Source organism: Rhincodon typus, chromosome 15 (assembly GCF_021869965.1).
Source record: "Rhincodon typus isolate 14 chromosome 15, sRhiTyp1.1, whole genome shotgun sequence".
Classification (NCBI taxonomy): domain Eukaryota; kingdom Metazoa; phylum Chordata; class Chondrichthyes; order Orectolobiformes; family Rhincodontidae; genus Rhincodon; species Rhincodon typus.
Window position 1 is genome coordinate 55,021,595 of NC_063346.1, and position 133,561 is coordinate 55,155,155.

The window sequence follows — 133,561 nt, forward strand, 5'->3', positions numbered from 1 at the left end:
TGACTTGTACAGTATTAATTCAGGAAAGATAAGCTTTCAATGGGCAAAATTACACTGACAAGGGTGTTCCAAGAATGTCTCAGACCTTGACTTTAAGTTGGCATAGTGGCACAGTGGTTAGCACTGCAGCCTCACAATGCCAGCGACCTAGGTTTGATTCCAGCCTTAGCTGACTGTCTGTGTGGAGTTTGCACATTCTCCCTGTGTCTGCGTGGGTTTCCCCTGGGTGCTCTGGTTTCCTCCCACAGTCCAAAGATGGAATGGCATGCTAAATTGCCCCGTAGTGTCTGGGGATGTGCAGGCTAGGTGATTTAGCCATAGGAGATGTGGGATTATGGGAATAGGATGGGGGACTGGGCCCGGATGTGATGCTCTTCTGAGAGTTGGTATGGACATGATGGGCTGAATGATCTCTTTCCACCCTGTAGGGATTCTCAGAGGTGGAGATTTGGGCTTTATGCCTGCACCTACCTGGATATTTATCCTGGGACTGTCCTGCTGCTAATCTGAGGCAAAGGACAATGGTCAACGGCAGGTACCGCTGCTGCTGATGGCCTCATAACCTACCCACCCTCTAATAGACCCCCACATCCTCAACAATGCTCACTTCCCCACCCTAAACAATATTCACACCTCGCATCTCTCCTGACATTGCTCGCTCCATACAGTATCATCCATAATGCTTAGATCCCCGATCTCCTCCTGACATTGCTTATCCCCCACATCGCTGCTAATGCTCCCTCTACTCTACACTCTTATTAACATTCACAGCGCTGACCACCTCCCCATTCTCTTGTCATGACAACTCTTGCAACAACGCACTGCTTCCTCCACTCCTAGTAATGTTCATCTCCAGCAATACTCTCCCCATGCACTCGAGAAACTGCATCCCCCTGACAACATTTATCTCCCTCAATCACGCCTCCCAACAAAGGTCACTCATCTTTCCCAGCAGCTGCAAGTGTTCCTTCCCATCATTCCTTCTTCCAATAACTCTCCTGTCCTCTCACGGCAATGCTCACCCCTGACAACCCTGACCTCACCGCCATCAGTCAGTACCCCCACCACAAATACATAATGATGACCACAAGCTTCAAATATTAAGGTTGAATGGTTAGTTTTGTTAACTTTAATAGGTACAGAAAATATTAAGAAGTTTTACAAATATCATATCTCTAAGGGCATGAGGCCCTTACAGGGACTTACTTAAATTGATGACAGGTAGAAGTAGTCCTTTCCATTCTCAGTCCTCTTTAATTCCCCTGTGATGATTTCTTACTCTGAGAAAGAAGTCGTATCTACCAAAGTAAAAAATGGTAAGGGGTGCACTTCAAACTGTGACCAGTGACAGCATTAGTTTGGTCACAAATTGTTGTAAATTCTAGCCGATAACAACCCAAATAAGGTCAACGGGACCACCTGAACATAAAATCTAGTGATCCATTTGGTAAATGAATTAAAATTAGGGATAGAGAAAGGAGCAAAGCAAAAATGGGAATAAGGTGAAATAGAGTCAAATTGGATACAAAAAGAGAAATAAAAAATGGAAAGAAATTGAGAAAAGCAGGTCAAAATGTTAAAAATTAAAAATTTAATCCAAAAAAACCCTTATGAACATCTTACTCCCTGCTGAAGTGAGATTTGACAGTTTAAATTATTCCCCATTTCAGGACTGCAGGTTGGGATTTCATTTTCAGGACTTAAATGACGTAATTGACAGGATCTTTGCAACATGAATTATCAGTCCTCAATGTTTGCAATGAGATACATTCATGTTTATGGTACAAAGCTAACTGTTTTCTGATACTCATGGGGATGCTGGCAGTGAGCTCATGTTTGGCAAGTCTAATGGCAGAGTAATGTAAATCACTCAACAACAATTTTGATGTTGTTTATTTGTTTGTGGGATGTGAATATCATTGGCAAAGCAGCATTTGTATAATTGTCCTTGTGCAGGTAGATGAGCTGCTTTTGTGAATGCTGCAGTACTTGTGACTTTTGAACACTAATATTGTTAGCAAGGGAATAGACCCATGGGAAGGGAACCTGTACAAGGTGATGCTCCCGTGCATCTGTTGCCCTTGTCCTTTTAGGTGGTATATGGCACAGGTTTGGAAGGTACAGTCTAAGAAATCTGATGCACTGCTTCTTACGTATAGCAAATACTGACAAACTGTATCAGTGGTTGATGGTAAGAATGTTAAAATGATGGATGGGGACCGCTTTGTCCCCATAAAAACTCTTGATTTGATTTGATTTATTATTGTCACATGTACCGAGATACAGTGAAAAATGTTGTTTTGAATGCTATACAGGCAGATTGTACCATACAAAGTGCATCAGGGTAGCGGAACAGATTGCAGAATACAGTGTTACAGCCGAAGAAAAGGTGTAGAGAGAGAGATTAGAATTAACATTTGAGAGGTCCATTCAAAAGTCTGATAACAGCGGGGAAGAAGCCGTTCTTGAATCTGCTCGGACGTTTATTCAAACTTGTGTATTTTCTGCCCAATGGAAGAGGGTGAAAAAGAGTATAATGGGGTAGGAGGGATCTTTGATTATGTTGGTTGCTTTCCCGAGGCAGTGGACATGCCAAATTTCCTTAGCCTCCTGAGGAAGTAGAGACATTGTTGTGCTTTCTTGACCATTGTATCCACATGGGTGGACAGGACAGATTGTTAGTGATCGTCACTCCCAGGAACTTGACCATTTCATCCTCAGCACCGTTGATGCAGACAGGGTGTGCCCTCTGCTCCACTTCCTGAAGTTGATTACCAGCTCTTTAATTTTGCTGATGTTGATGGAGAGATTGTTGACTTTACACCATGCTGCTCAGCACTCTATCTCCTTCCTGTACTCCGTCTCGTTGTTGTTTGAAATCCGGCCTAAAACAGTGGTGTCATCAGCAAACTTGTAAATGGAGCTGGGGTGGAATTTGGCCACACAGCCATGAGTGTATAAGGAGTACAGTGGGGGACTGAGCATGTAGCCTTGCAGGGTACTAGTGTTGAGGATTATAGTGGAGGAGGTGTTGTCACCTATTCTGACTGATTGTGGTTTATGGGTCAGGAAGTCAAGGACCCAGTTACAGAGGGGGTGCCAAGATCAGGGTCTTAGAGTTTGAAGATGAGTTTGTTTGGTATTATGGTATTCAAGGCAGAGCTGTAGTGAATAAGTCAGAGCCTGACGTAGATATCCTTGTTATCCAGATGTTCCAAAGATGAGTGTAGGGCCAGGGAGATGGCATGTGCCATGGACTTGTTGCACCGGTAGGTGAATTGTAAAGGATCAAGGTAATCTGAGAGGCTGGAGTCAATGTGAGCTATGACTGACCTCTTAAAGCACTTCATAATTACGGAGGTCAGAGCCCCTGGGCAGTGGTCATTGAGGAACACTGCATGATTTTTTTTTGGCACCGGGATGATGGTGGTCTTGTTGAAGCAGGTGGGGACTTAAGATCGACCAAGGAGAGGTTAAAGATGTTTGTGAATACTCCCGCCAGCTGGTCCACACAGGATCTGAGTGCACGGCCAGGGATTCCATTCAGGTCAGTTGCTTTCTATGGGTTCATTCTCAAGAAGGCTGATCTAACATCTGCGGTAGTGACCATGGGTACAGGTGCATCTGAGGGCTGTTGGGATAGGTGACATCATTTCACTGACCTGTTCAAAGCGAGCATAGAATGCATTGAGCTCATCGAGTGTTACTGGAGCTGCAGTCGTGCAGGCAAGTACAGAGTGTTGTTGCAAATATCAAATTCATGATTCATGTATTTTAGTATATCATTTTTAGTATTAGAAATTAAAGTTTAATCATTGAAAATGGATTAAATGCAATTGAAGCACTTTGAAGTCATGCTGCTTTAAGAGATTAACCTTTAAGGAGGTAACATATTTAAAATATTGGGCGTTAGTGATTGCTATACCACTTAGAACAGATTGCAATGCAGAAGGATACCCATAGAATGAGAATTGAAGAGAGGGAACTGAAATAACTCCACAGAGGCTGGTATCCCATCACCAAGTCACCCTTTATTTACACATGGAGAGTCCTTGACACTGATCCGGCTTCCTCAGATGCAGCTCTCAGAGTGAATAGGCAGTCTGTTTCTGTCTGTCAGCCAGGGCTCCCTGATTGGATCAGGTTAACAGCCCCAGTTGGGGAACACGTTTCCTATGTGGTCCACCTGGCTGTTTTCATTACATTCACTACATCCCTCCCCCTCGCAGTCTGAGGACATAGTTTTTTTTTGTAGCTCCCCCGGGGCACTATAGCACCGGGTCAGGTTCCTCCAACTCTGCTCTGATACAGGTGGTGTGTACCGCACAGTAGCTCGCCTCGCACTCGGAGCATCTCAGAAGAAACTCATTCTCCTCTTCAGGTGGCAAAAGTATTGAGATGGTGACATCTGCTGTGTCCATCTCAGATTGCAAGTTATCTTCAACGCTTGATGGAGAGGGAGGACCCATGGGTTCCAGAACCGTTGAAAAGGCAGTCGAGGAGCCAGAAACGCTTTGCTCCAGCACCAATTGCGAGTATGCGGCTTTCATATGGCCCATATGCCTGTTCAGGACAGCCGCACCCACTCAAACTTTACATGGCACTGGACCTGACTTCGTGTCAATCATGCCTCTTACCCAAGCAGGGCCATTCCTGTGGTTCCTACATGAAACTTCATGGCCGGAAGTAAACTGTATTTCTCGCTTAGCGCAGTCTTGTGTTCCGGCATTAACATTCCTGATGCCATTTCATCCTCCCCACAAGGTCCGGGAAGATCAGATTTAATCTGGTGCAGAGTCTTCTCCCCATTAGCAACTCTGCTGGAGCTATCCCTGTAGATGCATGAGGGGTGGTCCTATAATCAAATAGGAACCGGGACAGTTTGGTATCTGGGAAAACTGTAGGCTGTTTCCTTCAGCCTGCCTTCAACGTTTGAACCACTCTTTGGGCTGCCAGACCATTGGATGATTGATGATATGGAGCTGTCCTTATATGATGATTACCATTCGATTTTAGGAAATACTCAAATTCCCTGCTGGTAAACAATGGCCCGTTATCTGTGACCAACCCTTCCGGGAGTCTGTGTAATGTAAAGGATGCAGACAGTTTTTGTATCGCGTTTGACAAATGAGCTTTGTGCGCGTCCAGCCACTTTGAGTGGACATCCACAATGACAAACAACATTGAGCCCATGAAAGGACCTGCACTGTCGATGTGTAACCGAGTCCAGGCTTTACCCAGCCATTCCTACAAATGTGGGGGAGCTGCTGACAGTAATTCTTGTTGTTGCTGGCACTCTAGGCATTGCCCCACCAACACAGCTATGTCTGCATCCAATCCTGGCCACCAGACATAACTTCTTGCCAACATTTTCCTTTTGGAAACCCCTGGATGACCATGGTGGAGTTCAGCCAGTATCTGGAGGCAACCATTGCTGGGGAACAATCACTCTTGCTCCCCATAATAATATGCCAGCCTCAGCTGTGTTCTGGTCTCTCTGGGTCCAAAAAATGTTTCCATATCTACTGTCTCAGGGAAAGTTAGGCTCCCCCAAACCTGCAAACCCTAGGCAATTGCGGGTGGCCAGTCCACCCAATCTGCACATCTTTGGAGGAAACTGGAACACCTGGAGGAAACCCTTGTAGACATGGGGAGAATGTGCAAACTCCACACAGATAGCCGCCCGAAGGTGGAATCAAACCTGGGTTCCTGACGCTGTGAGGCAGCGGTGCTAACCACTGAACCACTGTGCCACCCCTCTATAAAATCAACAGCTGACTTACTTCACTGGAAACATGGCTTTGCAAAGACTGCAGTAATGAAAGTTCAGAGAAATTATTTTTGTGGTTAGGTTAAAAAGCATTCAGTGAATTCTGAAAGTCTGTAAAAACACAATCACTCAGAATAGGTATGCCACCTCAAGGCTGGGTGGAGCTTAAAAAAGTTATTTGGTTTCAACTTACCTGGGAATTCGCTGGGAGTACCTTGCTGTAACTTGAAACTGGAAGAGTGCTGAAGCAAAATAAAGGGAGCAATCCTTGGAAGTCATTGATGATGACTTATTATCATCATTGATGATGACTTATCATCATCAATGACTTCCAAGTCATAGAGTCATACAGCACGGGAACAGACCCTTCAGTCCAAACAGTCCATGCAGAACATAATCCCAAACTAAACTAGTCCCACCTGCCTGCTCCTGCCCCATATCCCTCCAAACCTTTCCTATTCAGGTATCCATCCAAATGTCCTTTAGACGTTGTAATTGTAATTGCATCCACCACTTCATCAGGAAGTTCATTCCACATGCGAACCACCCTCTGTGTAAAAAATTTGCCTCTTATGTCTTTCTTAAATCTCTCTCTTCTCACCTTAAAAATGTGCCCCCTACTCTTGAAATTTCCCATCATAGGGAAATGTCAACTACCATCAACTCTATCTATACCTCTCATTATTTTATAGACTTCTACCAGGTCGCATCTCAACCTCCTGTGCTCCAATGAAAAAAGTCCCAGCCTATCCAGCCTTTCCTAATAGCTTAAACCTTCCATACCCAGCAACATTTTGGTAAATCTCTTCTGAACTCTCTCCAGCTTGACAATACCCTTCCTATAACTGAGTGACCAGAACTGGACATAGTATTCCAGAAAAAGCCTCACCAATAACCTGTACAACCTCAACATAAAGTCCCAACTCCTATACTCAAAGGACTGAGCAATAAAGGGAAGCATGCCAAACACTTTTTTAACCATCCCATCTATATGTGACTGCAGTCCTAGGTCCGTCTGTTCTACAACACTTAGCCAAGGCACTACCATTAATTGTATAACCCTACCCTTATTTTTTGTACCAAAATGCAATACCTCACACTTATCCAGATTGAACTCCATCTGCCATTTTTCAATCTGTTGACCCATTTGATCAAGATCCCTTTGTAATCTTAGAAAACCTTCTTCACTTTCTACAATGCCACCGATTTTGGTGTCATCCGCAAACTTACTAACCATGCCTTCTATATTCTCATCCAAATCATTTATATAAATGACAAAAGAGGATCTAGAACCGATCCCTGTGGAACATCGCTGGTCACAGGCCTCCAGTCAGAAAAGCAGGCCTCCACTATTACTCGCTGTCTCCTACCATTAAGCCAATTATGTATCCAATTGGCAAGCTCACCCTGAATCCCATGTGACCTAACTTTACAAATTAGTCTACCGTGTGGAACCTTGTCAAAGGCTTTACTAAAATCCAAATAAACAACGTCTACTGCTCTGCCATCAACCACCTTTTTGGTAACTTCCTCAAAAAACTCAATCAAATTTGTGAGACACGATTTTCCACACATAAAACCATGCTCACTATCCCTAATCAACATTTGCCTTTCTAAAAATCCATAAATCCTATTTATTTTATTCACCTCCACTAATTTACCCACAACTGAAGCCAGACTCACAGGTCCATAGTTCCTCAGTTTCCCCTTAAAACCTTTCTTAAACAAAGGTACAACATTAGCCAGCCTCCAGTCGTCAGGCACCTCACCCATAGTTATAGATGATGCAAATATTTCTGCAAGGGGTCTCGTAATTTCCTCCCTTACTTCCCACAATGTTCTGTGATAGTTCAGTGCATCTGAGTGTGTGGTGAAGAAGGCTCACAATCAGTATTGATTCAGAGATAGTGGGAACTGCCGATGCTGGAGAATCTGAGATAACAAGGTGTAGAGCTGGATGAACACAGCAGGCCAAGCAGCATCAGAGGAGCAGGAAAGCTGACATTTTGGGCCTGGACCCTTCTTAATTTTCTGAAGAACGGTCCAGACCTGAAATGTCAGCTTTCCTGCTCCTCTGATGCTGCTTGGCCTGCTGTGTTCATCCAGCTCTACACCTTGTTATCTCACAATCAGTATTTGTATGATGCATCTGAGAAAGATTGTAGCTTGGCTAAATTCAGTGACATCTCTGGGAAGCTAACTGTTTTCTAAAAGTTTAAATTCTGCTGGTAAATAAGTGCTGAGGGCCTGTGCAACTTACTCTTGGAAGAAGAGATTGAAACATCGAGATATGGGCAATCTTTGAGGCAGTTTGAAGCAGAGAGATTTTTGAAGGGGTTCTGAAGCCAGATCTTAATGTAAGAATTCAAATCCTTTGTAGAGGAGACAAAGTTTTAATGAGCTTTGGTCACCCACAAGGTCATTAACATCTGGGGGTGGGGTCTGTCTTGACTGGACTAGCCAGTAAAGTGTAGTCTGTGGGGAAGTTAACCCCAGTTTGTCTATTAACATATTGTTACCTCATGTATATTCTGGATGTTAAGAGTATAAGTTGTGTACATATATTGCATATTTTTATCGTTCCAACGTTGTATGGTAATGTTAATTTTGTTTGTTCAGAGCAGTGTAATCTTGTGGCTTTTATCCTCTAATTATGTCCCCAACTTCGTTTATTTCAAATGAAATTACTGATCTATAGCCAAACTGTAACATAAATTTGGTGATCTTATCACAGGTTCTGACACTAATACATTGCTCTCCTAACCTGTGTTTGTAGATAGTAAGCAGGCTTTCAGGACTTAGGAGGTGAGCTATTTTCTGCTCTCTGGCCTGTTCTTATAGTTTTTGTTGAGTGAAGCCAAAGTTTTCTTCCCAGTGAAGCTTAGCAGTCTGTCAGGGAAAGCCAGTTGGATTATCATTCAGTAATCAAAGGAAACCACAAATACCCTGTTCAGAAAGGTGTGGGTTCAAGTTTGGCTCATGGACTTCAAGAGATGGGAAACTAATGCCTAAAAAGATGCACCAGTGGGATATTCTGGATCTGATTTTATCAGTGGTTTGTACTATGTTATTTAGCACATTGACTCAATAGATTTAGGAACTGGTTGTATTTTCTTCATCTGTTGAGATAAGCTGTAAAACTGTCCCATTTTTTAAAATTGAATATTTTGGGATGTTAGAGTTGGGGATTTTCTGTTGAGGCAACCGATGTCAATGACAAATGCTTTCACATCAGACTGGCATTGGTCAGTTTCACTCCTTGTAAATGAATAGCATGACTTAACTTTCACATCAGAACAGCGCTAATATGACATGGTCCACTTCCCACAGTTATCACCTGTTCACTCTGTGTGAGATGGCCCATTTGTACCACTTGGTTCGAATTAAGGGCTATGTTGTGTTTTATGTCAACAAGCACAAAGAACCATTCTCTTTGACTATTCACAGCATTTCATTCAGAAGCCTGAAAACAAGCATGGGCTTTCATCTTCTCAGTCTGGGATTCAAACACAATTAATGGGGCAGTTTGAGGTTAGTATGCATGAGGAACTAGACTAAGACTGATCCAATTATTTTGCATCTTTGAAGACAAATAGATGGGGAAATCTTTAAGGTTATCAGACCACATTTAACTTAAAACCAGCATTGTAAAGTAAAATAGGTATCAATGCTATGAGGGAGCAAACTCCACTGGTTGGAGTTACACCTGGCACATATGAAGGTGGTCATGGTTGTTGGATATCAGTCCATGACATCTCTGCAGGAGTTCCTCAGGGTAGTGTCCTCAGCCCAACCATCCTGAGCTGCTTCATCAATGATCTTCCTCCATCATAAGGTCAGAAGTGGGGATATTGGACGATGATAGCACAATGTTCAGCACCATTTGTGATTCCTCAGATACTGAAGCAGCCCATGTCCAAATGCAACAAAATCTGGACAATATCCAGACTTGGGCTTATAAGTGACCAGTAACATTTGTGTCACACAAATGCCAGGCAATGACATTCTCCAATAAGAAACAATCTAACCACCACCCCTTGACATTCAATGGTGTTGAATCCCCCAATGTCAACATCCTTGGAGTTACCATTGACCAGAAACTCAACTGGACTCACCACAAACACAGTGGCTACAAGAGCAGGTCAGAGGATAGGAATACTGCAGTGAGTAACTCACTCCTGACTCCCCAGAGCCAGTCCACCATCTACAAGGCACAAGTCAGGAGTGTGATAGAATACTTTCCACTTGCCTGGATGAGTGCAGCTCCAACAACACGCAAGAAGCTTGGCACCATCCAGGACAAAGCAGCTGCTTGATTGGCATCACACGCACAAGCATCCACTCCCTCCGCCACCGATGCTCAGTAATAGCAGTGGTTACTATCTACAAGATGCACTACAGAAATTCACCAAATAACCTTAAAGAGTACCTTCCAAACCCACTCAGAGATAGTGAGAACTGCAGATGCTGGAGTCAGAGATAACACAGTGTGGAGGTGGAGGAACACAGCAGGCCAGGCAGCATCAGAGGAACAGGAAAGTTGATGTTTCAGGTCAGGACCCATCTTCATAATGAGTTCCAATGCAAAACATCAACTTTCGTGCTCCTCTGATGCTGCCTGGCCTGCTGCGTTCCTCCTTCCAAACTCATAATACTTACACCTAGAAGGAACAGGTCAGCAGATACATGGGAACATCATCACATGCATGTTCCCCTTGAACTCAGCATTGTAACTTGGAAAAATATTGCCGTTCCTTTATTTCGCTAGGTCAAAATCCTGGAATTCCCTCCCTAATTGTGGGTCAAATTCAGTCTACATGACTGAAATGGTTCAAGAAGGCAGTTCACCACCACCTTCTCAACGGCAACTAAGGGATGGGCAATAATTGCTGGCCAGCCAACGACACTCATGTCCCACAAGGGAATTTTAAAAATGCTAATTAGATAGCTCATTGTACATCCAATCTGAGTGCGCGTTGTTATCTGTTGTAATACATTGACTCCTTTTGATAACCACCCGCAACAACCTCATGGTGGCAGCAGTGAGTACAATCTACATTGCAGCAACTCACCAAGGCACTTTTGATGGCCCTTTCAAAGACACAACCTCTACTACCTAGAAATCCAAGGGCCTGGAAATACTAAGACCTGCTATTTCCCCAAACAGACTTGGAACTGTAGCACCATTTATTCACTAGTTATTCAAAATCCTGGAACTCCATTTTCAACAACACGATGGATGTACCTGGACCCAAAGACTGCAGTGTCATAGAGATGTACAGCACGGAAACAGGCCCATCATTCCAACTTGTCCATGCTGACCAGATATCCTAAATTAATCTCGTCCCATTTGGCCCATATCCCTCTAAACCCTTCCTAATCATGTACCCATCCAGATGCCTTTTAAATGTTGTCATTGTACCAGCCTCCACCACTTCCTCTGGCAGCTCATTTCATACACGCAGCACCATCTGCGGGAAAAAGTTACCCTTAGGTCCCTTTTATATCTTTTCCCTCTCACCTTAAACCCATGCCCTCTAGTTTTAGACTCCCTGACCCTGCGGTAAAGACCTTGGCTATTCACCCTATCCATGCCCCTCATCATTTAACAAAACTCTGTGAGGTCACCCCTCAACCTCTGAATCTCCACGGAAAATAGTCCCGGCCTATTCAGCTTCACCTTATAACTCAAACCCTCCAACCCTGGCAACATCCTTGTAAATCTTTCCTGAACTGTTTCAAGTTTCACAGCATCCTTCCTATAGCAGGGAGATCAGAATTGCATGCAGTATTCCAATAGTGGCCTAACCAATGTCCTGTACACCCGCAACATGACCCCCAACTCCTATACTCAATGCACTGACCGTTAAAGGCAAGCGTACCAAATGCCTTCTTCACTACCCTGTCTACCTGCCATTCTACTTTCAAGGAACTATGAACCTGCAATCCAAGGTCTCTTTGTTCAGCAACACTTCCCGGGACCTTACCATTAATCATATAAGTCCTGCCCTGATTTGCCTTTCCAAAATGCAGCACCTCACATTTATCTAAATTAAACTCCATCTGCCACTCCTTGGCCCATTGGCCCATCTGATCTAGGTCCTGTTGTACTCTGAGGTAACCTTCTTCACTGTCCACTACACCTCCCATTTTGGTGTCATCTGCAAACTTACTAACTATACCTTCTATGTTCACATCCAAATCATTTATATAAATGATGAAAAGCAGTGGACCCAGCACCGATCCTTGTGGCACACCACTGGTCATTGGCCCCCAGTTTGAAAAGCAACCATCCAACACCACTCTTTGTCTTCAACATTCAAACCAGTTCTGTAACCAAATGGCTAGTTCTTCCTGTATTCCATGTGATCCAACCTTGCCAACCAGTCTACCATGAGGAACCCTGCCAAATGCCTTGCTGAAGTCCATGTATATCATGTCTACTGCTCTGTCTTCATCAATCCTCTTCACTACTTCTTTAAAAAAACTCAATCAAGTTAGTGAGACATGATTTTCCATGCACAAAGCCATATTGGTTATCCCTAATCAGTCCTTGCCTTTCCAAATACAGGTAAATCCTATCCCTCAGGATTTCCTCCGACAATTTGCCCACCACTAATGTCAGGCTCACTGGTGTATAGTGATTTAAGAAGTCAGTATGTCGTCAACAAATTAGGGCTGGACTAGAAATACAGGCCTAGTCAGCAAAAAAAAATTATATTTCACCATTGTCTCTAAATATTTTTCAATCATCCTATTTCAAGAAATAGCAGTCTGAAAAACAGGCAAATTGATTCCTGTGCCTGTGTTGTATTGATATTCTGTCTTGCGACTTGTGCATTGTAAGTAGGTTTGTGCGCTCGATTCTTAGAAAACACTTCACACTGAATTAAATGGTGTGAAGCGTAAAATAACAGCAATGGTAATGTTTATAGCAGGCTGTTGGCTGGTTGCTTCCCAGTAAAGCACAACAATCTTTCAGGGAAAACCAGCTGGGTGTTATTCAGCAAAAAGCATATAAAGATCCTTTCGCAAAGTTGTGGGTTCGAGTCCAGATTCAAGGACTTCTGCATGCAATCTCTTCTTTTGAAGGAGTTGTTAAACCATTGCATGATCGACTCGGCATGAGACTTCCAAATCCATCCAAGAGAAGAGGACCTCCCTCCCAGATTGTCCAGCACTCCGCATCCTCAACAGCGCCACCTGGAGCGGTGGTCACTTGTGAGATGGCGGTCACTACTGCACCATCTGAGTGGGGAGGTCGGTGGGTGAGGGGGGGGGGGTGCGGGTGGCGCGGTGAGGGCATGGTTTCGCTGCAGTCAGTCTGGCAATCCCCTGTGAGGAGGGAGGCCAGGTGGTACAATCGGAGGAACAGGGAGGCGAAACAAGGCAGTACGATGGGAGTAGCCTCTGTTCGGCACAGGATGGCCAGCCCGTTGTCAGTCTGCCCAGGCTCACATTGGCATTGCTACCCTGATGGGTGGCAGGAGGCAGTATGTCAATGACCATTAAATAGCCACAAGAGGGTTTTGTCTGACCCAAGAGTAGCCAGGGTCCCATATCACTGGTAACTGTAACTACTGCACCACTGCAGAGGAGACCAGACAACTGGCACAGTGCACCCAATGTGCCGCTCAATTTAATGCCTGCCACTCAATGCCTGCTAGCCTGCTCCTGGGAAGGGGGTGAAATAAAATTCCAAACTTCAACTCAACGTAGAAAAGCAAAAAAAAAGTAAATAACAATTTCCCAGATAGCAATTCACAGCAAATTTCCCAGAATTGTTGGTCTAACAAGAAAGGACCTACACTGTTGTGAAGCTTTATTGAAGATAAAATAATGAATAAAAATTATAACTTTATACTGTGTGTGGTTAGAGAGTGCATTGTACCTTGGCCCAAACAGACTCAGGCTCCAGTTCCATCACTATGATACAATTCCTTTCACACCTGATTATTATCCAGACTAAAATTATGACTAGAAGGGCAAGTTTCCAGATAAGATCAAGTAAAGCAGCATTTATGCATATGCCTGTAAATTTCCCAAGAAACAAATTCCTTCAGAATGAATACCCTGGCAACACTCACTATATCATAGCAAAGGGTGACCATTTAATGAGTAAAGCCAGATGTTCTTCTTGCGCAAAGCGGAAAGGCAAAAGAATAAAAAGGCAGGAAACAACAGAGAGGAGCCCTAGCCAAACTGGAATCAGTGCCATTCATGGAGCAAACTCTCCACTGGCCCATATTGCATCAAGCTGAGGAGCTGGATGGTACGGTGGTTCAGTAGTTAGTACTGATGCCTCATAGTACCAGGGACCAAGGTTCAATTCCACCTTTGGGCGACTGTCTACATGGGGTGTGCACATTCTCCCTGTGTCTGCATGGATTAATGCCAGTTGCTCTGCTTCCCACCCACAGTCCAGAGATGTGCAGATTAGGTGGATTGGCTGAGTGCTAAATTGCTCATGTCAACCAAGGATGTGCAGGCTGGGTGGGTTAGTCATGGCAAATGCAGGGCTATAGGACAGGTGGTTGAATCTGCGTGGGAAGCTCTTTGGAGGGCTGATATGGACTTGACGGACCAAATGGCTTGCTCCCACACTGTAGGGATTCTAGAACTTGCTTGTGAGTGGTTGGAATTCACTGCAGCTGAGGGTGTAGATGATTATTACTTACTGTATTCAAGACCAAGATCAATGAACTTTGAGGCACTGAGGAGACTAACGGATATGGAAACAGGGTGAGAAAGTGGAGCTGATGTAAAGGATCAGGCATGATGTTAATGATTGACAGGTGCTATATGGCCCACACCTACTCCCAAATCTAATGAGAAGGGTAGGAGATGAAACACAACGAAGAATAATAGTGAGATTGATACTGCAGTGCATGGAGTGATCAATGTTTCGTTGGAGGCACTCTGCTTCTCAAAGGTTTGCTTCCACACAGTAAATGAAGAGCATGAGTTTTCCTACATTGCCCAGAGTACCAAAAATAAACTCAGAAAATATTCCAGTACCAAAAATACACTCCAAAAATAAACAGTTTGTCATAGGGTAGCAATCTATAATAAAAATCCAGTATTTCAGGAAGGAACTGAAACTGCGAAACGCATCACTGTCAATATTGATTAGGAGAAGCAAAACCAGCTCTTACTGATAACACACAATTGTATTTTTCTACTAAGCATCCCACTGTCAATTATGGGCTTCATCATACCCAGTCAATCTGCCCTCTGTAGGCACTCTCAGGTATGACAGCCATTGTGTGTAAAGACCATGTGGTTGCTTTGTAAGTAGCTGGCTCCATGGGGTGTATGTATAAAAGGCAATGGGTCAGATCATCTGCTCTTGTTGATGGTGAGCTTAGAGGTGGAAAGTGTACTTAATTAGGTGAGATGGTGACATACGTAAACCCCTCCTGAATTAAATTCTGGGCAAATCACCAAATCACCAACTGAGACTGTTAAGTGGCCAATTAATGGCCACGCAAGGCCCTCTACCCACTGCCCTAGAGATTATCCCAGCTGTTGATGTACTTATCACCATGTTGTGTGTACAATACCTGAGACTGTGTGACTTAGTGGGAGGTGGGGAGGCAATGGCCTAGTGGTATTATTGCTGAACTGTTAATCCAGAGACCCAGGTAATGTTCTGGTGACCTGGGTTCAAATCCTGCCATAATAGATGGTGGAATTTGAATTCAATGATTATGTGGAAATGATGACCATGAATCCATTGTTGATTTTTGGAAAAACCTATCTGGCAAACTAAGGTCCTTCAGGGAAACTGCAATCTTTACCAGGTCTGGCCTACATGTGACTCCAGACCCACATCAATGTGGTTGATAACTGCTCTCTGGGCAATTGAGGATGGGCAATAAATGCTGACTTACACCCTCATCCTGTAAATGAATTTTTTTTTTTAAATGGATTACAAAGGGGTGACCCTCTGATAAATAATGTTTGAGGGACTGGACAGCAGAAAGAAGAGGGAAACACATTGAGATCCAACCCCTGCCTTTGCCCCACAACATCCATCCTGTGAACAACCCCCTCCCAGTGATTTCCCAGTGCCTGTCCTGTGCCTGTCTTTCTGGCAGCAAGCACAACCATCCCAGTGGCACTGCAGCTGAGCACATGAGCCTCCAGTGCCTATCTCTCAATAGGTGATACCTGTATGCAAAGGTCTCTATTCCAGGGATAGGCTCACTGGCAGCCTCACCACTGCCTGGTTGGCTTGTGGTTCAATGGACTGTCCTGTAAAGGGACAACCTGAGTGTCTCACCAGCTCTCCAGTTAGCAGATGATGCCCCCAACATATAGTCCTCCTGCGGTGTGGAAGCAGGCCATTCAGCCCCATCAAGTCCACACTGACCGTCTAAAGAGCTTCCCACCCACCCTATATGCTCCTTGTAACCCCACATTCCCCAAGGCCAATCCACCTAACCTGCACATTTTTGTACTGTGGGAGAAAAACCGCAGCACCTGGAGGAAACCGTTGCACAGACACAGGGAGAATGTGCAAACTCCACACAGACAGTTGCTTGAGGCTGGAATTGAACCCAGGTCCCTGGTGCTGTGAGGTAGCAGTGCTAACTACTGAGCCACCATGACGCTCTGACACCTAAACAAAATTCCACCCAGTATTTTTTCCAGCTGAACCTGAATCTCACAATGTATCTGATGAAATAAGCAAATTGCAAAACATTCACTTAATTACAGACATCTAAAGGGAAATTCAACAAACATATTGTGATGCCTAATGACCAATAATTAAGTGACAGTTGAATTACCAGGAAGGGAGAGATAACTGGGAGACGAAGCTCTTCATTTTTATACATGTTCTGGCACAGTCAGAAAGGTGTCCAGCGATGGGTCGGTAAGTCTCAGATTTACCTGCAAACAAAATATACCCAGCAATCATCACAATCAAGCACTAATCAAGCTTTTAGCACTAATTCGACAGAACTTGTAAACAGGATGAGTTGGAAGGAAGAGCAGCTTTTCCGAGAAGGCTGGTTATTCAGTGTGGAAGCTCGTCTCCTGATTGTGGAAAGGAGAGAGGAGTGTACCTTTCTATCAGAAGAATTTTGAAAGCACTTTAAGAAGAGATTGCTCAAAGGCAGCGATGCCCAGAAGAACAGGTTTAAACTCAGGTCCTGCCACATTTAACAGCCGGTTGAGAACTAACTGGCTTCAAGTTAGGTAGGCCTTTAGAAAGAGACCACAGTCAGGGAGTGGAGAAAAGAGGGAGAGTGATCAAAGGCTGGCTGGGTTGTGTGGAAGGGATGAGGTGGGAAGTAGAAATGTTGGAAGCCTAAGGAATTTATGACACCACTAATGGGGTAGAGGGTGAATGTTTTCGAGGGCCATGACAGATTGGTGTGTCAGGGTGTTCAGATAAGGGGGCTATGAGATCAGATGATGCCTTGGGCTAAAAGGATCAGATTCAGGCTGCAGGGTTCAAAATGCAAATTTACAAAATGACACCCCACACCCTCTGGCAACTGTCTGTATGAAATTTGCACATTCTCCCTGCATCTGCATGGGTTTTCTCCAGGTGCTTCAGTTTCCTCCCACAGTCCAACGATGTGCAGGTTAGGTGGGTTGGCCGTGCTAAATTGCCCATAGTGTCCAGGGATGTGCCGGTTAGGTGGATTAGCCATGGGGAATATAGGGTTACAGGAATGGGGTAGGGGAGGGGTCTGGGTGGGATGCTTTACAGAGGGTTGGTGTGGAATTGATGGGCTGAATGACCTGCTTCTACACTGTAGGGACTCTACGATTAAGGATGAAAAAATATTGACCGGAAGCATTAACTCTCTTTCTGTCCCCACAGAAACTGCCAGATCTGCTGATTTCCAGCAAGTTCTGTATTTTTTTATTTCAGATTTCCAACATTCATAGTATTTTTTGCTCATAGATTTTGGAAGGCAAGGGCATTCAGGGCTATGGAAACAAGGCGAGTTCGTGGATTTAAGGTAAGACCAACTATGACATAACTGAACAATAGAATCAGGTCATGATTAAGAGAATCAGAAAATGATTAAGAGAATCTGTAAAGAGAAAACACAAATGATAATTTTGTGTGTATATCCTCCTTCAGGATGCTGTAGGATATTAACCTCAATCACCTTTCAAGTTGCGTTGTTTTTATAGGATTACCAATTTCTACATATACACTGTATTCCTTCTCGAATCTCACAGACCAAACATTCCATTTCAAATGTACTTCATGTTTCAAAGCTTTTACTTGTAAGACCTGAAATATTACCAGTCACTTCTAAAAAAAAAACTTCCTGTCACTTGGAAAAGTGCTATGGACAATTGTGTGGTGGAGAACAAATTTGTAAAAAAAAGTCTGACAATATTTTTCAAATGTCAGCTTTTAATTTCTAGTGTTTACCTTAGATAAAAATCTCATAGGTTTTTGATGTTTTGGTGTTGATACATGGTGTTTTAGAGTTCTAATACAAAAAGGAAATCTAGTTTTATTTTCCAATCATAGGGTGTGGGCATCACTGGCTAGACCAATATATATTGTTCATCCCTAATTGCCCACGAATAGGTGATAGCAAGTTGCCTTTTTAAACTGCTGCAGTCCTTGGGATGTAATGAACCACACACACACAGTGCTATTAGAGAGAAGAGTCAATGAGTTTGACCCAGTGACAGGGAAGCAGCAGTGATACAGTTCCAAGTCACCTCACAGTCACCTCACACTGCTTGGTGACTTTTCCATTCAGGAAGTATTAAGATGTCGGCTGTGGTTCAATAGATAGCACTGTCAATGAGTCAGAAGATTGTGAGTTTAAGACACATTCTCGGGCTTAAGCTCGGAATCTAAGCTTATGCTCCAGTGCAGTACTGACGGAGGCTCCATCTCCCTTTGCATATGGATGTAAAAGATCCCACAGCACTATTCATGATGCAAAATGAAACCAGAAGACCCAGTAGGTTAGTGAGCACAGTGGCACATGGCATGGAATAGACAAAGGGCTTTGGATAAACTCACAGCTATGGAAGGTGAAAGATGGGATGAGAAAGATGGGATGGGATAATTGAGGCCGGAATAACAAAGACCTTGATGAGGATTTCAGCAGTAGATGGGGTGATTTAGAAGTGTAGCCGGGTAATGATAAAGAGGTGAAAATAGGTGTTGCTTGTGATGTCAAGGATATTTGATGTGACGAACTGCTCAGAATCAACTAAGATGCCTGAGCTGTGAATAGCCTGGTTTGACCTGAGACAGTGGCCAAGGAAGGAAAGGGGATTGCGGGCTCAGGGATTAGAAACATAGAATAAAAGGTGCAGGAGTAGGCCATTCGGCCCTTTGAAATGCACCACCATTCAATACAATCATAGCTGATCATGTAATCTCAGTATCCCATTCCTGCTTTCTCCCCATACCCCTTAATCCCTTTAGTTACAAGGGCCATGTCCAGGTCCCTCTTGAATATATCTAACAAACTGGCCCCGATAGCTTCCTGTGGGAGAGAATTCCACAGCTTCATAACTGTCTGACTGAAGAAATTCTTCCTCATTTCAGTCCAGAATGGCTTACCCCTCATTCGTAGACTGTGACCCCTAGTTCTAGACTTGCCCAACATCAGGAACATTCTTCCCGCATCTAATCTGTCCAGTGCCATCAGGACTTAATATGTTTCTATGAGATCTTCCTCATTCTTCTAAATTCCAGCGAGTTCAAGCCCAGTAAATCCCGTCTTTCCTCATATGCCTGTCCTGCCATCCCGGGAGTCAGTCTGGTGAGCCTTCACTGGACTCCCTCAATAGCTAGAATGTCCTTCCTCAGACGAGGAGACCAAAACCGCACACAATGCTCAGGGTGTGGCCTGGAATTATCATGGAATTGAATTCTGGGTAAGGTGTTTGTGTCAATGGTTGAAGACAGATTATTTCTGATATTTAACTGGAGAAATCTGTAACACATGCATTGCAGGATTTTGGATAAATTGTCTGAGAATGCAAGAGCATTAAAGAGATTGAAGGAGGTGCTGGAAGGTAGAGGTGAGTACTGTCAGTCTACCCTGAGGTTTGTAAGCAGTGAACCAGACTGAGAGGAGCTGAAGGGACAGATTATAATGTGTTTTAAAAAAGATAGTCTATATGGATGGAGCAACATTATGGAGGGATTTTACAAAACAGACTAGAGAAAAGAAAGCAATTTAGTAAAATATAGTTTGAAATAGTTAATTTGTATACATAAAGGGATAGGGACTGAATGAGAAAGAAGAGAAAAAGCAAAAAGAAGTAATTAAAATTCAGCTTTAAATTTGGTATTTGAACATTTATTTTGTGTTAACGTTATATGGGTATTAGTCCCTCAATGTGACAGCAGTAAAGCTGAGAAACTGGCCTCCCCAGGGATACGGTCAGGGCAGTTGAATGGTTACAGCCATTGCCTGCTGTAATTCCGAACGAAGCCTTTCCACCTCGGAAGTACAACAGCCGGCATTGCTCATGCAGCTGTGTAGAGCACAGCAGCTGGTGCAGACTGGGCTGCATGTGATATGTGGGACTGGGAGCATTGACAGAATGTTTCATCAGCTGTTTCTGTGAGGATTTGCCATGCGAAGTGAATCATGCAAACAGCTGCAGGGAACTTCACAAAGAAACAAAGAACACACTCAAAGCCAAGCCCCTGTGCAATGGAGGAATGCATCATTTGGAATTCTTACAGCATTGCAGTTTTGCAGTCAGGTTTTCTCTGAAGGAGTATAGCTGTCAAAGCACCTATAAAAATTGGTATTGACATGTTTTTTTCTTAAAGTTTAACTCTGTGAAATCTTTACTCCTTATCCCCTTCCATGGCTGTGGTGACTCTGTTCTAGGTGTGAGTCCCTGGGTTTGGCAGTATCTCTAGACTCTCAGGCATGGTAGTCATTGGAAGACTGGAAAGGGAATGTCAGGAGGCTGTTCCACTGTCAGAACCGTCACACCTCAGTCTAGTATGTCCCTCAGGTGCCAACAACAGGGACATGGCATAGTGATCCAGATGACAGATGCCACCTGGTATTACCTTCTACCAGCCTGGGATTCTGGAGCCAATTGTACAGCCCTCAGGCTCAGGGCTTTCCTGGTCTACTGATTCCACTCGCTATCGGTCATGGCACATCCATCTCTGTGGTCACAGCTTCTAGTTCCACGCAAGAGACTGTAGCCCATACTCTCAGCAGAGACAGCCATGCAGTACTGAAGGAGGGCTGCACTGTTGGATGAGATGACATATTAAAGCAAGGCTCTGTCTACCTTCCCAGGTGAGCGTCAAAGATCCCACGGTGCCAAACCAAACAGAACAGGTATGCTTTCCCCAGTGTCTTAGCCAAAACATAACCCTCATCCGGCATCACTAACGTAGAGGTCATTGTGGGATCTTGCTGTGGGCAAATTGCCAGCAATATTTTCTACCAAGCAACAGTGACCATCTCAACAAATAACTTAATTGATGGTGAAGTATTTACAGGCATTCTGAATTGTGAAAGATGCCTGTTTCGTTTTACGAGGGGAAGCCTGCACTCTGTGACCAAAGCTTTTAATATAAAGCACTCCTCCACATGGAATATAGAGTTATAGAATGAAAACAGGTCAACACGCCCATGTTGGTGTTTAGTTCCTGTATGAGCCATTGGCCTAATCCTGTGGATATACTGTTTCCATATCCTATTACCTCCTTCTTATTCTTAAATGTTGATCTGAGAGAGGAACCTCTTCTCCTTATCTAGCACAGTGGCATTGGAACTGCGCAGAAACTGATCCCAAAACCATTGCCAACATGTCTGTGCCTTTAACTCCCCCAACCCAAGCAGCTGCAGGTCCCCCCCCAGTCCCAGCCTCATTCATCAATGGGGTGCTGATGCTCCATTGACCTCAGCACTCAGGCGTGATTTTATGGAGAAGATATTCACTTGAATTCCACGCAGTCCGTTTGAGAAATGTAACGCCAGTTTTAAAGAGACACAGCTGCCTGCAGGTTCAGCAGCAAATACAGAAGTGTCTGGGAACTGTGTCCAGGTCCAATGAATGTATTTTTCCTTTATTCATTCACGGGATGAGGGCGTCACTGGCTAGGCAGCATTTATTGTCCATCCCTAATTGCCCAGAAGGCAGTTAAGAGTCAACCACATTGCTGTGGGTCTGGAGTCACATGTAGGCCAGACCAGGTAAGGATGGCAGTTTCCTTGCCTAAAGGACGTTAGTGAACCAGATGGGTTTTTTCCCAACAATCAATTCACAGTTATCATTAGATTCTGCCATGGTGGGATTCAAACCCAGGTCCCCAGAACATTATCCGGGTCTCTGGATTAACAGTCCAGCAATAATACACTAGGACATTACCTCCCACCAATGTTCCATAAAGTAACTGCTTTCATTGTATCTGGGCAGCTTACTGAAAGTCCTATCTAATTAATCCCATTCTTTGGCCTTTTTTTGCATAGTCCCAAAACATTGTTCATTTCAATTACTCATATAGCCGCTTCTGAAAGTTCTTATTCAATCTCCTTCCTCTCAGGCTACAGATTCCAGATCAAACTAACACGCCTTGTAAAATCACTTTTGTTTCACTTATTCTTTTGCCAATTCACTTAAACCAGTCTCGTCTGGCTCCTGAACCCTTTGCCAAGTGAAAGTGTTTCTCTCCTTTTACTCTATCAAGATTCCCATCCCAAAGAAATCTTGAATACATCCTTTAATCTCCACTAAAGGTCTTCACTCCAGGGAGAATAATCCTGACTTCTGTACAGGTACAGAATATTTTGAAATTTGTCCATTAATTTGTTTCCCCATGACGGCCTATCCCTGTGTCTCCTCTGACTGGCAACTGAGGGCCATCATTACAGGAAATGTCAGCTCCTCATGCACACGAAGAAGGATAGAACCTGCTTGAATTTATATAACTCCTTTCACAACCACAGAATATCTCAAACCACTTGTTTGAAGTGTATAACGCAGCAGTGTGTTCAACACAAGGGCTTTATTGACAAGAAGCTGAAGATGATTTCTGCAGGGTCTGTGCCTTATGGTCGAGGTTACATGACTATGACAGAGCAGGACAGACATTTGTACATGGTTGCGTTTTAATCCAAATGGCCTATGACTGCCAGTGAAGTCGTTTAGAAGTATAGACACTGTTAAAGTGTAGGAAGCACGCTAGTGCCTTTGTGCACAATGAGGTCCTACTAACACCAAATAATGACCAGATAATGTCTTGTAATAATGTTGTTTGTGATAAATAATAGGACATTGGGCAGAACACCCTGCTTAGGTTTGTATAAGTGCTATGGAATCTTTTACATGCAACTGAGTTGGCAAAAGGGGGCCCCAGTTTAACAGCTCCCCAGAAACACCCTCCAGCAGAGGCACAACCTTCTGATCTGTATCTGAGCGTTAGCCTAGGTTAGGTACTCAAGTCTCTAGGGTGAGACTTGGGTTTTCTGCCTGATGGTGGGAGGGCTACTCACTATGTCCTGGCAGTGCCTATGTCCATGGCAGCTGGGTGCCAGTCTGAAGGCACTGCTACTCTTGAGGACGATCCTAGGCAGGCTGGCCTCACCTCTCATGTTCTATGGACACAGCATTCTGCAAGTTGGCATGGGTTGTGGGTTGCATGCAGCTGGAAGCTTGGCATGGGCTGCTGTTCTGAGGGAGTGGCAGGACCAGGCAATGGAGGCTGCTAGGTGGCTGAATCCTTCTTTTCCTACACATCATCATTATCATTCTCCTCCTGAAATGCCTCATCCTGCAGGAATGGAAGGAAGAAACGTGGCTCGCTGGTGCTTTGGAATAATGCCAGGGTGACATTATAGCCTAAGGTGGCATCACTAAGGAATTGCCAAGCCTACCAACAACTTGGTGACACCTCAGTACTTCCACACAGGTGGCACATAGGTGGAGACAGTTTCAATGGCTGTCTGTTCTTCGGTGGGAAGCCATTTCTCCTGCAAGTGGAAGAAGAATAAGATCTGCTGTTGTTGAGAAGATTATTATGGGTGGAGCATGATAGAGAAGAGGGAACAGATGTGGGCGAGTGAGAGTGAGAAAGCCATGTAGACATATAGAGAGATATAAAGAATAGGAGACACCCTACACCAGAAGGGACAACGAATGGTTTATTGTGGGAATTTTAAGAGGATAAAGAATTTGTTGATGCCTGGGGAAGAAAGGAAAGACAGGAGAGAATTGTACAGTTTATCATTGGCCTGCACACAGCTAATGGATCTCTGCTCTACATGGGGTAAGGACATGGGAGAGCTGGGAAGATCAACAGTGATGCCACCTTTCTTTCGGCTAATTCTGAGCAATTACCTCACACCCTGGGGTAATTGTTGTCCTACCTTCAAAACCATCAACAACAACACAATAAAAATATCCCATGGCACTTAACCGATGTTCCCAACAAAAACTAACATTGAGCCACATTCAGGGATATTGAAGAAGGTGAGAAAGAGATTAGGTCAAAGCAATAAGTTTTAAGGAGGGTCTTCAGTGAGTTAGAACGCAAAGGTGTTTAAGGAGAGAATTCCAGGGTTCAGTAACTAGGCATCTGAAGAGACATCCACCGGAGACAGAGGGATTAAAATCAGCAATGCCAAAAAAGAAGGGCTAGAATTGGAGAAGTAGAGAGGGTTGGGAGGCTGGAGATAGGAAAAGGGAGACATCATGGGGGCTTTGAATGAAAGAATGAGAATTTTAAGATTGGAACTAGCTGATATGGGTTCGATGCAGTTCTAATCTGATGGGTGAATGGGTCTGGTTGCCAGTTATACAGGTGGCAGAGGAGGGTTTGAAAAGGTGAAAGTGGACCATGCCCTGCGTCCTCTGGGCATGGACGGCATTTGAATGTCCACGATCCTGTTCAACTGTAATAAAAGGAATGGTAAGGCATATGATGAAGACACTTCAGAGGGAAGTTAAATAGCCAAGAAATGTTTTTGCCTTACCTTCTTGCCTCCACCTGCCCTGCTGAACAGCACAGTGTGCTTAACAAGCCGCAGAGATGACTACTTGTGTATGAAAATAAATGTACCCAAGACAGTTACTTATGTCACTCTTTCTAGAGGCTAGTTGGTTGATATATGTTGTTTAAAGATGCAACAGTGATGTAAATCACCTCAAGGAACTTCTAGGTCAGGTCTCTGCTTCATTCAATTATCCACCTCACAAGCCTGTGATTAAAAGATATTTCATATCTCTGTCCTAATGGTTAACTTTATATCTGATGTCCCAGAGTCCTCAGTCACTGGGAATGACTTATCTTCAACTACTTCATAGATGCAAATAGTTCTTATCAAGTCATCCCACAATCTCCTCCATCCCTCACTGGCAGTTAGGATTCTGGGATAATTGAGCACCCTGCATTTTCTCCTGAGGTGAAAGCTTTATCATGTAATGCTTTGCATTGTTGCAGCCCGGTGACCTCATGAATGGCTTGTTGCAAGCTGGATTACACATCCCATTCATGACATCATTGCCTTATGAGGGACGATTCTCTAAAAATCCATCCATTTCCAAACAGCCCTTTGCCAGGAGCACAGTGCAACTACAATGGTTGACTGCAAAATACCAGTAAGTGCATAAGTATCGTATATAATGTTAAGAAAAGTCACGTGCCATTTATACAATTGGTAGGCAGACAAAATAAAGGCCAAGTCCATCTGGTTGACCTTCTGATAGCCAACGATGCAATGATAATAAAGCTAATGACTATTTCTACCATTATTCTCCAGCGTGTAGCTCTGGTGCTGACCAGTATCCATTGATCAATTAATCATCCAATGAGGAAAAGAAGTCAGGATTGTGTGTGATACACCCCAGAGTTGAACAGCCTGCTTTCACTCAATGCCTGTTGTTGCGAAGTTGGATTGAGTACTTGTCAACTGGGAGGAAGGAAGTTAGAATTTGGTGTTTGTAAAATGCAAGGGGGAAAATGTTGCATGGTCCCTTTAAAAGATGATGTGTTTTTTTATGATTGGAGATGTAAAATAGATGTCTGTGAGCAGCAGCTTGAAAGTTTGCAAGTACAAAGAGAGCACCTGAATTGAAACATTTGTATTAAAAGGCCTTACAGTTAGCAGGCCAAGCAGCAGTTTTCATCAAGACAACAAGTTTTGAATTTAGCCAATTAATTTGAACTAGGCTCTTAGATACCAAAAAACAATTAAATTTAAATCTGATGGTTTTGACAACATAGGACCAATTCTAGTGTAAGACATTGATATGTCATCAAGGGTATAAAGGGAGAGGGCAGTTGGACAAAAACAGGAGAGCTAACTGCCATCTGCGAGAGTTAACAGCTCTCAGCTTTCAAGAGAGAATCGCTGGCTTTCACAGTCTTCTCTAAGTCTTAGGGAAAGCACCATATAAAGAACAAAGCTATCTATGGCACAACCAGTTAATATTCCTAACAGAACATTCAACAGAGAAGGCACAGAACATTCCGGAAGACACGTAACCTGGCTATAATTTTGAGTGACTAAATTCTATTTTTATTTTATATAACTGTGACTTGTATTGCTTGGAACAGCATACCATTAGAATCTTGTTTTATTCGGGAATAGTTAGTAGTTAGAAGGGATTTATTCGGTTTCTTAATTGTTTAGTTAATTTGTTCACTGTTGGAGTTAGATAAATAAATTGTTACTTGTTGATTTTAAAATGAGTGTCAGGGATTTAGTTTATTTAACCACTAGAAGTTGCTGAAAGACAGGTTACAGCACTTTTCACACTCCTTTTACAGATTATAGGGTGAGGTGTTTCCCTTTGGGTGTTTCAGTTTTAGTTCTCAGAGGGGGTCAACCTCCGCTTTATAAGACTATGTAGAAAGGATCATTGATATCAAAAAGGGTGGCCCAGTGCCCGTAAATCTATATTATAGCAGGACCCAGGGTCTCAGAGAGTTTAGAAGAATTCTGTTATGATTTTTGTTGTAATATCAATATACTGTATTTTGGAGGAAAAGTATCAAATTCAGGCTGACTATTAGGGGCTGTGTTAAGAATATAAGAGGTTTTAAGAACAAATAAAGCTGTTTTACACCAACAAACACATTCCTCTTTGATAAATCAACTCTAGCTCCTCACTTCTCACTGTATACTGCAACTTTTTGCCCTCCAGACATTTTCCTTTCCATAGTTTCTCTGCCCCCTGAAGCTACATTCCTAACGTTAGCTGATTTCTCTGGCCTCATGCCAGAGATGCTCTGTCCCCATTGGCTCTCGTGAATGCCAATGAGGAAGTGGGCACTGATTCCCCTCCTTAATGCCAGACATCTCCACCAACAACTGCTAGTCTCCTCCTCTCCCTCCGTAAGTCTCCCAATTCCCAACCTATTTGGGCTTCAGTTTAGCCCATAAACAGGAGAATGCAGGGTGTTGTCACTGAAACCTCTTTATTCTGTCCACCTAAGATGCCAAAATCACACAATGCTACCAAGGTGAAAGGAGCAAGGTTTGCCTTTAAGTAGTGCCTCTCATGATCGGGGACACAAACTATATTACAACCAACAGAGTGTCATTGTTGTGAGCATTAAGTTAGCTGTTATTTTATTTAGTTAATGCCACTTCCCAGAGCCTACCATTACCTCCAATGGATGGGCCCTCAAATAAGTGGTGAATGTTAGAGAGAAAGGGAAATCTGCCAGACTTGCGTTCTCTCCTCTCCCAGCTATTATTGCAGAAGGTTAAAAAAAATTGAGAAGTGAGGAGGCTGTAACCTCTCCAGTCTAGGAATTCAAAATCTGGAAATACCAGTAGTTTGGGATTTTGTTTAGAGCACGCCGACAGCAATTCAAGGTGTGAGTTGGTGAATGTGATGTCCTTTGTGGTCATTCTAATGGTCCTGCTGCTACTGTGGTTAAGAATGACAATCTTTGGCTGATTTGGTCCAAAGTGGAAGACAACCCCACCTCACACACAACCCCACCGCCCACTGGGAAGGCCACTCAACTTTATTGACTGTCATCCCACAAGACTAGGGGGCATGTTTTTAAGGTGAGAGGAGAGAGATTTAAAGAAGACATGAGGGGTAAAGTGTGGTTCGCGCGTGGAATGAACTTCCTGAGGGAGTCGTGGATGTGGGCATAATTACAACGTCTAAAAGACATTTAGATAAGTACATAAATAAGAAAGGATCGGAGGGATATGGGCCAGGAGCAGGCAGATGGGACCAGTTTAGTTTGGGATTATGATCAGCATGGACTGGTTGGACCAAAATATCTGTTTCCATTCCAAATGACTCTATGACTCTATGAACTTGAACCCTCTCAGTATGGGCAATATGCCAGCAGAGATCAGAGACTGCTAGTTGGCCATTTAAGAAGTCCAATTGGTCTCCAAACAGGCTGGTCTTGTGCCATCTTTCCCTCCACTCGCAAAATAGCATGGCAGCAGGAACACATAAGGTAAGGACACCCCATCAGCCTGACTACATACTTTTGAAACATTTCCCTATCTCCTAACCCATTCCCAAAAGGCTGGTAAAATTCAATTATTTGTGGCTAACACTGGGGGGCTATTGGAGCACAAAGAGACTAAGAGAGGTAATTCCAGAGCTTAATATCCAGCCAGCTGAAGACCTGCCATTGATAGACCAAAGGAAGTTGGGACAAGAGGCCGGTGTTGGTGTAACACAGAGGGTCATCTGAGTACCTAATGGGAATTGCCCAAGAGGTGTTTTTGTTGGTGAATGCAATGCTACATTGTTGCACTAGCCTCAAGCACAAGAGGTTACCAACAACAGTTTATATTTTACAGTGCCTCTGATGCAGTAAATATCCCAAATCTCCTGCTCAGAAATGTACAAAGCAAAGTGTGACACATCAAGACCCATTAGTGAATACTAGGACAAATGACCAAAACATCATCAGAGAAGTAAGCTTTGAAGGGTGAATTTTTGAGAGAGATCGCAAATCTGAGTGATGTGGAGAGGGAGATACATGGTTAAATGCCTAGGTAGCAGGAAACATGATGAGTGAACAAAATTGGGGAAGTTGAACAGGCCAGAATTGAAGGGCCACAACAGGTTATGTGGAACAACTTGTGTTTACATCACACATTTAATCTAGAAACCATCCTCGCTGCACCTCACAAGAGTGCTACTCAGTATAGAAGTGATTTCGGAAGAAGTGCTCACAACCTTGAGGAAAGGGGCAAGTTTTAAGAAGTGTTTCAAACAAAGAATGTGAGGCAGATTGCTTTAGGGAGGGAATTCCAGAACTTGAGGCCTAGATGATGGGAGGTTAGGCTGTATCATAGAATCCCTACAGTGTGGAAACAGGCCATTCAGCCCAACATGTCCACATTGACCCTCCGAAGTGCATCGCATCCAGGCACATCCCCTTCCCTTTCCCTGTAACGCTGCATTTCCCATAGCTAACGCACCTAACCTACAGCTAACCTAGAAGGGTCTAGGCCCGAAACGTCAGCCTTCCTGCTCCTCTGATGCTGCTTGGCCTGCTGTGTTCATCCAGCTCTACACTGTGTTATCTCAGATTCTCCAGCATCTGCAATTCCTTCTACCTCTAACCTAACCATCCCTAGACACTATGAGGTAATTTAGCATGGTCAATACACTTAACTTTCACATCTTTGCACTGCGGGAGGAAACTGGAGCACCCAGGAGAAACCCACGCAGACACGGGGAGAATGTGCAAACTCCACACAGACAATCACCAAAGGGTGGAATCGAACCCAGGTCCCTCACGCTGTGAGGTAGTAGTGCTAAATGCTGAGCCACCGTGTCACTCAAATGGCTCCTTGTTGTCCAACACAAACTTGATGAGCGAAATGGCCTATTTCTCTGCTGGTGGATGTTATGGACAATAATGGAAGGTAATGATTAATGTACAAGGTTAACAAACTTTTGCATAGGAGAAAAGGTATCACAAGATAACCTAAAGGACTACGGTGAAAAAAGAGATATAAAATGTGTACCTTGGACATGATTCAGTGAATATCTGACAAGAGATATAAAGACAAAATAACTGATCATCATAGAAGTAGATTTTAATATCTTGGTATTAGAAGTGTGGGTTTTGTCAGATAGAGACTAGCACATCAGATTGTTAGGATTCTGTAGGTCAAAGCTAAGAAAGCAGTTATGTGATCAGTCTAAGCTGCAAGCTTGAATAAAGAATTATGTCTAGCTTGAGCACAATGTGTCTGTTTAAGCTACTATTATTCTGGGAAAGTTGTGATGTTTGTAATATTTTTGGCCTCCATTACCCAGTGAAAATGTCTGTGATGTAACATTGCCATCTACTGGTGGAGCAGTGTATGGCACATAAGAATAATAATATTTATCGCATGTATTTTCAATGCTTAGCAATGAAACATAGTGTAAACCTTAGTTTTACTTATTTTCCCGTTGTTTTTAACATATTTAAATTAAGCTGTGGCTTGAATTCTGACTTTTTGCTTTATTTCTGTTGTGTTTTACATTCTCCCTGTATTTCTGTGGGTTTCCTCCATGTGATCTTGTTTCTTCCCACAGTCCAGAGATGTGCAGATTAGGTGGATTGGCCATGCTAAATTGTCTACTGTATCCAGTGATGCGTAGGTTAGTTGGGTTAGCCATGGGAAATGCAGGATTACAGGCATAGTGTAGGAGGGTGGGTTTGGGTGGGATGTTCTTCAGAGGGTCAAGTGTGGACTCGATGGGCAGAATGGCCTGTATCCACATTATGGAGATTCTATGATTCTATGATCCTAGGAAGGATGGAATCCAGAAAAGGTACGAGATACATCATGAAGAGTCGACAATTGCATGATCTTGATCATGTGATTAGGTGCAAACATGAAACACTGGTTTGAAGACCATGTCGTTGATAAAAGGAGCTGAGGAAGATGTGGAATTTCTAGGATGAGCACCCTCACAGGCAATCAGGAGGCAATGAGAATAGATTACAGTTGAGCAATTTTGCTCTGAACACTCAGCAAAGGGAACAAACCTGAAAATAACCTTAGGGATGGCCAAGAAAAAAAATTCCAGGTTGATCCAGTAGGAGGTGTTTGTCTGAAGCTGAGGTGGAGGCATGTTGTTAGGCTAAAATGGTATGAATTTTTTTCTGTGATTGGTTGTATTAGATTGATGTTGGAATTATATTTCATTCTCCAGAACAGACACCTGTCTCTTTAAGTAACAGAGAGAGAGAGAGAGACAGAGAATGAGAGAGACAAAAATGAAAAGAGGAACCAAATACCCATCAACTATCTTCTAATTGAATGATGGGATAGGTTCCTTCAACTGAATGTCCTGTGCCAGCTCCTATGTTCCTAAAAGGAAGTACGGCTGCAACATAGATTGAACAATGTCTTTGAGTAATTCTGTTAAATATTCTAGGATATAAGATTTTCAGGAAAGATGGGGAGGAGGACTGGCAGCATTGATGAGGGATAATATTGCAGGGCTGGAGGGACAGATTATGTCTCAGAAGGATCACGGACTGAACCTATTTCTGGAGACACCAGAGGCACCATTAGACTACTGATTGTCCACTCTCGAGAAGATATGGAGTGGAGCCAAAATGCAAGGATGTTTCAGAGAAGCGCATGAACTATAGCGTGTTGACAATGTGAGACTTTAATTATCTAATTGTGGACCGAACTAATAATTATCTTCGGAAAAGACGCGCTGATAGGTTAAGGTGGAATGAGATTCGAAGAGGCTTGTGTGATCCACTAACACTGATTGAGAAAAGTTGAACTGAATGATGTAGTTCCATATTGTAAATTCAAATAGAACAGGAGCAGGCTTTGCTGTGGTGTCTTCCTGCTTTAAAGAGCCTGATGATACCCGTGGTCTAAACTCAATTGTAAAGGATAGCGACTTAGACAAAGTGCCAAAGGTTGAATCGGGTTTGTCCCTTCAGGAGATGAATGGATACACATCGTGTTGGCTGTTGCCTTCAGGATGGGAACTAAACTTAAATGGGGACTGTCATCTTCAGATGATGAATAGATATGGAATGTAATGGGATTGAGAAAATAACTGGAGTAAAATAAAATTCAGGCAGATTTTGTCGCAATTTTCCTGTCATTTTTGAAGAGGAAAGCTAATTACAAAATCTGGCTTTGACTGACACTTGTTTCTATAAAGGTTGCACTATACCTGGTCTCTTCTTGCAGTGCCTCCTGATCTGCAAACTCTCGGGCAAACAACCAAGTTCCTTTTTGCACTCCAGAAGCACATTGAGTCCTGGTAACAGATAGGGCAGTCCCATTGTACAGGAATCACTTCCGATCTACTACTAACTGGTGAATGCCATCCCTTTACTGAACTCTGCAACAGTCTGCTTAGCTGAAACTTCCCAACATCACTAATTGTGATGCCATATCTATAGTCACACAACATTGACTGTGCCATCATTATATCTGTGAATGCACACTGTATGCAGTCCTATGTGAATTATACATGAGTGTGCAATCCTTAAGCCAGTGCCATTTTACTGTAAAAAAAATTACTCCTGTTGCTCCAATTCCAAAACCAAATTAGCCTGTGAATTCAGGCATAACAGATAGGACAGTAATGTGGTCTAATTTAGTTCAGTTGAACATTCACTATGCTTCATTCACTTACATTCACAGTTGGTATATTGAGCGTTCATTTTTCCCTCTAAATCCACCCTGGGATAAATTCAAGTCTTGTTCTACTATGTCCACTTGCACTCAACAGTGTCCATCATCTAAAGCGTAATAGAACTCCTTATCGTCCTTAACCTTCTGTCCTTCCTCGAACCTACAGGAATTTAAAACCAAGGTAATGATTTGCCTCAACTTCTTTTGGCCTTAGTGGTGATATCTCTTTGTAAATAAGGAAGCAGATCTATCTCTCCAGCTGAAGAGCTGTATTAAGTAAGGCTGGGAACAAGTCACTTAACCTCCCAATTGGATAAGAAATGGCATTGTGGTTAAGGCTGTGAACTTAGCTAGGAGACAAAATAATATTTATCTTCTTTTTTCATAGAAAATAGGAACAAGAATAGGCCAGTCAACATGACCATACGTGATCATGCAATATTCTCATTTTCTCACCCATCCCTTTGGCCCTAAGAACCATATCTAACTCCTTCTTGAAAATCTTCAATGTTTTGGTCTCAACTGCTTTCTGTGGCAGACAATTCCACAGGCTAACCAAACTCTTGGTGAAGACATTTCTCCTTATCCCAGTCCTAAATGTCCAACCCAAATCCTTAGACTGTGACTGTGACTCCTGGTTCTGGACTGCCTGGTCATCAGGAACATTCTTCCTGAGTTTACCACGTATAGTCCTGTTAGAACTTTATAGGTCTCTATGAGATCTCCCCTCATTCTTCTAAACTCCAGTGAATATATTCCTAACTAATTCAGTCTGTCTTCATATGTCAGTGCTATCATCCCACGATGGGATGAGTACATGAAGGCATGGAGTTCTTTCTCTTACCCCATCACACCCCAAACATTTTGCATTTTTGAAGCCACTAGCTCACAGGTGTTATTTTTATCCTTTGCTATCCCTCTCAAGTTCCTATTGTTCATGGGTGAGACTAGATATGATTGAACCTTGATACAACTAACTGAGCCAAGTCTTAGCATCGATGAAATGTGTTAACACTTCCAGGATTAGAGGGCAGGAAACTGAGCTCATGACTCTTGGATGGAAGTTAATTTTATTACTAATCTGCCACTGTGATTCTGGCAGACTTCTCTTTAATCTTTAAAGGTCCCCATGGTCTCAAGAAGGTTTTTGATTGAATCAAGAAAACAGAATCTTTGCCAGCTACTTACAAACCCAATAGAGTGAGGAGGAATTGGGAAGTTCAATGATATGTTCCCAGTCTTACCTAATACCATTCTTCATCCAGTACATAGATGTCAGGCTCACCGGTCTATAATTCCCTGGCTTTTCCTTACCACCTTTCTTAAATAATGGCACCACATTAGCCAAACTCCAGTCCTCCAGCATCTCATCTGTAGCTATCAATGATACAAATATCTCACCAAGGGGCCCAGCAATCACTTCCCTAGTTTCCCACAAAATTCTGGGATACACTTGTTCGAGTCCCATGGATTTATCCACCTTTGTGCATTTTAAGACGTCCAGCACCTCCTCTTCTGTACTATGGATACTTTTCAAGCTATCACTATTTATGTCCCCAAGTTCTCTCGCTTCCATATCCTTCTCCACAGTAAACACTGATGCAAAATACTCATTTGGTATCTTACCCATCTCCCGTGGTTCCACACATAGATGGACTTGTTGATCTTTAAGGGGCCCTGTTCTGTCCCTAGTTACTCTCTTGTCCTTAATGTATTTGTAGAATTTCTTTGGAATCTCCTTGACTCTAGTTGCCAAAGCTATCTCATGTCCCCTTTTGCCCTCCTGATTTCCCTCTTAAGTATATTCCTACTGCCCTTAGACTCCTCTTAGGAATTCACTTGATCCCAGCTGTCTATACTTTACATAAGCCTCCTTTTTTTCTTAACCAGAGACTCTAGCATTCCCTACACCTACCACCCTTACCCTTTGCACTAATAGGAACGTACTATCTCTGAACTCTTATTTTCTCACTTTTACAGGCCCCCCCACTCTCCAACCATCCCTTTACCTGCGAATAGCTTCTCCCAATCAACTTTTGAAAGTTCCTGCCTGATACCATCAAAATTGGCCTTACTCCAATTTAGAAATGAAACTTTAGATCTGGCCCATCTTTTACCATAACTATTTTAAAACTAATAGAATTATAATCACTGGCCCCACATGCTCCCTCACTGACACCTCAGTCACTTGCCCTGCCTTATTTCACAAGAGAAGGCCATGTCCACACACTGAACAAGAAAATTTTCTTGAACACATTGAACAAACTCCTCTCCAAACAAGCCCTAACACAATGGCAGTCTATGTTTGGAAAGTTAAAATCCCCTCCAGTTATAATCCTATTATTCTTACAGATGTCTGAGATCTCTTTATACATTTGCTTCTCAATTTCCCACTGACTATTTGGGCGACCTATAGTACAATCCCAATAAGGTGATCATCCCTTTCTTATTTCTCAGTTCCACCCATATAACTTTACTGGATGTTCTCCCAGGAAATATCCTCCTTCAGTATGGCCGTAATATTATCCTTAACCAAAAATGCTACTCCTTCACCTCTCTTGCCCCTCCCCCGCCCTTCTATCTTTTCTACAGCATCTTACCCTGGAGCATTAAGCTGCTAGTCTTGTGCATCCCTGAGCCACGTTTCTGTAATAGCTATGATATTCCAGTCACAACTGTGCCCGGAGTTCATCTTCCTTATTTGTCAGGCTTCTTGCATTGAAATAAATGTAGTTTAATTTATCAGACCTACTTCATTCTCTACCTAGCTCTTGGCTGCCTTGACTATTTAACTTGCTCTTCTCTCCTGTACTAGACTCAGACTTATCCCTTTTCTCAGTATCTCTTTGGGTTCCCCCGCCTTACTAATTAAAAGCCTGCGGAGCAGCTCTAGCAAATCTGCCTGCCAGGATATTGATCCCCTTCCAATTCAGGTGCAACTGTCCTTCTTATACAGGTCACTTCTACTCCAGAAGAGTTCCAAATGATCTGAAAACGTGAATCCCTGCCCCCTGCACCAGATCCTCAGCCTTGCATTCATCTGCCCTATCCTCCTATTCCTACTCTCACTAGCACATGGCACTGGGAGTTATCCAGATATTACTACCCTCAAGGACCCACTTTTTAATCACCTGCCTAATTTCCTATATTCTCTCTGCAGAACCGTGTCCCTTTCTCTTCCTGTGTCATTGGTTCCAACGCATACATCAGCTTTCTGCTGGTCACTGTCCCCATTGAGAATGTTCTGCACCAACCTCCTTGACCCTGGCACCAGGGAGGCAACACATCATTCTGATGTCTTGCTCTCGGCCGCAGAAAGTCTGTCTATGCACGACCAGACAGTACCCTGCCACAACCGATCGTTTGGAAACTGACAAATCCATCATTACAGTGTCCGTACCTGAAACCTGGCTGTCAGTGATATATTCCCCTGAGAGGCCATCATCCCCTACAGTATACAAAACGGCATATCAGTTTGAGATGGGTTAGCCTCCGGAGACTCCCGCACTACCTGGCTATCTCTCCTACCCTTCCTAATGGTAAACCATATACCTGACTGTATCTGTAGTTTTTCTCACTTCCTGAAACTGCCATCTGTCACACTCCTGGCTCCTGTAAATTCCTCATTGCTTCTAACTGCTGCTCCAACTGATCCTGCAACCCAATGGGGTTCACACACTTCCCACAGAGATAATTTCCAGGAACATTGAAATTCTCCCTAAATCTGCAACATCCAACAGGAAGAGCATATCATTCTACCAAAAGCCATCTCCGCCCTTTAATCTACACCTGACAAAGGTGCTGCACTCTGAAATCTTGTGATTTCAAATAAACCTGTTGGACTATAACCAGGTGTCGTGTGACTTCCGCTGTAATCAGCAAATAGCTTCCTTTCATGTTTAAAAAATACCGTTTTTGTTGCAAATGGATTGAAATTTTATTGAAGAATGTCAAAATCCCACTGTATTTTCTGCAAAGTCTGTGAAGAACTGTTTTCCACTTGTAGATAATTCATGAATGAAGTAGAAATAGGTAGTTTTAGGATTATAACAGCTTCCTGCCGAGAGGAGGCGATAGCCAGGGAGAGAGAGCCGCCCATTAGCAATGGGCCATCTTGCTTCAAAGGGACGGCAGCTTGCTGTCTGACATGCGCAGTGCGTTGGTTAAGGCGGATGTGGTGGGTGACGGTTGGTATTTGCGCATGTGCGGGAAAGGGCGCGGAGTTTAAACGACAGGAGCGGCAGTTGGTGCTATCGACAGAAGGGGTAAGTGTGAGTGGGCTCGGTCACCAGGTGGGGGTCGAGAGAAAGGGAGGAAGGGAGAAAGGGAGAAAGGGAGGAAGGGAGGAAGGGAGGAAGGGAGGAAGGGAGGAAGGGAGGAAGGGGTGCTCGGTCACCGGGGAGAGGATTGCTGATTCACGGCCATTTCCACTGAAGGTCGGCGGCTCGCTCGCCTCACCGCTTTTAATGTACTTTGCGAGTCTTGTTTTATTCTTTGATATATGCCGTCTGACGTGGAAAAATCTCGTCACCGTTTTTATTTCCGAAAAAGAAAGTCCTTTTGTTTGTTGATTATTTTTTTAAATTAAAGGTGTGGAATATTGCAGGAGTGTAAACGCACGCAATCTTCACCCCCCCCCCCCCCCCCCCCCCCCCCATACCAAAAAACGGGATAGATCACATTCTGAGAAAAACTTTGAAACACAACAAGACATCAAGGCAAATGGCCAAACGTTTACCCCATTGAGGACTTTTTTTTTTTTTAAATCGCCCCTTCCAATTGCTTGAACCTTCTTTCCTTAACCTCTCTCGCTTCGCTACGCCCCACCCCCACCCAAAATCTGCTGGAAACTGCCTCGGAATTTCTCATCTGGACGGAATTTGCCCACACCCAGCTTACATGTTCCTGCATCATCAGCGAATCTGCTCATTGCTCGTTAGACTCTGCAACTGTCAGCCTGCTGTGGCCACTGGGCACTAACCTTTGCAGTTGCAGTCTTCAGGGGTTTTTTGTTTGCATTTTCTTTTGAGAGATAGTAGCTCAATGCATAATGAAAGTTATAATGCTGATCTGTTCCAATTTTCTGTCTGTTCTGAATGAAATTTCTGAAGCTTCAATCTGGCTGTGGAGCTGTTACAATTGAGTTTCATCCTGTAATCTGACTTCTAGGTACGTACTTACATCAAGTATGATTAGGGACACTGAATATGTTATCACTTTTCTTTGCTCGCATATTGAAGAGTTCAGTTGCCTCTGTCACTTAAACTGCATTTGGCTAACTCAGTAAGCAGGACCATCTGTCACAACAAAGTCTGATAAAAGGAAAGAAACCAAACTGACAACCTGGCATTATCCAAGGCCCTGGAAATAACAACAGCAAGCCCAGCCCTACTGACCCTGCAAACTTCTTCCAATTACCATCTAGGGCTGAAATTGTCACACAGTTGAATAGTCACAAAATGCCCCAGACACTACCACTACCATCCCTGGGTAATCTACTGGCAAGATGGACCCAGCATTGATGTTGAAACAGTTGGCACAGAGTGCCCTGGGAGTCTTTAACATTGGCTCCAGATCTCATGAAGTTTCATAACATGAAGTCAGATGTAGGTAAGGAAACTTGTGACCTTTCTAGCCCTAAGTGAATGGAAGAAAAATTCAGCCTGGGACTTATAAACTGGATTAAGTAGAAAATTAAGTTTGAATTTCTATCCAAGCACGCAATTTTAAGCTAACATTTCACAAAACCCTGGATTGCTACCCTATTATATCTGCACTTACTTTGATAAGATTTGATGAATTCTCTTGCATTGGTAGAAACAGACCTTTGAGGTCTGCTGGTGATGTGTATAAATGTAATTAAAATTGCTGTGGCCACGTTTCCTCCTTGCACAAGCTGTGGGATTGGGATAATATGTTATGGATAGAGGACTAGTTAACGTCTAGAATAAGGTGATAGAATAGTTGGTGTCAGTGTTTTCATTCTGTTTTTGAGACTTTTTTTTAGCTGTTAAATACAAACCAGTGGTTTGCTAGGCCATTTTAATGGACAGTTAAGAATTAACCACCATACACAATCTGGAATTATCTGTAGGCCAGTCCAGGTGAGACTTCCATCCCTGAAGGACAGCAGTGAACCATATGATTTTTAACAACAATTGTTGATTATATTCTAGTCATCGTTAGACTTTCAGTTCCAGATTTTTTAAAAATTAAAATTGACTGTCTCTGCCATGGTGGGATTTGAATCCAGATTCCCAAAGCATTACTCAGATCTTGATTATTCATTTAGAGACGCTACCCCTTTCCATCATATCTCCAAGGCGCATTGTCTGTTCAATAAGATCAGTGGGATGTAACAGTGCAGATGAATTTGGGCTCCTTGTGCATGAATCATAAAGTTAAAAGTGCATGTACATCCATCAAAGAGGAAGGCAAAAGGTCTGCTAGGCTTTATTACAATGGGACTGGGAATGAATGAGTGTCTTGCTAACATTAATATAGTTCTTTAGCTACAGCTAAAGGGTACTGTATGTAACTTGATCTTGCCTAAAAATCAATAAACTTACAGTAGAGGGTTTGTAAAGATTCACTGCTCCTAAGACTGCTGTCTAATCAGCCCATTGAATACTGAACAGTTTCGATGTCTATTATGGCGTCAGGTCTAATTTTCCACTTATTTGCCACAGCTATTTGACAGCCTTCTTGTAAAAGGACTCGTCTAACTGCAACATTGTATATTCAGTGGTTTTAATGTTCTCTGGATGAAAATTTCCAAAGACTCTAATTAGAAATTCCTCCTCACCTGTTCTCCCATATTATACTCCATCTGCCAGCTTTTGGCCCACTCACTTAACTTGCCTATATACTTCTTGCAAGCTGTCCTTTTCACAACTTGCTTTGCTATTTATCTTTATATCAGCAGCAAATTTGGATGTAATAGGGCTGTTACCAATACCCAAGTCATTAATAGAGGTTGCAATAGTTTTTCCTGATTCTATCCTGCTAGATATAATGTGTGGAGAATTTTTGAGTACAGTCTTATCCACCCTTGCTAAATCTTCAGAGAACTCTACTACCCTTTTTCAGATCCTGTTTCATTTTCATTGCAGCAGAAACAGCATGGTTTTATAACTTTCTAAATGTACTATTACTGTCGTGAATGGATGCTTGTATTTTTTTTCAATGACTGCTAATCTACCTGGCTTATAGTTTATCTGAATGATTCATTGAGTATATTCAAGCCTGAAATTAACAGGTTTTTTGGGCATTTCAGAAAATCCAGAGATAGGGAAGAAAGATGGACTTGATGTTAAAGACCTGCCATTCACTAAAATCGTAGCTGAATAATTTATCTAATGCTCCTTCCATGTTGTTTTCGTTATATAATCTACACCACAGTTTAATTTTCTTGGGATCTTGCTGTGTGCAAATACTGTTGGACTTTCAGGAGTAGTTAGTGATTTAGGTTGGTCCTTTGTGACATGATGTTGTTCTTGGTCTGTGGTGTTCACTACACCTGGGTGCAGAATGAGAAAAACTTGTGTTGGTATAAGTCTTTGGCATTCTCTCTTTCAAACCATTTGACAAGCAATGAAGTACTGTAGTGTGCTCATGGTTGTATTTCTTTGGAAAAAAAGAGCAGTTTGAACACTAGGCCTCTCAGGAATAAATGTTGACCGGACAATGGGAAAAATTCCCCTGCTTTTCAAAATATCATGGAGCCTTTTCTAGCTTCCTGAGAGAGCAGATGCTGCTCCATGTAATAATTCATCTGAAAGGCAGTGCCTATGTTCAATAGTGCAACCATTCATGTCTCTCAGTGCTAGGCAACAGCCAACTCTAGCAAGAAACAATCTAGCCATCGCCACGTAACATTCAAAGGCATTACCACAAGTGAATTCTCTCACTGACATCCCGAGTGTTACCATTACCCAGAAACTGCATACTGGCTACAAGAGCATGTCAGCGGCTTGGAATTCTGCAGCAAGTAACTCCCCTCCTGTCCTAAGACATGTCCACCGTCTGCAAGGCATAAGACAGGGTTGTGATGCAGTAATCTCTGCTTGCAGGGATGGTTACAACTCCCAGCACCACTCGATGCTTTGCCATGGACAATGTGAAGCTGCCTGCTTGATTTGAACTACCACTTTCAATATTCGCTCCCTTCAATGACACTGGCAGTGGTGTGTACCATCTACTGATTCACTGTAGAAACTCTTGTCAAGGATCCTTTTGACAGAACCTTGCAAACCTGAGATCTCTACCACCTAGAAGAGCAGGGTAGCACATGCAAGGACATGAATGCCATCAGCTGCAAGTTTCCCTCCAAGCTGCACTCCATTCTGACTTGTAACATTGTAAGTAACTCTCCATCCAAAAGAGTGCAGGTATTCAGGAAGGCAGTTTATTACCACCAGGGCAATTAGGGATGGTCATTTAATGACTTTCTCACATGAATAATTTTTTTAAATGCCTTCAGTTCCACAATGTCAATCTAGATAGTCGTGTGCAATCCTCCAGTATGGGGTTTATATCTGCGACCTTTATGTTCAGGTGACAGTGCTATCATCTAAGTCATAACTTACTTAAACAAAGACTCTTTTGGGATTTTTGAAACTTTATTTCTGGATATTTCTAAATACAGGAGCTGCAGAAAGGATGCTTCCCTTGGCTGTGTGGTCTGGAACAATGTGAATAGTCTCAGAATAAAAGGCAAGCCATTTAAGAATGCAATAAGGCAGAACTTCTTCAATTAAAGATTAGTGAACCTTTGGAGTTCTTCAACGGAGAGGACCGTGAAAGTTGTCATTAAGTTTGAGAGATTTACAGGTTTCTACTTGTTAAAGATATCGAGGCATGTGAGAATAAGTTGAGTTAGATGATCAGTCATGACTTGGCATGGTGGACTAGGCTCTGACTGATTCACTAGCTCCTAATACTTGCATAGATGGTTATGCATTTGACATCTGTTTTAAAACCTGTGCTCTTGCATTTTGATGCAAATTTTCAAATGGTGTGAGCAGTGCTTGTTGCTACTAGGACTGAACTTGCTTGCTGCTTTGAACCTTAAATCACCACAACATCCTTTTCCCGTTCATAAAAATCGAAAGAACTGCAGATGCTGTAAATGAGGATCAAAAACAAAGTTGCTGGAAAAGCTCAGCAGGTCTGGCAGCCTCTGAAGGGAAAAAGAGTTAACGTTTTGTATCACAGACCTGCTGAGCTTTTCCAGCAACTTTGTTTTTAATCCTTTTCCCCTTACTCTAATTTGGGGGAAAAACTATTCAAACCTCTTGGATATGAATACATAACAGTTCACAATTATTTATTTAGTGCTTCCTTTTCTTTTTAGGTTACAGACGGCAAATTGTCCAAAAGAAAAGGAAAAGGGGAAAAAATGTCTCTTCACAGTGTAGAAGCAATGCTGCGAGGCCCTTTGAAACGCCTGAGACAGCAACCTACCGAGAGTGATGGAAGTGACAATGGTCAGTTTGTGTTAAACTACAACCAGTTCCTCCCTGAAGTTGCTCCCGTTCAGAGTTAGAACTATACAGCATGCAAACGCACCCTTTGGCCCAACTCATCCATGCCGACCAAATATCCTAAAATAAATCTAGTCCCATTTGCCAGCATTTTGCTCGTGTCCCCCTCAACCCTTCCTATTCATGTACCCATCCAGATGCCTTTTAAATATTGTAATTTTACCTTTCCTTGCTCCCTTTCTGGATACTTGTATGTCCCAACTTGACTTTTTATTCCAACAGGTCTACAATCTTCTGCTTGTACAAAATCTTCTTGATATCTACACTATATTTCCTCGCTTGCAAATATATATTTAAATATGTTCCCTCATTCTCCCTAACTTATATCTCTCACGAATATGCCGTGTGGATGGACTATTTATAGTTTTCATTATCATTCGATATCAAATAACCCAGACATCCCTGGATTTCTAAGTTAAATGCAGTAGGACAAATCCAACCCACCCCAACAGTCTACAAACAGCAGCAAAGTGAAAGATATGTTACACTATCAAGTACCATTTACTCAGGCAATGACCTACTGACCGACATCTGTTTGGGCAATGTCCTCGGCACTAGCATCTTCACTATAGACCTTTTTTCCCAAGGTCAGAAATGGAGATATTTGTTGAATGCAGTGTTCGATGCTGTTTGCGACTCCTTGGGTAATGAGGCAGTCTATGCCTATGTGCAGCAATACCTAGGCAGCATTCAAACTTATGCAAGTAGGTGGCAAGTAACATTTTACACCACACAACTGTCAAGCAGTTAACATCAACAAGAGAGTAAGCTACCTCTCCTTGACTTTCAACAATGTAATCATAGTCGAATGCCCCACCATGAGCATCCCAGGGCCCCCACTTAACCACATAAGCATGTCATTCCTATAAATATTATGGCTGCAAGAGCCTATAAGGTTAGAAATTATTTGGCAAGTAACCCGCTCTGCTAAACCTGATTATCATCTACAAGGCACAATTTAGGAGTGTAAGAAAATATTCTTCACTGCCTGGATGAGTGCTGCTCCAGGAATATTAACTTCAACACCAACCAAATCAAATCAGTTCACTTGATCGTGCACCAGTGGTTCAAGTGGTGACAACAGCAACAGTGTGCACCACCAACGACGAGATTCACTGCAGCAACTTGTCAAAGCACTTTATAGCAATTTCCATATTTGCAACTTTTACCATTTGAAGACCAGCCGATGCATGGAACTCCAGTGCTTGCAACCTATCCTTCAAATTGCACATATCCTGACTTTAAGCTATACTGTTATTCCTTCATTATCACAAGGTTAGAATTCTGGCATTGTCTGCCTATCAATGCTATGAGATCGTAATCACTTCCTAACATACATCTAATCGTTAGGTTTGCTATCACCTCATTGGGCAACTGAAGATAGACAATAAATGTTTGCCTTGCCAGTGATTCTTATTTATTTTTTAATTCATTTTTGATGAGATCAGCATTTACTGTTGAACTGACTGGCTTGCTGGGCCATGTCACTGGATAGTTAAGAGTCAACCACATTGCTGTGAATCTGGCTCTCGTAGGCCAGATCAGGTATGAATAGGATAGCCTCCTCTACTGGATATTGGTGAACCAAATGAATTTCAACAACAATCCAGTAGTTTCTTGATTCTTAATGAGACAACATTTTTTCCCGTTTTTACTATTTTAGATTAAATTGCATGAGTTAACATTTGTGATATCATGGCATTTAGCAAACGTGAATAAATAAGAGCGGTGTGGAAAAACAGGTTAGCTGTGTGTTTTTGGTGTACAATGTTTATCCTGGTTGTATTGCTCTCTAGTTTAACTCTTCCAAGTGAGTGCCTCTTCTTGCTGTTTTAACAAATTGCATTAATAGCTAAGAAAAGTAGATAAAAAAACTTGTATCTGTTGTAAAAGCTTTACAACAAGTAATTTTATTAAGTGATTTCGTGTACTCGGTGATTCACTAATATAATTCTGATTTACAGTACTACCACTAGACGCTCTAAAGAGGCAGAAATGTGCTTCCTTGGATGAAGAAAGAGAAAACATAAATCCTATGGAGTCTGTTTTTACATCCTCCAAGGCATTTCGAGCCCTAGAGCAAGAGATCAAACCAGACACTCCTGTGGTTCCATCAGTAAAATCGAGGCTTCACAGACTTGCTGAACAGAAGAAAGCTTGGGATTCTGATGGTATGATCTTTTCCAGTATGATGCAAGTTTCTATGTATCTGTTTTCTTTTTTATTACAGTTATTAGGGATAGTACTATAAGCGCTAGCAGCTGTGGTAGTGGGAAATCTGTTTCTTTCCTGAGGCCAATGGCAGCAGCCTATTGTGCCTGTGGCTGTTACAGCTGGGATGAACCAATAACATCGAAACCAGGAATTTGAGATTTATGTAGCTTAATTCTGCATCACTGATGTATCTGCTAAAGAATTGCTTTTGTCACTTTAATTCTTGATTAATTTATGTAGTGAAGGTTGCTTTTTGATCATTGTGCATAACTGTCCCAGAAAGTGTTTAAATACTCAAACAAATTAAATGTGGGATTCTAAATTTTAATACTTGTGCAAATTTGTTAGTGTGGCATTCTGTCTCTACCTACACGTTAAATTCAAAATAACCTTGTTTATGCATAATGATATGTAGGCAGTAGTTAAAATTCTGAGATTAATGTCCATGGTCCACAAAGCAAATTATTTTGTTGTTTTAACAATGATGTATTGAGCTAAGAGGGCAATTGTTAGCCAGTAAGGAAAGAGAAAAAAATAGAAATTGCTGGAGTAGCTCAGCAGGTCTGGCTGAATCTGGAGAGAAATCAGAGTTAACATTTCGGGTCAAGTGACCCTTCTTCAGAACACTTCGTAAGGAATGAGTATGCTTTCAGTAACTAATGTTCTATCTTTTCAGAGCTTTCTCCTGATACGCGAGTGTCTTTGGACATGAAAAATGGGCAAGGTCTTCCGGAAACAACTGGATCTTGGAAGGATGAATTAGCCAGACCTGCTATTAAGAAGGTACATCAATCTGCTCATGATCTGAGCCCTTAAAAGAACGTTTCTATCATTCATGCCATGAAGAAGGTACATATTAGAACTCATTTAAAATCACTTTGAATGCTTTCACCTACCTCCTGTCCATCCCCCATCAAACTGAGCCTTAAGCATATCTTGCATGCTGTTGTCTTGGTGACATGGACCTGTGAAGTGTACGTGAAATGTCAGGAGTAAGTGCTATAGTCTGGCCTTATTTAACGAGGTTGAATCAGAGTGCTGGATGTCAATGTGTGTGTGTGTGTGTGTGTGTGTGTGTGTTACTGTACTCCAACATCTCCTACTGAAACCTATGTGGACCAACAAATGGGAACAGCAAGGATGTGTCACAGTTATTAAACTAATATAAAGAAAATCTAAAGTGGGACTACAGATTTTGTATACCTGTGTGAGGATTGTTGATACTTTCAGAGCATAGAGCATAGAACATACCTATACATCTCGTTTGTCTCCCTCTGGTCGAATTTCTTTCAATGCTGAAGACTGGACCAACTTATCAAAATGTATGAAACAATAAGGCTCTGGTCAGACCGCATTTGGAATATTGTGAGCAGTTTTGATCCTGTATCTAATGATGTGTATGCTGCCCTTGGAGGGGATCCAGAAAGGAGGATTACTAGAATGATCCTGGAGATGAATGGATTATCATCTAAGGAGTGGGCTAGGGCTCTGGGTCTGTACTCAGATTGAGAAGGCTGATTTGGTGGGGGGGTGTTCCGATTGAAACTTATAGAATACTGAGAGTCCTGAGTAGAGCGGACATGGAGAAGATATTTCCACTAGTGGAACAACTAGTACCTGAGGGCACAGCCTCCAAGTGAAGGGGTGACGCTTTAGAACTGAGATGAGGAATTCCTTCAAGTAAGGGTAGTGAATTTGAGGAACTCATTGGGCAGAAAGCTAGGAAGCCCAGTCATCAAGTGTATTTAAGACAGAGATAGGTTCTTGATTAGTCAGGGGATCAAAGGTTACGGGGTGGCAGAAGGAGAATGAGGTTGAGGACCATACCAGCCATGATTGAATGGCAGAGCAGGCGCAGTGGGCTGAATGGCCTAATTCTGGTCCTGTATCTTATTACCTTATGATGTTCTTTTTTGGGGAATTGGTATTTTCATTTAGTAATACAGCTACTTCACTACTGTATTGACGTAGTAATGAGAATCTTTGTGCATTTATAATAGGATGTTTCTCTAGCGACCAATCGGAAAACCCCAGAACTCAATGTTTGGGATCTGTTGGAAATTTGCAAAATTTCTATTAGAGAGCATTTGCAACGCTCCGCTCGGTGTGCTATTCCTCACCAACGGTTCACCAGTGAATTGAATCTCCTCCATCCCTAATTCTGCATATTTCCCCTGAGCAGCACACCCACTTCAGAGCAATTTTCTTCTAGTCTATTCTGCTAGACTCCGGTATGGTCTGCAGCTATGTACGCCACTAAGATCCTTGGCTCAATTCCTTTTTCATAAACGGTGGAGACGCTATCCTCTTCGGGAGGCCAAGCAAGGAGATAAAATTAAGAGTTCCACTTGAAAAGGTTTGTAAGGATGTTGCCGAGATTGGAGGGATTGAGCTATAGGGAGAGGCTAATTGGGGTGGCCTTGTAGAGGTTTTTAAAATCATGAGGGACATTGATAGGATGAATAGCCGAGGTTTTTTTTTTTTTGTTTGTTTTTTTTTCCAGGGTGGGGGAGTCTAAAACTAGAAACCATAGGTTTAAGGTGGGAGGGGCAAGATCTAAAAGGGACGTTAGGGGCAACTTTTTCATGCAGAGGGTAGTGTGTATATGGAATGATCTGGCAGAGGAAGTGGTGGAGGCTAGTACAATTAAAAGGCATCTGGATTGATATATGAATAGGAAGGATTTAGAGGGATATGGGCCAAATGCTGGCAAATAGAACTAGGTCAGTTTGGATATTTGGACGGCATGAGTGAGTAGGAACGAACGGTCTGTTTCTGTGCTATATAACGCTAACTCCTGACTATCCAGTAAATCTATTGAAAAATGATGGCATGTGATTAAGATTCAGTGAGATTGACATCAATTTAAATAGTTTGAGCTCTCTCCTGATTCCCATGTGATTGCTAATAAATTTACCATTTTCTGTTGGAGCAGGCCAGGCAGGAAACTGAAAAGAGAACTAACTTGAATTGCACAAAAGAGAAAACTGCAAAGATTTCTAGTAAGTGTAATCTGTATTAGTCTTCAATTCCTATGTGGTGATTGTGCATTATTAGTAACTGTCAAAAGTACTCTGGTGTGACTAGGTCCCTTCCTGAAACTACGTAAATTAATTTGTCTTGTGAATGCATAACATGAGGAAGGCAGCAGCTTTGCAATACAATAAAACTGGTACAAAAATGTTGAAAATTAGGTCAAACTTCTATGATTTGCTTGCTGACTTCCTATAGTCTGTCTTGCGTTAATTCTTTCCCTTGTTCACATGCTGTGATCATTGTTTCTCTTCCTGTCAGGATATTTTTCCCTTTACTGCCCATCTTCTCTTCATTTTTGCCTTTTCTTTTCGAACTATATTTTTTGTTACCTTCCAATTTGTGATTTTTATTAGGTTTTTTGTGTAGCATTTTTTGAATATTTACAGTGCATTACAGACTGGCATTATTGCAGTATTTATGAAGATTACTTTTATACACTGAGGTCCTGCATTTTCAGTTGGGTAAGTTGAAATAAATGTCCAAGTCTAATATGTAAAAATATTGCAGACTTTGAACATGGAAATTAATAGGTATGAAGAGCATTAACTGTATGCATTTATCTATGATGTGGAATATTGAAAACTTATCAGTCACAAATACATTTTGAAGGCTGTTGCATTAGTTAAATTTGGGCATTCTACCTTTTTCTGCTCTTCTTTCCTCTCCCCTCTCCTTCCTCTTTAAATTCCTCCTGCTTCCTCACCCATCCCTCTTCCTCAGCCCCTTTCCTTTTGGTCCAGTGTTAACGCAAAATAGCATCTTGAACCTTAATTTATTACCATGATTAAACTGTGAAAATACTCTAAATAGTCAAGCTATGCTCCAGACTTTCTGCTTGCATACCTCCCATTACTACTTACTGAGAGGTATTCTCCCCTATAAAGTATTCCACAAACCAAGAAGTGTCAACCTTTTGTGGGTCAGAGCTCCTGAACTAAATTGAACAAACTTTCTTTATTAACAATCTGAGTAAAAAGTCAAGATTATAATTTAAGCAAAAAAATAAGCTTGGTAGATTCTTGGAATAAGAAATGAGATCATGGTTGATCTGATCTTCCATTCCACTTTCCGCCTTATCCCCATAACCATTGATTCCTTTATCGATTTAAAAATTTGTCTATCTCAACGTTGAATGAGCTTAATGACTGAACCTATATAGCACTCTGCGGTCCCTACCTCCAGAGGAAATTCGCCGCCATTTCTGTCTTAAGTGGACAATCTCTATTGAGCATCATCAGCTAGACTTCAAACAACATTATTTTTAGCATGAAATGCTTTGAGTTTAAGACCTTCTAGAAATGAAACTGTCAACTTGTGCAATACTGACTTTGGATCACCACTTGACTGCTCAGTGGCTAGGCCTTTTTCAATGCAGATAAGTTTTCTGCAATTATTGTGGCTGCTGACTTTTGATTCCATGATCTATTAATTCCAAATTTGTCTAATAGTAATTATTGATAAAAATGGATTACTTATTAAAACCAAAATAGGTGTTGCTGTGCAATCAGTTCGAGAGAGATTTGAAGAATTGAGTCGTGAGAAACCGAACCAGGAGGAAAGGGGAAGCTGCTCTAAGATAACTGAAACAAGTCAAAGTACAAAAGCCATCCAGGAAATGTTGCTTCACAAGTCTACTGCCAGTGCATCTCATGTCGTCCGGATGAAAAAGGTAAATTGCAGACTGCACGTTTTTAAAAATTTGGGACATGAAGATGAACCGATCATAAATAGGAGCAGGAGTAAACAATTCACCTCGAACCTGTTCCACCAGACTTTGAGCCACTATTATGGCTATTACGTGTGTATTATGATTGCCTTTGATAACACATTATTCATAGGTTAGTGTCAAATCCATGCAGGAATACAGTTAGAATGAGTACAGATGAATTAAGGCAGTCAAAAATGTGTGTTTTTGAAGTTGAGGAATAAACCAAGAAAATTGCATTGAGTTGGATGAGTGGCTAGAAGATGAGCCATCAATAGTTAACTTGAAGAGAAAGGAATGCATATTGAACTAGTTAGTCATTGGGTATGAACAAGCCTGTGGAGCAGTGAATGTTGCAGAATTGGGATGTAGCCACAATACTTGCAGAAAATTTATCTGCATTCAAAAAGGCCTAGCCACTGTGCAGTTAAGTGGTAATCCAAAGTCAGTATAGCACAAGTTTACAGTTACATTTCTAGAATGTCTTAAACTCAAAGGACTTCATGCTTTGAAAATTGAGGTTTGGTGTAGGTCAGCAAAGATAAGGGTGTTGATTAGATAGTATTTTGCATTGGGACCTTTTTTAAGTGAAGTAGAAAATGGTTCAAAATGATCAGTCAAGTGGAGTTAAGGAAGAGGGCATTGGAAAAGTTTTCATTGGGGTAAAATGAGAAATAACAGGGCTTCAGGTTACCAAGTGGTGAAATCTCATTAGCAGTGAAGTTTATGTAGGAATTTTATGGTTATAGATGCCCTTGGTGAAAATCTAATCTGACGGTTTGAGTATGCACAAACTGAGGACTTGGCTGTGTTTTTAAGAAGCCACGAGTGACCCAATTGACAGCACAGTAACAGCCCTAGATTTAACTGCAATGATGAAGGCAAAGACAGGTATTGTTGCCAAACTGAAATATGCAGAATGTTGGTGTCTTTAAACAGAAACCTGATTGCAAGAATCACTGGGCATGCAGTGGATAATATGGTGCCTTCTGGAATTTGAGGATCCTGGCAGTTAAAGGTCAAAGCAGCCAAAGTTCAACATTTTAAGAAATGGCTTTTTTTTTTTGGTTGAGGTTCTACATCACAGACTAGTCACAAAAGTAAGACTGCAGAATTCCAGGCACAGTGACAGTTTGGATTCAAAATTGACTGAGATAGGAAACGAAGGTTATTGTTTGGATGTCTTTGTGAATGGGAAGATGTTTTCGGTGGAGCTCTGTGGGCCTTTAAATTGTTTGCTTTAAGAAGTTTGGAGATGGTTTCAAATAAAGAGGGCACTGCGGTTGAATGCTGTTGATTGTAAGAAAGTCTCAATGAACTAGTCAGGTGGGTGAAACAGTGCCAGATGAATTTCTTACCAGGGTAGTGAGGTAATACGTTTGAAGGCTGGCAAGCGAATAAATGATGGCAAACTAGAATGTAGATGACCAGAGAAACCTTGCAATGAATTTCCATAGATACCTGCAGATAGGTGGATAAGGTGACCAAGGAGACAAACTGGGTGCGTGTCTCTAATTGAAGTATAGAATATAATGTCTGTTCAATATTAGCATAGTTTGTGATATCACTGGATACTGAAGCAGTCCAATACAAATGCAGCAAGAGCTGGAAATATCCAGGTTTGGGCTGACAACCAGCAAATAACATTTGCACCCTACAAGTGCCAGGCAATGACCAGCTCCATTAAGAGCAAACCTAACTATTGCCCCATGATGACTGACATTGCCATCACTGAATTCCCCACCATTACCATCCTGGTAGTTACCATTGATGGAAACTGAATGGACTAGACATAAGTACTGTGGCTACAAGAGCACGTAGGAATCTTGCAGGGAGTAACGCTCATCCTGACTCTCCAAAGTCTGAGCACCATTTACAAGGCGCAAGTCAGAAATGCAATGGAATACACATCACTTGCCTGCATGAGTGGAGATCCAACAACACTCAAGAAGACTGACAACATCAAGGATAAAGAAACCCAAGTTGCATCAATAAATGTTCAGTCCCTCTTCCATCAACTGTCAGCAGCAGTGTGTGCCATCTGCAAGATGCACTGCAGAAATTCACCAAAGATCCTTGTACATTACCTTCCAAACCCATGATTGCTACCATCTAGAAGGACAAAGACATCAGATGCTTAGCAACACCAACACTGCAAGATCCCTCTCCAAATCTAACTATCTGATTTGGCAATACATTGTTGTTCCTTCAGTGTTGAATCAGAGCCCAGTGTTCCCTCCCTAATGGCAATGTAGGTGTACTTACGACAAAAGCACTGCAGTGCTTCAAGAAGGTAGTTCACCAGCATTTCTTGGGGTGGTCTATAATTGCTGACCCAGTCAGTGTCACCCACATCCTGTGATGGAGCTTTTTTTTTTTTTTAAAAGAGCTGCAAGGCTATGTTGGCACTGAGTTGAGCTACAGCTGGCATAGTATGCACAGTTCTGGTCAGCACACTATAGGAAAGTTGTGGTTGCCTTAGATTGGTATACAGATGATTTACAGGAACATTGCCTGAACTGAAGAATTTTCTTTTGAAGAAAGATTAGATGAGCTTGTGTCACTTTTCTATGGAACAGTGGAATCCGAGGGTAGATCTATTTGAAGCTGTAGGAGCAGCTTAAGTCCCTGGTGGTTGTAAATGACATGAGTTTTTTTTCCAAGAAAGAGAATGGAGACTAGGAACGGGAGCTAGGGGTGGGTGAGAGGAACTTCAGGCTTAGCAGAAGCAGTGGGGGAAAGCAAATTGTGCTGAGCTGGAACTCTGCATTAAATGGATATGTTGATACTAAAGTAAGTTGATGTTAAACTGAGCTCTGCTGTATAAAATTGAGGGGTCTAACTGGTGCTAATTGAAAAGCAATGTCCTCTTTGGTTGAGGAGCACATAACGAGGGAGCATAGATTTGAGGTAGAAGGTTTAGAGAAGTTTCGAGGAGCTGTACGTTTACCCAGTGTGTGTTGGAGATGTACAGCTCACTGCCTGAAAGACTGGCACCAGTAAAAATGCATATTATTAAACAGTAATTGAGTTAACAGTTGAAATGCAGTAATCTGCAAGGCTATGGCCAGGACCTGGGAAAGTGAGATTAGGTTGGTAGCTGGTGTGGATGCGTTCGATTGAAGGTCCTCCTTGCTGTAAATACATCATGCCTGAGGGGGGGGGGAGAATCAGTGATCAAGAAAAGTTGTGTTGCAATTATAAAACACTAGTTACAATGCAAAACTGGTTGCTGATTTTTTTTTTTATATGAAGCATCAAATACCTTTGGTTGGACCACACAAGTAAAAGCTTCAATAGTGATTGTATACTTTTGGGGAGTGATGCTTCCAAGTTCCAGTAGTATTACACTTAGGTTAAATATGATAGATTTTTATAAGTGTCAAAATTGAGTATTTATGTCTGGTATTGGCTTCTTTACTGCAAAAGGCACTAACTCTGCCCCTCCTGATAGCTGTGCCCTTCCCCACCTTCCATTCACCTCTTTGTGATAGTCTCATGCATGAGAAACAGTTTTTGCAACAGTCCACTCGTGCTTGAGAATTATGCTTTTATTTTTTCCTTGTTGCTTTCAAATGTTAAACATCGAGTGAATGGGTCGTTGTGCTATCCTGTCCTTTTTACTTTTGTGAAAGTGCATGTTGTAAGTGGAAATGTCTGCATAAGTGATGATCCCTGTGAACACAGAGGAAACCTACAGTCCTGAAAAGGTTAAAGTGAATTGCTGCTTTGCCAGCACACATGTGATCTGGCAACTTGTTTTCTTTAAACTTGCTGAGCTTTCCAATGGTGATGTCAGGAAACAGCAAAAGCTTGAAAATGCAGCTGTTGACGTGTGGAAGGGTTGGAGACTAAAACGCTCTTCTCTTCTCTTCTCCACTCCACTCCTCCCTCACCAACAAAATAGCTTCCTGACATCTGCCAGGAGCTCAGCAAAACAAATGTCACCATTGAAACCACCAGGTACTGTTTTATCCTAAGTAGTGAAGGCTACTGTAAGTGTACTCTGATCATGTCTCTGTTTCAAAAAAAAACTAGAACACTGTTACTCAAGGTCACTCTTTCCATCCAGCGATCATCCTATTATTTTTCTTAGAAGAATTTCCTTGGCACTGTGCTGTATGCTTTTCCATTTGTCACTTCTGATTCTGTGAAATAAGTGGGGTGACTCCAGTGAATAGATTTTATTATCGAGAAATGGGAATTGGGATGAAATTATTTAGTATTCAAAACGTAGCATACAATGCAATTCTTTTAAGTTATGCAAACGATGTACTAAACATGTTGTGTGGCTATTGAGGTTACATTGTGGGATATGCCATCATTTGGATCATAGTGAAATAATTGTTTAGAGTTTGTAATTATGCATGGTTTGTGTTCATGGTTTAAAGCAATTTAGATAAGAACAGCTGGTGAGGAGTGGGCTGAGTGTTCATTTACCGACAGTAACTGTACAGACCAAGAAATCTGACATAAAGTCCAGTCATCTCTGCATGTGTATATACTAGATTGACAGTTTAGTCCTGAAATCATGTTGGATGAGGTGAACAATCGCTAGCTCATTATACTGAAAACTGATTATGACAATAGACATGCAAAACTAAAGTCAAATTCCTTTGAACATTCACAAGTGGCACATAAATGCACCTATAAATTGAACTTCTAAAGTAATGTTGAACACCATAGCAGGATGTGCTGCTTTGGGAACATGGCATTTCCAATAATCTTTGACTTTATGATGGCTGAGATAACAAGGTGTAGAGCTGGATGAACACAGCAGGCCAAGCAGCATCAGAGGAGCAAGAAAGCTGACATTTTGGGTCTGGTCCCTTCCGTTCTGAAGAAGGGTCCAGACCCGAAACGTCAGCTTTCCTGCTCCTCTGCTGCTTGGCCTGCTGTGTTCATACAGATCTACTCCTTATCTCGGATTCTTCAGCATCAGCAGTTCCTACTATCTCTTTGATGGCTCTCGTTTTCATAGATAGAAAACAAATTATCTTATTCTCCCGTGGAGATGCTCTAATTTGAGTGAGATAGAGCCCTCTTTCATATGTAAAATTGAGGTAATTAAAAATAAATGTGTTTTCCTTTCTATGGATGTAATGGAACTAGTCCTTTTTATGAGCTGGCAGTAACCTGATTTTCTTTTGTGCTAAATAATGCTAAATCTATTGGATTTCAGGTCCAACTAACTTTGGGTGATAGCAAAGATTTTTTGGTGCCTTCATTTCCAGAGTCAGCTGGAAGAAATTGGAAATATTTCCCTTAGTTTTTTTAAATTCCAAGTATTGAGGTTTGATAGATATCAATTGAGAAGAAAAAAGCTTCTGATGGATGATTGATTAACTTCCTGTGTGATTAGCTGACTGACTGTCCTGCTCTTGTGCCTCGAGGAGCGGGAGCAAGAACTTGCGATGCTTCGAGGTAAGACTGGTGGAAACAACCCCTGGGTGGAAAAGAAGGCATCCAAGCCATGCACAGGTCCAGAGGAATCCACTTTGGTAAATAGGAATATTATTTTTCCCTCCTCGCAAATCACTTGACTAACACCATCTTGTAGAAAATTTACTTGGCTTTCCATTTAGAGATAATTGGTGTCTCTTCACTTTCACAGTTGGTATCAGTTTCTGGCATAATTTCCTGGAGTTGTGAGCATTTTAATGAGTGCAATTTTTGCTCTTCAAAAGATTTATTTGGAATAAATGTTTTCCAAAAATGATCTAAAAGATTTTTTAACTTTTATTTTTTGCCCTCTTTTTATAAAGTCTTTGATAAATCAATTCCTCCTAACTTTCAAAATTTTAGATCATAGTATGAGATTTTAGATAACCTGAAGAAACAAATTTTCTAATAACCAGGTTGTGATCTAGTGCTGACGGGAATCCTGGTGCTTTGGACAGAAAAAAACATTTATATTAAATGAACACGCTTAAAAAATAATTCACATTGCTTGCTTATGCAAGCGTTCTTTTTCTCAGTTCTGATATTTTGGATTTCTTTCTAACCAAGTGTTGCTTCTCCATTTCCAAAATGATAAGACCCACTGTTATGACCTTAGCTGACATTACTGGGTAAGTCAGATCTCTGGCACAAATTTGGCTTAATTTGTTGCTTTTATTTTGAGGCGGTCTCTCACTGAAGTATAAGCACCAAGTACTGAAGATTTGGTTTTAACAGTAAAAGTTTATTTCCCAAAAAAATGAAGATAAAACCAACTGATCCAAGCTTTTTATGCAGTACACAATTAAAGATTTCAAAATTCACAACAAAAAAATCCCATTCATTCCAAAACATGCTTTATGGATGCCAAATGTTTACACTGTTTGCACCAAAGAGAATCTCATTCTGTATCATCTATGTTTAATTTAATTGTCACTTTGACACCCAGTCTGGAAAATCAGAGTCTCTTTATGAAGCCTACATACAACTGAGCTTAAACTTTCTCGACTTCAAATAAAACCTTTCAGGGTTTTATCCAAATATTTCTGGTCTAGAGCTATTACTAAACTCCATACTCCCTGAGAGAATTTTTTTTAACGACATAAACTATCTTCTCCCTTTTTCAGGAACAAAAGCATTATGTAGCCATCTTCACCTAACTATTCTACAGAACTGTCCCAAATTTAAAACTGTGGTTTTTTTTTTTCTCAGCTTGATTATTTTTCCCCCCCCCAATTTTTTTTCTTTCCAGTTGTGTGGGCCTCCAAGTTTGTTGCATGGCAGTGACTTTTGGAACCGGAAGTCAATGCTGCAACTAGTGTGCTGCACAGCTTGGAGGAAATGTTGTCTTACAATTGATTATTAAACCCCTTCAGACACACGTGTGTTGCGCACAACCTCGTATGCCACCAGTTCAAGTTCAACAAAGTAAAAGTTAATGCGTGAAAATGTCATTCCCTACAGTTCACAATGAATGTCCACACATCAATTTCCCAGTTTTAAAAGATAAAACTCAGTTGAGTATGATTATTGGGCCCCATAAATATGAACCATTTAACTCAATAACACTTGAGTGCCACTTAGGAAAAACTGCATTCACTTTGCAAATTGAACCTACTGCATTCCTCTTGATTCATGAAGTCTGTTCTTTTTGCTTTTTGTATTGGAGGATGGGTTTTTAAGCACTCATTAAAACTTGAACTTGCTATCAATAACTGGACTATACAAATAGGTAGATTTGCAGGAAGTGATTTCTAGAAAAAGGTGCCTGCATGTTTAAACTTGGTGATACGGCATTTTAGTTTGGAAGCCAGCTGCATGTTGCTTGGTGAAGGTTCACCACAGAAAATACATCAACACTTAATACAATGGAAATGATGTTGAATGTGCTGAGTATGACCTGTTACAGGGAACATCTAGAGTAACTTGCATAGAAAGGAGGATCAGGAAAGGTCTGGGCCACTTGAGCATGCCAGTGGCAGAAGTGAACTCTGAGCAACTTCCAAATACAAATGAAATAGTCACAGTAAGTTGATCTATAGATTTGAAAACTAAATTTGAAACTGTACTTGTAATTGAAAACTGTACCATTTTTTTGAGGGACCAATATTGTGACTAGCTGTTTTTTTTTTTTATTTTGGTGATGTTTGGAGCTGTAATTTTAATAACTGAATACATCTGCACGTTTGGTGCAAGTTGATAATTTAAACCACCACTTCACCATGACAGAAATTTGTGCTTTAAAACTTTAACCCTTGAATTGTGCTGAATTAAGGGCACGTGTTAGAAATGTGCTTTTTTTTATTAAACAATGGTTCTCAAGTCATTATCGTGACATTTTAAATCTCTTGCCTTTCATAAGATGATTACATTAATTGAATGATTTACATATCATTTGATTTGTCCTACTACCAGTGAACATTCTATATACATCAATAAATAGAAAGGAATGTAATACTTAACTTTTTTGCACATGTGCACAACTGAAGAGGTGCAGGTCAACCAGTGCTGAATTAGTTATTTGTGCAGTTGCAAATAAACCTAAATTTATTAATCCAGTTTGTAGTTGTGAGACTGCATTATGATAAAAGAAGCAGCAGTCTTCTCCCTGTGTCCCAGTTGAAGAATAATTTACATAGTAATTTTGAGTGATGTGCTTAATTGGCCTCTTTAAATTGGGTGAAATCACTTCTTCTTTACATCTCCTGAACATTGGATTACAAACATGACTTGTTTCTTTGGTTGTGTCTAGTATTTTGTAATAATTCTTCATTTTACTGTTTTCCCTCTTATAACAAATACAAGTTGTTCACTAACTGTTTTGTTTTAGCACTAGTTGCAGCATTTCTTGTGCCCATCTATTTCACAGGCCTTGAAGGCATAAAATCCAGGAATGAAGGACAAGAACAAAACATAAATAGGCAAAATTTTGAGCATACATGGGAAGGAGATAACAGCAGTGTGAATCTACTTTCAGCAATTGCTTTAGATTTTGATTGTTTTAATCAATTAAAAGCAGATGTTACTCAGAACTGGATTGCCTGGAGGTTGTGAATTTATTTAGCAGTTTTGTTCTGTAAATTTGCATTACTTGTCACTGACGATACTTACTTCCTTTCTTTTACGAGTTCACCCTTTTAAATAAAAAAACAAATGTCAGATATATCTGAGATGCTAAATTGAACACCAATCTGGCCTTCAGATGGGTAGCAGAATAGGGAGGTCCCCTAGTAGTCTAGCCTATATCTGCATACTGACTACTTGTTCAAGTAGAATATCTGATTGCTTAGTTTGTTTTGTGTGAGACTCCTTTTGTTTTGCACAAATTGGCTAAGCATCTCTCTACACCATGACTCACGACACTTCAATACAGTTTCATGGGTTATAAAGCTCTGTCCTGTGGACATATTATGTAAAAAGAGCTTACGTTTTGATTCCCTCATTAGATATGTCACTTTTAGTTTTTGTAAGGAATTTTTAACTGCCTGTGTCAGGTTCTCAAAAATATTCAATTCTCTACATGATCTAGGAGGAGTTGAAGGGGAGTACAAAAGCTCAAGAGAACACTATTGATGACACCGACACTATTACAGATTTGGAACACAATGAAAAGTATGAAGAGATACTCCAGATTACTGAAGGTAAAGGTCTGAATACTATTCATTCTTATCGATTATCAACTAATAAGCTCCAGTCACAACTGTTCAATAGACAGCTTGTATGCTACTTGCTGACAGCTAATTCCTTTATGCTGCATTTGTCTTACATTAGACTGTATTTACATTCACGAGGCCTCTGTCTTACTACTTCGTGCTGTTAAAATTGAGCTTCAAATTGATATTTCACTCAAGTCATCTTTGTCGAACCTTAACTCGGCTATTTTTGTCCTGAAGTTTGCATTGATATTGGGAAGGTCATTAAAGATAAAGGACCTGAGTTTTTAGGTAGCAGTGTTCTCATACATGAGCAAGGCTCAGCTTCTTTTACTACTTTGAATTAAACGCACAACAGGGATGAAGCTGGGCAGTCATATCCCTATTTCTCCTTCTAACTTTAAATTCCAGCATAGAAATGTTTGCGACTGACAGATGTACATTGAAATGGTTCATAGTGATTGCCCAAAGTGGAGATAAGATGGGTGACTTATTAATTTCAACACTCTCTCTAGTATACTGTCTTAAATTTTGCATTTCCTGGAGCGTTACGATGGAAGATGTTAGGTTTACATATATTCAGTAATGTGTAACAATTGTGAAATGTTCATCCCAAATTTAGGTGAATGCAAGGTGGAAGCACCTATGGATTGGTCGACTCCTCTCAGGAAGGTTACTTTTGCATTAGAACCACAAACCATTCCATCGCCAGAATATGTAGAAACTGAGAGCGATGAGAATGAGAAGTGCATCTCTGAGATGGGTATGAGAATTTTGTAATGTCCCCTGATTTTCAAATTATATAAATAACTTTAAATGCTGAATTTTTTTTTCAATTGGAGGAATGGACAGAAAGCTTGTCCCAATTTTTGTGGTGTTTGCAAATAGGAACTGTAGTGAGTTCTCACGAATTGCCCCTATAATTCATTCAGTAGTAGAAAGGAAAACAGATTGCTCCACCACAAACTAGAAGGGAGGAACCAGTGTTAATTCAGAACAGGGTTGGGGTGGAGAGAGAAGAGTGAAAATGGATAATTTTGATTTAATGAAGCAAACCTTTCCTGTGCACAGTGTAGCATATGTACGCTTGTCTCTAAGTATAATCCTGCTCCAGAAACACATTGCTGAATAAGTAGGGAAGCCAACAAGTTGAGTTCTGTCGAGTATTAATTGAATCTTTGGGAAATGAGTGAATCATAACTTATTCTGGCAATTCCTACAATTTATCCTTTCCAGACATCTATGTTCAATATCCATACTTTTTTATAAAATTATTACATCAGGATAATATTTAAGCTTCAGTTTGTAACTTTAACATATTGAGTACTTTATAAAACTGAGCTTTTTCACCCAGTGACTCTTTAAGAAAAGTGTCACTCGACTACATTGACAAAGAGCCCAATGTTGTACTGTGCCGATTGGCACACCATTCTGGCATTTTTACTCTTTTAAGTGGTTAGAAGTTGGGTTTCCAGCTTCTGAATTCTTTCCAGAGGCCTCATGAGTGTATGTATGCTTTGCATAAATATGGCTTGATTAGTTTCCTAGAGTCAAATAGACTGCTGCTAACAGTGCTGATTTGAAAAAGATTGCACTAGAACTGTTATCATTGTACATGTCTTGATTTAACTTTCCTGTTGTTAAAGAAAAATGAATTGTTATTTTAAAAAAAACTCCAATTTTCAGTAAAGTGGAAAGCAAAAGCTAGTCTCCTGTCTCTAATCTCTAGTAGGTATTTGTGTAAATTGATCTTGTTTCATTATTGCTTTCTATCTTAAAACTAGAATCCAGCTCCCAGGAAGAATTGAACAACTCTGAACTAATTGATAAGCTGTTTGAAGGTGTACTCGACTCAGACAGGATGGAAGAAGGAATTGAACCTGAGGCTAAAGAACCAGCGATGGCAAATTTGAAAAAATCCAAAGCTGAGGATAAGGGTGAGGAAGTCAAGTCTGAAGCTGAGGCAGAGCTGAAAAACTCTAAAGCTGTGGATCAGAGTGATGAGACAAAGGCTAAAGCTGAGGCAAAAGATCAAAAAGAAGACGATGATCTGACTTTACCCAGCATCTCCATATTGTCTCCGCTTGCTAAATCCATCAAGTTGGATGCTGCATCTCCTCTAGTGAGTGTGCTTCCCTGAATTTTCAATGGTGGCTTTTCTCTTTAAAAAAGTTCTAATTGGTTTTTTGTACTGGAGTACATTTAACTTGGTTGAAAATTGATGTCTGTGATCATGTAAAGCAATTCTATACACCATACAGTCTGTTTGCCTAAGCAGGTAATTAACTTGAATAGGTACAGGGTGTGGAGAGCTCAAACTGGCTTGGGAGTAGGCCATTCAGCCTGTCCGCCATTTGATACCATTATGGCTGAATTGTTCAATGCCTCTTACCCAACCTGTCTCCATAACCCTTTACATCATTGTATTCAGAAATTATCAATACATGTAGTTCTGCTATAACGTGTGTTTCATTAACGCAAATTGGCTGTAACACAATTGAGTAGTGAACGCTGTTCACGTAATGCAAACTTTCTGCTGTACAGATATAGAGATTTCCCTATAACGCGATTGTCTATGGCTATTTTCTATAGCACAAGGTCACACAAGAACGCAGCTATTGTGTTATAGGAGAACTATCTGTATCTTTAAGCATCCTCAAAAACTAAGCTTTCACAACCCTCTGGGGTAGAGAATTCCAGAAGTTCACAACTGAGTAGATCAAATTCTTCTGATCTCAGTCCTGGGTGGCATCTCATTTTATTTTTAAATTGTGACTGCTGGTTTTAGACTTCCCAGCCAGTTGAAACATTTTATCTGCATCTGCCCTGTCTACCCCTGTTAAGTATTTTAAGTTTCAATGTAATCCCCTCTCCTTCTTTGATACACGAGTGACATAGGTATTGTTTTCCCGATTGCTCTTCATAGGATAGTCCTGACATTCTGGGAGCAAGTCTGGTGAACACTTTGATGTACTCCCTCTATGGTGATTATTACCCTTCTTGACATAAGAGACCTAGGTGAAGTTTAACCAAACTTCTACTCCATTGTTGCAAGACTTCACTGCTCATGTACTCAAATCCTCTTGCAATAAAGACTAAGGTTCCATTAGCCAATGTTACGACAAAGAGATAGCCATATTAAATCAGTCTCCAAGTCCTGATATTTGCAATACAGTAAAATCACAGCATTTGATGACATTCAAAATTACCCCTATGGTTCCTAACCAGACAGTTTGAATAACTGATACCAGACACCAAGTTTGTAACTTAAACAAAATAATTAATAATTCATTATTAATCCAGTAACTTTAGTTGAGCAAAGTTAAACCACAAGATAATCTAATCAATGTATGATTGATTTCAATCGTCTTTGCTTCTAACCTCTGTTCTCGCGTAGACAGACACAATTAAGTGATTAATTAGAAGAAAAATAAGAGATGTTAAGGCTAATTAACTTAAGTGGTTTCCATGAAGCAGTGTCACAGACACATGGGATCGTATCTTGCTTGATTTCTGAAGATCCTAATCAATGCAAATAGCTTCCAATAAGCTCTGAGGGATATTCATTTAATTCGTAAAGCTGAGATTCTGTTCTCTGAACTTTTGATTAATGGGAGGCTAACCAGGGGGCAATCAAACCTCTGTTCTGTGGCTTTAGCAGCCAAAATCCTGACCAAAAAAATACTAGTTCAAACTTTAGTACCTCTTTTTTTTTTTTTTTTTTTTTTTTTCTAATTTTTTTTTTTAAACTGGTAGGTGCTGGCCTTCCTGCGATGGCCCCTATTAACATCTCAACATCTGCCAACACTTGAGTACAATGCACCTCCGGAGCCAAAATGCCTATAGCGTTCTCTGAACAAGAATCAGCCCACAATGGACTTATAGGTCAGGTCCTATAAACAAAAGTTTTTGTTCTCTTTTTTTTTTGTTTTAAAACAAATAGCTGCTCACAATCCAATGCTCACTTCCAATTCTCCACTCACTGTTTGAATCAAAAATGATCTTTTTTTTTAAAAAAAAAAGTGTGGGTTACAACCCCTTTCTAATAGCATGCTGCAGATTAGCCTTCTGGGACTTATTAACAAGGACACCCAAGTCCCTTTTCTACACCTAGATTTTCCTACCTGTTGCCATTTAAGAAATGTTCTGTGCATTGGTTTCTTCTACTATAGTGGACAATCTCATTTTTTTCCCTATTATATTCCATCCACCAAGTTCTTGCCCACTCTTTAAGCTCGACCAAATCCTCATCCTCGTAAAACACATACTGAATAAAAACCAAAAGAACTGTGGATGCTGTAGATCAGGAACAAAGACAAAGTTGCTGGAAAAGCTCAGCAGGTCTGGCAGCGTCTCTGAAGAAAAAAAATCAGAGTTAATGTTTCTGGTCCGGTGACCCTCCTTCAGGTCTCGGTACTTGCTTAGCTTTGCATCAAAACCAAATTTGAAATGCAGCAAATATTTTATTAACCAACATCTGTGGGACCCAGAATTTCCAGTTGATCTAGAGGTCCATATAATCAATGTAAAATCACACTAAGTAATAGAAATGTAATGCAGGGGGTATACACATCGTTGTTATGCTCTATTTACAACTCAAATCACTTATTTAAAGCAAAGTTGCATTATTTAAAAGTTAACAGCAGAGAGCTTTTTCATCCCCCACCTTCAGCTAACTACAAGGACAACATGGAGATCGTAATAATATGGTATTCGTCCAGTATTTGGCACAATATTTGCCTGTTTATCGAGGGTGCCAGTTAAAACAAACTTTGCTGTGTTAGATTTGGTCCACACATCCCAATCATGTGTATATATTGTAAACAGCTAGGACCTAAGTATTGATCCTTGTGCTACATCACTAGTCAGTCTTGCATTGGCAGGCTGGGACCCATTCATTCCAATCTGTTTTTTGTCTGTTAGGTAATCTGTCATCAATGCCGGTATATTATCTCCTAATGTTTTGGAGTAGATTTGTAGCTCGGGTTGTGGGTGTTTTGGTTGGCTCGCGGAGCTGGTTTGTTGTTTCGCAGACGTTTCATTACCATGCTGGGTAACCTCATCAGTGCAGCCTCCAATGAAGCGCCAGTGTGCTTTCCTGCCTGGTTTTTAAACTCTGGAGTCCGTTGAGCTGGATTGCCTCATTCCAGTTTTCCTTCGTAGTGGAGTGTATATGGGGTCGAGTTCTATGTGTTTATTAATAACATGCTTCATGGAGTGCCGGGCTTCTAGGAATTCCCGTGCCTGTCTCTGCTTTGCTTGTCCCAGGATTTTGGTGTTGTCCCAGTCAAATTGGTGGTTCTCTCTATCCATGTGGATAGAGATGAGTTCATTGCTTCAGATTGAACTACCTCACTTTCAAACCTAATGTAAAATTCTGTCATTATGCTCACTCATACCTAAAGTTCTTTTCCCAATAAGGTTATTAATTTGCCGTTTTCATTGTGTGTGCTAAATCTAAAATAGTCTGTCCTCTAGTTGCTTCCTCAATGTGCTGCTCTACGAAAACATCTAGAAACTTGTCCACAACTTTCGTGCTCAATTGGTTAACCCAGTTGATGAGATTGAAGTCAACTATGATTGTTCCCCACAACCACTACTATAAATAACTCTGCTGCCCTTTGCAGTTCATTAGCTCCACGCAAACAGATTGCATACGTTGATCTTCTGCTCTGCCACCCTCTCTTACTGATGTACTGGTCCTATCCTTCATTATTAGTGCAACTTTCTTTTTTATTTTTGTCTGTCCTTTTCTAAATGTCAGTTATGCTCGAGTCTTGTGTTTCCAGTCCTGGTCACTGTGCAGCCATGTTTCTGCAATGGGAATTTAGATTGTATCCATTTATCTGAATGTGTGCTTTCAGATCCTCTCATCGCGAATGTTGTGTTAATTTGGGTAGACTACTGTTTTATAGCTTTTGACATCATTCTGCATTTAAAACATCCTCTTTCATTTTTGTTTCTCCTGTTTTCTTATCTTCCCCCTCAGCTTTCCTACTTGCTGATACCAACTTTACTTCCTTTTTAATTTGGGTTAACACGCTGCTTCCCCCTCACAAGCTAGTTTAACTTCACCCCAATAGCACTAGCAAACCTCAATGTGAGAATATTAGTCCCCGTCCTGTTAAAATGTAACACATCTAACCTGTACAGATACCACCTTCACAATTGGTTCTACTGCCTTAGAAATTTGCCCCTCCTCCTACATCAGTTCTCCATCCACTGCCAATCCAGATGATACCTCAAGTGAAGTTGGTTTTAGCTTTCTGTATCTGTATAAATCATCTTTAATTTAAGACATTTGCATTTTATTTCTTAAATCTTGGAGATAGTAAGAACAAATATCTATCCTATTAGGATAGGCGCCTAGCTGAGGTGTGGGAGTAGGGGCTCCCTAACTTCCACATTCTGACCCTGAACCATGTCATAGCATAGATGACCAAACATTATTAAACTTAATCAGCAACATGTCAAAAATCTTATCCCAAATCTTAAATGTATTACAGTTGGAATGAGGTTTTAAAAGTTCAGAATAGCTTAATTTTGTGTTTTTATTTTTTAAAAAGAAAACTGAGCTCCATAAGAAAGTCAACAGCAAATAAAATAGGAATGGGACCATGTCTTTCACATTTTTAAAGAAAAAGTAAAGGGAACACTTAGTGGTTGAGGGGATCAAGGAGCAGTTGCCTATTGGAGTGGATTACTAATGTCAAGTAGATAAATTTCAGTCTCTTTAAAAAATTAGTAAGATTGTTTAGAAAAAAATTCACTGGGTCAAAGAGGTCTACTGTAGTTGTTTAACCATTTGTAGAAATTTAGCCTTGTTGATAAGCTGTCAAACTGCTTATAGTATATTCATTGACTTGGCCATTAATCCTGTTAGTTGAGTACATAAATTCAACATTCATTGGATTTACATAGCCTATTTAATATCCCTTTTACAATGCCCAAGTAGGTTGGAATACTTGCAACATGCCTCAAGTTTCTTTTGCTTCCTCTTTTTGTACCTGGTAGGCTGCGGTAGTTGCATCATTAAACAATGGCCTGACTGAATCCTGCTGCTCACTCTATTCGTCACTCGAACTCCATAATTCTGGGCAGGACCGAGATCGAGCTGGAAATCTTCTACAAGCAGTGGAAAATGCACCATTATACAGGTAATTTATCCCCATGAATATTAGATTATAGATGTATTTTGACACACAGCAACTTTTAAAGGTTGAGCCCTTAAACAGTTTAAACAAGTTGTGTAATGGTTCCTGTTTCAAAAAGGATTTGTGCAAAAAATCTCTTGACTTAGGTGGTTACCTGTTTGGGTCAAGTTTTAATAGACTGATTTAGTAGATTTTTTGTTTTTTTTTTTTTGCTTGGAACTAATTTTGGGCTTTGGTTACCTCTTTTCCAAGTCATTGTGCATAAGGGCAGGATTAAGCCGTTTACCCTGTTCTGCCATTCGATGCATTCAGGCTGTCTGTATCTCTACTGCATCTACCTGCTATAGTTCCATATCGAATGAAGTCCTTGAGCAAAAATTCTCTTACTCGGATTTAAAGTTATTGGAGTCAGTATATTTTTGAGGGTGTTTTTATAATTCTATCCTCCTTTTGTGCGACAAGGCATTGCATTCCTGTTAGTGAAAGGTAGAGGCTGGTAAGATTAGGGAACAATGGAAGAATAAAGATATTGAGGTTCTAGTCAAGAATAAAAATTAACTATCTATTAGATATAGACAAGTAGGATGAAATAAATCTCTTGCAGAATATAAAGTGTGTAGGGGCATTCTTAAGAGAGAAATCGGGAAGGCAAAGAGGGGTTATGAGACAGCCTTGACAGATAAGGTTAAACATAATCCCAAGAGATTCTGCAAATAGACTTAAGAGTGAGAGATTTTTTAGACTGAGAGCAGGGGTCCTTTGAAGATCATGGTTTTTGTGTTGAATCTGAGGAGATGGGAGAAAGAAATGGAAGTTAGAGAACTCTGGGGAAATAAATATTGATATTTTGAAAACAGTTCACATTACAGAAGAGGAAGGTCTTAGAAAACAAAAGTGGATAAATCTCTGGGACCTGATCAAGCGTATCCCAGGATGTTGTGGGAATTTAGGGAGGATATTGTGGGGCCCCTAGCAGAAGTATTTTGTATCATCTGTAACCATAGGTGAGGTGCTGGAGAACTGGAGGGTGGGTAGTGTTCTGCCTTCATTTAAGAAAGGCTGTAAGGAGAAGCCTGGGAGCTATGGACCAGAGTCTGACGTCGGTGATGGGTAAGATGTTGGAGGTGATCCTGAAAGATAGGATTTACATGCATTTGGAGAGGCCAGGAATGCAAGGGAAATCATGTCTCTCAAACTTGATTGAGTTTCTTGAGGATGTAACCGAAAATATCATTGCCTACCACTCTGTCCTCAATGTTGACTTGGACTTTAAAGCCTTTGATAAGGTTCTGCATGGTAGACTAATTACAGTTAGATCACATGGGTTTCAAGGCGAGCTTGCCAATTGGATACAAAATTAGCTTTACGGTAGAAGACGGTGGTGGTGGAGTGTTGTTTTTCGGACTGCAGACCTGTAACCAGTGTTCCACAGGGATTGGTACTGGGTCCACTTTTCTTTTGTCATTTATATAGAGTCAGCATGAAAACAGATCCTTCAGACCAAATTGTCCACGCCGACCAGCTATCAAATTAATCAGTCTGACTTGCCAGCATTTGGCCCATATCTCTCTCAACCCTTTCTGTTCAGCCTCCTCCACTTCCTCTGGCAGTTCATTCCGTATTAAACATCACCCTTTGCATTGAAAGGTTGCGACTTAGGCACTTTTCCCCCTCTCGGCTTAAACCTATGCACCCTAGTTTTAGACTCCCCTACCCTGGGAAAGATCATGGCTATTCACCCTATCCGTGCACAACATGCTCTTCTAAACCTCTATAACATCACGCCTCAGCTTCCAAAGCTCCAGGGAAAATGGCCCCGAGCCTGTTCAGCCTCTGCCTATAGCTTTGGACCCCTCAACCCCGGCAGCATCCTTAAACCTCTTTTGAACTTTTTCAAGTTTCACAACATCTTTCTTACAGCAGGGAGACTAGAATTGAATGCACTATGCCAAAAGTGGCCTAACCAATGTCCTGTACAGCTGGAACATGATATACCAACTTTGTTCTCGATGCCCTGACCAATAAAGGCAAGCATACCAAATGCTACCTTCAATACCCTGTCTACCTGTGACTCCACTTTGAAGAAGCACTGAACCTGGACCCCAAGAGACCTCTCTCTAAATAAATGATTTAGATGAGGATATTGAAGGCATGGTTAGTAAGTTTGTGGATGACACCAAAATTGGCAGTATAGCCGACAGTGAAGAGGGTTATCTACGATTACAAAAGAGATCTTTATCAATTGGGCCAATGGGCTGAAGAGCTGCAGATGGAGTTTAATTTGGGTAAATGCAAGGTTTTGCATTTAGGTAAAACAAACAAAGGCAGGACTTGTACAATTAATGGTAGGGCTTGGTTGGTATTGTAGAACAGAGTGGACTAGGAGTTCAGGTATATAATTCTTTGAAACTTGTGTCACAGGTAGACGGGATGGTTAAGAATGAGTTTAGTATGCTTGCCTTCATTGCTCGGACCTTTGAGTATAGGTGGTGGCACATCATGTTGAGTTTGTACAGGACTTTGGTGAAGCCTGTTCTGAAGTACTGTTTCTGGTCACCCTGCTATGGGAAGGATATTATTAGGCTGAAGAGAGTTCAGAAAAGATTTACCAGGATGTTGCTGGGAATGGAGGTTTGAGTTATAAAAATAGACTGGGACTTTATTCACTGGAGCGTAGGAGGTTGAGGGGTGACCTTTTATAGAGGCTTATAAAATCATGAGGTGCATAGATAAGGTGAATAGCAAAGTCCTTTTCCCTAAGGTGAGGGACTCCAAAACTAGAGCATATTTTTAAGGTGAGAGAAAGTTTTTCAAAACGGATATGTGGGACAATTTTTTTAGTGATTTGTAGAATGAACTGCCAGAGGAAGTGGTGGATGCAGCTACAGCTTACAATGTTTAAAAGATATTTGGATAAGGACATGACCAGGAAAGGTTTAGAGAGAGATGGGTCAAACACAGATGGATGGGACTAATTTAGTTTTAGTCCATGCTGACCATGTTCTCATTGGGTCGAAGGGTCTGTTTCCTAACTTCTGGATGCCCTGATTTTGGTATTTAAGGCCATGTCTTGTATTCAATTCCTGAGCAGGAAGGGTAGAGTTTTTCCTCTCTTGGCTGGAGAGTAGTGGGGTGTCTTACTGTGGGTTTCATTTTCGAAAACAAGCACCTAATGTTTCATGGGCTCTTTGAAGCTTACTTGCTGATGCAAAAAAAGATTTTTCCATTAGGCCACACATTGTTTGGAAAAAAATGAGGAATTATGGAGGCCTTTTTAATTCCTTCGTGGGATGGAGTGTCTGGCTAGGCAGCATTCATTGCCCATCCCTAAATGCCTGGGGAGGCAGTTGAGCTTTCTGTGGGTCTGGAGTCACCTGTTGGCCAGACCGCGTCAGGATGGCAGCAATTGGCATTTAATGCGTGCTTCAGGGCAGCCGTTGCTGCTTCTGAGCTCTCAATCCCACTGGGAGATAATAAATTTGTGAAGCCCTATCCTAAACTGTCAAACCAACAGAGAAGTTTCTTTTGTCTGCCTAATTTCAATCCAGCCACCTAGCTGCATACAAGCCAGGGAATAGAAACCAGCATTATATAATCTTTCCATCTAATGTGAAGCATCAGGGAATTTGGAGAAGAGGTAACAATGAGCGAGTTGTAATGACCTCTTTTAATCCGGGGTCCCTTTTTTTACCCTGAGGTTTAACAAATGCTTTTTCTTTAATGTAAACACCTTCCAAAAATCATACAAATTGCATCCAGTAACGATCCCCTGACTGCAGCTTCACTTATTTAGTTATTTAGGTTTGGTGGATGTAACTCTGAAATTGTGGATGAAGACTTCTTATGTGGTGGTATTGGTTGAGTGCTGAGATTGGAAAGAGGAGGAAGAATGGGTTCTTGATTTTGGTTTTCTGACTCTTAAAAAGAGATCAGAAAATCTTTTGTTTCGAACAGACCCCTAAAGACAGCATTTCCAAATTTCACACATTTCGGCAAAATGACTGGCAAGTCACCATGGAGATAATTGCTAAGATCTTTGCTGACTTGACATTGCAGCCAGAAGAAGAATTATTTAGACAGAAACTAATTGAAAGAGAAGAATACTGAACAGTGAAGGAGCTATTATTAGCTGTCCAAACGGTCGTACTAGGAAAAAGTCCTGAGTTGCTTTTGAAGGCTGTGGAAGTTTCAGAGAAAAGACCTCCAACAAGGCTACCAATGTCCGTAGTTTAAGGAGCCCATGTCCAGGGTTACGTGAATTCGGTTACGTCTAACCTCTCCCTGACAGATGTTCATCTGAAGGGTCTGTAATTTGCTGTATTTTCTCTCTCCCGTTAAAAATAGTTACATTTGCAAATTTCCAATCTTGCGGGGCAATTCCTGAACCAGTCTTTGAAGACTGTGTAGCTGACGTATTTGCAATTTACTCCACCTACGTGATAAACCTGATGTGGAAAACCAGTGTATTCTGGGATTTGTCATCCTCTAGTATTATTATTTTGATTTAAGTTCTGTTTTCTTTCTTGCACTCGCTTTCATCAGTTGCAATCCTTGATTCCTTATTTTGCTCTAATATCAGGTGCATAATCTTCCTTGACTGAAGACTAATACAAGTAGTTAAGTTTTCCAATATTCACTTTGATATTACCACATCTGTGTTTTCTAAAGAGCCCACGTTATACTTTTTGCTCCTACTTTCCTTTAGAAAACAATTGATCTTAAAATGTCTCGGATGTTCTGGTGTTTCTGCAGCCCACACTATCCTTTTTGTCTTCCTTTTTATTATTTATATTTCTCCCATTGTCTGAATTTGCATTTTTATTTGCTCTGTGTTTTTCTTTTAGCTTGTTACTTTAACTATTTTGTCAAGCGTGACTTGCTTTTGGCAAGTACAGCTTTCGCAACTTGGCATTATATATTCATCATAGAATCCCTACAGTGTGGAAACAGGCCCTTCAACCCAACAAGTCCATACCGACCCTCGACATCCCACCCAGATCCACACCCCTATAACCCACCTAGTCTACACATCCCTGAACACAAGGGCAATTTAGCATGGCCAATCCACCTAGCCTGCATATCTTTGGACTGTGGGAGGAAACCCACGCAGACACTGGGAGAGTGTGTGCAAACTTCACTCGGACAGTCGCCCGAGGATGGAATCGAACCCTGGTCCCTGGTGCTGAGGCAGCAGTGCTAACCACTGAGCCTCTGTACTGCCCAGATTATGTTTTTTTAAAAAAAAACAGTCTAGTCTGTATAGTTTTACCTGAGGTTTTGAACAATTTGCTATCATTGCCTCTAGTTCAACATCAAAGTTAATGTTACCAAGATCATCTGCAATATTTTCTAAGTGTCTCATCTTCAAAACCTTAACACTGTGCAGTTTTGAACTTTATTTGAAACTTCAATTAGTTTTCTGGCCACTGTCTTCCCAGTGTCAAAGCCTATGGCGTTGCCTTCAAATCTAACAACTCTGATTCTTATGTAATCATTTTAATACACTTTACTTAATTAGCAGCAAGTCTCCTTAACAGCACTTTGATATATTTTTTGAAAATTACCGGTGCATCCTCGGCATTTGTCAATTTACTGTTGTTTTACTTGAATACTCTTAAAGTAACCTAATTTTTAAACTATGCTGGAGCTCTTTTAACCATAGCTTTAATAGAATAATTGATTTTGGTTTCGTCTTGTCCCTGGCAGCTCACCTGATGTTAAGCTGTCTCATCTGCAGTTACTTACCTTCTGTCTTTTTTTTTTTTTTTTTTTTTTTTTTTTTGAACAGAAGCATTGCATTAGGAACCCTTCCATTGCTGGCACAGCTTCCATGCATACATCCACTTGAAAAATTCTAGTTACAGCCCTCGCTTCCCTTGATTTCCCTCTCACTATTTTGGGGTTCATGTCATTGGTACAGGGTGCCTTATTCAAAGTTACCAATATATCACTCCTTTTTAAAAAAATCATGTATAAATATATTTGTGCTTTGTGTGCATGTATCAAAGCACTAAAACTGTCCAAACCTGAGTGGATGTTCCCTTTTTCTGTCTTCAGTATTGATTTGTATAGAACTCAACGGCGTAGTGCTCGGCTGCGAGAAAAGAAAAATGAAGGCACCAACAAAGCTGTTACCCAAAAATCAGCAGAAGGTTCTCGGCTGGTGACACAGCAGGTGACCACAAAAGAGAAAATAAAGGTGTGGAGCAAGCTATTATTTAAAACTATTTACTGGGGTTTTGACCAATGTAGTAAAATTTGTAAAAGGTACTTTTTTTATTGTTGACTTATTTTTGGAAACATTTTCAGGTTTTACTTTGATTCACAAAGGAATGTCATAGGTAAAATATTGGAAACTGAGAAAATCCTTTTCTAAAATTTTGAATATTGGTAAGCATTATCACTGCCCTAAATAAGGCATTTAGGTGGTGAGACGTTGGGCTGCATCCTGTTGGAGCACTGATAACTAGACTTTACCGCCACCTTTAGCTATAATTTGATACAAGTGCAAGGGCAATGAGGCATCTGGAACCCTGATCAACAGGACCAGCAGTGAATGTCCTTAACCAGTGTGATTCAGTCTGAGAAATAAATAGTAATGGGAAAAGAAATATAATAATAAATCAAATTGATTACAGAAAGGGGGACAGAAATTGGAAAAGGAAAAATTATTTTTAAATGTCTTCAGAGCAGTTCACTGCATAAAGTAATGAAGCTGCTTTGTTAAATCTCTCCTTTCAAGGCTAGAGAGCTGATTGGCATCAGGTTTAGAATTCTCATGTACCTGAAGCTGTGTTTGTCCATTTAAAAAAAATTACAGGAAGCCAATTAAAGTGCAAGTCCTGCATGTTTCTAAAAATAACAAAGTTGTGGTCATGAAACCATCTGCGCAAAACAACATGCAAAATTTATACTTTCTTCCAGATACTTAATGATGAGATTATCAAGTTGAACAGCATCATGCATCAGGCCAGCCAGGCACTAAACTGCTGTACGGATGAAGAGCATGGTAAAGGCTCACGAGAGGAAGCAGAAGCAGAGCGTCATTTACTTATTGCTTGTGAGTAATAAGGGAATAGCAGAGAACCAAAACTAGCAAAGTGTGATTATAGGAAGGTAAAACTGCACCATAGTTTGAAATAGACCAATGGCGGAATAACTTGTGATGTTTTAATGCCCCGCAGTAACGAGTTTCTACCTGATCATGACTGAAATTGAAACGGCGATTCCCATTTTGATGCAAACTCTTGCTTTGGTGACTGAGGGTTTTTTGAATTGGTTACCTCAATGTATCAGCTACCAATTTGAGTTGCATTAAATGTGGGTGTTGCTGGCAAGGTGTATTTGTTGCCTATCTTTAATTGCCCTTGACAAGGTGATAGCGAAATACTATAGTTAATGGCGTGGATATGCCCACAGTGCTGTTAGGGAGTTCCAAGATTTTGATCCCATTTCAATGAACGAATGGTAGTGCAGTTCCGAGTCAGGGTATGTAACTTTGGGGGACAGAGGTGGAAGGAAATGATACGTGGTGGTAGTGTTTCCATGTATCTGCTGCTCTTGCCATTCTAAGTGGTTGAGGTTTGAAAGGTACTGTCTGAGCAGCCGAAATGAGATGCACGTATCTTCAGCACTATTGTTTGAAATGTGATTAGGGCACTTGGCCTTTGCAGTATCCAGTGCCTTCACCCATTTCTTGATTATTATGCGGGGTCAACTGACTTCATTAAAGGCTGGCATCTGTGATAGTGGGGAATGCTGGAGAGGCTGAGATGGATCATCTGCTTGGCACTTCTGGCTGAAGATTTTTGCAAGTGCTTCAACCTCATCTTTAGCTGGGGTTCCCCATAGTTGAGGATCCTCTTATTTGTGGAATCACCACTGCTTGGTGTTTAATTGTCTGCCATTGTTCACAAGTGGATATGGCAGAACTGCAGCATTTTGATATCCTCTGAATTTCTCCAGCATTTTTGTTTTGATCCTAGTCTGTTTGGTTGTGGGGTTGCTCATCTGTTTAACGTGCTGTTGTTGTAATTTGGTATGCAAACAGTTTTGTGGTTTCACCAAGTTGACAAACAGGATTTATGGATGTTCCTGGCATGCTGTCTGTGCTCTTCAAAAATAATACTTTAACCCTTTAAAATACCTTTGAAAATTAGTGCACCAAGTACAAGTATCATTTTAGAATCCTTTTCAAATCCTTCGACAACCTTGCCTCCTTTCCGTTTACAGGCCTGTGCTATCTGTGCTCTTCTAATTCTGGCCTTGCGCATTTTGTTTTAATTGTTTAAACGTGGGAAGCTAAAGGCACATTTACCAAGGCCCTAAGCTCTGAAAATTCCTCCCAAAGCATCTTTTTGGCTCTATCTTTCCTCTGTTTAAGACTCTCCTTAAAACCTTTCCAAGCTAATATAGAAGGGAAATTCTGCAGTTGCTATAAATCTGAATTAAAAGTGCTGGAGGAAGCCAGCAGATCTGGCAGTATCTGAAGAGAAGCAGAGTTAACGTTCCAAGACTGGTACGAATCATCTTTGGACTTGAAAGGGATTCCATGATCTATGAAATCCTACAGTGTGGAAACAGGCCCTTTTGGCCCAATAAGTCCACACCAACTCTTGGAGCATCCCACCCAGACCCATCACCCTATAACCCAGCTAATTTACGCATCCCTGAACACTTTGGGCAATTTAGCACGGCCAATCCACCTAGCCTACACATCTTTGGCCTGTGGGAGGAAACCCACACAGACACGTGGAGCATGTGAAACTTCACACACAGTCGCCCAAGGGTGGAATCAGACCCAGGTCCCTGGCGCTGTGAGGCAGCAGTGCTAACCACTAAGCCACCATGCCACCCCTTTTGGGGAGGCAATGGCCTACTGGTATTATTACTGGACTATAAATCCAGAGACCCAGGTAATGTTCTGAAACCCAGAATTGTGACAGGATTTACAATGCACATCTGGAATTAAGAGTCCAAAGATGGCCACAAATTCATTGTCAAGTTGCCAGAAAAATAACCATCTTGTTCACTAATGTCCTTTATGGAAGGAAACTGCCATCCTTGCTTCGCTTAGCCTGGCCTTGCCTTGCCTTACCTGACTCCAGGCCCACAGCAATGTGGTTGACTCTTAGCTGCCTGCTGGGCAATTAGGAATGGATGATAAATGCTCATCTAGCCAACAATGCCCTCATCCTGTGAATTTTTTTAAAAGCTGGGAATTCTACTTCTTATGCTGTAGACAGAGAGCGAGTAGGAGCAAGCAACAGATTAATGCCTTGAGCAAAATACAAAGGCACTGGTAAAGGAATGGTAGATATGTAAAATGGGTGTAAATATTAGTTGTGAGGGGGAGATAAAAGGGTCTGCTCTGCTGAGGGCAAAGCAGAAGGATAGAAATTGTAAAAATAATGGAGTGCAGAAGTCATAATCTGAAGTTGTGGAACTCTACATTGGGTCCAAGAGGCTGTAAAGTGCCTAGGCAGAAAACAAGAGTTTCTTCAACTTGCAATGAGCTTCATCAGAACACTGTAGAGGCCAAGGGCAAAAATATTAGCATGGGAGCAAGGTGGTTTATTGAAATGGCAAACAAATGGAAGGTCAGGATCATTCCTATGGACAGAGTGGAGGTGTTCTGCAAATGTAAAGGTGGCCATATTGAGCCAGGAATACATTGGACTATATTAAAAGAAGTACAAGTAAAATGCTGCTTCACCTAGAAGTTGAGTTTGTGGCCATAGATGATGAGGGAGGAATTGAATGGCTAAATGTTGCACCAACCTATGCATTCTCAGAAGGTGCCATGGGAGAGTGAGGAAGAGTGGACCAGTGTGTCTTGGAAAGAATGGGCCTTGCGAAATGCTGATGTGAGGAGAATTTGTGTTCTGTGGAGTTAACCTGCTGGAGATGGCAGAAGATGATCCTTTGAGTGTAAACGTGAGGGGACGGTGGAAAATAAGGACGAGGGAATACTGTCATTTTTCTGGGAGGGACCAAAAGGGAGAAGGCTAAATTGCAAGGGATTGAGTAGGATATAATTGAGGGTTCTGTCAACTATGGTGTGGGAAAATCCTTATTTGAGGGGAAAAAGGATGTCAGAGGCCTTCCAATGGAAGGTAGCATCATCAGAACAGAGAAACTGGAATGGAATTCTTGCAGGGAGTGTGGCGTCGGGAACAGTGGGAGGCAGCGTGCTTCTCGTAACCAAGTTTCTCTCCCCATATCACCTGTGAATCTCCCATTCAATTTTATTTGAAAGTGATTACGCGAAGCACCTTGAGTAATTTTACTTTGTTAAAGATTTTAAATAAATGAAAGTTGCTGTTAATGATATCTAATGTGGTTGAACTTGTAATGACAAATGAAATTGATAGAATGTTAAGTGGAAATTCACATTGTATTGCACTGTCATCAAATTTTTGTCCTTTCCATTTTTAAAGCTGAGAAACGTACTGCTTTGCTGACTGAGCTGAACAGACTGAAAGTAGAGGGCGATGCTGTATCCCTGGGTGGGGCAACAAAGTTGACAAAGGAGCTTGAGCCATGTCGAGGCACCATCTCTATCTCTGAACTCCGCCTTCCTTTGAAAGCTGAATTTGTATGTTCAGCCTTACATAAACAAGGTAAGGAAACACAGTGGGCAAATTACTGGTATGAAGAAGATGTTGCTAATTTCTTTATACTGGCAATTTAGTTATGTATGAAACAAGAGTTTTGTTGCTCAACAGCTAGAGTGGTTGTGGTGCAGATCTCCCCTGCTGTTTAAATATTTGTTGTGTGTGGTCAGAGATACAGCTGTAGGATTGGACTCTTCAGTCATGCAAGGACCCACAGAACCTGTAACCAGTGATGTGGAATTTCCTAGGTGGACAATTATACTTGTTAGCAAGTGACAACAATTTGTATAATAATTCTTGAATAAACATCCTTAGCTTGTTTACTATTCTCAAGTACTGTGCAGGTCAAATGTTGTGATTAAATTTGTTTTTGTAATCCAGCTTTGTCTCCAGAGGTAAAGCACTTATTTCCATGCATAATTGCTGCACAAAATGAAGATTGTTGAGAAGCACCTTAGTTTGTACCAATACCTGTTTTCAATAACCAAATTACTGCCCCTTGACAACAGTAACCACTTAGTCTTTACAGAGTTAAGCTCTAAACTGAAGCAAGTTGTACTTGTGACTGGAAGCAAAGTTGGGTGTATTTTTAACTTTTAATATTTTGTGTCAACTTTTAAACCATTTTCTGTAGCTCCAGTGAATGAGTGATCCAAAGAATGCATCCAGAAATAATAAGGTTAATTTTTAGAAAGGCTAGAGCAAATGCTGTCTCGGGCTTAAACTCGGAACATTCCCCTTTTCTTACCTTAAACTATGGAACGCCCATCCTTTTGCAAAGTAACTTCACTTTCGTTAATTGGCTATCTCAATGTGTGCTGTTTTTAAAACTTTATTTTTCCTACCATATCAGAGTTTTTCTGAATCATCTTGACCTGTAAAAGCAGACCTATAATCACAGATTAAAATTCAAGTGAAATAAAACTTAAACTGAGAAAAAACACACTGCAATACTAAAATTACTAAAATGCAAAAATGACCTTACAGAAATATTTTTCCAGTATACCTCTAAACTGTCAACAGCCAATCTTGCTGTCAGTGTGATGCATACCCTGTAAATTTCTGCTTGTATTAAGAAATATGCAACCAAACATCTAAAGCTATTAAATTTTATTTCAACAAGCATAGGCTAATCCTAATTTAAAAGTAGAGCATAGAAATTGTAATGCAGGAAATATGCTCTTTACTGCAATTTCTACTTGCCCTCCATGAGAACAAGATGATCGAACAATATTTACTCTACTCCTCGTCATCTTTTTATCTCTATCTTTTGTGCCTTTACTACCTCCTCCAATTCAGCCTATCTTGAATGTTTGTTTGTTTCTGCCTTAACCACAAAACCTGGAAATAAATTCCACAATGTCTCTAATCTGAGGAAGTTTTTCTTGTTTTTGAAATACTTAATTTCAATTTTGTATCGATGGCTTCTCATCTTAGACACTTCTTCAATCGGTGGCTATTCTTTGCTTCCATCCCTTCTTTCTATGTCCTAATCCTTTCTAATTTTTAAACATATTTCTAACATCTCATAATACATTATAATGGTGGGGATTGGTTGTGGGTGGCAGTGTCCCTTTTTTTTTCCTGTATTGTTTCTTCCCAAGTGACATTTCAGTGAATGTTTTGTTTTGCACCAGATTGGAAGCTTCAGTATCCTAAACTTGTCTCCATGATAAACGCTGCATTTTTCCCCAATCTTCCATGTCGTGTGTTACCTTAAAGAAATCTGAAATTAATCAAACATGTTCACCACTTTTGAATTTGTGGTAGCTAGTTATGACCAGTTTATCTCTCTCATAAACTTGTTGTAATTTCACCTTGGGCACTTGTTTGTTTTTTAAAAAAAAAAAGAAATTCATAGCACCAATTCTAGGCTGTCATTACCCAAAGTAATTTTGTAACAACCATTTTTAAGAGGACGGTTATGAAGACTGGGCTCCAGACCTAATGCTTAAATCTCACTCAGTATATGCATTTGTGACTAAACATCAAATATCATGTATTTGTTGATTTTTGTCATAGGGCAGTAACTTCTGATGGGCTACATGGACTTTTTTTGTGATTGTGGTGATTCTCTGTTAGCCAGTAGATTCTGGTGTAGTATCAAACTTGATGCTTAGTACAGGAATGGAAATAAATCCTTGGAACCAAGTGAGGTTCCCCCAGTAATTGTAGGTTAGTTGAATAAAATGTGGAATTATACAAAGAGAGGAGCTGTGATGTGAAAATATCAACATGATATAAATTGAGTGGAACTGGAATTATAATTGTGCCAATTAGTATCAATCCTAACTTTTAGCAGCTGCTTTGATCTCAACACTGTAAAATACACTTCAGTTCTTTCAAATCTTAGTCAATAGGTCTGATCATCTTGATTTCATTAACTTGGTATCCTGCTACCACCAGAACACTTGTAAGATGCCTTTAATGCACTAAAGCTAATACACTGGTATTTGTTGCAATCGGGTAATATTTTATGAATGTTAGTGTTTAGTTTGCTTATCAGCTACCGCCCCCTATTGCAACGCTTTGGTTTAAATACAACCCTTCTGCAAGGTACACAAAATACTTTAATTGTATCTTGAAATAAGACAGGATAAGAAGACCTTGGCTAATAGTATCAGATAAAATGTTTTTTAAACTGGAGAACAGTGGGTTAGACTTAATTTTTAAGGCCAAGACTCTAATAAACCACAAAATAGATTTCCTATAATTAAACACTAGTTGACAATCTCCCACACAGTCACAGGATTCTGCAGTAGGATGTAGTCTTTGGATTGAAGCCAAGTTCAGTTATACTCTGGTCTAGGCCTGAAACGTCAGCTTTCCTGCTCCTCGGCCTGCTGTGTTCATCCAGCTCTACACCTTGTTATTTCAGTTATACTCTGATAGGTCTGCACGAGGGATATTAATACAGTATACCTGAACTTGGCAGGGTGGTGGGGGGAGTTCCAAATTCAACCACTGATGTCCTTGAATTTGTTAAGTACTGAAAGAAAATACCAGAAAGAGCTTGTTCGTGCAAATAATATCTGGAATACAAACTATTATTTGAGTGAGAATTGCACTGGAATGTTCAAGCAGGTGGATGCAGAGCTGAAAATACCAGGAACTTTGTGTCAGATGACTCTTTCTTCACTTGACTTTTCTTGGTGTTCTTCAGGAAAACCAAGTCACTATTTCTTACTGATGATCCACTATGGTCCACATAACATTGTGACGACTCCACTAGCAACAGCAGAAGATGCTCAGCATGGTGATACCGTTACTTTCCCAACCGTAATCACACTGTGAGTTACCATTTCTTATTTCTTAAACAATGCCTCATAACATCAAAATTTAGAAAAATATCAATTAATTACATTTGTTAAACTATTAAATTTTTAAATAAATGTAGCCATTTGAGCAAGATACCAGAAATGAGTGGTTCGGTGCAATTTCAGCACAGAAAGGGGGTGTTCAACACATCAAGGCTGTCATGTCACTTTAACTGGAGCTCTGTTCTGAACTTTAGTTTAAACTAACTTTCCTTTGTAAAAAAAAAAAAAAAAAATTATCCAATTTTGTTTGAAGTCTCTACCTAAATTGCTACATCTAGAAAACAATTATCCGAGAAACCCTCTAAGAACAGGCTTCTTTTCACATCTCACTATTTTTCTAATGAGTATATCCCAATGGTAACAGACTGACCTATCAAAATAGATATTTATTCACCATCGCAATTTTTCATTTCAAACTTTTGTTAGTTCTTTCCTGAAACTATGGGAGGTGGGAGTAGGTAAATATTTTCAATGCTTCACAAATATACCCTGTTAGATTTTTAATTTTTGTAACGGTTTTGCTGTATCCTTTCCAGAGCTTTAATATATTTCCTACAATAGGCTATACAACATTATGCATAGTATATCAACTATGACACATCAAATGTCCTCTACAAATTGAAATTTCCTTTTTATAATCTCTTTGGTATGAAGCCCAGAATCCATTTGACGTATTATCCTGCTTTATCTGTCGAGAGAGTGAGCGAAATAAATGCCTGAAGATTCCTTGTATCACGTTAGTGACACTCTGTGCCTGTGCATTTCATCTGTTTGCCCGGAAACCACAAGTAGTAATATACTAGGCAAAATAAAATCTGCTGAATCACAAAATGTAACTGATGTTGCTGTCACACCTTCTAGGCGTGATATTCATTACAAATTTGAAATTGATGTGGAAGTGTACAGCCTGGTAAGCAAACCTATCTTCAACTTCTTGCTTTGTTTTTAAAACCATTCCTTTTTCACATTACAGACCTTTTTGAATCACTTTTTTTTTTGTCTTCATGCAGGCTCAGGTGACAAATGTAGCCACGTCTGAGAAGCGGAGAGTGTCGCGATCTAAGGTGATTTTGTGATGTGCTTTTTTTTTTAAAGCATGTAATCTGATCTGCTAACTTATAAACTGTGCATTTGATTTTCCTCTACAATATTTTATGCTCGATTTTTGTCTCAGACAACCACTGTTGGATCAGCAAATTCAAGTCTGAGGCTGAAAGGTGCACGTTCTAATCACTGAAGTCTAGTATTCCATCTGCCACTTCTTTGCCCTGTCTCCTCGCCTGTCCAAATCATTCTGTAGGTTTCCTGCCCCTCAACATTTCCTGTTCCTCCACCTATCTTTGTGTCATCAGGGGGAGGCGATGGGCTAGTGGTATTACACTGAGCTATTATTCCAGAGATCCAAGTAACATTGTGGGCACCTGAGTTTGAATCCCACCATGGCAGGTGAAGTTGAATTCAATAAAGATCTAGAATTAGGAATCTAATAATGACCATGAAACCATAGTCAATCATTGGGAGAAAGCTCACTTGGTTTACTAATGTCCTTTATGGAAGGAAACTGCCGTCCTCCCCTAGTCTGGCCTATGTGTAACTCCAGACCCACGTACCCACATCCTGTAAAGGAATAAACAAACTTACAGTGCCCTTCGTTTCTTCATCCGTATCGTTAATAGTAACACTGGTCCTAACACTGACCCCTTCAAAACTCTGTTAGTCACTGGCTGCTGTCCTGAAAAAGACCCTCCTTATCCCTACTGCCAGTCAGCCAATCCTCTAAGTCAGTACCTTGCCCCTAACTCCAAAGGCTTTACCTTGTCTTATTTAGCAGCCTCCTGTGAGGCACCATTCCAAAGGCCTCTTGGAAATCCAATAGGCCACGTCCACTGGCTCTTGTTTGTCTAACTTGTTTGTTACCTTGTCAAAGAATTCTAACAGGCTTTGTCAGGTGTGACCGCTCCTTGACAAAGTTGTGCTGACTCAGCCCTATTTTACCACGCACTTTTGAATACTCTTCAATCTCATGCTTAATAATGGACTCACAAATATTACCACTGATCGAGATCAGACTAACTGGCTTATAATTTCCTGTCTTAAAAAGTGTGTTACATTAGTCATTTTCCAGTGCTTTAGGACCTGCCCGGACTCCAGTGATTCCTGAAAGATTACCATCAATTACTCCACAATCCCCTCCGCTATCTCTTTCAGAATCCTGAGGTGTAGTTTTTTTCACCTTTTTCAGACCTTTCACCTTCCTTAGCTCCTTTCCCTCCGTGATGGCCACTACATTCACCCTTGCCCTCTGACTCTTGCTACGTTCTGGTATGCTACTGCTGTCTTCTATCATGAAGACTGACGCAATGTACCTATTCAGCTCGTCCACAATGTCTTTGTTCCCAATTATTACTACTACTGCAGTATTATTTTCCAGCGGTCCAATGTCCATTTTTGCCCCTCTCTCTCTTATCATTCTTGTGTCTTTTTAAAAATCAACTCTTGCAGTCTGACTAGTTTATCCTACATTTCACTTTTTTTTTTAAATTGCCCTGTGCTGGTTTTTAAAGGTTTCCCAGTAAAATTCAACACTGTATACTTTTTCTTTAGTTTTTATCCTGTCCATGACTTCCCTTGTCGCCGTCCAACAGGCTTATTTGAAATCACAAGCTTCTGAAGTGCTGCTCCTTCATCACTTCACCTGACACAAAGGAGCAGTACTTTGAAAGCTTGAGTTCAAATAAACCTGTTGGACTATAACCTGTTGTCGTGTGACTTCTGACTTTGTCCACCCTTGTCCAACACTAGCACCTCCACACCTTGTCAGCCATGGTTGACTTATCTTTCCATTAGCATATTTCTTTTACCTTGGAATGAATTTTTGCTGTGCCGCCTGAATTACCCCTAGAACCCCCTGCCACTGCTGCTCCACCCGTCTTCCATGCTAGTTCCCCCCTCATGCCTTTGTAGTTACGTTTACTCCATTGTAATACCATCGCATCTGATTCAAGCTTCTCCCTCTCTGAATTCACCCTGCAGTTTATCATATTATGGTACTGGCCCCTAGGGGTTTCTTCATCTTTCTCCTGAATCAAGACTCAGAATTGCCTGTTCCCCAGTAGGTCTATCACCATCTGCTACAAAAATAAATCTCTAGACTTCGCATTAATTCATATACTCTGCACGTTTTGAGTACAACACGTTCATCCGAGAGCAGTACAGACTTTTACCGCTGTGAAGAATGTAATTTGGCCTCAGAATACTGCCTCTTATTGCCATTAAATTTCCTTGAAAGCCACCACCCTACCCCCCACTGCCGCCGCAAGCCCTTACCACTTGAATGGCTTCCTGTACCATCCATTCTGCAGCCCTTACACCTGAGCAAGATTCCATACTGCTGAAGTTGTTTATATTGCTTCAATCAAGAGCGTATTAGAAGCTTCCAGTACACAGCCTTGTGCAGTGTGAGAGTTCTACTACTGACCTCATTGTGTTCATTAGTAATGACTATAACTTTTTTATATTGTACTAAAACATGCTAACTACTCTAAAGCAGTTAAGTAACTACATCTCCAGCCTGTCTGTATTTTGTGTAATTCTGCCTAAGTTAACACTTTAAGGGGAAAGGATGGTATCACGATATATAGTCGTTGTACATTTCGCAACATTAGCCTATCTGGGTTAAGCGTAAAAATCTGTGTCATCTGTTCAACCCTCTGCTAGTTTAGGATGCTGTATTGCTTTTACCTCATAATCTGCTGTTTGTTTTCATTTCATTATTTTCTGCAAGTAAGGACTTGCAAATTAATTGTGCTGCATGTTCTAAACTAGTTTATGACTTAACATTTTCAAAGAAAACCCTATTCCATTTCCATTTGAAATCTAATTCAAAATGGCAAGAAAAACCAAACATCCCATTCTGCCCCACATTCTCTGGGAAAAGTCAAAATGCAGTGACTTGGTGCATGTGAATTTGTTTAGGCAATTAGTATTGCTTTCTTTAGTTCTCATTTTGAAACCCAGATCTAGTGTAGAATTAATCTTCAGATTACAGTAGTCTTGATTCAGAAAGCTGCTGAAAAGTTAACATTTGAGTATTCTAGGAACAAAAGCTTGAAGCATAATATTTCTTAAGCAAAAAGTGTTTAGTCTGTAATCCATCTGTCTTGATTATGTAAAAGGTCCATCCCTTTGTCACTTGCCTGCAAATCTAAACTGTCCTTGACAAACTAAAACACAGCACATAAATTGTTAAGAAGCATTTAACTAAATTACAACTTGCAATTTTCCTTTTGGAATAATACTCCCAATGGCTGATCAGATTCTTTTGATCAGCAGCTGGTTTTATCTTTTGGAACATATGCTTCTTCTCATTCCCCCAAGTTCCAACCCAGATTGCATGTATTATTCATATAACTTGAGTACTGTTCCACTCCATGTGATGCACCTTTTATTAACCCACTAAGCAATAGTACATACACTCCATGACACTGCTGGTTGCTCAGTAAATCCATGGACTAGGGTCCATTTTGGGTGATCAGTCCATCAACAGTTCTCTCGGTTTCTGCAGCAATTGACCAATCTGTTCTATTCCATCTGCAGTGGTGAGTTACTTAGTCTTTTCTTAATACCCCTTACCTTGCTCTGACCGCCATGCCTGATTTTGACCCATTTAATTGGTTGTTAATTACATCACTGTACTGGTCAAAATCATCACCAGATGTCCAATAAAAATATGCTGCCTTCCATGTCTTTAAAAAGTTGCCTCCAATGTGTATCAATGATGAAATGTAGAAAGACCTGAATTTTACAATTGCATAAATGTCTTTCACAGTTTACGCATGGATTCAGACTTTTAGCAAAATTCTGTGGCTTGACCAATATCTTCCCAGCCTGCCTTTGTTCTTGTATCAATAATGCAGTTCTTTGGTCAGGGTGCCAGATTTCTTCTGCTTGCCCATTCCATCACCATAAGACAAACTTTGCACACAGGGTTTCAACACAATCTGTTTACGCTCATTAGCAGGGAATAAATAAGTGTGGTTATAAAATTCAAAGTGATTAATACCATACAAGAGTAAATAATGCATTGCCTTACTGTGCATAAGTGCAATATCAGAATGGAAATATGCAGCTGCAGTGATAAGGACGCTCTCCTGTTCCATGTCCTGCTTTCTTTTATCCTTGCTAATGATTTGTATGTGGAAAAACAAATCAGGATTAATCTTCCTTTTGTACTGTACAGGTTATAACTCCAAAGAAACTGCTGAACTCCATTACTGTAAGTGTATTTTTTTTAAGTGATTGTCTGAAATGTTGCAAACATTAGGTTAGCACTATTCATTGTACCTAACTGTATAGCTCCTGGACCTGTTTGGCAATCTTTGTAGCTGATTTCAGAGCAAAATTTAAGTGGGATTGAGATCCCATTATTGCTAGGTATACATTGACAGGAGTTTTGTAAGTGATCGCACAGGAATCTAGTAAATCAGCTTGAGACTTCTTTTTGATTTATACCAGAAGGAAATCGATCACATTGGCCTTTTTTTTTCCCCCCTTTTTTTCTCAGAAATCAAGCTTACAGTCGCCTGGTGAGTTAATGCAAACATCCTTTTGGTTTTTATCAAGAACGTTTTTAAAGAAAAACGTGGTGTGTAATTTATAGTGTATCACCAGATGCTGAATATGACTTTTATGCTACTTCTCACAGCAGCCGTTACCTCTCTAGAGGCACCCCAATTGTCTTGCAAAGTTTGCATAGACGAATACATATCTATTCAAATTTAAAATATAGAACCACACATTGATTGCAATGTAGAAAGGGACCATTCTTCTTTCTCTTGTAGCCTTGCTCATTTGTTTTTAAATCGGTCTAATCCCCTTTATGACTTGATTGAATTTGTCTGCTCCACACTTGGACAGTCCATTCAAATTTTAACCACTCTCTGGAAGTTTTTTTCGTGTCACTACTGTTTTTATCACTTAGTTTAAATCTGTGCTCCCTAATTCTCAATCCTTGAATGGGAATGTTTTCTCTGTCCAGGCAGCTCAAGATTTCAAAGCTCCTTTCAGACTCGAGCAAAACAGTCCCAAACTATGTTCATAAACTGGTTCCAGGGATAAGGAATTTCATTCTCATGAATCTTTTCTACATCCTGTCCAACACCTTCAAATGCTTCAGTGTGGTGCCGGCAACTGACTGCAAGACTCCAAATGAACTAGTGTCTTGTATAAATTCAACATAATCTCCTTTGTTTCATCCTTATTAAAGCCTAGGATGCTGCATGTTACTAAATTTCCTCAACCTGTCCTGTCTCATTCAATATTTTGTGCACCTATACTTCAAGCACATTTCTCTTGTACCCCCTTTATAGTTGTATTCTAAATTTTATACTGTTTCTCCATGTTCTTCCTACCAAACTTAATCACTTCACATTTCTCCATATTGAACTTCATCTGCAACCCTTCTGTGCCTTTTTGAGTTCTGCATTAACCTCTTCACCATTTATAATGCTTCCAAGGTTTGTACTGACTGCAAAATTTAGAATGATGTCCTGTGCACCAAGGTCTTTTTTTTTTTTTTTGTTGATTTTGTTTGAATATTTATGGCAAAGCAAGTTTCTTTTAGTATTCCCATGCTTAACTGCAATGAATATATACTCAGTCCTCTTTTTTTCTTTTTAAAAAACATATTTTTAAAATGTTTTTGGTCTTTTGGCTTAATGAATGCAACTGATTTCCTTGGACTTTGTGGCTTTTGCAGTAGATGTCCTGGCATAAGACTGCAGGATTTTCAAAACAAAACATTGCAATGGTACTGTAACATTAACAGAAGATAGAATAAACTCTTTGACCTCCTGGCTGAGGTCTAAATTTATCATGAGCAGTGACTTCCTGATCTCTAACTCAGTGCCATGTAGTGATTTTATCCACTGAATTGTCAAGGGCAGGTAAGGAACTAGAGTCGATCATGCATTCAGTCTTGAGTCTGTCGTATCTTTCAGTTAGATCATGGCTGATTCGTAGCCATATATCCTGCTTGGTTCCACATCGTTTGACTAATGTTTGATGTGTTTATACTTTGCTTTGCAGCCGCTAGTCCTAGTTCTGTACGCAGCAGTAAATTTGTGTTGGTTGGGTCACACAAAATCACCTTGGCATCCTTGGGAAAAGACAAGTTTCCACTTGACAAAGTAAGTCTTTGAATTTTAATACATTGATCAATGGTCTGTCTAATTGCTTATAAAATTTGTGATTATACGGTGGCTGACTAATTGTGACCTTCAGCTTTCACTTGAAGATAATTCTAATCCCTTCATACAACGAATGGTTACAGCAGAGAAGTAGGCTATTTAACATGTTGAATCTATGCAGGCCAACTGAAGGAGCAGTTACCCTGCTTTCTCCTCCATAGCCCGGCACACTCTTCCCGTTCCTCCGTCGTTCCTCTCCTCCACATCTCAGGCAGTGTCTTTCTAAATGTCAATGTGTGAAAAGGTTTATCTCCTTGCTGCCACTGCTTCTCTTGCTAATTACCCTAAGCCTGCCCTCTGGTTCATGATCCTTCCACCAATGGGAAAATTTTCTACCTATTAACTTTGGCTGAACCCTTTGTGATTTTGAATACTTCTCGGGTATTCTCCAGACTGATCTTCCTCAAAAGAGAACAGGTAGTTGAGAATAACAAACACAACCCAAAACATCAGCTTTCCTATTCCTCTGATGCTGCCTGGCCTGCTGTGTTCCTCCAGCTCCACACTTTATCTCTGACTCCAGCATCAGCAATTCTTGCTCTCTCTGGTAGTTGAGTATGATTTGCTGTAACAAATCAATGCAGGCTTTCCAAATAATCATAACTTCCAGGAAGGGATGAAATTAATCGAATTTAGCGTGTTAATTTGACTGGCCTGTAGTTGCTGCACGTATCTTTACATTGCCTTTTTCAACTAGGTTGTAATTGCAATTCTCCAATCCTCTGACACACCCCGAGACTAAATAATATTGGAAAATAATCATCCAATGGACTGCAATGTCTCTGGGTCAAAAACCAAATCAACTGGCTGGAGCCAAGGAACAAAAGTGCATTTTCTACACTCTCTTTTTCCTTTAATATCCCTGGTGCCTTATCAGCTTTTAAATATGACAGTCTTTCCAATACCATCTAACAATTTAAAACCCTTAAGTATCTGAACTGCCACCTCTTTCCTCTTTCGCCATGACTTTGGCAGCATAAAAACAGGTGAAGAGTATTAATTTGGTTATTAATTAAGCTATGCCCCTGCCTCTCTACATAATTCTCCTTTTGAACCGTCTATATTTTAGCCTGGTTTTTTTGGTTGTTTTGGTTTTGGCATCGGTCATAAGTTCCCTTTTTTTTTTCTTAACCTCTATCTCTTGTTATCCAGGGAGCTCAGGATTTGTTTGCTTACCTTTTTCCCCTTTGTGGAAATATATGTTGACAGTGTGTAAACATGCAAACCTTGTGAGATGCAGTCCATTGTTCAGTTACCTTTTTTCTGCCAAACTTTGGGCGTGACCCAGATAAATTAGAATCATTGGTCTGGAAATCATTCGGCTGCTCTTATTGGACTACTATCCCAGTTTGTATTTGGATAATTCAAGGTCCCAAAAAAATCTTGCACTTCTATAAGTTGCTTGCAATTCATCATTCTGTACTTTCTGCACTCTTTTTGGTGATCTAAAGACTCCATCAAGAAATGTAATTGCACCATTTTTGTTCTTTGGCTTTAACCCAATTGATTTCGTTCTTGACCCCTCTGGGACATCTCTCTCCAGCATAGTAATATTCTCCTAATCTGTCACCTCTCCCCTTTGCTTCCTTTTTTTGTTACTTTTTCCCCTGAACACCTTTGTATCCAGGACCCACTCCTGCCTGTCTTTGAATCAGGTCTCCATTATCACCACAACATCCTATTTCCTTGTGCCTATCTGTACTGGCAACCCATCAATCTTATTTATCACATTACGTGTCTTCACATTAATGCACAGTCACCCTGATTGAGACTTTTTCTTTCCTTTCTCCCTATTCTGACCCTCCCTATTACCTTTATCACTTCTTTGCTTGTATTTCAGTTTTTGTTTCTTGCTCGTTTTTTTTCACATACGCGTGGGGCCTAGTCTGCTGCCCTCCATAAGGCTTGCACTCTTCTCCTGCACGCTCGAGTTCAGAAGAACAAAAGGTAAACTTATTGAAACACCCAAGTTTCTGAATTGGACTTGACAGTAGGCACAGAAGCTGTCTAATAGCTGTGGAATCTAAAATGTGGGGCACAATCTCGAGATAAGGGGCTGACCACTTAGAACTGAGATAAGGCATTTCTTCAAAGAATTGTGAATTTTTAGAATTTTAGCCCCAAAAGATGTCACTGCTCCATCTTTGGGTAAATTGAAGGCTGAGATGGGCAGAGTCGGTGTTGCAGGGAATCGAGAGATACACAGATCAGTTGGGAGAGAGTTAAAGCCGAAGATTGGTGTGATTCCATTGAGTGACAAAACGGGCACAATTGGTACAGCTTACTCTTGCTACATTTATGTTCTTTCCTGCAAAAGGAAATATTCTGTCAAATCTTTTTCATGACTTAAGGTGACTTCTGCAATGGACTTCACCAATTTTATGTTTTCACCTCACTTTAAATGTTAACTCTTTTTGGACTTTGGGTAGTGAACTGGACTGTTGAGGTAGAGAAAGGTAATGAGGGTTTTGAAGATGCCCTGTCCTTACTGTGTTGAGAAGGAAGCAATGATCTGTTTGAATATTAATGTAAAATATTTGCATCATCTATAACCATTGGAGGGTGGCTAATCTTGTACCTTTAAGAAAGATTATAGGAAGAAACCAGAGGATTACAGACCTGAGTCTGCACATTTAGAGAAGCAAAAATTGATTAGGGATAGCCAGCTTGGTTTTGTGAGGAAAATTGTGTGTCTCAAACTCAATCGAGTTTTTTTTTTTTTGAGGAAGTTACCTAAAAGGTGGTTGATGGCAGAGCAGTAGACGTTGTTTATTTAGATTTTATTAAAGCCTTTGATGAGGTTCTGCATGGTAGACTAATAAAGTTAGGTCACATGGGATTCAGGTGAGCTTGCGAATTGGAAACAGAATTGGCTTAATGGCAGGAGACAGAGTAATAGAGGAGGGTTGCTTTTCAGACTGGAGGCCTGTGACCTGATATACCAACCATTACAACGAACAACTGGAAGCAGCAAAAACCAGACCATATAAATTCAAACTGGCACAAGACAACAGCGCTTCAGAGGAGGCTCCACAGCACTGAGGCTGTCACCTAGTAAGGAGACGAAACGTCTGCTATCAAACCTGCCAGCTTGGCTAACGCACCATCTACAACCAGCACCCGAGCTACAAACTTCCACTCAAACCCTGAAGGATATTATCAAGTTGCAGAGGGCTCGAGATTTTACCAGGATGTTGCTGGGTATATCAGGTTTGTTATAAAGAAAGGCTGGGATTTTTTTCTCAAGTGTAGGAGGTTGAGAGGTGACCTGGTAGAAGTTTACAAAATAACAAGATATAGCTAGAGTTGATGGTCGTTGTCTTTACCCTAAGACGGGGAATTTCAAGACTAGAGGGCACGTTAAGGTGAGAGCACAGATTTTTTTTTTTTAAGAAAAAATTAGACAGATTTTTTTTTTACACAGGGTGGTTTGTGTGGAATGAACTTCCTGAGGAAGTGGTGGATGCAGGTACAACTACAATGTTTAAAGTACATTTGGATGGATGTATGAATATGAAAAGTTTGGAGAGATATGGGCCAGGAGCAGGCAGGTGGGACTAATTTAGTTTGGGATTATGTTCTGCACAGACTGGTTGGACTGAAGGGTCTGTTTCTGTGCTGTATGACTCTGACTCTGGCACGATGTTTGTGAACTTGCAACAGTTTGGGATATTATACAGTACTTGTTACTAGTGCCACCTTGTGAACAATGTCAACTGTAACTTTCTCCCTGTGTAAACAGAATACAAATATTGAACAGGTAGTGGTTCTGATTTAAATGTGGCATTTTCTCAAATGTTTTGATAATGTGTACCCATATCTTTTTGATGGAAGTATGGTTTTTGCAGTCTTGCATTTTAACTGCAGGGCACGTGAGAATAAAAACTTGCTGCCTTTTTAAGTGTTTCAGTCCTACAATTGCTTTGCTTTGTTCCTGATGGAAATGACAATTTTAAGCTACCCCTCTCCACAGGCCACTGTTAATCTCTGGAAGCAGAGGCAATTAGCATCATAGGAAAAGCCCATTGCTCAGCCTATTCACAAACATTTCTTGAGTTGTAGGTCAATCAGTGAAGTTTCCGGACTCTGATGTCTTGTAATTACCACTTTTTAATACTAAAACTTAAATATTTATTAATTAATTTTGACTTGTTCTTTTTGCTGTAGATGAAGTTTGATGGAAAAGTCAGGCAACTACTTGGAGATGAGTTTCAGAACAAGGTTTTGAAAGTTATCTAATATCTCTATATAACCAAATCATTTCTTGGAGCTTTAGTTTGGAACTAGAAAATTGTCTTCTGCAATGGGCTGTTGGAAATGGATGTTCATATAATAAGAGCTACATTATTTCTTCAAAAGTGAGGAAATCTTTGCTCCAGGTCTGATTCAGTCAAGTACTATAGTGGTGGTTAAACCAGATGAAAGTTTGCAGAACTTTCATGTTGTGTTACGCATTACACTATATTAAATTGATGTGATTGCATCAATTTGAAGTTTGGTGGTATGTGTTCCACATAACTGTATTCTCTAGTCCAAACTACAGCTTTATGCAGTTTAATTAGTTGATGCATAAGGCTTGCTGACCTTTGTTGTTTCTGGCTTGGTCTTTGCATGGTTCTGCCTGTAAGTGCTTAACATTGTAATAAGCCTATAGTGTAGAAGTGCTAAATGCAGGCACATCTTAAATTATCTGTTGGCTTTCTAATTCTTCATCCTCGTGATGAGGATAAGCTTTACAAATTTAAGTATTTTCCATTCAAATCCCTGCTCTGCATTTAGACCTATTTCATCTGTTTTATTATATCAAATTAGGCCTAGTATCTGCAATAAATACCATGCGAACGTTCACTTTTAAAGTTCTATCCTTGATATTATTAATGCATTTTTTTTTGATTATCTAGGTCCCTTTTCTGTCTCCTCTTGAAGGTGCCATCTATTTGAAACTCCAATGCCATTTTCACTCCACTGTTCAGCATTCAGGATTTCTGGTAATCACCCTTTTATTTCATGCCATATAATTCAGGGTTCAGAAGCAATGGTATGATAATTATCTTTCTCTAGCATATCACTGATACGCAGAACTTGTATTATTCAGTTACATTGTTGGCCAAGCACCTGCACTAAAGCACATAAATAGAAGGTTTGAGAACATGTGACATTAATATTCTGGCAAGGTTAAGAATACTGTTTCTGTTTTTGCAGACTATGTTTGAGGATGTGAGTGGATTTGGTGCATGGCACCGTCGCTGGTTTGTGTTGTCTGGCAACACCCTTTCCTACTGGACCTATCCCAACGAAGAGAAGCACAAGGTGAAATAACTGCAATTTTTCATGGTTGACTTGTTTTATATAAAACAAATGATTAAATGGACATTTTTGCCAAATGTGAATATTAAGAGCTTATGCTGTAAAATTTTGTGGGCAATTGCAAGTTTACACATTTAAAAATTTATTTTTATTTTCTGTTATATAAAAACTAATCTATTATGCTGGAAGCTACTTAATGTATGGGTTCCTGGTTTATTTACGTCTGCTTTTATCAAACCAGTTTGATCAGTGTCTATCATTTAAACCTGCAGACAAAATTAAATGTCGTGGCTAAGTTTCTAACTTGAATTTTAGCCTTGTCCAACCTCGAGTTAATGTGGAAACTAGAAGCAGGAGTAGGCCATTTGACCCTTCAAACCTGCTCCACCATTCAATTTGACTGTTCTTTTATCTCAATGCCTTATTCCTGCTTCCTGTCCACATGCCTTGGTACTTTTAAAATCTAAACATTTATATAACTCTTTCTTGGCTATATTCAGTGACTTGGCCTTTTACAGCCTACTGTGACAGAGAATCCCATAGGTTCACTACTCTTTGGGTGAAGAAATATTTCCTTGTCTCAGTCCTAAATGGCCTACTCCATTTCCTGAGGTGCAGATCAAAGTGCTACAACCACTCAATTACTTGCCTAAATTGAAATTCTTCATAAAATCTTCAAAGGCAATCAGTACATCAAAGTATGGAGGCAGTTGCAGTACAGCATGATTTCATCTCCATATCTGTATATTCCAAAACTAGTTGGATGGGAAGTGATCCAGATAGGATCCCCAACAGATTTGAATCCACTGACCCCAAGGGTAATTCTAGATTGTTAAAAGCAAAATACTGCAGATGTTGGAAATTGGAATGGAAACAAAATCTCAACTGGTCTAGCAACATTCGTGAAGACAGTTAATTCATTGGGTCAAATGAATTGTTAGTACAAATTGTATGTTCCCTCTGATATGAGCTAATGCTACACCTAAGGAATCGATTTGTAATTTTTCACGTGCGTTAGTAAAACATGCTGGTGAAATTTCCTAATACATTATGTATAATTAGTGCATATCAAGACATTGATGCATTTAGAGAAAAGATGTAAATCGTTCAATATTTGTTTTTTTTTCATTAAAGCTTTCTCTAAAATACGAATGAAAGGTAGACTATTTTGTTTTATTGCCTGGGGTCTGAACTCCAATTTCACCTTTCTCTTAACACATTTTATATATTTTTTTTTAATGTGTGGTATAAATGATTTTGTTTCAGAAACCATGGCAGTGCCTGGGTTCTGACTCCTTTCTAAACTAGTATTAATGCACTAACTCACTCCATTTTTGTCCAGAAACCTATTGGGTGTATTGACTTGGCCAGCTGCACCAAAGACAAGATTGAACCTGCCAGCCGAGAGTTCTGTTCCCGGCCCAAAACGTTTGAGCTAATTACAGTACGACCACAGAATGAAGCTGATTCTGATACACTCGTTGTTCAGTGTAGAAACAAGATGTGCTTTTCCAAGTAAGTGTCACTAGCCCCTGGCACTTCTAAATGGATGTGAAAATACAGATATGGTTCATCATTTTAAAGTGTGCATATATGCTCCCACCCCCACCAGGTGGTGGAGGACAGAGCAACTCTTCCCAATTCTGACCTGCATTCAAGTTCCTGCCCTTAAACTGATCTGATTATTAATTCTGTTGACCTCTCTTCAATCACCAATTCCTTTGACTCTGCAAGTGGTTAAATGATTAAGCTTCTTCCATGTGGTTTTTGATTTTCAACTCCACAACGTTTTCATTAATGGAAGAAAAAAAGACTTCACTTATCGTGTGTCTTCAACATCTTTGAATTACTTTAGCTAACAATGGTCTATTTGGCTTGGGTGACAGCATGCTGGTTTGAGTTGGAAGATGTTCAGACTTGAACAGTATAATGTAGGCTATCACTACGCTGTCCAGAGGGTCCACCTTTTTAAGGTGGAATTTTAAACTGAGGCTGCCTCCGAATTCTGATAATACTTGGAATAATGAGTTCCATGGGTACCACAGGAAAACATTTGCCCCTTGAATAATGCCACTAAGTAAAACTTGTGAAATTGCTATTTAACCTCCAAACCAAAAGATTACTATTTGAAATTGGTTTGTGAAATCCTTGGAATTCTGACAAGTGAAATTATAAATGCAAAATGTTTTGTGATTTATTAATTTAGTAATACTTTTTTAGGTGCAGTCAAATTCCACAATTATTCTGTATGCTAGTCACATCTGTTTTTTGGTGGTTTTGCGATTGTTAACTCAAGATCTTAGAATTCTCTGCTATTTAAAACAATACTTCCAGCTCATTAGCTAGTCATGAGAGACTGAAACAGACAAGCTAGCCTTTGTGCTCAGGTCCTAGAGTGGTGTTTAAATAACAGTCTGACCATTTAACTAAAGCAAAACATTGTGCATGCTGGAAACATTAAAAATACTGCAAATATTCAAACCTGTCTTTACTGACAACTTCCCATTTTATGTATTTTTTGCAATGTTCCAAGTACCTCATGCAAACTATAATCCATTGTGAGCACCTATCAAGTGAGCCGTTGCCATAAGAAATGGTCTCATTTATTTTTAATTGAATTGTAACAAGCTGTTGCTGTACCATTTTGAAGACACAAATTCACTTAGTGTTCTTGATACATAACAATCCATAGACAATTGAATAGTTTTAATCATAGACTTATGTATTAAGAATTTTATGATTTCAGCTAATTTGGAACAGAAAGAAATAGCCTAATTGTTAATCTTGTACTTGTAAATTCTTCTGTAGGATCTGGTTGTCAGCTGACACAAAAGAGGAGAGAAACCTGTGGATGGAGAAACTTAACCAGGTTCTGCTCAACCTTGGAACATGGCAACTAACAGCACACTCCATGTCCAAGGATGGAATCTGAAGTTGGCTTTTCAACGATCAGATGCCTCTGAGCAGCTTCTCACTTTGAGAAGGTAGATTTTGATACTAATGCCTTGCAAGTAGTTGACTATATACGCAACCACTTTGAATTGCTGCTAAGAAAACCCTTGCCTAACAAATCTTAATCCAAAGAATGAAAGATCCAATGGTTATTTGCCTTGAATTTTCCCTTCTTTTCCCCCCCACCCCATGTAATTTCTCTCCTAAAGTATTAACTTGTGCTAGAATTCATGGAGTTACTGCGTTCACTTCATTGCCATTCCATTTTAAATGAAATGGAATGGCAGTTTGCTTTACCTTCCACTGTCCAAACTGGGTTCCATCCTAGGACCTTTCCTGTTTTATTACAGTAGGACCCATATATTCCCCCTCCCCCTGTTGTAGTAAATTCACTTAGATCTAGTTACTGCTTTTGTTAATCCTGAGAACAGAGCTTTAAGTTTGGACTGGACTGGTACTTGTACTTGTGTTGATGTTTGCTGCAAGATTTCAAAAAATTGTCTTGCTCCATTGCTGCCCTGGTTTTGAAATGATTGGGAGAAGGGAAAGGAGAAAATAATTCAAAATGGCTATATAACCAACCTTTACTTAAGCCAGACTTTATTTCTGCACCTTTTGTATCAAATCAAAATTACAAAGGGCTTATCTTGCACACTTATCACATTTATAATATTGACTGTGTAACCTGTTCTATTTCTAGTGTCATTGTAACTTCTACCATTTTAACTGTCTTATTCTACCTGTCTTCTCTGAAACCAGTTCAAAGAATAAACATTTAACTAATTCTGCTTGTGCACTTTCTCTCTTTAAAATGTATCAGAATGTGCACACCCTTTTGTCCATTGTATTTATTTCCTAAGGTTCAGAGCTTCATGCAAATGAATTCTGCGAACATGCAACCTTTGACTCTGATTCCATTTCTCTCTTCCCCACCCAGCAAAAAAGAGTGCTGAATAAAAATTTAAGACCTATTGTATTTGTATTTCTTAATATTTTGTTCAAGGAATTCAATCTGGCCAATTGGATGACCTTTTGACATCCCCCAATATCAAAGTCAATTTAATCTGTCATGCAATATCAGTTCACACTCTCTTTCTTAGATTTCAGAGCTTTAAGAACTCTCTAGGACTGGCACAAAAATATGCTGGTCTTTTTTTAAAAGAAAAAGCTCCACTTTGATTTGCAATATTTAATGTGAGGTAAGATGTTTTTATTAAGGTACAATGTTGCAGCATAGTATAAAGGTGTTACACTGAAGTAGGAGAATTCGGAAACAGTCACAATCTGATGCTACACCTTCAAATTAAAGCAGCTTTAAAATATTGAAATGTAATTACAGTATTAGCAAGATGACCATAAATTTAAGAGTCTAGAGTGGGACACAAGATTGGGAAGCAGCATGATACTAGATAGTAGGGTCTGTATGAGCACATTTTACTTCAAGGATTTAAGGTCAACCATATGTTGCAGAACCAGCGCAGGGCTTTCCAGAACACTGTTCTGAGAAGGGTCACTGGACCCGAAACGTTAACTGTTTTCTCCTCCACAGATGCTGCCAGACCTGCTGAGCTTTTCCAGCAACTTTGTTTTTGTTCCTGATTTACAGCATCCGCAGTTCTTTTTTTTCCAGAACACTTTTATTTTGGCAGCTGACTAAACTTTAACGCCAGAGATGAGTTTGATTATTGTATCCAAGGACAGTGAGTGATGGTCTTGCTTGTGAATGGCAGACTCTGTAATCTTGAAGGTCTGAAAGAATAAATTCAATAACCAGTTTAAACCATTATTCTTTCCTTACACAATAGTCACTTCACAATTTGGCACAGGAATGTTATTGTCTATGGATCTGTCACAAGGATAAATAATCTATTCAGCCGGATTCCCGAATTAAGGGCTCGATTGCAAGTTCTCTGGGCCTGGTACCAAATCTCAGATGGGAATTATCCACTGAACTAGCACCAGACTTCTCAAGTTCATTACAGGTATGCATAAGTCAAACAGGGTACATTTCAATGGTGAAACCATAATTCTACAGGGAAGGTATCGTACAGTTTCTGGGTTTGCATATGTATACAATCTCTTATTTGTCTCAACTCTGTTCTACTCATTTCAGACAAGATCAATTTAGTCAAAATAATTTCTGATCCTACAGATATGATTAAGTGTTGCTTGCTGTACCAAAAATTCCCCTAGATGAACATACAGGATAGTGGATAATTGCAAAAAGGATGGGACATGGTTTAGCCACCCACATCAAGGGAAGTCTCACCAATGACACACAAGATTCAAAATCTCCAAAATGTGGTAATCTGACCATCACAGATGTCTACAGGCCATCAAATTATCTTTGGCCTTGTGTGACTATACAGACTGCATCTATATTGGCAACATTGAAATCTAGAATAACTGGGCACAGGAGAGGGTACTGCCCAGGACAGATTTAGAAATTTTGTTTCATCAATGTAATTGTTCTTTAAGTAGACATTATGACTCTCAAAGGAACACCCATTAAATTGCTTGTACAGTTTTGTCTATTGTCTTTCATCTGTTAAATGGATGCATTCTTTTCTGCATTAACCAGCACACTAACAGAAGAAATGAATCCCAATAATGTGGTAAATTAAATCCTGAACTTAATCACTGTCCAAGTTCACCTTTTCATTCTTCCATCTTATTCTGACTTAACTAACCAACATAAATTTATGTTCATCTGTGTCTCTGCCACTTGTAACTTAATTCACCCCAAGGCTCATTCATGCATTATTTCTGTGAGCAGAACTAGTATGGCTTCTAATTTAGGCTTCAAAGGAAGGTCAGTGCAGTCTTCAAAATCACCATCCTTATTTTCAAATCTCTCTATGACTTTATTCCTTCCTAATTGTGTGACCTTCCAAGATATCTGCAGTCCCCAATTTCCAGCTTCTTAAACATCATCAGTTTTAGTTGCTCCTATATTAGGGGCTTTAGCAACCAAATCCGTAAGTTTGAAATTTTTACCTAAACTGCTCCAGTTCTCTCCTCTAAGACTACCTTATAACTTACCTTTCTGACCAAGTTTGTGGTCATCTGTTCTGATACTTGTCTTTGGCTTAAAGACAAAAATTGCATTTATTGATACAGCTCTTTCAAGTACCATGTGACATTTTGCTAAATTGAAGCCACAGCACAGATGCTAACTCCTGATATTTATGTCAAGACAAGACTTGCTGTGACAAGACTTCAAACTGTTGCTCAAAGTTTCTAGACTACAGACAATTTTGCACCTTAAGTTTCAACTGATTACTTCATTATCCATGAACTTTTCATAGTCCACTATTTAGAGACAAAAGTGTAGAAGAGGTTTGTGAGACATCCATAGATTAGATATTTGGACCAGAAAGATACTCAAACCAACATCACCAAAGAAATGTCAAAGCCTCTTTTCAGTGTGTGCACTGACTCTTTTTTGTTTTTAAGTGTAGGCATTGTATCTACTCCCCTGATCTTTCACTGTGCATGTTTCCCATTTGGAAGTTATTGTTCAATCTGCTTTCACTGCCATTTCTACTGCTTCCTAGATTGTGACAATTCATAGCATATACAATTTCCCCTCCTGATGCTTCTTGTTCATTTGGCAATACTCTTTTACAACAAAGAGCTCCTCCACCTGATACCCAATGAAAGCTGATTTTATATTAGACCCAAGTCCAACAGCGACTGAATGGAGACTGTCCAATCTCATGATCCCTACAAGAACTTTCTAGCCATTTATCTGCTCTGGATTCACAGGTTCCAAGATGATGACAAGTGTTGAAATGCACTGTGCAACCCACTTGACCATTTTCAATCACATATGTTGCAGAAATCTCCATGCACTTGACACTCAATTACTTCAAGATGGAAAAATGCAGTGACTTATGCAGGCATCCTCAGATTTTGTTAGACAAACATCAGGAAAGATCCTGAAATGTCAGTTCTAGCTCTGGACTGGAGCTCAAATCCACAAACTTTGAATGCAGAATCTAGTCACAGAAAATGACATTATGCCCTATCCAGCTCTCGGGATATTTCCCCTCAGTAGGGCAGAAGTCAAGTGAAAAAGAAACCTGTACTACATTGGACAGCTTTCAATTTTTAGTAGGGAATAAAACAGCAGTAGAAATCTTTCCACCTTGCAGCTTTATTAGACACCTGTGGCCTGGGTGATTGTTATTTTTACTGTGCGGCATAATATGATCAATGAACAGATTCCACAGCCTGAAAGGAAATATCCTAAACTTTAAATTAAATCTACAGTCAGTGCTTGCTTCCCCCTCTAGACTACCTAAGTTTTTCCACATAGTTCAGCCATTAACCTCTCAGCCAATCCCCAATGACTTCACTGGAGAGCACTGTTAAAATCTAAAGGAAACTGAATTTATAAGTGGAAGCTTGCTCAGTCCAATTATGACCCAAAATAAGGCTATACAAACAATGGAAATCTCACTGAAATCGAACAAACAATATTCTCACTTGCAAAATACAGCATCAGTGAGAACATTAGTCTCCTTCTGTAGTACAATTGTGAAAGATTTTTATCCTGCTCCCAGTTCATTATGTTATGGTTAGTAAATATTAATAATGTTAACATCTGTAGTGGTCAACTCAGAGGCTAAATATTCTCCAGGGTGAAAAAACACTCAAACTCTGTTTATCTGACTGTTAGGCTCTGGTTGTGCTGACAACATGACTGAGTACAGATACTCACACTTTTGTCAAAACTTCTTTGTCTGCATGTGATAACTGAACAGCAGCATCAGCAAATGTAGAGTATTCAATGAACCTTTTCAAATGAGAGCACTTCCATGAAATCTGAATCTGTCACATCTATAAACACAGATATCTTTAAGTGTTGTATGAACCCTGTGTCCAAGGTTGGCAATTGATAGGTGGGTAATTGAGACATCAAATATGGATCTAAATTTACACTATCCAACAGTACCTTCAGTACAGAAACAAAAATGACAAAACACTCTATAACATTAAGAAAAAATTGAACTAATGCAAGCAACAGTTATGCCATGTGGGGCCATCATGTAAAATTTAAGTTAATTAATTTGATTCAAGTTGGAGGAGGGGAAGTGGCAAAGGAGGATTCTATTGTGGATTTTTCATGACTTCAACTAAACCTGATTTAAGTTTTCCAAAATGTATTTCTAAAATCATAGAAGAATGAAGAGAAAAGGTTTTCCTCTATTACAGGGTCACTCTATTTATAACAACTGTGGCACAAATGCCAAGCAGCTTTACTTCATACTAGCTGAAAGAATTTGATGTGTAAATTCTGGATTCAGAACCCAAACTCTTCTCACTGCACAGAACTTCCATCCTGCAGACTGCTGGTTTGCATCACAGCATGAACAGAGCCAAACCACACTACACTGACACTATTTTTGAAATTACATATTGTTAATGATTCAGGTAATTAACACCAAGATCGAGTGATGAATTTAAACCATACCCTTAGAGCATTTTTAGATACCCATGCTTCAAGTGAAATCACTTCTTTAAATAATATAAAGCCTGCTCATCAGAAGAGCCATGTGACATTGCTCAATCCAAATAGGGTTTATGTATACAGATTACTAGATAATATTGACAGCTGCAGCAGATGATGATTACCCGGTCAAATACACTGAAAAAAGTGGTTATAGCAGAAATAATCAAGAACCATTACAAGAGCATTATAAACACATCAAAGCTCTATTAAACAACATGTATGTACAATCGACAAAACGTAAGGGAAGACCCAAGCTCTCAGAATCATTTTAATGGTCATCACAGGTATTCAGATAATACATGCAAACATTATTCATCACCGAACCTGGGGGAGGAAGTAAAGAGAGATGAAGGGAAAGAAGGAACAACTCAGGACAAATTTAGAAAACTAGTTTTAAACATGAAGCAATATGTTCATCCTCTGAAAGCAGCATTTACATTTAATCTCCATTTTATTTTAACACATTCATTATCCGTTTTACAGATATTTAATGTGGCCAATCTGTTAACCGAATAACTTTCCACATGCAATAAGCAGGGGAACTAACTGATGAACTAAAATCTTACTAAGATGTTTATATGAAACACCATCTGCTATTTATTCTGAAAGTTCGCTGCTTTGACAAAATCGCAAGCTGGTGTTCAAAGTTTCGATACAGACAGAAATGTACCTCCAATAACTGCGTGAAGCTCCCGTTAACTCCTTCAATATTAAATCGACTCCTCAATTCTTCATTTCAAACGGCTTCATAAACTGCAGCTAAGAAACTCCTTCCAAACAGTCTCAGACTGATGCCAACACAGTGCACTGTTCAGAGGCAAAGAAAAAAAAATTAACAGCTTGACAGACATCAGTGCTTAAATCGATGTTTGGGCTGCAAGGCCTGGCTCATGTCACCAAACACTCGTAATTGGGAAAGGTTATGGTCCATCTGTGCATCGACATAATTGCAGCAGTGAATTACAAAAAGGAAGCAGCACATATTATAAAGCTATTCATCCCATTACATCCATATGGTCTATTTGAAAGTTATTCAATTAGTCCTAGATTCTGGATCTTCCACAGCATCAGTCCAAAGATGTGCAGGTTAGGTGACTGGTCACACTAAATTGCTCATAATGTCCAGGGGGTGTCTTAGCAATGGTAATGTGTGGCGTCGTGGGGATAGGGTGTGGTGGTGAGACAGGGTGGGATGGTCTTTGGAGGGTTGGTGTGGGCTTGATGGACTGAGTGGCCTCTTTCCACACTGTAAGGATTCTACGATCTGTACAAATTTCATAGAATCCTTACAGTGCGGAAACAAGCCCTTAGACCCAACAAGTTCGCACTGACCCTCAATGCATCCCACCCAGACCCATCCCCCTATAATCCACCTTACCGCCACATCCCTGAACACTATGGGGCAATTTACCATGGCCAATCCACCTAGCCTGCACATTTTTGGACTGTGGGAGGAAACTCCTGGAGTTATAAGTCAAACTATCATTACTGCTCGGTTAATACACACAGAACAGTCCTCATTACGGAACCAAAGTGGAGAAGTTATCCTAATAATATAGTGGACTATGAAATCTTCTAATGATCGTTTCCGATAACTGTGTACAACAATTTTATCTTTATACATTGCTATTTCAAATCTCAGTCATCATTCATGCCTATTATTCCCTCTACTGTAAACTTCTCACCTTGTTGCTCTAACAGTTTAGCTGGGCATCTTCACACAATGAACTGACAACTCCCCCCACAACCATTTCTCAGGGATGTCACCAATTGGCAATATTAAAGGTACAGGAAGCTAAAACTAAGTGGAATTTCAACCAGTGGGATTTTGACACGAGCGATAAATTGGTGCAGAGGTTTTGGAAGATCATTCAAATTTAAGATATCACTACTAAAAATGCTGTGCTCAACTAATGCATAATTTATTAAAAAAGGACACTAGTCTTTTCTGTTCCAGTTTGGTGACACCTGCTAATAGCCTCAGAGTTATCATAGCTATGCATTCAATGCCCAAAAGTATTCTTAATTGACACAGTTTTACTGTGTGGACAAAAGTGAGTTGGTAAAGCAGATACTTGCATCATTAGCAAAACTTCCTCTGTTCAAATAAAATGATCAACAATCAGATTCAGCAAATGAACAAGAATATTTCAAACATCTCTTGAAACAAGACCACTTCACTGGGAATCCCCTCTGCAGTTAGTTTGGATTGGACATCTATTATCTGCTAAATGAATCCTGGCTCCACAGATGAGTAACAGAAACTGGTAAATAAATGAAACATCAAACATGGGTCTTACATGCATTATCAACAATAAATTTAGTACAGGGAATTTAAACAATTATAAAACATTGTGAATTAATTCGTCGAGAAAAGACAAACTAACGTAAACAACAGTAAAATTATGGTACAAAGTAAATTAATTTAACCAAAGGATGAAGAAGGGAGCAACAAAAGATGGGTCGTTTTGTGGATTCTCATCATGGATTCAATAAAGATTGATTCAAAATTTGCAAAAAACTTATTTTAATTGAGCCCCCAAAAATCACTGGAGAACAAAGAAGCAGAAAGCTTTCCTTGTTTAATCACTCTGTTTATAACAATGGTGGCACAAGTACCAAACAGCTTTACTTCAGATTCAAAGAATTTGCTGTGAAAATTCTGCATTCAGAACCCAAGATCATCTCACTGCAGAGAACTAGTTCCATCCTGCATACAGCTGCTTTATATTACAACTGAGCCAAGCCACACGGCACAGTTACATTATAATTGGAATATAAATGCAGTTAACACTATCTGTCTTTGACACCGAGGGCCAGAGATGGAAGTTTAGCTTGCTCCTCACTTTGCAAATCGACTTCATAGACGAGCCACAATGACACAACTCAGATATTCAGCAGACATTAGGATGAAAACCGAGGCTTTTAGTACATTAAGATTACCTGTCAGATAAACTGTGAAAATGATGTGTTGGATAAAGTCTACAACTATTACAAGACTATTATAAAAATCATTACTGTTCCTACTAGATAACGTACATATAATCAGTACAGAAGATCCCAAGCTCTCAGAATAACTATTTTAATGCTCGTCACCAGCAGTTCAGGTAATACATGCAAATATTATTCATCACTGAACCTGGGTTCTGTGGAAGAGCAGAGGACTTTCCAGGATAGACTTCAAAGTTTACTTTTGCATAAAAGAACATGTTACACATAAATGAATATGTTCATATTATCTAAAGGGGCACAAACTCTTTTTAACAGCATTTTAAAACAGTGATTAATCAGTCAGCAAGTGCTTAATACAGTTAACCTGTTAACTGGATAACTTTAAAACTTTCCAGTGCATTAATCAGAAGAAGTGAAAGTCCATGATATTCTGATACATGACAATAATCTGTATTTATTCAGAAAGATTGCAGCTTTGACAGAATTGCAAGTTGCAGTTCAAAAGTCCAATAGACAGATTTGTACCTACATTTCTCACTTGCACCTCAGTTATCAATTGGTTCGATTATCATTCTTTGAATCTTCATTTCAAACAAGCATCTACATGATGGACTAAGAAACTCCAAACCAGTCTTGCAATGAGCTGAAATAGTGCACTGTTAACAGACAAAGAAAGACAATAGGGGTCAATGAAACATTAGTGAATTAGTCCAATGGATGATCTGGCTAATAACAGCAAGACCCTTGGTTTATCAAAGTTCATTGCATTTCATTGGGAAAGATTTTGATCTAACTATGCATTAACAAAATAACAGCCAGCACACCATAAAATTATAAAATGATGCTACACACAAAGATATATGCCCCATCATATCCACGGCATCTATAAAACAGTGGTCCAATTAGTCCCACTCCCCTGATCTTTCATCTCCCTCCTACAAATCTCCCTATTTCACATTTCATAATTACAGCTGAATCTGTTTCAACTACAATTTCAGGCCATGCATTCCAGACCATAACGCGCTGCATGTTTTTCTCCCTTCATGTATCTTTTTGGCTGCATAGTCCCTGAAATAAAGTGGACTCTTTTGTAGGAACATGTATATCTGTACGACACTCCCAACTAATCGCAAATCATGTCATGTGTGCAAGCACATTTGCCACTAAATGAAGAATGTCCAATTGTGCCCATCCATCTAAGCTGAACTAAATTCAGACTCCAAAGTGGGGAATGGAAATCAAAGGTATATGAGAGCTATACAGCATAGAAGAGGCCCTTTGGCCCATTCTGTCTGCACTAGTCATCAAGCACCTACATACTCTAGTCACATTTTCCAGAACCCCTTTTTTCCTACAGCATATTGGTCAGATCACACCTACAGTAATGTGCACAGTTTTGATCTCTATTTAAGAACACAGCTAACTGCAACAGAAGCATTTCAGAGAAGGTTCACTCAACTGACTCATGGGATGAGGCAGTTCTCTTAATAGGAGAGGTTGGGCATGTTGGGTTTGTTTCCTTTGGAGTTTAGAGAGGTGATCTTATTGAAACATACATGATCACGAGTAGACCTGACAGGAGGGATGCTTTTCTTTGTGGAACGAACTAGAAAAGGACACAAATTTTAAGAAGTGGCTCCCATTTAAGACAGATGAGGAGAATTCCTCTCTGTCAAGGAGGTACAAGTCTTTCAAATACTTGCTCACCTAGAGAGAGGAGGTGGGGTCATTGAGTATTTGTAAGGAAGAGATAGAGAGATTCTTTCTTAACAAAGGCATTGAAGTGTATTAGGGGTAACAGGAAAGTGACAGTTGAGGCCACAATCTATATCAGTCACAATATTATTAAATAGTACAGCAGGCTAGAGGCCAATTCTTGGTTCTAATTCATACAGTCCTTCAAAAAAAGGCAAAATCATAGCTTAAATTCACTGTGTTGCTCAAAAGACCATCAAGAGCATGTTGATATGATGCAGTTGCACTCCCAGACAGTACCATGTATTCAACATACAATCATTTTTTTTTAAAAAACTGAAAGACTTGTGTTGGCTAAAAAGCAAGAGCAGGCCTGAGTGTGTCACTCTATATGACACACACAAGTCCTAGAAGAGGAGCTGAAACTCACATTCAACAACTTAAGTGACAACGGGCCTATCCTGCTCTAAGTTGGTGATTCAATCCCTTTAAAGCACACGTAACAACAGTGGTGCTTAATTTCAACAAAAGTACACAGGTTCAGTAGGGAGATGGCTAAGAGAAACAAAAGTTCATTTGAGGGCTTTCAGTTTTAATGCATTAATGAAATGGAGTGCAGACATATTTAAAACCTTCCCTTTACAGTTTCATTCGACATTCATGTCTGTGGAATTATGAATACACTTACTGCCTGGAAATAACAAGACCTACAAACAGATTTACAAACTGGAAGGAAATAACTCAGAGTTCAGGACATCAGTTGAACAGTCATCACTTCAGTTTTTATGGGCCAAATATCATATCATAGAACCAGAAATCACATTAGAAAAGTAACACAGCATTTACAAACTATGAAAAATTATACTGCACTTACTAAACTGGTAAAATACACATAATTGTTATTTTCATCATGGTTTTAAACATTGTTCAACACTCAGTTCAAACCTATAGTCGCTGCTTGTGCCTATTATTCCCTACCAGAAAAAAAGTCACTGGCATCATCAAAATCACCACTGTCCAAATGTAATGCTTGTGAACAGATTTGGCAAATGTTACAAGAGTATTCCAAAAACCTTGTGAAATAAGACTGTTTTGACAGAAATTTATTTTACATTTAAATAAATTGAACAACTATTATCTATTGCATGAAGCCCTACACCTTAGTGGGCAATAGAGATGTCAAATCTTTGGTCTTACACATGCAATCCAGCAGCACAGGAAATCAAACAATTACAAAACATTTTCCTCCCAAGTTCTCAGAATGATTATTTTAGAACTCGTCACTGACAGTTCAGATAATACATGCAAACATCATTCATCATTTAACTTGGGCATGGGGCAGAAGACAGGAAATAAAGGAGATCTTCAAGGATAAATTAAAAATATAGATTTCCATAACAAGTATTATTTATTTACAAACAGAACTAGATATTTAAATTTTCTAAAAGCCCTCATGTTAAGTACTTTGTACATATTTTAATAGTTATTAAAAGTTAACAGGTAATTAACGCAGTTAACCTTTAAACGGATAGCTCTGAATGCCATAAGCAATTCATTCACAGAGGAAGTAAATGCCAATGATGTCGTCAATATGAAGTAGTTATTTATTCCAAGAGGTTACAACTTTAGCAAGATTACAAATCATTGTTCAAAATTCCAAAAGACAGGATTGTACCTTAAGTCGTTGTGCCCGCATCTGACATTTGCTCCTTAGATCAATAAGTTTATCAGCATCATCACTGATTCATCATTTCAAACTCGTATCTTCCCATCAGGGGACTAAGAAAATCTTCACAACCAGTCTCATGATTACATTGAACAGTGCACTGTTCAGAGACAAAAAAAAAAGGACAAATGCTGTCAGTAAACCATCAGTGAATTACACTGTTTGGACTGGAAAGGAAGTGATAGTGAACAGTGTCTTTATCAAGCCCCTATGCAAAGCGTTGGGAAACTCTTCAATCCATCTGTGCCTCAGCACAATGACAACCTTCACATCGTAGAATGATGCAGCGCATAATAAAACCATGGAGCCCACTGTATCTATACAGTCTCTTTGAAAGTGTGGTCTAGTTAGATGCACTTCCCTGATCTTTCAGCACAGTCTTACAAATGTTCCACTTTCTGGTACTGACTCAATTTCCATTTCATAATTATTTAATCTGCTTCCACCACCATTTCAGGCAGCATACTCCAGATCATAACAACAAACAAGGCTCTCAGCAAATTATTTAATATTTGCAAATGCAAAACTTGACAGGGTATGGAGAAAGTATTGAAATAGTACTATACTGTCAGATGCATCATCTTTCAGATGAAATGTTAAGCCAAGATCCCATCTACCATCTCAGATGATTGTAAAAGATCTTGTGTTATTTTGAAGAGCAGGGTCCCTCCAGTGTCCTCACCTACATTTATTGGTCAACCAACACTTCAAAAAGACAGTCTGGTCATTTATCTCAAATGTGGGCTCTTGGTGTATCAAAGTTGCTTCCCATAGCACAACCATATAGGCATCTTAAATATATTTAATTGGCCATAAAGCTCTTTGGGCTGTCCTAAAGTCACAAACTCACTGGAAAAAAAATTAAGCTGCTTTTGTGCTACAAACTTCTATGGCTCTACATTTAAAAAAATCAGAAAGAAGCATATACTTACCTCTCAGTTAGACCATGTGAAGAGATTCAACTTCAGAAAGTGAAGATTTCAAGCCCTGAGAATAACAATTTTAAGATCAGATCAGACCACTGCCATTGGCTACTTACAAGAATAGGGCTGTAAAATCAGAACATTAGCCACAGTTAAAATATTACTTAAATTACAAAATATTTGAATTACGACTGATCCGCCAATTTTACAATCCAAATAATGATTTACTTTTCTTCAACACCTATTCAATACACAGGTCAAAAATTGATCAGAGATGTAACCTATACTTTCAAGGGGTGAAACAATCTTCAACAAGATAGAGATCTTGAGGCCCATCAGATTTTAAAAATGCAAAAAAAATGCCCAATTCAGTTAATTACACTTGCTAATTAATACTTAGCAATGATTGCAATGTTGAGTTAACATTAATTTCCAGCCAATTCTCTAAAATTCTTTGATTTCCAACTATAGCTCCACACATCACTCCACGTGTCATCCTACCATGCTACGCTCAGCCCTAAAAGAGCAGCTTTGGAGCACCTGGATTAGTCTTCCTGCAGCATTTACCACCTCGTTACTCCTCAACACCAGTAAAAACACAGACTGATTGAGGATTGGGTTCGACATGATCATTCTGAATTGGAACAGCCACCAATAGCCTGGCTCCAGGCTCCAGGCCCAGGCCCGCCTGATTTCACCGGCCCAGCCCGTACACATCCCACCGCTGGCAAGAGTCGGATCAGGCTGCTGCATTGCCCTGACCTCTCCCAATAATAACTCGTTTCTCACAGTTTCGCCGACTCCAGGGAGACGGGAACACAGCCACCTCTCCTTCCCCGCAGCCTGAGCCTCTGCCTGCTGCCGCACCGCCGCCATAGATCCGAACGCCAATCTTCCCGGCACACATGCGCGTTGGTGGGTGAGTGCGTGCGGCGCAGTGCGCCCTGGGAGTTGTAGTCCTTAGGGGCAAGGGCGGTGGCGCTTCTCCATCCAGGAATGTAGGGCTTTGGAGGGGAAAGAAACTACAACGCCCAGGAGGCTGCGCGCGCGGTGGAGGAAGGGCAGAGAGACAATCTGAGCCCAGAGGATCAGGCAAGGTGTGAGCTGCAATTAACTACAGTTGTTCTGATAATAAGTGGGAGAAGATAAGCTGACTTTTTTTTCAAGCCAAGATAAAATTGCGTGTTGGGGTGGGATTGGTTAAAACTCGGATGGAGAACGAGCGTTGCATGGTGAACGCGGTGACAGTCACGTGCATAGCGTTCCGACGCCATAAGGCGAGGGAATGCAGTTCCGCTACTTGATTGGAGGGTTCGGCGCACTGCAACTTGACGTAAACGTCTCTGATTGGATGGACGCGATAAGCGCCGAGGGGCAAAACTGCGCGTGACCGGAAATGCCGTGCACATCCGGTGAGGAAGAGAGCGAGATCAATCCGTTGCTAGGATGTGAAACGAGGACAACAAAAGTACTTGTGCAGACTGGCCTGGGTAAAATGTTTCAGTTGAATACTGTATTAACAGAAGGATGACTAGTGTGATTTCTTTTAGTTATTTGTGATTTATATTTAGGAACATTTTTGGTAGTTTTGAGAATAAAGAGTGAATTGGTTAAGTTAAAGTGTGTCCTGTGTCTGCTACACCCCGCACTGAGGTTGACTGTGCCTCAGACAGAGAAAAGCAACAAGAAGTTTGGCGTCACCTTGGGTGGGTGCTGACAAGAAGCAGTGACTGCCCTGGCCTACCTCTAACTCCTAAAAGAAAGCATCCAGCCTGAGGGGTTGCCAGAAGTGGAAGGAGCTAAAATAAACAGTGGGTGAATCTTCAAAGGCACAGCATTTAAAGTTGGTAGTGCTGTTATAAGATGGTGGGTTCGGGTAACTCTGACCGGAAATGATTTCTCTGTCAATATGTGACTGAGAAGTGGCCAAACTATAGTGAATTTACTGGAAAGGCTGGTACTGGGTTTGGGACTCATGGAGACGCTCTTTGGAGTTTAGCTAAGGATAGCATGAGGAGTTGTAAGTTTAAAAAGTTACAGAAGGCGGTAGCAGTCAGCTCCCTGCTGGAGGACTGGGCAGAAAACCTACAGGAAAAGCTGAAGATGCAAGCTAAGATATAGATGACCTTCAAAAGGAGATAAGCAGGCTTACAGAAAGAGCTGAGAATTATTTCACATATGTGAAAGAGTATGAGATACCATATGAGAAATTAGAGAGGGAGAAAAATAAATGAGGCATTTAAACAAGATCATGAAGAGAAAGAGCTATTGAAAAACCAGTGTGATGATTTGAAGATTGCTATGAATGTGTATAAAACTGCTCAAAGGAAGAGACTTTCAGAACTGACCAACGTTGCCAAATTTGTGGGCATGTGTCAGCTCGGGTTGATCCCCTGGAGTTGTTCACAAAGACAAACTCCCAGAGACTGATATGTGGTTAAATGATGAGGAAAAGAAGAAATATTAATGTGTCTGCACCCAAGTGTTCTCATGGCCCTAACAAGAGAAAGAGCTAATGGACAGGGAACCCTTACTAAGTTAAAGGGAGGCTATTTTAACAGCCATGGAAGCTAGTAGAAGTGATCTTGTAGGATCATTAAATAATTGCAGGCAGAGGAAGGTAGTACACCCAACAGCTTTTGCTGCCCAACTCTGGTCAGTGTTTTGGAATGTTTACGGGCCGGACTAGATCACCAGAACCTGCAGGACTGAGAAAGGTCACTTTGGTTACGGACCTTAGTATCACCTGGTATGGACAATTCAAAAAAAGGCTTGTGACCTGTTTGACCCGACCACACACACGGCAGCGTGGACAATAAGACAGATGACGAGAGCATAGGGAAAGGGAAGGGGAAATCCAAATAAGACTAAAACGTCTAGGATGGCACCAGCTAACAGGGCTGGGGGTGGCTGGAAAAATGAAGGAAAAGAGTCCATGTTGAGGGACGTACACCCTCCATATAAGACAGTAGGTGAAGGCAGGCAGAGGGAAAGGGGAAATCCACCTACTGTTGGCAGTGGACAAGCCATAGGAAGTGATAATCGGTGTTATATCTGTGGAGGAATGGGCCACTATGCTAGAGATTGTCTAACCCCTCGGAAGGGTGGGACAAATCAAAAGCAGACCCAATCCTTGCCACCTATTTAGAGGGACCCCAGTCCATGCCACAAAATAATGTACAGCCAATGGAAGCAATGAGCAGATTGTACCCAGCTCACAGTGACAATATCAGGCCTCTCCAGTGTGGATGTGTGATGCTATGTGGGATTGAACGGGAAGACCCTTCGTGGATGGTAAGGTTGGAGGCCACCCTATCATTTTACTCTGGGATACAGGCAGATCCTGAATCACCTTAAACGCATCCACTTTACATCAACAACCTGGAAAATAAAAGCAGACATTATTCTAACAGAGTTTACAGGACATTCAGAAGTAGGGCAGGTAACTAGTCCTTTAAGTGTACAGATTAGATCTTTACTCTTACAGCCCTGAGTGGCGCTACTCAGCAGCGACAGCAACATCTCTTGGAAAGTGGTTACATGGTAAGAGCCTGTCTTTGTTTTCCCCTGGTAAACTGTATGATCTGGCAGATGCCAGGGATGAGTGAGACACAGTCCGTTGCTGAAATATCAGTCAGTCAATACGGGTAATGAGTTTCACCGTTGGAGATCTGTGGATAAAACATACAGATATGAGCTGGGGGCAAACATGATTATGGGAGGATGCAGGGGGAATTTTGCATCCAAGGACCAGACCCAAAGCCACAGAAACAATACAGGTTTCCCAAACAAGCAGAAGGAGACTCAAGAAAGTAATTCTGAGTCTAATAATTTGGAGTACTACGATGTCGCCTTTCACCCATAATTCTCCAATTTGGCCAGTTAAAAAGCCAAGCGACTTTGCCATTGATTACAGGGAACTAAATAAAGTCATGCCTATGGCAGCCCCTACAGTGGCTACTCGTCCTGAAGCTATGATTAAACAAAACAAGTTAGCACAATGGTTTACAGTGTTAGGCATCAACACTGGATTTTGGTCAATCTCTTTGACTAAAGAGTGTCAGTATAAACTTGCATTTACCTTTAAATGACAGCAATATATGTGTACAGCTTTACCACGGGGATTCCACAATTCCCCATCAATATTTCATCAATGGGTAGGTAATAGTTTAGGGGATTTTCTAGGCCAGACTGTCTGATATAATAATGTTGATGATTTGCTTTTACAAACGGGAACCAAACAGGAATACTACCAACTCCTGAATGAGATGTGGCAAAAATTAAAGGAACTTGGGTTGAAAGTGAATCTGAAAAAGGCGTAGGCAATGAGACAGAAAGTGAGTTGTTACGGAAAGGTGTTAACACCAGGGAAAAGAGAGAGACAACGAATTGAAACAGCAGCTAGACTTCTCTTCACCACAGATGTGAAGGGAATAAGATCATATTTGGGCTTATTGTCATTATTAAAGAAAAATGCCCCATGGGAATGGAAGCCAATTATAGCTTTGAAACAGGGTTTGATGAGTGCTCCTGGTCTAAAAACACCAATCTCAGCTGAACCATCCTCTGAGATGGCTGCAACAAACTTTGCAATAATAGCGGTCTTATTACAAGAGGTACATTGACAGTTGAGACCAGTAGCCTATGCCTTGCATGTGTTCGTGCCATTAGAGCAGGGACATACAACATGAGGTATTTGTTGGCGGTGTTCTAGGCAGTGCAACATTTTACCTACATTGTAGGATTGAACCCATTGACAATTTTGATGGAAAGTACACCCATTCAGATGCTGCAGGATTGGACGTATTAATGATGAGCCAAAATAGGATTGCCAAATGGAAGTTGTTTTTACAAGGGAGGAACGTTGGAGGTAAAATGGGTTTAAAGTACCACCATGTTAGCAGACAATTTAATTTACCAAGGGATACTTTATTAATGTCATGTAATGATAGCAAATCGTCCCAAGGGACCATTTGTATCAAAACATAACAAAAAGGAGGGATTACAGTAAAGAGAACACAGAAAATGAAAAATTCCCCTTCAAAAATTGTTGACCGCTCTTCACCTGTCTTCTAGTTACTGACTATGTATGTGTGTAACAGCCTGACAGAATATCTACCCTTTTGGGAGGTGAGAAGGTTTGTCAGCAGATGGGAAGGCAGTACTGTTACGCCTTTTACTGAGGTATATCTTTGAAAGGCAAAGAGGAAAGAATATAGAGTGATGAAAGTGAAAGCTCATTCTAAGTTTTCACCAGTGGGAAACAAATGTAGATGAATCGTCTAAATGAGGGGCAACAGCAGGAGAAGAATGGGACCCACAGATTGAGGAAATAGGAGCACCAAAAGAGAAAGAAAAGACCCCTGCAAATTTAGCAGGAGAACAGAGGAACGATATTGAATTACAAAAGTTTCTAAAGGGAGAGAAATTGGGTTATGAACAAAAGGGACTATGAGCAAGAGATGGCATTATCCTATGAGATGGCGAAGGGAAGTTTGTAGTACCCGAGAAGGAAAAGAACCAAACGATATAGTGGTATCATGACATTCACAGGCACCAAGGAACGGGGAGCACCCTGAAAAGACTTGGGTGTTGGTGACCATGCATGAAGGGAGGCATAGATCATTATGTCAAGAACTGTTTAAGATGTGCACAATATAATCTGATAGCAATGTTCAGAAGGGAGAGTTGAGACATACTAGGCCCACTGAAGGACCTTATACAAACTTGCAGATAGATTTTGAGTTCCCTGCCCCAATTATAGGAGGATATAAGTATATCCTGGTAACCAAATGGTTAGAGGTGTTCCCCACTCAAACAGATACCGCTAAATTACAGCCAAGGTCCTGGTAGATAAAGTCTTTTACACATTGAATACTCCTGGGTTAACGCCAATCAGATCAAAGGATGCATTTTACAGCCCAAGTGGTGCAGAATGTCAGGACATTATTAGGCATGAAACATAGGTTCCACATGACCTATAGGCCCCAATCGAGTGGAATAGTTGAAAGGATGAATCAAACTTTGAAGAACATGTTGGCCAAAATGGTGCAGCGGCATACGATCACTTGATGACAGTGCTTCCTTATGTCCTGATAATAATAAGAAGAACTGTCTTCCTCCACTGGATTTACCCTCTACAGACTAATATCAGATGAGGGGATTAGAGCCCTTGCTGGGGTTGGACCTCTCAGAACTGGAAGTAGATAACAGAACAAGGGATAAGTGGGTTCAGCAGTTAATCAAAAGGATAAAGGAGGCTAATTCCGTAGCAGCTATTAACATGGGGGAGAAAGGAATCAACAAAGTAAAGCAGGTTCGGATTAAAAGGCAAAGCTGGTAGACCTACAGCGGGGTCAACAAGTAATGATCTCGGTGCACCAGTCAACATCCTTTATGGCCCCTAGATTTGCAACACTGTATGAAGTAATTGATAAAGCCAGCCTTTCCGTACAGAAGGTTCTAACAGCCCCTAACAGGTGGGTGGTATCGTATAAATCAATTGAAACACTTTGGGGGATGTCAAAGCAATATAGATCACTATAATCAGCACATTAAGTTAGAATCCTTTTGGAGTGGAAGGAATTTCAGGATGCGAAGAATGGGGGTATCTCCCATGAGACCAGTTTTTGGAAGACCGGGACAACCTGGAAAACAGAGAGACCCCAGCCACAGGTAGGACCAGGACTGGATTCCATCAAGGTGCTCCTCATAGAAACCCCACGTAAAAGACCAATACCAAATTGGATATTGACGGTCTCCCAACGGAGAAAGTAGAAAAAGGGTAGAGATCGATAGGCCCCTTTTCAGTCCTTATGGACAAGGGGAAAAAATAGGGAGACTACAAGAGGTATTGGATGTGCCTTAAGTAACCCAAGGATGCGGGATCTGTCATTGACTGACTGCAAATAAGAGCAGAAACTGCACTTCCTTTGTAAGAAGAAAAATCAACATAAGAACGTGGAGGACCATTATTGTCGTTTTCCTTGGAATGGGGATACCTGCAGTGAATACTATGGCTGATACTTTTTATTAATGAGGAAGTGACGGTGGTTGATTGTGAGTGGGGCATATTACATGTTCGAACAAATGTCATGATAATGATCATATGTTGGGAGGTGATGTGTTTTTGCCACCTGTCCTTGGGCAGTTTCAACCCTATTTTCCAGTTTTTGCCCCAGTGGCCAAGAAGGCAGAAATATCTGTACCAGAGTCTGAGACAAAACTAATCCTTACAGAGCTTGTGTGAATTTCAATGAGAAATTCCCTAAGGGTGCAAAACTGGCTATAATTGCAAGCCTGATCTTCTGGATCTCGATAGAATATAGGTCTAGGGTTAACCCAAGGTTCAGTGAGAATGAGGACAACTTGGGTATGTGTCCAGCAGCAGGATCAGCTTTCATGCTCCCCTGGGGATGACCCACCACCACTGCAGCTGGACAGTACGGTGGCTCAGTGCTTAGCGCTGCTGCTTCACACCACCAGGGACCCGGGTTTGATTTCAGCCTTGGGCAACTGCCTGTGTGGAATTTGCACATTCTCCCCATGTCTGTGTGTGTTTCCTCCTGGTACTCCGTCTTTTTTTAACAGTCCAAAGAAGTGCAGGCTAGGTGGATTGACCATGCTAAATTGCCCATAGTGTCCAGAGATGTACAGAATAGGTGGATTAACATCTGGGAATGCATGGTTACAGGGTAGGAAGTTAGCCTAGGTGGGATGTTTTTTGGAGTGTCGGTGTGGACTTGAAGGGAAAATGGCCTGCTTCCAAACTGTAGGAATTCTATGACAGTTCAACCCACTACCACAATCACCCCTGGTACCACCTCAGAGCCACAATGTAATGAGTCGCAAAGAGATACCAGGGGAATTGGTCAGTTTTGGAAGAAACTATCACTCTGGTACCAAGATATAGAAATATACAGCCGAACAACTCTTTAATCACCTACTCCAGCTAGTGGATTTGCATGGAAGCAGAATGGAAAGGAGGAGGAGAGGATTGATAGATTTAACAGGAGTAGGCTATACAGCAGAGATAACCACTGTCGACACCCTCGACGTGGCAGAATTGGATGCATAATTAAAATTCCCTCTTGGAGAAGATAAGGATAATAGTGGGCGAGGAATACAAGGATCATAAGAAGACAAGTAAGATAGGATGACAAGTGGTACTCGATACAATCCAGGTTTGGAACCCCTTCAAGATATCACTAATATGATCATAGACAGGTTGGCTGATGAGACAACACAAAGGCAGGAGTCCACCAGTACATGTTGTACTGTGGTTAGTACAAACTTGTTACAGTTGGACTGAGTGCCAGACTGGGTGATAGATGAACAACTAAGAACATGGGTAGGGGAGGAAAGACCTCTATTCCACTCAGAAGCCTTATCCTTGGTAACCAGGTTTTGAATACCTGTGATGATGATAAAGGTCTGTGTACTTTGGAGCAGTTCCTCATGTACTCAGACATGGGGATAATCTGACTTGTGTCTTACTTATGTGAGTTTGTAATGTAGGTAAATATCATGAAAGGATTTGGATATCATTGAATAGCCCATCAAACCACGCTGTAGTTTGGGAGAGGGGTGGGGTGCGGCAAAAGGAGTGGATTTGTCCTAGTGCCATCGAGTGGGGAACCACTGAGCATGTCTGGAAGGAATAATCAGAGAAAGACTTGCTCAGTATGAATTTGCCTTGTATGAAAACTATTCATTGTCTATTTTGCCTGTGAATAACCAAACTTTTCTTAAGTATGCCCTAGTGGGAGACACTACGTTGCCACAGATACCAAAAGGGATGGAAATAGTATGCTCTGAATGGGCGTAATGTGGTGATTGGTAATGTCTCTGCAATTTAGCCATTGGCCACCAAATTTTGTTTAAGCCTGAACGTAATGAGAATTTCTCATGTAACTCTATCCACCTGTCAAAATGACGCAGATGGAGATTTGCGACAGTTTGTAGTTACTTCCACCCATCCCACACTTCACTGCAGACTGGTTAAAGATTAGTGGAGAAACAAAGGAAGTTGTCCATAAATGGTCTGTACGCGAGAAACAAATCAAAGCCCATGCAGAAGAGACGAGCAAGATGTTGCTGGCTCCAAGTCTCTGGAATAACCTCTAGAACTGGGGACTAAATGTTCGGATCCATCCGTGGATCAGAATTGTCTCACATGGTTTGCTATTTTACACTTTGTTATAGTAATTGGGGTAGTAGTTTTGGTGTTAAGATGGAAAGTTAAGAAATGGAAAGGAATGATATTGGGGATGGATGTCAGATACCAAAGAATGTCGCGGATGGGAGAAAGTTTACAATGGTATTAAGGACCATGCATTTACTATACTAGTGTTTTGCATTTTTTAAGATGTAAGGATATAAAATGACATGTTAAATAACACTAACATGCACGTGGAAATTATTAAATGACGCTTTAGTAATAAAGAGAGCCTACAGTTGCCACGAAGGTGGCTTAGTATTGCACTGAAGAGAAACATGGTGACCCTTAGATAAATCTTTGGATCAAAAGGGGGGAGATGTTGGACAGGGCTGGAACTGGTTAAAATGCCGGAGAAATTGAGAGTTACTCAAGTTGAACAAGTGTTAAAAGGTGAATGTGGTTACAGTCATGTACACTGTGGGCTGCTACCCAGACCAATTCAGGAAAAGGAATGCAGTCCTGGTACTTGATTGGAGGATCTGGCGCTTGTCAACATGACTTGGATGTTCCTGATTGGAAGAAGACGATAAGAGGGTCATGGATACACCAGAATGTGACTGGAAATGTGTGGTGTGTCTCTGGAGGGGGCAGGGCAAAAATAACAAAGGAACTGTTCAACCTGGCCAGCTGACCATTCCTGGGTAATATTTCAGTTGAGTGAAGTGTTAAATTAACAGAAGGGTGACTACTGTGGTTTTTCCCTTTAATTATGTGTGATTTATACTTGGTAATATTCTTGATATTTTGGAGAGTAAAAGAATGAATTGGTTCAGTTAAAGTGTGCTCTGTGCCTTCTGCACTCACTTCCACTGAGGTTAACTGTTGCCTCAGGCAGCAAGTGGAACAGTCAAGATATCTGGGACTTAACTGCATTACATGGGAAATCAGAAATGCATGCAGTAAAGGAATATTTGTAATTATGGGTGACTGTAATCTGCATATAGATTGGCAGCACAGAATAATCACAATACCATGGAGGAGGAATTCCAACATTTTGTTTGGGGGCCAGCTAGAGAGCAAGCCATCTTAGACTGGGTACTATACAATGAGAAATGAATAATTACAATTTATAACTACATAACAATGTAGTTGTGAGAGACCCCTAAGACTCAAGTGACCATAATGTGGTAGAATTCTTCATCAAGATGGAGAGGGGGTTGGTTGATTCTGAGACTAGGGTGCTGAATATTAATAAGAGAAACTACAATGGTACGATGGCTATGATGAGTTGGGAAATGTTATTGAAAAGAATTAAAAGATAGGCAATGGTAGGCATTCAAAGAGCAAAGGGGTGAACTACAAAAATTATTTATTCCTGTCTGGTGCAAGAGTGCAAAGAGAACAGTGACCAAACTGTGTATTACGAGGGGAAATCAGATAGCATTTATATGCAAAAAATGAGGCATACAAATTGATAAGAAAAAGACAATAGACCTGAGTAAAAACCGAAAGAACTGCGGATGCTGGAAATTAGAAGCAAAACAGAAATTGCTTAAATCTCTGCAGGTTTGGCAGCATCTGTAGTGAGAAATCAGAGTTAATGTTTTGGGTTCAGTGACCCTTCCTGACAACGATAGACCTGAATTTAGAAGTCTGCAAAGGAAGACCAAGGGATTCATTAAGAAAGGGAAAATAGAGTATGAGCAGAACATAACTATCAAGACATTTGAAGTTAGTTTTTTATGTAAAGAGAAAATAATTAGTGAAGCTAATGTGGGTGCCTTACCTTTGGAAATAGGGAATTTATAATAGGGAACAAAAAATGGCTGATAAGCTACATTCATACTAAACAATAAAGGTCAGCCTAGGAGAATCATTCGCTGCTAATGGGGACTGTTAATGGCTGACAATGGATTGTTTGTGGTAGCAGTCCATGTGATGACAAGGCCTGATATGCGGGCGTTGGGGAAAATGCTCAAGCCCTAAAATTATTGAACATAATTGAGGCCTGAAGGCTGCAGGGTTCCCAAGGAAAATGAGGTGCACTTTTTCCAACTTGTGCTAAGCTTCACTGCAGCAAGCCTGAAACAGATGTTGGCCAGGGAACATGGTGGTGTGCTGTAATGGCAGGCAACAGGAAGCTCAGGCTCTTGTTTTGGCAGACAGAACCAAATGTTCTGCAAAGCAATCACCCAGTTTGCCTTTCCTCTCCCCAGTGTAGAGGAAACCACGTTGTGAGGAGATGACGGTCAGGGAGGGTTAAAGGAGTAAGCAGATAGGTGGAGATGGAGCAGAGAGAGAGATAGGCAAGTCGGCAGACAAAGGATGGATGATGGTCAGCAGGGAAGGAGAAAGCTTTGTGCTGAAATAGGCTGCTGGGCTTTGCAGGCTGCAGTAAGGCCTAGATGTCTATTGTATTTCATTGGTCATTGCAAAGTGCTTTGTATCTAATGGATATAATGTGCAATAGAAATGTTTTCTTTCTCTGCATCCCATAAGAGGTAGGAGCAGAAGTAGTCCATTCAGCCCATCGAGTCTGCTCCACCGATCAATGAGATTGTGGCTGATCTGATAATCCTGAACTCCCCCCTCCTGCCTTTCCCCTATAACCCTTGATTCCCTTACTGATCAGAAATCTGTCCATTTCCGCCTAGACTGTACTTAATGACCCAGTCTCAAAAGCCGTCTGCAATAAAACTTTCCACAAAATTGCCACTGTCTTGATTCAAGAGAAAAGGTGTCCCAACACTCAGTGACCGGTGATTTTTTACCAAGTGACCAAAACTAGAGGGCACAGGTTTAAGGTGAGAGGGGAAAGATTTTAAAAGGACCCAAGGGTTAACTTTTTCACACAGAGCGTGGTGCATGTATGGAATGAACTGCCAGAGGAAGTGGTCGGGCAGGTACAATTACAACATTTAAAAGGCATCTGGATGGGTACATGAATAGGAAGTGTTTAAAGGGATACGGGCCAAGTACTGGCAAATGGGACTATGTCAGTTTGGGATGTCTGGTCGGCACAGAAGAGTTGGACTGAAGGGTCTGTTTCTGTGCTGTACAACTCTACGACAACAGCCCTCTATAATTGGGTGTGAAGTGTTATGAGTTGTCTGAACTATAAAATGCCACACTCAGTGTCAAAAATGTATCTTAGATGCATTTTTAGGTTGTATGCCTGAACTCAAAAGATGAAGTTAAGCAAAAGTAAGATGCACAATTTCCAACTGGAGGAAATAAATTGATGGAAATGTGTGAATAATGTTATGAAGAGCAAGTCATTTGGACTGTGTCATTTGAATTGAGGATTAAATGCACTATAATGCAGTCCATTAAACAAGTGTCACTTCAAACCAGTGCCTGACGACAGAGCTAAACTATCACTCACTAGGGAGTGACAGCCACACATCCCTTTTAAACAGGGGCATTTATTTTGATGTATGGCCCTCTGATTTAAGGAAGTCTGTTTTAATATGTTGTCATTAATCTGAGACTTTTGATTTCATGCCAATCAGTTAAGAAATGTCTTACTCACTTGTGCCATGCTTTGAATATAAAGCCAAACTGGAAAATCCTACCAACAAGATCCCTATGGGGGGAATTGGTTTTCTAGCTGACTGGTCAGTTTCTAGTAATGAGGATTGCTGACATATCTTGGGAATGAACACATGGACACAGGGATTGGGAGAGCAGGAGGCCACTCAGCCCCTCAAGCCTGGGCCACCATTCAAAAACATCTTGGCAGAACTGATTACTGCATGCTCCTGCCTACTCCTGATAATCTTTCATCCCCATGTTTATCGAGAACTGATCTTTAAAATATTCAAGGGCTCTGCTTTTTTCAGGAGAGTTTCATATTGTGACCCTTTGTGAAAAAACATTTCTCCTTGTCTCTGTCTTAAATGGTCTACCCTGTATTTTGAAACACTGATCCCCAGTTCAGGATTCTTCCACAAGAAGAGATGTCCTTTCCACATTCACTGTATTAAGTCCTCTTAGGATCTTGTGTTTCAATCAAGTTGTGTCTTACTCTTCTAATGGATATGAACCCAGCCTGAACTATCTCTCCTCATAAGCCAACCTGCCCATTCAAGGTATTAGTCCAGTCAATCTAGTAATGACTGGCAAATCTGTGAGAACTTGTGCCTTTCTTGTACACCTTCCTTTCTTTTCCTCACAGTTGACAGTGGTCTAGGTCCTGAGCTCTGGAATTCTTTCTTGAAACATCTCTCTTAAAAACAAATTCCCCCAATCAAAGGGTGTGCACATCTTTGGCAAGGTTAGAATTTATTGCCTATCCTATTTCTAAATTTCAATTCCTAAATTTGAGGATGAGAAGGAAAGCTACAGACACTTGCTGTGGAGGTAATTGCAGCAGAGTGCAGTACTTCCTACAGATGTCCACTTGTGGTCAGAGCTCATCACCAGCCCTATCATGCCTGTCTAACCTTATTTATTCAATTAATTAGTCACCAAGTTAGCTAAAGCAATGTTAAGTTACAGTCTTTACAGTCTACTTTCCAGAACCAACCACTGGACAAAGTGAAAGGGAATGACTTTTACAAAACATCTCCTTCCCCGTCCACGTCAAATTTCTCTTTGCACTGAATTCTTCATTTATTACCTGGTCATGAAGCACTTTGGTCTTGAATCATGCTGTGGTTCCCCATTGATACCCTTCCAGGATGGAGTGTTGTACACACCTCAGTCTGTAGTGCTGCCTAGCAAGACCATATCATAGGGATATTCACCGTCTAGACTGAAGAATAGTCACCGAGATGAGATTTCATTGGATTATTAAGAGCCATGTATGGGCTGGCACTTAGGGGAGAAAATGATGGAAAAATAAAGAAGAGAATTGATGCGAAGATATGACAGTGATAATGATACAAAGCAACCTTTTCGAGGTGGTCACTCTTTCAGCTTTGATAAATATGTTGGGTATCAACTAGTAATTACATTGTGGATGGTATCAACCATTCTAGTTAGAATTCTAATCTTACTTGAGAGGTTTTTTCACAATTTGTTGTGAATATTTTGAAACAACAATTTGCCTTGAGGGTAATAAAATGTCCCCCTCTGTAGACAAAGAAGTCTTACAGTGCTAAAGTAGCGCACTTTCAGGCAGATGTCCTCAAAGTCAATAAAACAACACACTTTGAGGAGTTTTTAAAGAAGGAAAGAGAGATGGTGAGGAAGAGGGGTTTAAGTGAAAAAATTCCAGAACTTAAAGTGTCGACAATGACCTTGAGTCATTTGCTGGAAGAATCAAAGATTAAAGGAAAAAAATGGGAGCCAGAAGTGGCAACTGTTTCAATCAATTTGATACAAATTCCAGCACAAATTTTTATCTATTAACATATAGATTAGTAGATTAAGCATCTGGATCTGGATTTTATATGAACTCATGTTCCTGTATTCCAACAAACCTACCAGTGGAAAAGTGCCACTTTGGCACAACACAATCATTTCAGACATTGTGTAGCTTTACATTTGCAATTATTCTCCATACAGGGAAGAATGCCACTATTTCCAAATTAGCAGGATATTTTATAAGCCTGCTGCAGATCGGAGGGACCGCTCATGTGTCTGCTCCTGGGCCTGGCCAGGCTGGCTACAAACAGGTCCATGCATGTGGAGAGGGTCATCTCTGCTGACTTGTGCCCCTCTTCTGCAGCTGCGTTCATCTCCAAGTGTTCTTGGAGAGAGATCATGCGATGTCCGTCAATGCTCTTGATGCCTTTAGAGAGAGGTGGCACCAGAGGAAATAGAGGGCTTTATTTCCCCCTCCAACTCCATTTTGATTTAATCCCTTCCCTCCCTTCCAATTCCCTTCACTTTTGATGGCTTGCTTTGGCCATAATGGCTTTGCATGTAAATATTTAATTGGCTACATGAGTGTTTTATTGGTGGTGGTTAGTGCTTAAGAAGGAAATAAAACAAAAAGAGACACGATGATTTTGCTGGTGGGAAAGTCACTCAGTTGTGTGTTATAGCATTTCTGGGTACAGAGAAAAGAAATAAGTTCCTATTCTTCAGTCTCACTAAGTAGGGCCTTAGTTTGGGAGCAAGTGTCAAGAATCATTTGTCAGCAATTTGTACCTGCCAAAGCCAATGTTAGCTCTATTCCTGTGCCAGTTCAAATAGCTGCTCATTATCATTTTCCCATTCAGCTGTTCTTGTACATAGTTCATTCAACTGAGGCTTTTTGCCTTCTGTGCAATATTTTCCCAGTTAGAATCTACTCATTCACATTCAGCCTGAAGCTTGTGGCCCATTGATATTCTCTCATTATAGCATGCAGGCCATTGCTTTTCACACTGTCAATGTGGGTCACTGTGCCATCATCGTTTGTGCCCTGTTTTCTGTGCATTGCATACTCAACTTCTCTTGTTCTTCAAAATCTGTAAAGAATTAATAAGCAATGGCTTTCAGTGACCAAGATGTTCCTGGTGAGCAGTTTAAAGTCATGCCACTCCCAAGTGGGAAAGCAAGGCCATAGTGGTATTAGACACTGTAGCTTAGGCATTTGCCAAGTAGGAGAGACTGAAAGGGAAAGTATCAGAAAAGAGACTGAAATAGTCTGGTCATTTGTTGTGGAAAGAGAGAGAGTTAGGTTAGATTAATGGGAGAGGCAGAGAGGAAGGAGAGACTATGTGCTGGGGAGAGAGAGGGAGAGTATTTGATGAGGTGAGTGTTGGAGAGAGGGCTGAAGAAAGTTGGGGAAGAGGAATGCCTGAGATAAAGAAGTGAGAGACTTAAAGACAGTGGGATTGGAAGTGGAATGGGTGACTGACAAGCCAAGATGGAAAAGAGCAATCAACCTACACTGTGGCAACTCCAAGGAAAACGAGCGAAGTTGAATGGAAAAAATGATTATCCCTATTTACCACATAGCTGTTTGTGGGATCTGTCTGTACTGGTTCCCACATTGGAAAAGTGCTTACACTTTAGAAGATACACTTCTGATGAAGGGTCTAGGCCCGAAACATCAGCCTTCCTGCTCCTATGATGCTGCTTGGCCTGCTGTGTTCATCCAGCTCTACACCTTATTATCTCAGATTTTCCAGCATCTGCAGTTCCTACTATCTCTGATACACTTCAGAAGAACTTGTTTAACAGGTCTAGTTTTCAGCTGGAAATTTGACCCTTGGCCACCCATAAGAAAAACAAACTGTGGTTCACCTTTCCTCCTTACTGCCTGCCTTTTTTAAGATTCTGAATCTTAAAGGACACAAATGTAGAAAGTTCCTAATCATATGTTAAAATAAAAGAAAGAATATGTCAGTGATACTGATATACTACAGCTGCTGACTTTATCCCAAAGCAGGTGCAGGTTATAGTGTGTCCATTGATAATGCAGGAGAAATTAAAGCCCCTCTCCCCTCTCTAGTGACCCAGAGTTGGCCAGGACTTCACCAAATGGATGGGGGTTAGTCGTGTGACCGTGTCTTACAGCTTTGAGCTGTAGGCTACCAGCTGACTAGTCATGAAACTGAATCTGTCAGCAGAGAATATCTGGTCAATTACACTTGTTCAGCATTTCCTGCAGCAGGACAGAGAGAGAGGCAATCAGTGGGATCACTGCACAAAGCCCGTACAGCAAGGATACAGAGCTGAGAAGGGAAAGTGTTCAAGAGCTCCACAGTAAGACAGAGACAGAAATAGGGGAGAGGCCTGAAGTGTGAGAGAGAGAGAGAGAGAGAGAGAGTGAAGGAGAGAAAGGGAAAACGGGGGAGACACAAAATGAGAGAGACAAAAAGGCTGAAGTGAGAGAATGAAAGAGAGGGAGAAACCGAGAGAGAGTGGGGGAAGAAGGGGACAGGGAAAGAGGCAATAAAGAGAAGAAATAATAGGGAGAAGTGGCAGTGGAAGAAAATAGAGAAGGACAGGAGAAGCATGGAGAGAAAGAGTGAGGGGCAAGGCAAAAGAGAGAGGGAGAGAAAGACAGGGAAAGGCACAGAGAATCAGGAGAGGGGGAGGCAGGAGAGAAAAGTAGACAGAGAAGGCAGAGAGAGAAAGAGAAAGGCGAAGACAGACAGACTAAGAGAAAGAACAGGGAGAGAGCGAGAAGCACAAAGAGATGGGATGAGGAGAGGTAGAGAGATTCAGAAGCAGATGGCAAAGTAGAAGAGAGAAATAGGGTCTTTTTAAAGCAATTTCAAGTAATGGATATTTGCATCTCCATGTGTTCCTTTTTTATTTAAAATGTTTTCTTCCTTTTTATCTTATTGCTGCCCCTCCCTACAATGATCTGAAGGGCATAATTTTCTCTCCTCTAATTGTGTCCCAGCCAAGATCGTGAACTCGGTGTGAGCAACACTGAACTGTAAATGAGCAATGCCAGTTATACAGCACGTTGCACATCAGCATCACCAGATTCGACTCTCTACACCTCTTTGTGATGGATATTAGTCCATGATCTACTCTGCTATCACATTCCTGTAGGGTTTTAGAATAACTTTATTCATGCTGTGAATTTGTTAGCTCATCCTTCTTCTGGAAAGAACAGGGAGAACAGACATGTCTCCAACACCACTGTAGGCAACAGAAGCAGGACCCTGCGAGAGTCTGGTTGAGTATGCAATGCACAGAAAACAGGATACAAACTGTGATGCCACAGTGACCCACACAGACAGTGTGAAAAGCAATGGCCTGCATGCTATAATGAGAGAATATCAATAGGTCACAGGCTTTAGACTGAATGTGAATGAGTAGGTTGTCGCTGTGAAAATATTGCACAGAAGGCAAAAAGCCTCAGTTGGTTGAATGATGCATGAGAAAAGCTGAATGGGACAATAACAATGAGCAGCTATTTGAACTGGGAAAGGAACAGTGCATGATCCAGAGCTAACGTTAGCTTTGGCAGGTACAAATTGCTGACAAATGACACTTGCTCCCAAATTGAGAGGCTACTTAGTGAGCCTGAAGATTTGGAGCAGAGCCCACATTTCTGCTCTCTATATCCAAAAATGCTGTCACGTACAAATGAGCAACTTTCCCGCCACCATAATCACCGTGGCACTTTTTATTTCATTTATTTCCATCTTAAACACTAATCACCACCAATAATATACACATGCAGCCAATTCAATATTTACATGCAAAGCCATTAAAGTCAATGCAAACAATCAAACGTAATGGGGAGAAAGGGACAAAGGGAAGGAACTAAATCAAAATGGAGTTGGGTGGTGGGGGTGGGGGGGTGCGGGGTGGTGGTTGTGTGGAATAAAGCACTGTATCCCCTGAGATGTTCACCTCTCTCTAAAAGCATTGGGAGCATTGATGGGCACCCTGTGCTCACTGTCCAAGGACGCCCAGGCTCGAATGTAAACATGGAAGAGGGGCAGGCAGTCAGCAGAGATGACCCCCTCCATAGCTCGCTGCTTGAACCTGTTTGTAGCCAGCCTGGCTAGGCACAGGAGCAGACCCATGAGCAGGTCCCTCCGATCTGCAGCACGCATTTAAAATATCCTGCTAGTTAGGAAACAATAGCATTCTTCTCTGTATGGAGAATAATTGCAAATGTAAAGCTACACAATGTCTGAAATGATTGTGCTGTGCCAAAGTGGCACTTTTCCACTGGTAGATTTGTTGGAATACAGGAACATGAGTTCATATAAAATCCAGATCCAGATGCTTAGTTTATCAATGTATACATTAATAGATGTAAAATTGTGAGGGAATTTGCATCAAATTGTTTGAAACAGTTGTCATTTATTGCTCCCATTTTCTCCTTTAATCTTTGATTCTTCCAGCAGTTGACTCGAAGTCAGTTCTCGACACTTTAAGCTCTAAAATTCTTTCACTAAGCCCCTCTTCCTCACCATCTCTCTTTCCTTCTTTAAAACACTCCTCAAAGTGTTGTTTTATTGACCTTGGGGACATCTGCCTGAAAGTGTGCTACTTTGGCGCTATAAGAGTTCTTTGTCTACAGCATGGGACATTTTATTACATTCAAGGCAAAATATTGTTTCAAAATATTCATAACAAATTATTTATTTTGCCAAAAGAATTCTAACTAGAATGGTTGATACCATCCACAATGTAATTACTGGTTGATACCCAACATCTTTCTCAAAGCTGAAAGAGTGACCACCTCAAAAAATTTGTTTTGTGTCACTAGGCATGATGGAGGTTTATTCCCAATCTTTGTGCCACTATCCCTGTCATTTCTTTGCATCAATTTTCTTCTCCATTTTCCCATCATTTTCTCCTGAACGTGCCAGCTCATACATGCTTCCTAATGACCCAATGAAATCTCATCCCGGTGATTAGTCTTCAGTCCAGACGGTGACTATTCCTATGATATGGCTGTGGTAGGCAGCACCATGGTCAGACCTTGGGTGCATTCAACACTCAATCCTGGAAGGGCTAACAATGGGGAATCACAGCATGATTGAAGACCAAAGTGCTTCATGACCGGGTAATACATCAAGATTTCAGTGCAAAAGGCAATTTGATGTGGATGGGGAAGGTGTTTTGTAAAAGAAATTCCCTTTCACTTTGTCCAGTGGTTGGTTCTGAAAAGTAGGAGATTGCAATTTGATGTTGCTTTAGCTAATTTAGTGACTAAATTAACCAATTAAATAAATAAATAAGGTTAGGTAGACATGATGGGGCTGGTGATGTGTTCTCACTGCAACATGTTGATATCTGTAGGAAATATTGCAGAGCCCCTGAAGATTTTAAAGACAAAGGTAGATGGATGAAACATTATCAACAGCATGTGGGAACATGCAGTAATCAGCTCAGACATGATCTTTTTGAATAGTAACCCAGGCTTGAGGGGCTTAGTAGCCTCCACCTCTCCCAATCCCTATATCCATATGTTCATTACCAAGATATGTCAGCAATGGTCATTACTGGAAATGACCAGTCAGCAAGAAAACCAGTCTCCCTGTAGGGATCTTGTTGGATATCCCAGTTTTGCTTCATGTTGAAAGCATGATGCAATTGACCAAAACGTTTCTTAACTGATTGACATGTTTCTTTTAGCCTAAAGCTTCCTGAATTTTAGGATTGACAACAAAGGCTTCTCCAAGTTATAATTCAGGATTTCATGAGCATAATAGTATATGAAGCACTTCAAAATAGCTTCTGGAATTGTATTTTGTTAAACACTGCAACAAAATAGTGGTGAAAATGAAGAAATGCAGTCTTTCAGGTTTGTTATTGCTACGTATATTTTTATTTAATTTTTTGTTTTCAGCCAAAGGTCAAGATGTTTGCCAAGGTCTGTTTTGCCTGCAACAGGTAATGAATTTCAGGTTTGTTACCCATTCTCTGACAAACAAAAATTCAAATGTTTTCAGAAGTTTCCCTTCAGCCGATCACCTTTGTCACCTCCTCAAAAAAATCAATCAAGTTACTAAGACATGACCTGCCCTTGCACAAAGTCATGCTGACTGTCCCTAGTTAGGCCATGCTTTTCCAAATGCATGTAAATCCTATCCCTAAGAATTCTCTTCAACAGGTTCCCAACCATCGTTGTGAGACTGGTCGGTCTTTATTAAAACACATGATGAAAATTAGCGTAACACAGCAACAGCACAATATTTAGAAGAACTAATCTAGAATCCAAACCACAAAGACACCTTTCCCAAAGCAGTGACAACAAGGTGCAGGGCTGGATGAACACAGCAGGCCAAGCAGCATCATAGGAGCAGAAAGGCTGACGTTTCGGGCCTAGACCCTTCATCAGATAAGGGGGAGGGGAAGGGGGTTCCGAAATAAGTAGGGAGAGAGGGGGAGGCGGATAGAGGAGAGGATAGGTGGAGAAGAAACAAACAGGTCGAAGAGGCGGGGATGGAGCCAGTAAAGGTGAGTGTAGGTAGGGAGTTAGGAAGGGGATAGGTCAGTCCAGGGAGGACGGACAGGTCGAGGGGGCGGGATGAGGTTGGTGGGTAGGAGATGGAGGTGCGGCTTGAGCTGGGAGGAGGGGATAGGTGGGAGGAAGAACAGGTTAGGGAGGCAGGGACGAGCTGGACTGGTTTTGGGATGCGGTAGGGGGAGGGGAGATTTTGAAGCTTGTGAAATCCACATTGATACCATTGGGCTGCAGGGTTCCCAAGCAGAATATGAGTTGCTGTTCCTGCAACCTTCGGGTGGCATCGTTGTGGCACTGCAGGAGGCCCAGGATGGACATGTCATCTGAGGAATGGGAGGGGGAGTTGAAATGGTTCGTGACTGGGAGGTGCAGTTGTTTATTGCGAACCGAGCGTAGGTGTTCTGCAAAGCGGTCCCCGAGCCTCCGCTTGGTTTCCCCGATGTAGAGGAAGCCGCACCGGGTACAGCGGATGCAGTATACCACATTGGCAGATGTGCAGGTGAACATCTGCTTGATGTGGAAAGTCTTCTTGGGGCCTGGGATGGGGATGGGGATGGGGGTGAGGGAGGAGGTATGGGGGCAGGTGTAGCACTTCCTGCGGTTGCTGGGAAAAGTGCCGGGTGTGGTGGAGCTGGAGGGGAGTGTGGAGCGGACAAGGGAGTCATGGAGAGAGTTGTCCCTCTGGAAAGCAGATAAGGGTGGGGAGGGAAAGATGTCTTTGGTGGTGGGGTCGGATTGCAGATGGCAGAAGTGTCGGAGGATGATGCGTTGGATCCGGAGGTTGGTGGGGTGGTACGTGAGGACGAGGGGGATTCTTTTTTGGTTCTTATTGCGTGGACGGGGTGTGAGGAATGAGGTGCGGGAGATGTGGGAGACACGGTTGAGGGCGTTCTCGACCACTGAGGGGGGGAAGTTACGGTCCTTGAAAAACGAGGACAACTGAGATGTACGGGAGTGGAATGCCTCATCCTGGGAGCAGATGCGGCGGAGGCGAAGGAATTGGGAATAGGGGATAGCATTTTTGCAGGAAGGTGGGTGGGAGGAGGAGTATTCTAGGTAGCTGTGGGAGTCGGTGGGCTTGAAATGAATATCGGTTTCTAGGTGGTTGCCCGATATGGAGACAGAGAGGTCCAGGAAGGGGAGAGAGGTGTTAGAGATGGTCCAGGTGTTTGTTACACCTTTTGTTGAGCAAGAGATCATTTGGATTTTGTAATCAATCAGCTTTATTACCCTGAAGGACACTGCAGGTAGAGGCACATGGAAAAGCTCTGAGAAATGTCAAATTCCAATGTTTTATTTGTTTATTTTCTCTGCAAAGACCGTACAGATATAATTTAGAACCTTGGTATGCAATTACAGATGATTTTATGAGAAGTATATTTCTGAATGTGAGGTATTACATTTTGGTACAACAAACAAGGGTAGGGCTCATACAAGGTGTCATGTGATTTCTGAGGTTGTTCAGGACATTGGTGAGGCCTGTTCTGGAGTACTGTGTCCAGTTCTGATCGTTCAGTTATTAAGCTGGAGAGGGTTCAGAAGAGATTTACCAGGATGTTACCGAGTATGGAAGGTTTGAGTTATAAAGAAAGGCTGGATAGACTGAGACTTTTTTCACTGGAGGTCGAGAAGTGACCTGATAAAAGTTTATAAAATAATGAGGGGTATGGATAGAGTTAATGGTGGTTGTCTTTTCCCTAGGATGAGGTATTTCAAGACTAGGAAGCACATTTTTAAAGTGAGAGGAAAAAGTTTTTAAAAAAAGACATGAGAGGCAGGTTTTTTATACAGAGTGTGGTTCGCGTGCAGAATGAACTTCCTGAGGAAGTGGTGGATATGGGTACAATTGCAACATTTAAAAGACATATAGATAGGTATATGAATAGGAAAGGTTTGGAGGGATATGGGCCAGGAGCAGGCAGGTGGGGTTAGTTTAGCTTGGGATTATGGTTGGCATGGACTGGTTAGTCAGAAGGGTCTATTTTTGTGCTGTATGACTCTATGAAATGTTAAAGAAAGCAAATGGAGATGGAGGAGGTCTAGTTTACCCTTGAGATTTGGCACAGCTGACAACAGGCAAGACTTTCCAAGTTTGACTGATTTTTCAAGTACATAAAACAAAAGTTATTCTTTATCAGGATGTGGGCATTGCTGGCGAGAAGCCAGTATTTATTGCCTGTCCATGGAGAAGGTAGCTGCCTTCTTGAACTGCTACTGTCCTTGAGCTGTAGGGACACCCCCACAAGTGCGACAAGGAAGGCAGTTCCGGGATTTTGACCTAGAGACAGCGAAGGAACAGTGAATACATATGTGCTGTGTAAGGGAACGTGTTCCCTTGTATCTGCTTGCCCTGTTCCTCCAGGTGGTAGAGGTTATGGATTTGGAAGGCAATGTTGGAGGAGTTTTGGTGAGTTACAGCAGTGCATCTTAAAGATGTCACTGTATTTCAGGGGTGAATGTTGGAGGTGGTGAATAGAATACTAATCAAGCAGTATGCTTTGTTCTGGATATTGACAGTGGGGTATTCAGCCATGGTAATACCATTGAATGTCATGTGGTATAAGGAAGGTCAATACTTAAAAGATCACAGTTTACTGGCAGAATCTGTTTCTCTACCACTGGCGTTTAAAATAGTTTCAAATTTTGCCATGAACCAGAACCAGACAATTTTGATTTTCAATCGCCTCCCCTTCAAATTCTGGTATTGAATTGTTTAACCCAGTCACTCCTTGTGAAATGGAAATATATTAACCTAACTTGTGTGTTCTTTCCAAACAGCATGAAACCAAAGGACAGATCTGAGATACAAAACTAAAATAGATGACAACACATTAACATAGAATCTATTAAATCAGAGGGCCATACATCAAAATAGATGCCCCTGTTTAAAAGGGGTGTGTGGCTATCACTCCCCAGTGAGTGATAATTCAGCTCTACTGTCAGGCACTGCATGACTCTCACCATTCTGTGTAGATATTTATACATTGTTGCAATCCCCACATTCCAGAAGCATTCCTCCATTGCAACAAAAGATAGGCAACATAAAAATCCACTATGGACTATTATAATGCATTTAATCCTCAATAAACATGACACATTCCAAATGACTTGCTCTTTATAACATTGTTCTAAGTTGCCATCAATTTATTTCCTCCAGTTGGAAACCATGCATCTTACTTTTGTTTGACTTTATGTTTTAAGTTCAGTAATATGACCTAAAAATGCAGACCAAGTCTAAGATACAGCTTTGATACTGAATGTGACATTTGATAGTTAGGCTAATTTATAACACATCACACTCACAGAGTGCTGCTGTCGCTTGATAAAAATCACCAGTCATGGAGTGTTTGAACTTTAGCCTTTTCTCTTGAAGCAAAGATTCTCGGTGAGACAAGGTTCTACAGGCACTACAGACCCTTTGGTCTAACTGTTCCAACGTGTCTCTCCTCATACATGGATTTAAACAGCCAGACTATTAAACTTGGCATCAGAATATAGCCTAATTACATTCTCAAATGTCACTTTCACATGCTTTCAGTAGACACTGGCCTCTGAGGCTCTTTTGTCCTTATTGTCCGTCCGACCTGATTACATGTAAATTGCCGTAATGCAGCAAACATGTAGTGGCCAACAATAATAATCAAAACACCAACAATAATAATTAAAACTATTCAATTGCTATGAAACACTGCAGAATGTTGCAAGGTTATGAATGGTAACATTGCAAGCCCTGTGTTTCTTTTGAGTGACACAGTCACAGCATTGCCCCAAGAGTGTTTTGTTGTCACGACATAGACTAGGAATCAGAAACAAAAACAGAAATTGCTGCAGAAACTCAGCAGGTCTGGCAGCATCTGTGGGGAGTGTGCGGAGTTATGGTTTTGAGTCTGGTGACTCTTCATCAGAACTAGGAGTCAGTCACATCTTGGATTTTCTGAATGAACCATTGGAAAATGAGAGTATTAGGGTCTTATGACAACAACCAAAGAAGATTCTTAGGGGGCTTGACACAGCAGATACAGTGAGGTTGTTTCCGCTTTTGGGAGAATCTAAGATCAGAGGGTGTAATTTCAGAGTGAGGAGCTGCCCAGTTAAGAAAGAACTGAGGAGAAATTTCTTCTGTCAGAGAGTGGTGATTTTGTGGAAAGCTTTCTTGCAGAGGGTTTTTGAGACTGGGTCATTAAGTACAGTCTAGGCTGACACAGACAGATTCTTAATCAGGAAGGGAATCAAAGGTTATGGGGAAAAGGCAGGACGGTGGAGTTGAGGATTTTCAGATCAACAATCTCATTTAATGGTCGCTGGGCTGAATGGCCTATTTCTGCTCCTACGTCTTATGGGAGGGGCTGCAAGACACAGGGATGGAGAGAAAGAAAACATTTCCTTCCCACATTTTATGTCTGTGAGTTACAATGCACTTTGCAATGACCAATGAAATACATTGGAATCTAGGCCTTACTGCAGCATACAAACCCCAGCAGGCTATTTCTGCACAGCAAGCTCCCACATGCAGCAATGAGATAAATACAATGGAATAAGGTATTGGCACATTGATTAAGGGGATGGCAAGTATTAATCAGGAGACTGGGGATAATTCCACTGTTCTTCTTTGAAAAAGTGCCAAGTGACCTTTTTATATTCTGTTGTCAGGTGAGCCCTCACCTTAACCTCTCATGTGAACAATGGAGGGGGTGCAGCACCACCCCCTCATGACTACACTTGAGTTTCAGTCTTGATTTTTTTTTCTCTCTGGAGGAGAAAGCTTGAACCTACAAAGTTGCTCAAGTTGAGAATGCCAACAGCTGAACCATTGCTAGGAGAGAGATGGAACAAAGGAAAAGAGAAACAGAGCAAAACTGTATGAATGTAAAAGAGCCATCTAAGCTACAATTCTAATGTATATCTGGCTCACAGGCCCTTACAAAGCACACCTCACTAAGTGCAGGATGAACTAAAGAGGCAGGAACTCCCAGGTAAGGAACATTGGAATAAAGGAACAGGAATAGGCCATTCAGCCCCTCATGCCCGACAGGTGAATAAAACACAGTGCATATCATTTCATAGCACCAATGTCCATAGAGGTTCAACACCTTATGCTGCAGGGTTCAGTTCATTGGCTTTAATTTGGGAAGACAGAAATAGCTGGAGAAACTCAGCAGGTCTGGCAGCATCTGTGGAGAGAGAGAGTAAGCGTTTTGAGTCCAGTGACCC

The 133,561-nt window shown here is 40.8% G+C and overlaps 1 protein-coding gene and 1 long non-coding RNA gene across 8 annotated transcripts; one reads left to right on the top strand and one right to left on the bottom strand.

Moving 5' to 3' along the window:
• The first annotated feature begins 36,478 nt into the window (after positions 1-36,478).
• LOC109913013 (anillin-like) lies at positions 36,479-95,333 on the top strand. 6 transcript variants are annotated; one of them, XM_048605878.1, is made up of 26 exons: positions 36,479-36,626; positions 41,717-41,849; positions 43,871-44,077; positions 44,797-44,903; positions 47,056-47,122; positions 48,647-48,825; positions 54,255-54,362; positions 56,210-56,326; positions 57,830-57,941; positions 58,576-58,716; positions 59,738-60,075; positions 64,968-65,110; positions 71,165-71,306; positions 72,032-72,167; positions 75,547-75,729; positions 78,887-79,013; positions 79,905-79,953; positions 80,054-80,107; positions 84,283-84,318; positions 84,607-84,628; positions 86,130-86,230; positions 90,458-90,511; positions 91,192-91,278; positions 91,493-91,600; positions 92,940-93,112; positions 94,406-95,333. In XM_048605878.1, exons 1-26 carry the CDS (start codon positions 36,534-36,536, stop codon positions 94,527-94,529), a joined length of 3,141 nt encoding a protein of 1,046 aa, XP_048461835.1. In that variant the 5' UTR covers positions 36,479-36,533; the 3' UTR covers positions 94,530-95,333. The 6 variants fall into 6 exon arrangements, with proteins under 6 accessions (XP_048461835.1, XP_048461836.1, XP_020368060.2 ...); XM_048605879.1 differs by having other exon boundaries at positions 54,258-54,362; XM_020512471.2 differs by lacking the exon at positions 56,210-56,326.
• Positions 95,334-95,723: 390 nt separating this feature from the next.
• Positions 95,724-108,264, bottom strand: LOC109913014. 2 transcript variants are annotated; one of them, XR_007263798.1, is made up of 6 exons: positions 108,153-108,264; positions 107,373-107,427; positions 106,390-106,540; positions 103,549-103,675; positions 100,738-100,874; positions 95,724-96,298 (listed from the first exon to the last, which is right to left on the bottom strand). It is a non-coding gene; the product is annotated as an uncharacterized LOC109913014 (long non-coding RNA). The 2 variants fall into 2 exon arrangements; XR_007263799.1 differs by lacking the exon at positions 108,153-108,264 and adding an exon at positions 107,904-108,114.
• Positions 108,265-133,561: the final 25,297 nt, after the last annotated feature.

What these genes read in the sequence shown, in the direction of transcription:
- LOC109913013 (XM_048605878.1), top strand. Translation starts at nt 36,534, where the DNA reads ATGTGGTGGGTGACGGTTGGTATTTGCGCATGTGCGGGAAAGGGCGCG. An exon ending in CCACAAAAGAGAAAATAAAG is followed by an intron (nt 71,307 to 72,031) that starts GTGTGGAGCAAG and finishes ACTTTCTTCCAG; the next exon opens with ATACTTAATGATGAGATTAT. An exon ending in ACAAGTTTCCACTTGACAAA is followed by an intron (nt 86,231 to 90,457) that starts GTAAGTCTTTGA and finishes TTTTTGCTGTAG; the next exon opens with ATGAAGTTTGATGGAAAAGT.